Source organism: Mobula birostris, chromosome 2 (genome assembly GCF_030028105.1).
Source record: "Mobula birostris isolate sMobBir1 chromosome 2, sMobBir1.hap1, whole genome shotgun sequence".
Lineage (NCBI taxonomy): Eukaryota > Metazoa > Chordata > Chondrichthyes > Myliobatiformes > Myliobatidae > Mobula > Mobula birostris.
In genome coordinates, this window is record NC_092371.1 from 51,813,852 (window position 1) to 51,926,342 (window position 112,491).

General features: G+C 39.4%; 1 protein-coding gene and 1 pseudogene across 2 annotated transcripts; one reads left to right on the forward strand and one right to left on the reverse strand.

The window, feature by feature from the left end:
* Nucleotides 1-11,775: 11,775 nt before the first annotated feature.
* On the reverse strand, nucleotides 11,776-74,148 carry ptgis (prostaglandin I2 (prostacyclin) synthase). 2 transcript variants are annotated; one of them, XM_072240802.1, is made up of 10 exons: nucleotides 73,913-74,148; nucleotides 52,514-52,637; nucleotides 48,045-48,223; nucleotides 37,209-37,352; nucleotides 34,717-34,871; nucleotides 34,126-34,307; nucleotides 26,113-26,266; nucleotides 24,251-24,432; nucleotides 18,593-18,744; nucleotides 11,776-14,584 (listed from the first exon to the last, which is right to left on the reverse strand). In XM_072240802.1, the coding sequence occupies exons 1-10, from the start codon at nucleotides 73,984-73,986 to the stop codon at nucleotides 14,437-14,439; spliced, it is 1,494 nt and encodes a 497-aa protein (XP_072096903.1). In that variant the 5' UTR covers nucleotides 73,987-74,148; the 3' UTR covers nucleotides 11,776-14,436. The 2 variants fall into 2 exon arrangements, with proteins under 2 accessions (XP_072096903.1, XP_072096913.1); XM_072240812.1 differs by lacking the exon at nucleotides 73,913-74,148 and adding an exon at nucleotides 50,966-51,050 and having other exon boundaries at nucleotides 52,514-52,628.
* LOC140194330 (U6 spliceosomal RNA) lies at nucleotides 45,463-45,531 on the forward strand (annotated as a pseudogene).
* Nucleotides 74,149-112,491: the final 38,343 nt, after the last annotated feature.

Genomic DNA, 112,491 nt, shown 5'->3' on the forward strand with positions numbered 1-112,491 from the left:
GTAGTACTGCAACACTGAGTTCTTACCAAGAGAAATTATGTTATTCTTTAGTATTTTGTTCAAACGCTCAAACATGCATTGAGCAATCCCAATCCTTCTTCGAATTTCAACATCAGCCCTGTCGTCAGACGTTATTCTGCTCCCTAAATAATTGAGCTTCCACGTTTGTTTAATTTTTTTGTTGCCTGCTTTCAGTTTACATTTCTGTATTTCTTTCTTCTTTGTGACAACCATACATTCGATCTTCTTGTAGTTGATTGTCATTCCTCTCTTTGCACTTTCTTCAATGACTTTATCTACTATTTCCTGAAGCTTCTCTTTAGAAGTAGCTATCAGCACTGTGTCATCTGTGTATTATAGGTTGTTCAGATTGTATCCACTAATTATCATGCCTGGGATACTGCTAATTTCTCTTAGAACCTTCTTACTATAAAGATTGAACAGGCTGGATGAGAGAATACAACTCTGTCTGACTCCCCTCTTAACCTGGACAAAATCAGTTGTTCCATTGTCAACTCTCATTCCAGCTCATTGTTCCCAATACAAATTTCTGATGATCCTGATATCTTTCCCATCAATGTCCAAGTGATGAAGGATTTGTATAAGCTCTTCATGTCTTACCATATCAAAAGCTTTGGTATAGTAGATGAAACTAAGGTATAGGTCTTTCTGGACCTCTATGGTGTGCTCATAAATCATTCTAAGGATGAAGATTGCATTTCATGTTCCACTATCTTCAATGAAGTTGTGCTGCTCTTGTGTGATCTCCAGCTTCATGCTTTTCTTGCTCTCATCATGGTGAATCATAGCAGGACTTTCACAGCATGACTCATCGAACTAATTATATGGTGTAACTCGCATAATTATGTGGGGGAAATACCTGAGGAAATGAGCAAGTCAGTATTTATTGCATTGCCAAAAAAACTTCAATCAATTAATTGTGTCAGTTGCATCACACAATTAGTTTGATGAGTCATGTTATGAAAGTCCTGCTATGAATCATCATAATAAGAGAAAGAAAAAAAGCGTCAAGTGTGTGTATATATATATATATATTAGAGCACAATATGATACATATTTAAGTTGAGTTACATTTATATTGAGTTGCTTATAGCTAAGCAGGAAGAAGAGTTGTGTATTTAATATTTGAGTAATATTGTAAATAGATTGCTTGATTAAACATTATTTGTTGTTTACATAATTCATTGCAGATTATTTATAAAAGTACATGAATAGCATACGTCATCATGCCACTACATGTAAGTGCCCAATTTGCTAAAATAAAAATGAATCAAGTACACATTATTCCCAGCAAGATTTTAACAAAACTGTGGCTATTTACACTTAATGCCATTCTATACTTGGATTAATGTTGAAAGGTAGACTGGTAGCAATGAAATGTTCTGATGCAATAACATTGCTGCCAATAACGATTGTTATACACATTCGCAGCTTCCAATGTCTGCAAAATGTAATGGTCTATAGATACCTACAATTAGTAGTGGATACAGCCCAGTCCATCACAGGAAAGCCATTGAGCACATCTGCAAGAATTGCTGTCACAAAAATGCAATATCCATCATAAAAGACCTGTCTTCTCGCTGCTGCTGCCAGGAAAGAGGTACAGGAGCCTTAGATCCCCCACCACCAGGTTTAGGAACAGTTATTATCTTTCAACGTTCATGTCCTGAAACCAGCATGAATATTTTTACTCACCTCAACAGTGATTGCACAAACTATGGACTCATTTTTAGAGACTATACAATTCTTGTTCTTAAGATTATTTATCATTATTATTTGTTAATTTTTTTGTATTTGCAGTTTATCTTCTTTTTCCTTATTGGTTGTTTGTGTGTAGTTTTTCATTGATTCTATCGTGTTTCTTTGTATATGCTGTGTAAGCCTGCAAGAAAATAAATCTCAGGGTATATGGTGACATATATGTACTTTGATAATAAATTTACTTTCAACTTTCAAGTTGACCTTTGAACTTTGTTTTCCAGTTCATCAACATATAAACTGGCAAAAAAATTGTATCCGTCTGGTGTAATGTAGCACAGTTGCACTTTTAATTGAATACCGTCACCTCTAAAGTTGTAGCTTTTTCTGGTTACAAAGAGTTAGCTTTTGTTCTATATTTGGGATCACACTCTAAAAAGGAGACAGATTTGTCATTATCACAGAAAATTCCAAATGGTTGGAGTCTACATTCATTGGAGAGATAACAAAATTTAAAGTGTTTACACTTGCTTCTGCAATCCTCTGCCAAAAGATTAACAAATATTTAAATTGTCATTTTCTTCCACAGACAGCTGTATTAAAATAAGTTTCTTCTGTAAATTTTTCCATAAAATAAGAATCAGTAGAATTATCAGTGACAAGTAAGCTAGCAGCAACTGCACAGATACTAATTAAGGTACTAATTTTAATTACATTTTTTACATTGGTTGTAATTTAGAGTGAACCCCTTTGAAGTCAAGTGGGAATAATAAACTTGCCTACTTGGTAATTACTGTCAGCAGGGCTGACTTAGGTCTTTGGAACTAGTACAGAAATGGAAGACTTTTGTCAGCATGCCGAGTAACTTACACAGTGTCCAATTTCATAGACTCTCATCTGTAAAGAACACTAAACAGGGAATTTGATGAGTGGGTGAACATGGTGCTGTGTTTGTACTTTAAAGAAAAATTAATGTTGAATTATTAAGAAGCACCAATGGTGAAAATCCCAGTTGAGAATTTGAAAAGCTGTGAAGAAGTAATAAAAGTATGATCTCACTGCAAATTGAGTGGTGAATACTGCAGCGTTTTTTTCCGCTTTAAGACTGAAAAAGGCTCTCTCTAAAGTGTAATCCAAAGCAACCTAATACTCAGTATGCTAAAACAATATTAATAACTAGACTAAGTTGTAACTAAATTATAAATAGCCATTCAGAAACTGTTAATACTAATTCACCACATTTAATGACTGACATGGCATGGTAAGTGAAGTATTTTAACTATAGTATGTAGAGGTTGGTGGAGTCCACCGTAATGTTCAACAGCCATATTTATAGCAGGCGCTCTAATCTCAATGAACTTTTACATTGGTTTAAGTACTATTGATCCGATGGATAGGGTTAGGAAAGTGGGATGATGAATGACAAACAACCTGTTGGAGAAACACAATGGAACAAACAGTGTCTGAGTCTGGGTTGAAACATCAATAATTTGTTTCCTCCTAGAGATACTATTTCACCCCATTGAATTCTTCAGAACATTGTTTGTTCCTCCAGATTCCAGCAATCTCTTGTACCTCCAGGACTTTGAGTAAAGTAGCAATGAGGATGCAGAAGGTACTGGTGGAGGAACTTCAGCCCTTGCGCTTGTCCAGCAAGTACAAGGTTCTTGAAACTGGTGTGAATGCAAGTTAGGAAGGTTACAAGATTGACCATATTGCAAAGGTATCCAGGATCAATCACGTTGACAGAACAAAAAGAATGCTGCAGTGATAGGGGATGGTATGGTTAATGACACTAACACAAGTGTGTGTCCCAAATGCTGTGCTGCCTGCCCTGTGCAAGGATTAAAGATATATCCTCCCTACTGGAAAGGAGCTTGGATTAGAGGGGCAATGATCCAATTGCCATGGTCATTGTAGGAGTGAACCACATTGTTGTAACTAGGAAACAGATTTTTGTGAGTATGGCCAGCTAAGGATTAAATGATAAAGCAGTTTTAAAATTATTCTAGAGTTACGATGTTATCGATAACATAATAATTGATTAATTAAAATAGATCCAGTTATAAGGAGATACCCTTCCTTTCCCGTCCTGAAGAAGGGTCTTGACCCGAAATGTTGACTGTTTTTTAATTTCCTTAGATACTGCCTGACCTGCTGAGTTCCTCCAACATTTTGTATGTGTTGCTGTGGATTTCCAGCATCTGCCAGAATTTCTCATATTTATGATAAGGAGATAAAACCTATTAATAATTTAAGTTCAAATGATACCATAAGGGCAATATAGGACATTCTAATTCTAGCCAACTCCTATATTAACATGTTGTTAAAGATACATATCCCTGTCATTTACTGCACAGTTCTGTTTTGTTAATATGCTTGCTCGTTGTTTATTCATGAATCCACCCTTCAGCACTGTGACAAAAGGGAAATACTTGAGTGTGTAGAATTTGTGCTCAGAAACTTTCCAAACAGATATCAATACTGTACTTAATATTTAATAGGGTTCTGCTGGTTGTGATGCACCATCACTGTAAATATGTAAATCTGCAAAGTTACCTGACTCCATTCAAAATACTAAAATATGTGATTATAGCCATTGAAAGTATAGCTAATCATTTATTGGTATCTTTCTGTTGAAAAGGTATAAAGCATTCTGTCAGAAGAGTGAGATTCTCTTGGAGGTTTACGGAGTAACTGAAGATCCTTACATTTCTCAGTTACAGCTTCTGAGTGGTTCAGTCTCAGTCACAACAAACAGAACCACACAGGTAATAATCTCCCTCTAGCTATTTGCACATGATAGAAAGTTGAATGAACACTTCAAAGATAGATAGATAGAGAGATAGATAGATACTTTATTTAATCCAAAGGAAATCACAGCATTACAAGTGCACAGATATACAATACTTATAGAAAAGTAAGAAAGAATAAAAAAAATTACCTTAAAAATAAGATGCACATTACCCTACAAGTCAAAGATGACAAGATTTACAAGTTCACACTGATAAGATGATAGTGCAAGAATTACTGTAATATTATACAGTAATGGGTGCACATTCACACCATCCAGATAAAAAGTGATGATTGTATTGAACAGTATTGTACAGGGTGTTCGCAAAAGCAGGTTGTAGTAAACAGAACTAAACAGACCTTAAACAGAGGTTAACAACAGTCTAACAGGAGGAGGTCAACACTTCCCCGGCTATAGGTTGACTCATTATAGAGCCCATGGTCGAGGGTAAGAATGATCTCATATAACGTTCTTTGGAGTAGCGCAGATGTCTTAGTCTAGTACTGAAAGTACTCCTCTGTTCACCCCAAGGTGGTGTGCAATGAGTGAGAAACATTGCCCAGCGTTGGCAAGATTTTCCAGAGGGTACTTTGTTCTATCACAGCCTCCAGTGTGTTCAGTTGGTAAAGACTGGCGTGGGAGAAGTAGGTTTCTACTCATGGGGGGAGGGGAGTGTTGGTGGCAGTACTGGCGAAAGACAAAGAGGTTAAATTCAGTTCAGCTTCACTTGAAATGGGCTGGGATCAGTGTCCTGGCAGATTGAACAACAGCTGTTGATGTTGCTTTAGGGTAAGGAATAGTGGGCAGAGAGTTCAAGTAAGTACTAATTTAGAAAGTTAAAGAGAAAAGACGGGCTAATGAAATTGGTAATGAATGTGACAGGAGGGGTCATTGAATACAAATGTAAGAGCCTCCCTGCAAAGAATGCTAGGGCACAGAAAATAGAAAAAGACAAAATTAAAGGCTCATTGTATGTCTCAATATCAAATTCATAGCAAGATGAACAGATGGCAGGTATGATTTAACAGCCATGGTGGACGCATGATTAAAAGGCTAAGAACAAAACATTACAGGAGAATTGTTACGACTGACTAAAACAAAGCCACATGGAAGCTGCAACTGGGAAATATAAAAGTCTTGATTCACAAAGCAAACTTCTGAGAGAGAGAGAGTCCAGAAAAATCCATGATAATCCAATTCTGTTGACACATTGTCTTATACTTCTGCAACACAAAGATGAAAATAAACAATTAACTACAGTTTCAATTACTCTAATCACCTACTTTTAACTTTAACCATAAGGCTAGAGGAGTCAGGTTGGTACTGGACCCCAAGAAAGGGAGTTTGTGGAGTCCCTCCGAGATGGATTCTTAGAACAGCTTGTACTGGAGCCTACCAGAGAGAACGCAATTCTAGATTTAGTGTTGTGCAGTGAACCGGATTTGATCAGGGACCTCAATGTAAAGGAGCCATTAGGAGGTAGTGACCATAATATGATAAGTTTTAGTCTATAATTTGAGAGGGAGAAGGGAAACTCAGAAGTGTCAGTATTACAGTTGAACAAAGGGATCTATGGTGCTATGAGGGAGGAGCTGGCCAAAGTTCAATGGAACAATACCCTAGCAGGGATGACAGTGGAACGGCAATGGCAAGTGTTTCTGGGAATAATGTGGAAGGTGAAGGATCAGTTCATTCCAAAGAGGAAGAAAGATCCTAAGGGGAGTAAGGGGAGGCCGTGCCTGACAAGGGAAGTAATGGACAGTATAAAAATAAAAGAGAAGAAGTATAACATAGCAAAGACGAATGGGAAGCCGAAGGATTGGGAAACTGTTAAAGAGCAACAGAAGGTAACTAAAAAGGCAATATGCGGAGAAAAAATGAGGTATGAAGGTAAACTAGCCAAGAATATAAAGGAGGATAGATAGTATGTGAAAAGGAAGAAAATAGTTAAGACCAAAATTGGGCCCTTGAAGACAGAAACGGGTGAATTTATTATGGGGAACAAGGAAATGGCAGACGAGTAGAAAAGGTACTTTGGATCTGTCTTCACTAGGGAAGACACAAATAATCTCCCAGATATAATAGTGGCCAAAGGACCTAGGGTAATGGATGAACTGAAGGAAATTTATATTAGGCAGGAAATGGTGTTGGATAGACTGTTGGGTCTGAAGGCTGATAAGTCCCCAGGACCTGATTGCCTGCATCCCAGGGTACTTAAGGAGGTGGCTTTAGAAATCGTGGATGCATTGGTAATCATTTTCAATATGCTATAGATTCAGGATCAGTTCCTGTGGATTGGAGGGTGGCTAATGTTGTCCCTCTCTTCAAGAAGGGAGGAAGAGAGAAAACAGGGAATTATAGACCAGTTAGCCTGACATCGGTGGTGGGAAAGATGCTGGAGTCAATTATAAAAGATGAAATTACGACACATCTGGTTAGCAGTAACAGGATCGGTCCGAGTCAGCATGGATTTACAAAGGGGAAATTGTGCTTGACTAATCTTCTGGAATTTTTTGAGGATGTAACTATGAAAATGGACAAGGGAGAGCCAGTGGATGAAGTGTACCTGGACTTTCAGAAAGCCTTTGGTAAAGTCCCACATAGGAGATTAATGGGCAAAATTAGGGCACATGGTATTGGGGCAGAGTACTGACATGGACTGAAAATTAGCTGGCTGACAGAAAACAAAGAGTAGCGATTAACGGGTCCCTTTCGGAATGGCAGGCGGTGACCAGTGGGGTACCGCAGGGTTCAGTGCTGGGACCGCAGCTGTTTACAAAATATATTAATGACTTAGATGAAGGAATTAAAAGTAATATTAGCAAATTTGCCGATGACACAATGCTGGGTGGCAGTGTGAAGTGTCAGGAGGATGTTATGAGAATGCAGGGTGACTTGGACAGGCTGGGTGAGTGGGCAGGTGCATGGCAGATGCAGTTTAATGTTGATAAATGTGAGGTTATCCACTTTGGTGGTAAGAACAGATTATTATCTAAATGGAGTCAAGTTAGGAAAAGGGGAAGTACAACGAGATCTTGATGTTCATGTACATCAGTCACTGAAAGCAAGCATGCAAATACAGCAGGCAGTGAAGAAAGCTAATGGCATGCTGGCCTTCATAACAAGGGGAATTGAGTATAAGAGCAAAGAGGTCCTTCTGCAGCTGTACAGGGCCCTAGTGAGACCACAACCGGAGTACTGTGTGCAATTTTGGTCTCCATATTTGAGGAAGGACATGCTTGCTATTGAGGGAGTGCAGCATAGGTTCACAAGGTTAATTCCCAGGATGGTGGGACTGTCATATGTTGAAAGGTTGGAGCGACTGGGCTTGTATACTTTGGAATTTAGAAGGCTGAGAGGGGATCTTATTGAAACATATAAGATTATTAAGGGATTCGACATGCTGGAGGCAGGAAGCATGTTCCCGCTGATGGGTGAGTCCAGAACCAGAGGCCACAGTTTAAGAATAAGAGGTAGGCTATTTAGAACGTAGTTGAGGAAAAACATTTTCCACCCAGAGAGTGGTGGATATATGGAATGCTCTGCCCCAGAAGCCTGTGGAGGCCAAGTCACTGGATGCTTTCAAGAAAGAGATGGATAGAGCTCTTAAAGATAGTGAAATCAAAGGTTATGGGGATAAGGCAGGAGCTGGATACTGATTGTGGATGATCAGCCATGATCACAGTGAATGGCGGTGCTGTATCGAAGGGCTGAATGGCCTACTCCTGCACCTATTGCCTATTGTCTATTGTCTATTGTCTACCATAAGATATAGGAGCAGAATTAGGTCATTTGGCCCATCGAGTCTGCTGCACCAGTTCCTCATGGCTGATCCATTCCCCTTTCAGCCCCAATCTCCTGCCTTCTCCTCTTAACCTTTCATGCCCTGACCAATCAAGAATCTATGAATCTCTGCCTTAAAAATACGTAAAGACCTGGCCTTCACAGCTGCCTGTGGCAATTAATTCCACAGATTTACCACTCTCCACCTAAAGAAATTCTCCCTCATCTCTCTTCTAAAAGGTCACCGCTCTACAGTATTTTGAAGCTATGTCCTCTGGTCTTAGATGCTCACACCATAGGAACCTTTCCACATCTGCTCTATCAAGACCATCATCATTCAATAGGTTTCAATGAGGTTACCCCTCATTCTCCAAAATTCAGTGAATACAGGCCCAGAGCTATCAAACACTCTCTATGTGAAAAGACATTTAATCCTGGAATCATTTTTGCGAACCTCCTTTGAACCCTCTCCAGTTTCAGCACATCATTTCCAAGATAAGGATCACAAAACTACACACAATACTCCAAGTGAGGTCTCACCAGTGCTTTATAAAGTCTTAATATTACATCCTTGCTTTTATATTCTAGTAGCCTTGAAATGAATGCTAACATCACATTTGCCTTCCTCATCACAGAGTCAACCTGCAAATTAACCTTTAGGGAACTCTGCATAAGTACTCTCAAATCCCTTTGTGCCTCAGATTTTTGTATTTTCTCTCCATTTAGAAAATAGTTAACCCTTTCATTTCTTCTACCAAAGTACATGACCATACAATTCCTGACAGTGTATTCCATGTCGTTTCTTTGCCCATGCATCTAATCTAACCAAATCGCCTGTAGCCTTCCTATTTCCTCAAAATGAACATTTTGACTATTGTCAAGAGAATTTACAGAATTACATATTTACATTCAAACTAGCAGAATTGGGGTGGCCTGCAGGGAATAAGCGCTGAGCAGAACTGAATAGGCCCGGACTATTTCAAATTATTCCTTTATACTCTGTGTTTATGGCTTGTCTTTTTTGTACCGTTTGCGTGATTTGTTTTTTCTTGCACTTGGTGAGTTTGATGTTGATTCCTTGAACGGGTTCCATTGTTGTCTTTGTTTCATGGCTATCTGTGGGGAAGTTGAATCTCAGGATTGCATACTGCATACAAATTTTGAATGATGTCTGTTCGGAAACCCAGACACCCAAAATATGTCCCTTTTGTTAGTGTAATGGGATGGCTCCGTCAATATACAACTAACAAGAAGGCTAACTGACAAACAGCTCTGTCCTGAACTCTGCCTTAAGAGGCAGAGATATACCTTTACCAATGTGCTTGTAACAGGGACATTCTTTTAGTCTTTTCCTAGGTAGTTTCAATGGGACACAATCAAATTCCCACAGCCAATGATTGGTTTCACTAGCCACAGTCGAAAGAAAAGTTGTGCAGAGGTTTTATTTCCTGAAGAGAGGTTTACATTTTTCTTAATCCATAATTACGCTATCCATAATTTCATAACCCCAGAATGATCCCTAGCAAGTGTAAGGGGGTTTCGACTTTTATGTTACTGCGGAGGCTAATTAAAATGGTGTTTTTGTTATGTTAATCTGGGGAATGTGGCTTTGTTGTGCTTTAACGCTGAGAAAGTTTGCGCTAGCAGCTTATTGTGGTTTAGAGGGTGATAAAAGGGTGCTATTAACCAATTGGGATAGTTGTTATGGTTTTGGTGTATTTGAAGATACTGTTTGCGAGGGGGTTTGGGGGCAGAAGGCGGGAGAGCGAGACAGAGGATGGACCAGGTGCTGTGAGTCCGCTAATGGGGTCGGACCCCGAGCGGGACGTTCGGTGAGGAGACGGAGACGGACTCGTGTGGAGCGTCTGGTCGAGGTGATCCGAGGGGGTCGCAGGGTGAAGAAGAAGGTCCTTGAGCTCCAATGGTTTTTGTGCACGAAGAGATTGAACTTTGATAAGTGTTGGCGCCTTTTTTTTCGCATTACTTTCCTCTCTGTATCAAATGCATATTAATGTCATAGAATTAGTAATATCTATAAACTATAAATCATTTAATTGCATCTGGTGTATTGTCTGTTATTTGGGTGGGGTGGGGTACCTCACACAGCATCCACACAAACGAATTACCCAGTTTGGCGGTGCCGAGGCTGTTTCCCTAGACGACAGCGAGCCGAGCGACCCTGAGGGTGGCCAGGGGGGCTACCCAAGTACATGGGTACAGGAGTAGGAGCATCTTATGCTAATCACATGTATAAATTTTGATGTTCTTTAACAAATGAGGATAAACTTCTTATAGAGGGATTGCAGCAAATGTTCACCAGAGAGGTTCCTGGGATAGTAGCCTGTATACTTTTAGAGGTTTATGTAAACTAGGCCTTCATTTTCTGAATGTAACAGATGAGGGGTCTGACTATACTTGCAGCCAACTTTGTTCATAACACAAAGACAGGAGGGAAAGAAAGTTGTGAAGAGAAAACAAAGAGTATGCTGGCTCATAGATACATAGAAATAGGTGCATGAAATTGATGAGTAGGATATAATATTAGAAAGAGCTTTTCCTCTTAGGTAGGAAGTACAGAGAGAAAAAAAAACAAAAAATTATCTAACTGGAGAAAGACAACCAAATATTCCTACACAGAAATTGCCTCCACTTATGAGAGGATAATGTTTTATAAGAAAGGGCTGCTGATTCAAGAGAGATGAAAATGAATTCTCTTTTTCAGAGGGTTGTGAATCTTGGGAATTTTACCTTTCAATATATCTTAGACAAACGTTGATACAAAGTTATAAAATCATTTAGAGTATTAAGTCAAAATACAAATAGAAGGGTAATATATTAGGGTCAGACTATCATATTGTTGCCCAAAAGGTATTTTATTTTTGTTAATCCAAAACATAAATTATTTTATTTATATATATATATCAAACTATTTCTATATTCTAATATATTGCTTGCACACATGATTTGATATTCTATGCTATTTATTATTACATAAAACAATTTAAATAATGAATAGAAAAAATAATGGAGCTAATGAAAAAAGATTTCACTTGAAAGCTTGAAGTTTCTTCATCCAGTGTACAGGTTTTCAATACTCAAAATACATTTCCATAAACCTTTAATATATCTTGATTTCCACATTTTGATATTTTAGAGAGTTCTTACACAGTTCACCATCTGTCCCTACGCTACAATTTTATATTGTAATGTAAATGCTAATATCGCTTGAAAGTATATGTTACTCATTAACAGCACAGCCAAAATCTGCTTTCTTGTGTAAATAGTGTTCTCAACAGGCTTTTGCTGACGTATTGATGTTGACTGTACTTATTAAATCCTCAACCACTATCTGAACAGTAAAGTTTTCCTCATCACAGGAAATGAAAATAAAAAGTACGCCTTGGTTCTAAAAAGAAAAAAATGTACAAAATTTTATTTAGTGTTTGGCTATGTTGTTGGGAAGTTAAAAAATATCAAAATATTTTTAGTAATTTAATTTTGGTAGAACTTTTCAGCCAATACATCATGAAACAGACATAGGGCTGGCAAATCTGACACTGAACTCAATGGTAATTATCCTGCCTGCTGGGTGAACAGATATTTACCATGTAGTGAGTTCTTACTCACCCCACACGTGTACTTCAATATCTCCAAAGCATAAATTAGTATCTCTATTCAAGTAACCTTGGCAAATCCTTTCCCAAAGAGAGGTAAATAAACAACTATGTACACAAGGCATTTGTTGATGTTCATTTGCTTCATTATAATGAGCCCTATGAATTATTTTGATTTTTTCATGCTTTGTTTCAATGGTGAATTTCAAGAAGCCCATGGAACTCAAACATATTTTGTTAAACTTAAAGTCTCAGTGAAAACCTTAATCAGATAATCCTATTTAAATATTATAAGCAGCTACCTGCTCATTTGGAAGAGATTGTCTACATGTACTGAAATCTGCTCAGCTAAACTTCAACTTCATCTTGCCTGGTTTAAAATCCTTTGTCAATTTTATGAACCCTCCTGAACCCTGTGTGCCATTTACAGTTAAAATTTTCCCCTTCCACTCTTATTCCTATATGCTCTTTAAAATCCATAAATAAAATAGCATATATAAAGTCAATATTTAAATAGCTTGAATAAAATCATAATTGAATATATTACTGATAAATATACTTCTCTAATACTGCTTTCATTGCATTACCAATTGTAAAAAATGATAATAACTGTTCAATGAATGACTTCAATTTATAAAGCCTTTTCCATGACCTCAGGACAGCTCAAAGTGTTTTACAACCAATTAAATTCTTAAGAAATAAATTCAGTGATGTGATATAGGAAAATGGACTATTTGCCAAAAGCAAGGCCCCATAGGAGAAATAATTAAGATAATATGCAGTGACCATATTTTCCATTCAGTTCAATAGTGTGACACATATCTTCTAAATTAGTATTCCAAATAAATTCTCTTTTTGATACAATTGTAACCCATAAATATGTCTTTACATACCTCAATTTCATTAATACTTTGTGTCAATTTACTTAGAAATGCAACCAAATGGAGGAATCTTTTGAGAGAAAACAAGGAGGTAGCTTCAAATATGGATTTAAACATTCTCTTTAAAATTGCAGTGTGTGAACAAAAAAAGTAAATTAATTCCCTCAGAGTTAAAAATAATTGTTGTACTTATTCAGACTGATAACAGACCATCCTTAATTCTTTTCCCTTTTCCTTGAAGAATTACTTGACGAAAGCAGTAAAAATATGGCTGGACAATAAAGAGAAAGGAGCACGCTGTTGAACTGGGAACATCAATATCAACAGGCAGATGCATGGCAGGGAGTTGCCTTGGTGAGCACCATTTGAACTTGTCAGGTGTTCCAATTAAATGCAGCATTTTGTAAATCACACAGACTATTTGTAATGTAAAATTAAATGACACATGCTAGAGAACTGACATTGCAAGGAGTTCTGGGTGATAGTTATTCATTTAGCACAATAAAATATGAATTATTTACTGTTATTTTGTGTTGTATTTGATCTTTATGTTAATGAAGAGCTCTTTTAAAATAGTTTCTTCACTAACATATGTCATTGGTGCACAGCAATAGTTAGGAATTGTGTTATACGTGCTCTTTGAAATTCTCTCTGCAGTGACTGAAATTGTCTGAAGACCTTTGTAACTTCCCTATTTTAAATATTAAAAAAGTTAAAAGCATTCGGAAGCATTTTTGATTAATTTCCTGTCAATACATAATGTCCTCACAGAAAATGTATAGTTTAAAAAACTTCTAAGAATAAAATTATATACATTTTAGACCCTGCACTTCAACATATTATTGCAACTGAGGGCAATTGCATTATGCATGATAGACCAGCTGGTTGACATACTGGAGTGTTTCCTCTGCATACTCTGCCATCCAATTTGGGTGCATTGGTCATGGGTCACAGGGGAATAGGGAAAAAACAGGGAAGTGATAAGGAATCATTCGGCAGAAAGATTATGTGAATGTATTGGGGATTACGACTGAAAGGAAGAGTATTAAGGATTGCAGTCATTTGAGGATTGTGCTAGGGTGCATTAAAGAGACAATTACCACTTGGAGTATGTCTTTATGCTAAATTGAACAACTCAGAACTGATTCCCAGATCTAGATTTTTTGATCTGCAACCCATTCAAATAGGCCTTCTTTAACATGACAAATCATATATTTTATATATTGTACATTGTGGAAGCCTACTTTTAAGGGTCTCGGACCCAAACATCGACTGTTTATTCCCCTCCATAGATGCTGCCTGACCTGCTGTGTTCCTCCAGCATTTGGTGTGCATTATTATGTGTGCTTTTTATGGGACACATGTGTACCAACGAAGTTCATGAAATTGGCATCCAGCCATGTAATGCATCCAATTGGATACGACTGCTTCAGTCAATTACTTTTCCATACCATTTGTTAGATGCATGGATAACTTGGAAGGAAAATGCTGAATCTTGTTGACTATACAGTGAGTCAAGGCTAATCAATTCTTTTGAGAAAAGGTTCAAAACATGGCATTCATAAATGTACACCGTTCTTGTGCCAAATGCAGCATGCTAAAGTTCCATGGCATGCTTACGAATTCTGGTATGTTTTGGCTTGGGCTATTCAGCCTTGAATTTATAACGAAACATGACATCTTTTTCAGGCTGCAGCATTCCAAATCCATATCTGGAAGTGTCAAAGGCTGGAATTTTTGTCTTTGGATCAGAAAGTTCAAAATCAAAGCAGCTTAGCATTATAAAAACAAACCTACAAGATGAAAAGAAAAACTGATTTCAGTTACGTTCAATAAGTTATCCAAATAATAATGCAGCTACTAAGAACACATTTACTATTTTGATATATTTTCCCATGTAACTGTAACTGGAAAAAAAAACAGTGAACAATCAATATTACCGAGATACACTGTACTTGCTGATGTTCATCTGGTCTCCTACCAGGATGCCCTTAGACCATAAGACCATAAGATAGAGGAACAGAATTCGGCTATTTGACCCATTGAGTCTGCTCCGCCATTCCATCAAGGCTGATTCCAGATCCCACTCAACCCCATACACCTGCCTTCTCACCACATCCTTTGATGCCCTGACTGATCAGGAAACTATCAACTTCCACTTTAAAAATATCCACTGAGTTGGCCTCCACTGCAGTGTGTTGCAGGTCATTCCACAAATTCACTACTCACTGGCTAAAACAATTCTTCCTTTCCTCTGTTCTAAAAGATTGCCCATCAGTAGGTTTCAATGAGATCTCCCCACATTCTTCTATATTCCAGTGAGTACAGACTCAAAGCTGCAAAACACTCCTCATATATTAACCCCTTCATTCCCAGAATCATCTTTGTGACCCTCTTCTGGACTCTCTTCAATAACAACACATCCTTTCTGAGATATGGGGCCCAAAACTATTGACAATACTCCAAGTGAAGCCTGACTAGTGTCTTATAAAGCCTCAGCATTATCCCCCTGAAATAAATGCCAACATTGCATTTGCTTTCTTTGCCACAGACTCAACCTGTAACTTAACCTTCTGGGTGTCTTGCACAAGGACTCCTAAGTCCCTCTGCAGCCTTGTCGTTTGAAACTTCTTCTCATTTAGACAACAGTCCGCACTATTCTTCCTTTTACCAAAATGCATTTTCGTACATTTTCCAAAGCTGTATTCCATCTGCCACTTTTTTGCCCGTTCTTCCAATTTGTCTAAGTCCTACGGCAATTGCAATGCTTCCACAGCACTACCTACCCCTCCACCTATCATTGTGTCATCTGCAAACATTGCACAAAGCTATCAATTCCATTATCTAAATCATTGACAAACAATATGAAAAGTAGCATCCCAATACTGACCCCAGAGGAACACCACTAGACACTGGCAGCTAACTAGAAAGGCACCTTTTATTCCCACTCACAGCCTCCTGCCTGTCAGCCATTCCTCTATCTATGCCAATATCTTTCCTGTATCACCATAGGATTTTATCTTGTTGAGCAGCCTCGTGTGGTACCTTATCAAATGCCTTCTGAAAATCTATGTAAATGACATCCACTGCCACTCCTTTGTCCATACTACTTGTTACATCCTCAAAGAGCTCTAACAGATTTGTCAGGCAAGATTTTCCTTTACAGAAACTATGCTGACTTTGACTTATTTTATCATTAGTCTCCAAGTACACTGAAACTTCATCCTTAATAAATGACTCCAACACATTCCCAACCACTGAGGTTAGGCTAACTGGCCTATAATTTTCTTTCTTTTGCCTTCCTCCTTTCTTAAAAATTGGTGTGACATTTGCAATCTTCCAGTCCTCTGCGACCATGCCAGATCAAGTGATTCTTGAAAGATCATGACCAGTGCATCCGTTATCTCTTCAGCAACCTCTTTCAAGACTCTGGGATGTAGTCCATCTGATCCACCGTAAGACCTTTGAGGTTGCCTAGCACATTTTTCTTTATAATAGCAATCGCACTCACACTCATGGACGTCTGTCACTTATGGACCTCCGGCACACTGCTGGTGTCTTTCACAGTGAAGGCAGATCAAAGTACTCATTAAGTTCATCTGCTATTTCTTTCCCCCCCACCACCCCCAATCCTACCTCACCAGCATAATTTTCCAGTGGTCCAACATCAGCTCTCACCTCTACTTTACTCTTTATATAACTGAAAAAAAACTTTTAGTATCCTGCTTTATATTATTGGCTAATTTGCCCTCATATTTCATCTTTTCCCTCCTTAAAGCTTTTTTAGTTGTCCCTTGTTGGATTTTAAAAGCCTCCCAATCATCCAACTTCCCACTCACTTTTACTATCTTATATGCCCTTCCCGTAGCTTTTATGCAGTGCTTAACTTCCTTTGTCAGCCACAGTTGCCTACCCCTGCCATTTGAGAACAACTTCTTCCGTGGAACATATCTATCCTTCGCCTTGTGAACTATTACCAGAAACTTCAGCCACTTCTGCTCTGCTGTCATCCTCGACAGTATCCTCCTCCAATTTACCTGGGCAAGCTCCTCTCTCATGACTCTGCAATTCCTTTTTTCCATTGTGATACTGATACATGTTGCTTATACTTCACCCTCTCAAATTGCAGTATGAGTTCAATCATATTTTGATCACTGTCTCCTTAGGGTTCCTTTCTGTTAAGCTCCCTCGTAAGATCTGGGTTATTACACAACACACAATCTAAGATGGCCTTTCCCTGAGTAGGATCAAGCACAAGCTGCTCTAAAAAGCCGACTTGTCGGCATTCAATGAATTCCCTCTCTTGCAATCTGACACCAGTTTGATTTTCCCAATCCCCTTGCACATTGAAGTCTCCCATTACAATTGTGACATTACCCTTATTACATGTCTTGAGGATGTTCCAGCATTTATTAGGAACATAAGGCATTCTTATCTAAAATAGGTAATGATCTCTTCAGTATGATAAACAACAAAGCAATTCTAACTTGTCTCTGTTATTAGTCACATGACTATGCTTTTGAAGGCTATAGACAATAACTTTTATGATGCTGAGTCACTAAAGTCAGTCTATAATATAGGAAGCAAAAGTAGAAATTTTACGATACAATTCATAAAGCAGTGTCAGTAAGAGAAATCAGTCAATGTTTTTGGTCAGTGACCCTCAAAATTACATGTGGAGGGAAGTGTGGAGAATTTAAAGCAGAGCTGGGAGGAGGATGATTAAGAAGTAAAACAACAGATGATATGGAGATCAGTTAGAACAGATTAGATGAGAAGAAGCATGAAGACTGATGTAAAAAGGGCATTAAAATAGGGTGTGAAAGGGACACCGCATGATAATTTGAAACTATGGGAGAGAGTTAGAAAATTCAATGATCATTCTGGAAGTTTGCAAAGCACCTAGACAAGAATATAGGATGTTGCTTTTCTAGATTACATTGGGCAGTGGAGGAAACTGCAGATAGACAGGTCAGTGCTATGATTTGTAATTCCAAAAACTAATTGAAAGTAAAACACAGACATTGGGAATAATGTGCCTACTTTGCTTTACTTTAGTTAGGGTGCACAATATGACATGGATGTGTAATGATGTTGCCATTCATGTACTTCTTACTTATGACCCATAATGAATTATGTAAACAAATGAAGAATGCTTAATCTAACAGTATATTTATAATATTACTCAAATATTGCTAAGATATCAAATACACAACATTCAGAACGAGGATGGGATTAAAACTTAAACTGCATGCAACAGGATACTAAGGATCTCTCCTATGAACTAAACATGGATGCTCTGCAAAGTGATCTGAGTCTGATTTCTCTAATACAGAGGAGAGCTCATTGTAAACACAAGATGCAGTGGACTAGACTCGATGAAGTGCTAGAGAACTGCTACTTCTTCTGGAATGATTGTTTTGGCCCTTGAATGGTGGGAAGTGTACATGTGAATGGACAAATGGCGCATTTCCTTCAGCTGCATGGGATGTTTCATATTCTCACATCTGCAGTTTTATTTGTTCTTCGCTACAGTGCAGGAGTGCATTCACTGAGTGACCAATGCATTTTCAAGAGAATTCTGAGAAAAGCAATTGAGCTTGGAACCACAGGAGAGCACCTTGAGATAGGATCATTCAATATTATGGAGCTGCTAACTTCCTTGACATGCTAAGTACAACAGTTGGCTTGATCTTGCTTTTCGTATTATATAGTGGAAATTCTCAATTTCAATGATTGTCGTGCTTTTTGACAGAAGCACCAGATTGGGTACATATGTAGTACATCTATAAAACACTTACATTTTTAGGCTGTTTATAGCAAAGGGCCGCCCAATGCAAACATTAGATCCAGCCCCCCAAGGCAAAATGTAGTGCTTCAACTGCTTCCCACTCTTGAAGAAATTAGTTTTCCTTGTTCCATCCTGGTGCAAAAACCTGTCATATTTAAATTTCTGTAAATTCAAAAAGAAAATTTTATTGAAGTTCACTTATTTTTGAGTGAAGTGCAGTAATAAGGCCACATCACAAAGATGAACTGGTTGCTTATTATGAACAAATGTGCAATTGAACCTATAGTATTGTCTCTAAAACATTTTTAAAACTAAAACTTTTGTGTGATATATCTGATCAGTAATTCTTTGATATGGTAATTCATATTTGTCTTTTTCCCACCATGGGATGCTTGCAAATTCACAGACAGGATATTATGAATGTGACGATAACATTAGAGGAGGCCAGTGCATCACACCTGAATGGGCTTAGAACAGGAAAGCATGGCATTCCCTATAGCAATGCCATTCCCTATTCCCAGATCCTCTGTCTCCACCACATCTGCTCTGAGGATGAGGTTTTCCGTTCCAGGACATCTCAAATGTCCTCTTTCTTTAAGGATCGTGGTTTCCCTTCTGCTGTCATCAGTGATGCCCTCACCGCATCTCCTCCATTTCCCGCACTTCGGCTCTCACCCCGTCCTCCCGCCACCACAACAGGGACAGAGTTCCCCTTGTCCTCACCTACCATCCCACCAACCTCCGGATCCAACACATTATCCTCCGCAACTTCCGCCACCTTCAACAGGACCCCACTACTAAGCACATCTTTCCCTCTCCACCCCTCTCCGCCTTCCACAGGGATCGGTCCCTCTGCGACTCCCTGGTCCACACGTCCCTCCCCACAGATCTCCCACCTGGCACTTATCCCTGTAAGTGCAAGTGCTACCTCTGTCCCTACATCTCCTCTCTTGCCACCATTCAGGGCCCCAAACAGTCCTTCCAAATGAGGCAACACTTCACTTGTGAGTCTGTTGGGGTCATCTATTGCATCCGGTGCTCCCGGTGCGGCCTCATCGACATCGGTGAAACCCGACGCAGATTGGGGGACCGCTTCGTCCAGCACCTCTGCTCCGTCCGCCAAAACAGACAGGATCTCCCAGTAGCCACCCACTTCAACTCTGCTTCCCACTCCCATTCAGATATGTCCATACATGGCCTCCTCAACTGCCATGATGAGGCTAAACTCAGGTTGGAGGAGCAACACCTCATATACCGTCTAGGTAGTCTCCAGCCCCTTGGTATGAACATAGAATTCTCCAACTTCTGGTTATTCCCTCCCCCTCCCTTCCCCTATCCCTATGTCACTCTGCCCCCTCCCCCAGCTGCCTATCATCTCCCTCTTGGTTCTGCCTCCTTCTACTACCCATTGTGTTTTCCCCTATTCTTTCTTCACCTTTCCTGCCTATCACTTCCCTGCCTCCCTTCCCCCACCCCTTTATCTTTCCCCTTACTGGTTTTTCACCTGGAACCCACCAGCCTTCTCCTTCCCACCCTCCCCCCACCTTCTTTATAGGGCCTCTGCCCCTTCCCTCTACAGTCCTGACGAAGGGTTCCGGCCCGAAACGTCAACTGATCTTTTCCGTGGATGCTGCCCGACCTGCTGAGTTCCTCCAGCGTGTTGTGAGTGTTGCTTTGACCCCAGCATCTGCAGATTATTTTGCGTTTAAGCATTATAGGGACTTAGCTTCTTCAAATCCAGCATCTTTACCACCTTGAAGGACAGTGTTATCAATTACATGTAAACAGTCTCAACTCTAAGCTCCCCACCAATCATACAACTTGGAAAACCACTTCTGGATCAAATTTCTGGAATACCCTTTGAAACAGTACAGTAGGAATAGTTTTGTCACACTAAATAAACAACATCCAAAAAGATTAATAAAAAATTACGTAAGTTTGCAGACGGAAAAGACTGGAACAAAAGTAGTTTCTAACAAAAATTAGAAGTGTAAAGTAGTCCAACTACATTGAGAAAGTAGACTAATGTGGGAAAATAATATTTAATGCAGACAAGCACAGGCAATGAGATCTGAGATTAGCGAGGAGAATCCTAACAGAAACCATATTCTTCTCACATGACGGGCAAGAAAGTCATGCAGTGTCAGAATCAGGTTTAATATTACCAGCATATGTCATGAAATTTGTTACCTTCGCAGCAGCAGTATAATGCAATACATAATAATATAGAGAAAAAAACTGCAAATAAAGTACTGAGATAGAGTTCATGTGTTGAATGTCAATTCAGAAATCAGATGGCAGAGGGGGAGAAGTTGTTCCTGAATTATTGTGTGTGCCTTCAGGTTTCTGCACTTCCTTCCAGATGGTAACAATGAGAAGAGGGCATGTTGTGGGTACTGGGGGTCCCTAATGATGGAAGTCGCCTTTTTAAGTCACCACTCCTTGAAGATAGCTTGAATATCATGATGGCTAGGGCCCATGATGAAGCTGACAAATTTTACAATGCTCTGCAACTTACTGCGATCCCCCCCACTTACTGCAATAGCAACCCCCCCCTCACCCCACCACCCTCCAGATGGTGATGCAGCCAGATAGAATGCTCTGTATGGTAGATCTGTAGAAACTTGCAAGTGTTTTAGGTGGCATACCGGATCTCCTCAAAAGTGTACAGATGGAGTAATGATTTTGAAAAAGCAAACCAAAATAACAAAGAAAAGATTGCATTTAACATGGCACTTTGAATGTCCCTTTCTGGGCTTCTTGAAGTACATTGTATCCAATTAATTACTGTGGGAATGTAATTATTGTCAGAATATAATAGGCAATTAATGCACTGCAAGTACTTACAAACAATAAGTGATAAAGGACACGCTGTATGTATTTTATTGGCTGAGGGATAAGGACCAGACAGGACACCAGGAATGATCCCACCACTTTTGCTAGATATGATGGGCTGTATATGTTCCTTTGGGAACACTTAATTTCAAATGTGCAGTATTGCTTCTGTCCTGTAAACACTTTTGTCCAAAAGTCACCAGAGTTGATTCAAACTCACAACCTTCTGATGTAGACAGAATAATATTACCAGCTGTCCCAGGACTGCCACAAACAGCATCACCAAGCTTGTCATAAAGCAGATAAAAATTAATCAGATTGCTTGAATTAAATTATGCAGAATGATGAGTAAATACAGAAGCCCATCAAAAGGCAAAAGATTTTGACAGGTTAAAAAGGGAGTTTGAATGGAACTTAGTAAGTGATGTGACTGAAGGACAAGAAAACTAGCATGAGAAGTTATATTTTCTAGATGACTGATGGGTTGTAATAATTTTATTCCAGCTCTGTAAGCTATGGCTTATTTACCATTATAATGAGATGTAATTTCTTCCATTTTTAATTCCATTCCCTACAAGACTTGTTAGAGGCAATTTTAACTTGGCCTAACAGATAGGTTCCAAATTGGTTTTGAGTTAAATCTGATCTTAAAAATCTGCTTGAATTTACTTAAAGCCAGATATAAAAATGACTGTGCTGTCATTTGACAACACCTGATTCCTTCCTTGGAAGCGAAATGCACGGAAACAAAATGCTTTGATTAACGGGCAGAGCAGTGAATTATTAATGGTGAGGTATCAGTTGTATTTCTAACTCTACACTGCAGCAAAAGACTGAGGAGGCTTTGGCAGAAAGTGTAATTAGCTACTTTTTATGAATAATTAAGTGACAGCTGGCTGTCACTTGGCTTTGGCCATGAATTTCTAACTCAAAAAATGAGATGTTATGAGAAATAGTTTGAGACAGTGCTGCTCTTCACTGAGAAATAGGACACCTGCTTTAGTCTTCAGTGATATATCTCCCTGATTGAAACAAAACAGCGCTTGTGCTGGCCAGGTGATTGTCCTTCCATTGGTAGGAAGCTCCCGATGATCAGAAATAGCAGAACTAATTGCAGCACTATGTGCAATCCTGGTGAAAAATATGATTTCTTCCTTGTGGAACATGTATTTGATTTCCTTGTAAAAGAAGGCAGGGTATAATGATTTTCGAGAAGCTCAGATTGTTCTGGCAGTCTTTCCATGTGACCCTCTCATTAAGAAAGACAAGTGTAGAATTGTCACGGGAACAACCACTTCCAACCATATTCCACATTGACAAATACACTGTCAATGGATTGAGGACTGTAGATGAGTAAGATTCAGGAATTTCCTGTGCACAGTCTCAACGAATTCACTGTCATCAACACAATTGCAATCGTTTAAGGGGAAAGCCAACCAGCACCTGATCAGAGAAACTCAAGACAAAGGTACATAAATATGGACTTGGAAACAAACTTCAGGAAATGGATGTGTCTTTGTTTATGACCACAAAATGAAGTATCAGTTGTATGTACATCGTACTTCCTTTCTGATACTTGAATAGAATGCTCAATTCCATTGACTCAAAGGAACCAAATCCACAAAGGAGCAACAACAGTGAGCTAACACTTTAGCACCTTTTCTAACGCTGGCAAACATAAAGCTAAGGTCTTTGGTCATCAGTCAGTATCCGTCCTGAACTCAGAGCACCCTTTGAGGGGAATCGGAGCCAGGGTAATTGAACGCAAGTACTTATAACTGGAGCAGGTGAATTATTTTCAACCTTATGCTGACAATACTGATTTCAATGAGCTGATTTGAGCAGGTGAAAACTTAAAATCCATAGGGATCTTAATTAAATATGACATACGCGTTAGATGTTGAAGATAATTTTAAATCTAGTCTCTACAAAGAGGCATTCATATATTCCTCATTGGATTGAATCAGGTCTGAAGCAAATTTCAGTTTTTCTGTCAGACCTAGACTCCACAAGGAACATTTAGGTTTTCCTTATGGCTGAGTGCTCCCACGCACTCCCAACCTCCAGTTTCTTCCATTTCGTAGATTAACTCAAGAATCACTCATGTGCATCTGGTGATCCTGTGTTGCCCTGTTATCCAAATCCCAGGAGCCTCTCCCATCAGTTGTCAGCATGGACTAAACCAGTGATACAATAGTGTTAATGAGACCTGATGCATTTAAGGATAAAACTGATACATCCACCTAGAATAGTCAGATTGTGAAGACAGTTGTCCTTTCCTCACATAAGGTCAAAAACCATTTTCTAAATAATCCAAACAACAGGAATTCTGCAGATGCTGGAAATTCAAGCAACACACATCAAAGTTGCTTGTTCTAAATAATCCTTTAGTTTCAGTCACTTTTTCCGATACTAAATTCATAACTCTGAATTTACTGATAAATGGAAAAAGTTATCAGCTGATATAGTAGGATTTGAATTCATAACAGATAATTAGTCCAGTTCTCAGTGTCTAACTATTAAGCGCCACAGCCCGACACTTAGACAATACTGAATTGAATGTTGTCATTTCATTAGAATGCCAAATGCTACAGTAAAGCTTGAACCAACGATCTCTGCACTAATATCAATTGATCCATGTTAAATGTTATTTAAAGCAATCTTCAACACAATTATATAAAGTATGATTAAATCATATCTGGATTTTGATTTAACTGCAGTCACAGTCAGGAGTCATGAATATAGCTGTATTTGTGTCACTTTTCATAATGCAGGTTTATAATAATAAAAAAAAACACTTTTTATAAAGTGTGCTGTTCAGAAGGTAACTGACCTCATGCTCTTCATAGATTTCAGGGTCCATCTGGGGACTTAAATAAGGGAAGAGGCACAGTCTGTCTCCCATTCGAAGGTGATATTTTCTGCTATCTGCAAGCTGCAATGACATATTCTGAAGAACTTCTCTGGTAATAAATGGTGCTGCTGTCAGTCGTAGAGTCTCACTTAAAACACTATCTGTAAACAAAGAGAGTAGCATTTCTGTTAAATTAGATCAACCAATCCACCTAGATTGTCCATTTATGTTTTAATTCTCTAACAAACAATATTTGCAACCAACAATTTTATAATTGTATTCTTCTTGGCACAAATCCTTTTGTTCAGAGATTTGGTCTGAAAAATGAATGAACTGCTTACATTTATCTGGTGGGAGATTTCAACCACATAATCTGTAGAACTAGTATTAATAAAGTTTTATCCCATTCAAGATTGCAACGTCTTTGAGCCTTGCTTTCTCATTTTGGGATAATCAGAAAGAAACCTGCCCAAACTTCCCAACTTCACTTCTTTTAATAGATATTCAGCCAATACAGATAAAATAATTTAAATTAATGATAACACAAGAGAGACTATAGGTCCTGGAAATCTGAAGCAACACATACAAACTGGAGGAACTCAGCAGGTCAAGCAGTATCTATGAAAAAATCAACAGCTGACATTTCAGACTGAGACCCTTTATCCTGAACTGTAATTTATTCTCAATTAATGATCTTCACTAGATCCAATCCAAATCATTCAGCTGAAAGAACTTTGTACTAAGTCACTAAGTCACTTGGACATTTGTTTAGTTTAGATAAGAATTTAGACACAATCAAATATTAATCCTAAGTTGACCAGACACTATCTCAAAAATAGCTACTCTTACATTTGCCTAAGGAGGTCTTTACATTAATGTTTTATGATGCTTGACTTTCACACTGAATCAGAATCAGAATTAGGTTTATTATCAGAGACTTATGTTGTGAAATTTCTTGTTTTATGGCAGCAGTACAGTGCAAAAAATAAAATGCCACTACAAGTCAGAATAATAAATAAATATAGTACAAATGAAGAATAATGAAGAAGTGTTCATGGGTGCATGAAATGTTCAGAAACCTGATGGCAGAGGGGAAGAAACTGTTCCTAGTGTTAAGTGTGAGTCTGCACCTTCACTCTGACAGTCATAATCAGAAGAGGGCATGGCCCAGGTGGTGACAGTCCTTAATAATGGATGCCAGCCTCTTGAGGGGCTGTCTTCAATGGTCTTTAATGGTTTCAATGGTCCGGTGGCAGTGGCATGTGCCATTGAAGGAGAAGGCTGAGTCTACAATGACCTGCGGCCTCTTTTGATCCTCTGCATTGGAGCTTCCATACCAGGAAGCAGTGCAACCAGTCAGAATGCTCAGCATGGCGCATCTGTAGAAATTTGCTACAGTCTTTGGTGACATACTGAATCTCCTCAAACTCCTAATGAGGTTTAACTGCTGGTATGCCTTCTTCATGACTGCATCAATGTGTTTGGCCCAGGATAGATTAAATTAATATATGAGAAAACTATACTGCTTCATACTCAAAGAATGTTATTGCAGGGAAAACAAATATGAAATTATTCCTCAACATAATTATGCAAATTTAATTACAATTAGAAACTCAAAATGCATAAAATCATAATGCAACAATGGAATAAAAACTCTATAGAATCCAAAGCAGCAAGTAAAGGTAATCATAAAAATTCAAATGACATTTGTCCACTGAATTATAGTCTTAGTTGGAGGCTAATGATGAACATTTGTTGGCATAATAATTATGAAATGAATTGTGGCAATTTTAATAAAGAATATATGTGAATTATTGGATTATGAATAAAGAAAACTGTACCTAAAATGGGTGTATTGTTGAGTGCATCTTGGCTAACAGTGCGCATCATCTGGTTAAAAAAGATTTTCTTCATTTCCTCCTGGACTGCATGCTTTGCTTCTGGGTGCTTTAGCAGGAATAGTAGTAGCCAAAACGCTGCAGGCCCATAATTACCCTAAAAAAGTCAAAGCGAAAGAATGATATTATATCTTTTGACAAGAAAGGCTTTATTAATCAACCGATTCAGTACATGTGTCAATGTCAACTGCTGATGGCTATATTGGACTTTTAATGCACAAATTTATAAGTCTTTGTTGCCAAGATCATTGATAGAAAGAAAACTTCCAGTGATCCAAACACAGGAAATGATGATACGTCTATGTGTTCTGAGGTAGATAGCATCTGATGGGTTCCATATATACTGGCTATTCGATTACATGATGTAAAAGATTGTTTCTTTTAAAGAAGATTAAAATTTGTAATGAAAAGGTCAGATTTGTATAATTGCATCTTCCAAAAACAATGCTTTTGAAAATGGCATCATAGTACGTGCAGCTGTCCACTGACCAATCAGTGTTGACTGATGAGTACCAGTATCCAGAATGTGAGTTGAGTCGACAGCCTTATGACTCCAAGATGAATGTAGGACTAACAGAGCCACAACTGATACAAGGGGTAGGAACATGCATTGGTAACAATTCTGACAACAAAAGGATGCTAAGTACAGAATGATGTAATAGATAGAGTAGAACATTTTTAGGATATCATTAATAACTTTCATATGTTCACTGTTTTACACAGATAATTGCGGTATTATTTACAGTCAGCTGATATGATTGTGAGTGCTTAATGCAGTTTCGAAGTAGATTTACATTTCACTGAAAGCAAACTGCACCATAATATCATCTATACATTATGCTTCCTTTTATACCTGGTCCATTAGAATAATGTTGATGTAAAGTTTTGTCTCAATAAATTAGAATTTGCAAATCTTTAAACATTTAAATAATATGTTGGATTGGACCAAGCTGGAATGATATTGTTATTAAAAGTGTCACAGGAAACTGATAAGTTTGAGATGCATTTGCTTTGAAGTTAGTAATAGGCATGTTGGTTTCCTGTTGTTCAGCTGATGTTGTACTGAGTCTAAACAATAAGATCATTCAAAATGGCTACTCTGTAAGTTCGCTTTCATTTTCAATTCATTATCAGATTAGGCTGAAAACCAGCTCACCACTCAAAATAAGTACTGTTTCTTGTTCTTTATAGTTTTAACTGAAATAACTATAAAAGGAATTTTAATTCTGCTGCAATTATCTCCTAGAAAATGGAAGTGCATACATTTATCTTATTTTTCAGAAATTTACTAAATAACTTAATAAGTTATTCTTTCTCATAGCTTACCAATGACAACCATTGGTCATATTTCAATAACTATCAATAGGGACACTTTTTATTAGAATCTCATTTTTTAACAAAGCATCTCCAAAGGATTTTTCTCATACAAAAGGATAGAGAAATATTGTGCCCATTTTTCATTGTAGGTATATTAGAAATTCACGGAAGCCTTAGAAATGTAGTCATTATAGTTAGTCTTTTTTTGAATGGTGGTGGTGGGTATGGCATTGAGTGGGGCAAGTCTACTAATTTCAAGTAAATATAAACATTTTGGTATAATCAGAAAAGCTGAAGTCTTCTTTTCCCTCCCCATCCTTGGAATCTGAATCAAAAAACTTAATGCAGTTTCATTTGAGTCTCCCATCATTGTTAAAGTAGGCATGTTTGATGTTCCTGTCTCCTATCAAGAAGAAATGCAAGCTAATCAATACCTGGAGAATTTCCATAAAATTCTCTCAGTTACTCATTAGACTTTTAATGAAAGAAAACTCAAAAGCTTAGTGCATAGTTAATCTAAACAGTGGTAGATTAAGAAATCACTTATATAAATAAATTTATTTATAGAAATGTAAAAACGTATTTAATTTATACGGTGAGCCTCAAGATGGCTCAAGATATGCCACGACCAATTACGTGTTTGGGAGGTAAGTCTGGTTGCTGTTATAATTAGGGAAAGATGACAGCAAGATGTGACAAACAGTGCTAAAATAAATATAGACAGTGAACCCACTTTTAATGATGTTGGCTTAGGCAAATGTAATGTTAGCATGCATTTTGAGAGAATTAGAATGTAAAAGCAATGATGTAACACTGAGGCTTTATAAGGCATTGATCACACCACACTTGGAGTACTGTGAGCAGTTTTAGGCCCCTTATCTAAGAAAGAATGTGCTGGTATTAAAAGCATCCAGATGGGGTTCACAAACGATGATTCCGGGAATTAAAGGGTTAACACATGAGCAGCGTTTGATGGCTCTAGGCCTGTAAGTTTAGAAGACTTAGGGGGGAGCTCATTGAAAACTATCAAATATTGAAAGACCTGGATATAGTGAACGTGGAGAGGATGTTTCCTATAGTGGATGAATATAGGATCAGAGGACACAGCCTCAGAATACAAGGACATCCTATTTGAACAGAGATGAGGAGGAATTTCTTTAGCTAGAGGGTGGTGAATCTGTAGAATTCATTGCCACAGATGGTTGTAGAGGCCATGTCATTTGATAAACTTAAAACAGAGGTTTATATGTTCTTGATTAGTAAGAGTGTCAAAGGTTATGAGAAGAAGGCAGGAGAACCAGAATAAGAGGGGCAATAAATAAGCCATGATGGAATGACAGAGCAGATTTACTGGGCTGAATGGCTCAATTCTGCTTCAACTGTATGTCTCATGGCCATATAAATATTAGCAAAAAGAATTCCGCCCCCCTCCCCACCACCACATGCCCTCCTGCACCCTCTCTTTCTTAAAATAATGTTTTGAAGTATTTTCCATTCATTTGGGGTGGGATGTAATGCTGAGGCTTTATAAAGCCACACTTGGAGTACTGTGAGCAGTTTTGGGCCCCGTATTTGAGAAAGGATGTTCTGGCATTGGAGAGTTCCAGAGCAAGTTCATAGGAATTATTCCAGAAATGAAAGGGTTAACATATTGCCATTTTAGTGGCACAATTAACATATTAGTGGTACACTTGAGCCAGGGACAATGCTCAACAGCAACTGGAAATGGATGAAACGTGAATATTTATTGAATAAACAGAAGTAACAGACTAAAGCAACTGTAAATGCAGAGTAGAGATTGTGGCTTTTGTGATTGTTCAATTTACAATTTAGCTGTTTACAAAGAATAATAGAATAATAAATGTTGCAGTTTACTTCTGAGTTGAGAATTGTTTAATAAAACAGCCCACTTATAACAATGTAGAGAGAATATAACCTGTGAAGAGTTTGATGTTTCTTCTCAGACAGGGAATATCCAGCAGAAGAAAGACAAAGGGGATTTATCTTTTATTCCATTTTTTATTCTTATTACTACTATGGCCCTGTATTTCCTTCAAATTCACAGGGAATGGATATGTTACCTAACAAGAAAAAAATGTAGTTTGACCTTGGTTTGCATACTTTTATGTGCCAAAATGGAAACAATAATTCAAATCCTAAACACACGCATCTAGAGGAAGTGTGAATGCATAATGCTAATAATAACAGACAACTGTCATTTACAATACGTGAATGCAACTGATTGTTTTTTCAGCTGAGAATTCAGCACCATGGTCAAGGGCAAATAAATCTATTTCAAAACTGTTTCACCTGTTGGTAATTGTTCCCCAAAGGAAATCCAGTTTTGCAGTTTATTACTTGGATGTAGGAAGCAGGCTTATAAAGAAAATGTTCCACTTCCCCCATTTGATTAGATCACAACATAAATAAAATACCATTGGGGTGTCATTGATGGGATTTGTTAAAGTACAAGTACAGAGCAAAGGAGGAATTGCTTGATGATTACTAATTGATTTTTCTTTTACAAATGCTCTCAAAGAATCTTTATACCCACTCCCCCAAATTTTGAACTGTAGTGAATTTTACGGAAATCAACAATTGACCTTTTATAAATGACAAAAAAAAACATTGACTTGAATGGCCAGTTAATCTGTTTTGTTTTTTTGTTAACGATCAGATTAAAGATGTTGGCCAGGATGACAAAATAAAGCTCCACTCTCTTATCAGCCAAAAAAGATGTGTTGTGATTGCTGAAGTTGATTAGAAGCCCAAGTACCAATAGGAATTCATTAACATAATCAAAAACATCATTTCCTTCTCAGCTTGGATGATAATCTAAAAAGATTTTGTGCTTGCTTAGGCTTTAACACTTGTCTTTCAATTTACACCCATCTGGTCCCCTTTATTTTTGTTCTATTTGGCCACATAATATTTTAAGCATCTGAACTTGTTACTTGTGAATCAGTTTAGTGAAATTGTGTGCCTCTAGTGACTCTCTTAATTTGAATTGCAAGAATACAGTTAAGTGTTAGAATGATAGCTAAATATTTTATCATTTGATGTAATAAATATCTGGAGAAAGAAAGAATGCTTCAAGTTTAGGAATTGAGCCTTTCAGTACAGGTTATTGGTTGTCAAGACCTTCAATCAGAGGATTAGCGGATGATCACCCTATTCATCAATAATTTAAGCTCCTGGAACGTGAAATGTCACACTGATAACGTTGTCTACTAACAATTATCTTATTACTTAAAGTGTGGTGCTAAGATATGGTCAAAGCGTAGAGTCCACAATTAAAAGATATGATTACCAGCAAAGAACAATCATGGCCATGGAAAGACCATGATCGTCCACATCATACAGCATGGCATATAATAAATGAACAAACTAGCAAAAACAGGTCTATTTATTTTTATGAAATTACTCAAAAGTACTTCATTACATGAAAAAATTCATGGAATACATATTTTTTTTAAATGACAAGGTTTCAGGTGTTAATTGTGGTTAGAATGTGAGCATTTTTTTTACAGAATCACTCTCCAGTGATGTAGTTATAGATTGTCAGATAACCTTTCAGTATGCACAGATACTTTGCTCTATCAATAGAAATAATCTTGCACACGAGAGCTGCTAACATCATCTGTCCTCTCAGATAGATATTAAAGTTCTTAAGGCACTAAGCAATGAAAAATGGGGAAGTTCCCCAACAGACTTGGCAAACATTTCCCCGTTCAAAGCATCTAATTATGTATCTTATTTACGTTTTGTATAAATGTGTTAGAACAGTAGTTTTTCAAATGGTAGGAAGTGCATTGGATCATCCAATGGGAGGAGGAAGAGGAAAAAGTGGTGGATAAAGGAGGAACAAATCGAGATAGATCTATTTTGCCTGCTCCATCTGTGAGGGACTCATTACCCTAAACAGTAACATCACACCTTTCCTTTCCACTTTCATTGTCTGTTGCAGTGCTAACTTGGCCAAATTATGAAAACATCACTGCAAAGTAGATTAATAAGTAAAATCAAGTATGAAAGCTAGCTCACTCTTCTTATACCTACCCTTATGTTAACTGACCTTATGTCTGACTTCTGACTTTGATACTAGGCTATTGCATGCCTGCATCAAGGCTGATGACCAAGAGTGGAACAAACTGCTGATGGCTTTGATATATGACCCTGAGCAATCCGGAAGGCACCATTTCACATTGCTCCACCATATTGTGTGCACAGAACTTCAGGCCGTTTTTCTGGCAGCAACAAGGGCACAGGCAGAGCAGCAAGGTGGCAGATGTACATTGTCATTCCAAAGTATGCAGCAGCTAGATACCTCAGCACCCCTTTTATCTGTTGAAGGTCAAATTAAGTTGGCTGCTGTGAGACTTTGCGTACTACACTGCACATTGCAGCCCATTGCCACTATACCAGCAGCCTGCACTTTGACTTTGGATGGTTACTGCAGTGGAATCTGTGGCCGGTTGGGAATCGCTGCTTTGTTGTTGGGTCTAGAAGTGATCCTGCAGCCACTTCAGAAGCTATCAAATTATTCCTCCAGTGTCTTTAACAGACATATCCTATTCTCCCTCAATATATATGCCTGAAATAATCATGAAACGGAAGAATGATAGGAGGGAAATCTTTAAAGGCAAAAATAGTTAAGGATCATTTTACACTATGGGGGGATAACAGTGCACTCCTTTGTAACAGATATACTATTATCATATTTAAAAGAGCATTGGCTTCAGGCTGATCTGTGCTTTTCATACGTACAGCCAAGGAACAATTCACAATATCACACAAGGTCTTTTTTGTGTGCCAGGAAACAGAATCCACCAACCTGTGACACTGTATCACTTCCAATGCAGCTGAATATCAGGAATCTATTTTAAGACATGGGCATGATGATCGGTTCAGTAAGTGTGATTGCACTTTAGACACCGCAGCATCTCTAACTCCATAACATTGAACTATTTCGGTCTGAATACAAAGCCCATAATAGAAACTATTATCATAATGTGCAAGGATTTTGTATCAAGGGAGGAAGTGACATGCTGGAAAGTTCGGCTATAAAAGGACAATTCAGAAACTGTACAACCCCAGAGAAATGTAAGCAATTAATCTTAATCTTACACTCACAAAGAATTCATCAAATGCAATCATTAGATTTGTATACAAGTGATATTGATGAGATCAGATTAATTTTAAGCCAATTGTTTTTAATGATTATTTCTTTTTGGACATTCATATAGAAATGCAAATATTTGTTTGCTAGTCTCAGTATAAATTCAGAATGAGTGGTTGGAAGCAATTTTCAATTGAACTGACCTGTTTAAAACAGTCACAGTTTGCCTGATTTCTGAGTAAATATTGGTCAAATCAACAAGATGACAGATTTCTATTTTGATTCGATTTGATGTTTTCTAATAAGTTAGACACCCAGAAAGAAGGTTTCCACCCAACAAAAGAGCTAAATAAATTTGTGTAACAATCCTCTCTGCATGGTCTTCAGTCTGATCTTAACTTATTTGAAGTGTTAATGAGAAGTTGAAAAGGCAAAGAGGTGAATATAGAATATAGGCTAATAAAGAATTCATAGGTGAGATGTACTTTGACAAATACGGACCCAACAGCACAAAGTATTCTCCTTAACACACCAAATCCACCGACCACCTGTTTATGCTAATTATAATTTTTATTCTCGTCACATTGATTACTTCCTCATATTCTACCACTCACCTACACAAGAGAAACAATTTGCAATGGCCAATTAACCTGACAATCCACACATCTTTGCGATATGGGAAGAAACCTGAACATCTACAGTAAACCCACGTAGTCACAGGGACTCCAACATGCAAACCCTACATACATAACACCCAGGGTCAGGATTGACCCCAAATTGCTGAAAATACCAACCAGTAGTTCTATTAGCTCTACTGGCTGCTCCACTATGCTTCAGTACCTAAAAAATTAATTAATTTTAAAAACAGGCTAAATTGATTGCAAAGAACAATGGGTTAACGTTTTCACAGGTTTGATGACCTCATATAAATCAGTGGGGTTCCAGTTCTTACATCAGCTAATCCTGGTGTACAGCTGAGGGGCCAGAGACAAACTGCATCCTGATTCTCTCTCCAACACATCAGAAAGGTGTAATAAAGTGATTTCTTTCTATGGAATGATTAATTACAGGTAAGCTCCAGCAAAGTCACAAAAGTTATAAAATACTACGCATGGGTAAAGATAAGATTTTAGAATAATAATATGTATTTAAATATAAGCAACAGGAATTCTGCAGATGCTGGAAATTCAAGCAACACACATCAAAGTTGCTGGTGAATGCAGCAGGCCCAGGCAGCATCTCTAGGAAGAGGTACAGTTGACGTTTCAGGCCGAGACCCTTCGTCTTCTCCTATCATTTTGGATCTCCCCCTCCCCCTCCCACCTTCAAATCTCTTACTGACTCTTCCTTCAGTTAGTCCTGACGAAGGGTCTTGGCCTGAAACGTCGACTGTACCTCTTCCTAGAGATACTGCCTGGCCTGCTGCGTTCACCAGCAACTTTGATGTGTGTTATTTAAATATAAGCATAGGTTTGCAGCAATGGAATGTGTTCCATTCAGTGGGTTGAAAAACTCCTTACCTGTGTGGCCCACAGCTGTAGTACCATTACTCGGGCCTGCATATCCTTGTGTAGACCTAACTTCTGTAGGTGGCTGCAGTAACTTTGAATCCAGCTGCTTCTGTTCACTCTTGAATTTAAATTCTCCACAGACAACAGTTGCCAAAGATGCTCTTTTACTAAGTTAGCTTCTTTCTTTTCATCTAGCAAAAGGAAAAGGAATATCTGTTTATTAACATGTTGTAATCTGTGATAATTGAAAATCATTTTATCACAATGTCCAAAAATAACAGATAAGTTTATCGAAGAGACAAAGGGAGACTGCAGGTACTGGCATTCTGGATAACACCCCTAAAATGCTGGAAGAACTCAGTGAGTCAGGCAGCCTCTATGAAGGGGAATAAACAATCTATGTTTCAGGCTGAGATCCTTCATCAGGACTGGAAAGGAAGGCGGCAGAAACCAGAAAAAAGGGCAAGAGGAGGGGGAGATACACAAACTGACAGGGAATATGTGAAAGGTTTATCTTATCTGTGAGTATTTGTAATTCTATTTACATTTGTTTTTTTAAAACTTTTTCCTTAAACATTATTTCATTCATGGTGTGCTCACCTGCAGATAACATGGAGCGGACTATTTTCATCAAGAGTTGGTCTAGTCTCTTGTATATATTATAGACTTCTGATGAATTAATTTTATCTTTAGTTTTGGATGTTTGTCCATAATTTTGTGCAGCTTCATTCCCATACAGTGTGAGATATCCTGCCCTAATTAAACAACAAAAAATAACATTACATCTGATGGTCACAATGACAAATATGGACTGCTGACAATAATTTTAACACTCTTTCCTAAATTATTTAAATGGCAAATATTTTGTTTTCAAATAACGTTCCTCATTTGTAATACCACTTATTTCTTGTTGCTCATAAATCCAAGTGCATTTTCAAAGCCTTCCATATAAGAATATATTTTCTGATTATTACAACTCAATTTTCAACATGGGTAGAATAGGCAGTTGGAATTTTGACAGAAATCTCAATTTACTTGAAATTATGATTGGGCTGGAATGGTGGGTATTCTAAGTGGTCAGATAAAGCTCTTGAAGAAAGGAGCAGAACTTATTACAATCTTATAATCACCAGTAATGGATTGCCACATATCATGACTTCCAATTTAATAATCTTATTTATATGAAGTGAGCCTTTCAGGAAGAGTCCTTCAATATTGGCAATTAGTCAGCATTTAACAAAGAGATTCATGTTTTTGGTACTGTAATGTAATCCATCAGTTTAGTGAAGATTTATGGGATAAGGATTCTCATTCGTTTATTTTACTATCTTTCAGAATAATTGTTCAGAAATTTTGACTGAGGTATTTTTAGTTAGTTCTCACTTCATTTACAATGCAGTCCTCAGAGGAGACCTGTCATTTCTACTTTAGTTGCACAAACAGACAAGCAGGGAAATGTACCTGGTTCCCATTTTTACACTCATCCACAGTCACAGGCACAGTGGCCTTGGTACAGCAAGGAAAACTCTCTTTAGCAGAACAGTATTGTCCTGGTCAATATCTATTTCTCAATCGACATCACAGATTGAGGCAGCAGTGTTCAGGCCCCAGAACGGATCGGGGCCACTGAACTCGATGTCTGGACAGAGACTTGCGCGTTGTACCAAATTGGAGAGGGCCAATCAAGGCGGTGGGGTCCAGGCCCCCTGAGTGCATCAGGGTGATTGAGCCCAATGGTTGGACATTGATTTTGGCAATGGGCCAGATTGAAAAGATTAGGGTGTCAGGGCCCAAGGCACGGGAGGGCTGGTTCAGATCACTGCTCGCTGAACTATGCTGAACTATGGGACCCTCTTTATGGACTTTAGTTCAGAATGCGATTTGCTTGGGTGATGTGCTTTTTTTTCTCTCTGCACATTGGGTGTTCGACGGTCTTTATTAAAAATATATATATGGGTCCTTTTGAGTTTAGTTTCTTAGTTTCATGGCTGCCTGTTAGGAAACAAATCTCAAGGCTGTATAATGTATACATACTTTGATAATAAATGTACTTTGAACTTTAAAGCTGATCATCATCAAATCACCTTTTGAAATGACTAATTGATTGCTACTTTTTTATATCACAACATCAGAAAATACTTTGTTAGATGCACTTCATGACATCATTTGTTTTTTTTAGCCTCACGTGAAATATAGTCACAGCAGTGAGATTGCATGGAAGCTGACTCCTCAGGCAAACTTCATCAATGTGAGCATTGTGAGCAGCTGCCAAGTTTATCAGAGCCCTGAGTTTTTCTTCTTTTCAAGAAGATATCATAAATCACAAAAAGATAGCATTTTAAAAGACCAAAACTGCATGATAAACCTATGAGTCAATGTGAAGTTACAAATAGGGGCAGAGCAAAATTACAATGGGGCCTATATCACTTATCAGATTGGCATTTGAAGGAAGCTTTTCAAATGCAAAATGCAGCGACAAATTTATTTTTCTCTCCTACATGTGAGCAGGAGAAAACTTAGCTGCAGCCAGACACATAATATTTAGCATTTAACATATTCATCTGATGCTGATGAATTTTTGGTTTCTTCAGCAAAGTCCTAGTTTAAATGTAGAACTTATGTTATCAATCACTCAACAGTTAATGCATTTTATTAGTAATTTTAGATTTATATCTTACATACTGATTAATTTCTATACATTAGAAGATAGAACATAAGCTATTAGCGTATTTTTTCATTACTAAATATTCAATAATTTTTACAAAATTGTTTAATATACACAGATCTATTTCAGTCCCTGTTGGAAACTAATGGGCTACACGCTCAGATTTAAGAGTGACATCCACACCAGCTATATAGTTCCTGAGTACAATAAGATGGACTCATGACTTCATAATCTACCCAATCTTATTGTCTACCTGCATTGTACTTTCTCTGTAATTGTGACACTTCATTCTGCATCGGTTATTGTTTTTATCTTTTACTCCTTCAATACACTGTCTAATGAATGCAAAACAATCTTTTCAAGATCTGCAGCAATAATAAACCAATTTCAGATCCAATTCTAAGCAGACAGCTGATTAAAACACTACCTGAACATTGTATCATAACAGAAGTTGAATAGTCCTTCCTGCTTCCAGGTGTACGTTCTGTCATTTTCATCTGTTAGCAACAATGTTTTAAGATTAGATAGCATTGCATCTGTGAGTGAAGAAAGATTTTTTCCTTGGAGATGCCTGCCATAACAAAAATATGCAACATTAACAGTCAAAATAATAGCTGCCATTTACACTCATAAAATGCCTGGCTCCCCTTTCCAGTTGTGTTACCATATTCTCCATGGTTCCCATTTTATACTATTGTCAATGTTATAAATATTATAATGTTATAAATGCTATGATCTCTCTCCCTTCTCTTATCCATCTCTGTTGAGATCTTCCACTTCTCCAACGCAAGCTCTGATCCCTTATACTTATAAGTTATCAGCCCATCTCAGATGTTCTTTCATCTTCAAGGTCTTTGAACATGATGTCATTTTCCACCATGACTGCCATCCCTTTGAGAAATCAACATTCCATAAAAATCTGTATCTTAATATTACCAGTTGAATTTATTCTCTCACTAAGTTGCCAAGACAAATCAAAGTGACTTTCTATATGATTGTGGTTAAGTTAAATTATTCCTCTTTGGCCTAGAAATTGAATCATTTAAGCTCTTTTTTTACTGTGCCAACTCCATACAGGATAAAAAAACTACTTAATGTATCTTGGATTTCAACAGGAAATAGCTTTGCTGGGTTAAAAACACAAGAGATTTTGCGGATGCTTGAAATCCGGAGTAACTCACAAAATGCTGGAGGGATTCAGCAGGTCAGGCAGCATCTATGGAGACGAATAAAGAGTCGATGTTTCAGGCTGGGAACCTTCATTGGGTCCTGCATATGAGACTGACATGGAGTTTGGAACTTTTGTTCTCTAGGGCAAGTTGGCAAATTGGATCTAAAATTGGAATGGTAATTGAAAGCAAATGGTGATGGTGGAGGGCTGCTTTTGTGATTGGAAATGTGATTGTGACAAGTGTCAGTACTGTGTTCCAAAAATAGAGCATAGAATATTACAGCACAGTACAGGTTCTTCAGCCCATGATGTTATGCTGCCCTTTTAATCCTACTCTAAGATCAATCTAATAGTTCCTTCCTCATAACCCTCCATTTATCCTATCCTTAGATAGGGCATGTGCCTATCTAAGAGTTTCTTAAACACCCCTAATGCACCTGCCTCTACTACCACCCCTGGAAGGGTTTTCCATGCACTCACCACTCTTTGTATAAAGAACTTACCTCTGACATCCCCCCAATCACCATAATATTATGCCCCTCATACACATTAGAGATCTGTACATGAATAGAGGAGGTATGATTAGAAAGTCTGCATACAAAGTGTTTTTGAAGTGAAGAAGATAGCTGCAGACTATAAGATGAAACTGATCAGTTGTTAAAGTGCACAGATGGAATTTAATTTTAAAGAAGATGGGGTGACGCTCTTTAGGAGGACCAATCATTGCACAAAATATATAATGAATGGACAGGCTTTAGGAAAACTTGAGGAACAGATGACCTTGGTATAGAAAACCAAAGATCCCAGAAGATGACGGAAAATACAGATAAGGCATTGAAGAAGGTATACAGTCTTCTTTAGCCAGGGTTTAGAAGCCAGAGAGGTTATTGTACAAATTTATAAAATGCCAGACCACAACTAGAGGATTGTGTGCAACACTCATTGCTAGATAGCAAGAAAGATGTAGTTGCATTGGAGATGGTGCAGAGGAGGTTCACCAGAATGTTGCTTAGATGCGGTGATTCACTTTTGAGGAGAGACTGGATTGGTGATGTTGTTTTTCTTGAAGAAGAAGAAGAAGCTGAAAGAGAATTGTTAAGGTAATAGCCAAAACACTTCCACCATATCAGAAGCATTTAAAACTGGAGTGCACATATTTAAGGAGCAAGGAAGGTTTAGAAGAGATCTGAGGAAGATGTTTCATCCTGATGCTGGTTGTAATCTGGAACCCATGGTATGAGTGGAAGGTGGAGGCAGGTACTCCAACAACATTTAATAAATATCTAACTGAACGTTTAAAGTGGTGGGGCATGAAAATGATGAACCAAGTGTTGGTCGATAGGATTAGTATACACAGATGGGTTGCAGCGCTTGCTTCTCTGCTGTATGATACCATAGCCCCATTAACTATGTGCAATTTACAGCCTTCCTTATGTTAAAAAAAAGCAAATCCTGGAGCAAGTCTACAAGAATATCAATATTTAACTATCTGCATCTGTCAGCCTAAGCCCTTAATGCTCAGCATATGCCATGTGTCCTTGTTGGGTCTCAGACTTGCTGCAGCAATACACCACAGAGATGCACACTGCAGTGATGAGTCAATAACCTTGGGCGACTCATGTCCAGGGACTTGAAGTGTACAGAAATTGAAGGGAGGGGGTGTGATACTGAAGATGTATCCCCTCTTCATTTCCTTTTCCCTTCACCACAAACTTTTCTGCTACTGGAGTGTGACTGCTATAGAGGAAGTAATACTTAGCTGCACCTCCAACCTAAGAGCATGAACAATGATTTCTCTAACTTCCAATAATATTCCCCCACCTTCTTTCTGATTATCCTCCCACCTCTTTTCTTCTCTTCACCTCCCTCCTCCGAATTTCCTTTCTTCTATGTTCCACTGTCATCTTCTTTTAGATTCCCTCTTCTTCAACCCTTTACATTTTCCTCTCATATCCTCCCAACTTCATTCCTTCTCCCGCACCCATCCATTTTCCCACTCACCTGCCACCTTGTAATCCTTTCCTTCCCCCGCTCTCATATTCTGGCTTTTGCCCCCTTCCTTTCGAGTCCTAATCAAAACTCTTGGCCCGAAATGGCAACTGCTTATTCATTCATAAACTTTGATCATTCAAAATTCTAAGTAAATTTATTACCAATGCACATATATGCCACTTTACAAAACCTTGAAATTCATTTTCTTGTGGATGTACCCAGTAAGTCCATAATAGAATCAATGAAAGACAGTACCAGCTGGGGCAATCAACCAGTGAGCAAAAGACAACAAACTGTGCAAATACAAAAAGAAAAAAATAATAATAAATAAATATCGAGAATGTGAGATCAAGAGTCCTTGAAAGTAAATCCATCAGTTGTGAGAACATTTCAATGATGGGGCGATGAAGTTTCAAGACCCTGATGGCTAAAGGGTAGTAACTTTTCCTGAACCTGATGGTGGAAGTTCAGAGGCTCCTGTACCTTGTTCTTGATGGCAGCAGTGAAAAGAGGACATGTCCTGGGTGGTGGGGTCCTTGATGATGGATGTTGCTTTCCTGCAACAGTGCTCTATGTAGATGTCCTCAATGGTGGGGAAGACTTTACCCCTAATGGGCTGTACCACTACCTTTTGTAGGATTTTTCCATTCAAGGGCATTGGCATTTCCATACCAGGTTGTGATGTAGCTGGTCAATATTCTCTCCACCACACATCAACAGAACTTTGTCAAAGCTTTAGATGTCATGCTAAGTCTTCACAAACTCCTAAGGAAGCAGAGGTGCTGCCGTGCTTTCTTAGTAATTGCACTTATGTGCTGGGCCAAGGACAAGTCCTCCAAAATAGAAGCTACAAGGAATTTAAAGTTGCTGGTCCTCTCCACCTCTGATCCTCTGATGAGAACTGGCACATGGACCTTTGGTTTCCTCCTATTGAAGTAATCTGATAGGAAAGGACAGAAGGCCATGGAAGAAAGAAAAGGAGAGGAACACCAGAGGGAAGTGATAGACAGGTAAGGAGATAATGTGAGAGGGCAACGGAGATAAGGAATGGTGAAAGGGGGTGGGCATTGCCAGAAGTTCGAGAAATCGATATATATGTCATCAGGTTGGAGGCCACCCAGATGGGCTATCAGCTGTTGCTCCTCCAACCTGAGTGTGGCCTGTCCCATCAGATTCCCTCTTCTTCAGCCCTGTATCTCTTTCACCAATCAACTTCCCAGCTCTTTACTTCACCTTTTCCCCTCCGCTCCAGGTTTCACCTATCACCTTGTGGTTCTCCCTCCCCTCCCCCCTTTTCTTACGTTGACTCCTTATCTTATTTCCCGTTTTGATGAAGGGTCTTGACCCAAAACATTGACTGTATTCTTTTGCATGGATGCTGCCTGGTTTGCTGAGTTCCTTCAGCATTTCATGTGTGCTACTTGGATTTCCAGCATCCATAGATTTTCACTTGTTTGTGATTTCACTATAATCCTCCCTGCTTAGCTATGAATTCCATCTTAATATAGAATGCAACTCAACTCAAATATGTAATGCACTGCTCTCTAGCCATACATATGTGTAATATATAACCAGTATATTATCCAAAACAACTACTATATACATATCCACAGTATAGTAAATTTTAAATTGTCCCATTCAGACCTAAGGATTTAATTGCTATGGAGAATTTCTTACTCTTGTGGAATAACATCTTTCCGGATAAGGGGTATCACTCTGTTAGGCAGGTGAGACTCCTGGCTTTGAAGCAATCTCTTGTTCAGGAACATCCTCTGTGGTGGTTGTAGGAGTTAACTTTGAGACAGCAAGAAGTGGTTCTGAAAGCTCTCGACATCATTCTTCGGAACATGTTGGCATCCTGAACAGTGCATGGCAAACTTCACTGAACAATGTGGATCTCAATGTGTGAGTATAGCGTCTGATGCCACCATTTCCTTCATCTTTTGGAAAACTACCTTACACTGCTTTGTTCATTGCGATTTCTTCCTGATCTGTAGTGATGAGTTCAAGGGATGGGGCACTGTAGCCAGATTGGCAGGAATCTGTTATAGTAACTGACAAATCCTATAAAGGACTGCAACTGTGAGACTTCCTTTAGCCTTGGAGCATCTGCCACTGCTTGAATTTTCTCAGCACATTTGTGTAATTCTTGTGGATCAATGGTGTGACCACAGTAAGTGATGGTTGGCTTAAATAAGTTACACTTGTTGCATCATGCTCTGAGCCCATAATCTTCTAATATTTTTAACATTGTCTTGAGATCTTGGAAATGTGTACCAGTGAAAATGATATCATCTTGGTTACACTGAGGGCTTGGGCTGCCTTCCAGCACCTGGTCTTCCATTTTCTGCCAGAGTGCAGGTGCAGATGCTACTCCAAAAATAATCCTATTGCAACAATAGAGACCTTGGTGAGTGTTTATGGTGAAAAACACTTTGAACTCTTCTTCCATCTCCAGGTAGGCCTCAGCTAACTCCACTTTGCTGAAGTGTTTTCCTCCAGAGAAGTTTGCAAAAATATCCTCTATCTTGGACAACGTGTACTGATCTACTTTCAGGACTGGGTTGATGGTGACAGATTCTGACATATCCATTCTTCTTGGCTACTGGGACCACTGGTGTGGCCTATGGGCTACATGCAACCTTGGAAAGAATACCTTCAGCCTCCATCTGATCTAGCGCACTGGCCACTTATCATGGATGTCATTAGGAATCGGATAGACTTTACAAAACTTGGGTGTGGCATTTTCATTTAACGTTCTTTTACCTTTGATTTGATTGAGTTTTGCAATGCCATCTTGCATATCACTGCGACATCATCCAGTACCTTCCTTAATTTGCTTTCAGTAGACTATTTCAGGGGATATGGCATGCAATTGGCATATTGATCTTCAACATATTGTTGTTATCTCAGTCATTAACGACCTCACAATGCTGAACCCCTGTTTTTACCACATACTAGCCTAAATGTGGCTTGTTGGTTGTTGTAGTTCACTTTTACAAATGTCATTCCCACAGGAGTTATCTTTTCTCCAATATAAATTCTTAGTTGGATATCTGCAGGCTTCAGTTCAATATCTTTGAAATATTGCTCAAACTCATTTTATGGTATGACTGAAACAGCTGAACCAGGTTGTCCAATTCCATTTTAATTAATTTGCTACTCAATTCTGGTGTAAGCCATATTGCTGGTCTCATGTGGGATTTCACTTTGTAAATCTCAAGGCTACCTAGTACTATGCCACTCTCATCATTATCAGATTTTTTATCAACAGAATGCAGATTAATGCTCTTTTTGAAACTTTAAGTTGAATTTATATCTTTTTCTCTAACCTTGGCAATCCATTTTCTTTATCTGCCTGGCATGCTCTTTGCATGTATCCAACTTTGTTGCATTTTCTGCATGTTTCGCCTTTAAACCTGCTTTTGTCTGATAAATATGAGTTCCTGCCATAACAGTAACACAATTTGTTCAGCCAGACCAGTTTCTGTTTAGACATTACAAGTTTAAACTCACTGCCATTCCTGACTGCAACTCCATTATGTCTCTGTCTCCTGTTCCATTGACACAGCTATTTCAACTGTTCTTCTAAATGTAAGTTGTACTTCAGCTTGGAGCCATTTTTGAATGCTTTCTTGTAAGTTTCTGCTAAACGATCACTCAACTCTTTAGTGAACTGACAACGCTCAGACAACATCATCAATTCAGGCACATATGCTGAAATGAACCTACTCTTTTTGATTCTACTTATGAATCCTAAAGTGTTCTGCAATCAACAATGGCTTTGTTTCTAAATATTCCTGCATTACGTTCACAATATCAGCAAAGCTCATATCAGCTGATTTGGTTGGAGCAGTCAAACTTCTAAGCAAAATGTAGGCTTTTAAACCCAATTGCACTCAGCAAAACTGGCATCCACTTTTGATTGGCTATTCCATTTGCTTTAAAATACTGATTAATTCTCTTAGTATACAATATCCATTTATCTCTTGTGCAATTGAACATGTCAATCTTTCTGATATAGTCAGCCATTTCTGCATTTTTTAATTTTTTGATTATTATCACTGTTTAAGAACCTGTTTATAAACTCACTGTTTATAAACCGGTGAATTTGTCTGTTTTCTGATTGTTTAAAAAAAACTTGATCATCTCAGTCTCCTTTTCTAAATAGATATGTGCTGGGCTTTTTTTTAAAATCATGAATGTCTCACTGTGCTTTTTTAAATTGGGATGTCTTCCTGCACTTGTACAGGTATTTGGTTGTCTCAAGTTCGTTTAAAACTTTCTCATTGCCACTTTTATGTGTTGCAACTCCAAACATAAAACTAATTGAAAGCAAAAAGACGGAGCCGGCAGTGACGCGTCTAACTTTGTTTTTGCTTTAAGCGAGGTGCTCAGGTATGACGTGGCAGTGTGATGACATATGCCATTCACATACTATTACATACTACTTGTAATGAATTATTAAAACAAACGAAGAATGCTCAATCAAACAATATATTTATAATATTATTCAAATATCACTGAAATATTAAATACACAACAGTTTCTCAGAAGGGAGTTGATATTTTTCATCACTAATCTCTTAAAGCACTTTATCACAGAGGATTTAAGTACCTCTGGATGATACTTATTGAGGCAGGTTACCATATTCTTCTTAGGCACCAGTATAACTGAAGACTGGTTAAAACAGGTGGGTGCCTCAGACAGTTGAGAAGTTAAAGATATTAGTGAAAAGTCCAACCACTTGATCAGCACAGACCTTTAGTACTTGGTCAGATACCCCTCTGGGTTGGATGCTTTTCATGGGTTCACCCTCCTGAAGGATGATATCACATCAGCCTTGGCAACTGAAATCACAGGGTCGTCGGGGACTGTTGGAGTTCATGAGGTGTCTCCATGGTTTGATGGTTCAATGGAGAAATTTAAGGTGGGGGGTTATTTGGGAGGCAGAGTTTAAGGGTCGGCACAACATTGTGGACCGAAGGGCCTGTACTGTGCTGTACTGTTCTATGGTCTATGTCAAATGTAATTTCCCTTTCATAAAGCCACATTGACTCTGCTAGATTTTGTATGAGTTTATAAATGTCCTCCTGCTTAATGACAGGTTTCTGCATTTTCCTAATGATAGATGTTAGGCTAACTAGCCTTCTACATTTGCAGTGCTTGGATTGGCAACAGCATATCTTTTTTTTTTCCAAAAATACTTTATTCAGAAATATTACAAAATAAAAATAATTACATACAGGAAAAGAAAACCATTCGTTGACTGTGAGTCCTTATTCAATACAGTTATTAACAATAAAAATTTTGCGTTGACTCTCTGTTCATTTACAAATGAAAGATGTTTACAGTAAATCATGCGTTTACTCTCAACCCTTGGTCAAGAGTTAAGACTTATTAACAATCAAAATTTTCAACAATAAAGGCAGGCAATGGCTCTAATACTTTCCCAAATTAACAATTCCACCCACTCCTTGGGCACCATGTTGATTATCTGTCCACACCGCTGATGAGCGTGCTCGCTTCGGCAGCACATATACTAAAATTGGAACGATACAGAGAAGATTAGCTTGGCAACAGCATATCCTCCATGGTCTCCATCACTACACGACCCCCACAGAGCTGTGTGCTTAGCAACTCTACCCCTCCACCCTGCTCTACTCACTTTACACTTAATGTGGATACGCACAGCCTCCAATGCTGTATTCAAGTTTGCTGAATCATTGCTGTCTTGAATCAAAGGTGGTGACGAATCAGCATATAGGAGGGAGATTGAAAATCTGGCTGAGTCATGCCATAACAACAACATCTTACTCAATGTCAGCAAGACCAAGCAAATGATTGTTGGCTTCAGGAGGAGGAAATTTGTGTGTATTGAAAATTTTGGTAGTATTTGAGTAATATTGTAAATATATTATTTGAGTAAGCATTCTTTTTCTTTAAATATTTACTTACAGGTTATATGTAAGTAAATACATGAATTGCATACGTCATCACGCCACCACGGGATATGTATGCATGAAGTAAGTACGAAGTTGGGCCTGCATACCCAGACTCCCATGTCTTCTGTTAAATTAGTTTAATGTTTTGAAGTTACAAAACATAACTGAAACCAGAGGTCTATGAGCCAATCCTCATTGGAGGATCGGAGGTCAAGAGGGTAAGCAACATTAAATTCCTCGGTGTTATTATTTCGGAGGACCTGTGCGTAATTACAAAGAAAGCATGGCAGCACCTCTACTTCCTTAGGAGTTTGTGAATATTCAGAATGACCTCTAAAACGTCGAAAAAACTTCTATATATGTGTAGTGGCGAGTATATTGACTGGCTGCATCACTGCCTGGTATGGGAACACCAATGCCCTTGAATGGAAAACCCTACAAAAAGTAATGGATATGACTCAGTTCATCACAGGTAAGCCTTCCCACCACAGAGCACACCTACAAACTATAATGGTTGTTATTCTATCATGGATTTATTGAGTATGTCCGCAAGAAAATGAATCTCAGGGTTGCATATGGTGACGTGTGTACGTGGATAATAAGTTTACTTTCTACTTAGAACTCTGGGTCCTAAATAGAACCTGGGGAATTTCAGCAGAATCCAACCAATGCTTCAATTACCTCAGCAACTGCTTCTTTTTAAGATTTCTCAATGTTTAAATTCATACAATATCAATGAGTTAGCATTTCTCAGTTTTAATTTATCAAATAGTTTCCTAGATTTTAATGACATAAACCTATGCTTTAGAAAATAAGTGTCAGAATATTTCTATGCCCAATAATTCTTTAAGAAATGAGTTGATACCCGCACCATTGCACAACTTCTCACGAAGCAGCTTTTCCAAGGCATTTGCATTTAAATTAATGACTAAGTCATTGCAGGGTTTTCAAAGTGCATCTGCTGATTTTGATACTGAATTGTTTTGGTTTTTGATTCCTAGATGATTAACAGCCCATGTCTGAAGTGAGATTCCAGAAACTTGTGTTAAGGAATGGATGACTTACAGATATATTATCTTGACAAGAAATATTTGAGAAGATAAGCTTCCTAACAGACTGCTAAATTTAAATGAGGATAACAATAATATAAAGCAGCCATGATAAGAAGCCATAATAGGTCAAGATTACAGAAACCACAAAATCAACTGCAAGATAGAGGCCCGAAACTTGCATTAACAACACAGCTAAGGCGAGAGATAGAAACGTTTGCACAGTTACATTGCGCATAATTTATATTTTAATTTGTGAATGCTAATTATCTAATGCTATGTGGCTGTGATATTGCTGCAGGTAAGTATCTCTGCATCTATGCACATCTGCACATGACAATGATAATTAAAACTAACTCAAGTTCTCAGATAGTTCTAACATACTACATACTTCTAATGTTTTCATTTTATTTCAGTTTCAACATCTGCAATATTTGAATTAGTTTTCGTCTTTCTTCTTCTTCCCTCTTTATAAAGTAACACTTTTAATAGTGCATTTAATCTTTAATGATTTGTGAATGTCGTATGTTTAGCAATGAACATTCACCGATAGTATTGACAGGAGGGTCATTTGGAGGCCAAGGCTTTTGTACCTCTTCCTAGAGATGCTGCCTGGCCTGCTGCGTTCACCAGCAACTTTGATGAGTGTTGCTTCACTTTTACAAATGGTTTCAGTGGAATTCCCACTCTACAGACACTTTACTGCTTAAGGTCTTGTCAATCGGACTAGATTGGGGCTGGCTCCTTTTTGCAAGATCACACCAGAGGACACATTTGAAGTGAGAGTAGTATTACCCTGTAGGCAAGTGCTTTTTGAGCAGCTTTTTTTGAAATTTTGAGCCAATGTTTTTTAAACATCTCTGTAAATTCCACATCAAGCATACAGATACTTGACTGGCAGTATGTTCGTGGTGAGCCAAAGGTTCTGTTTTTGTGCCATATGACACCATGACTCTATAGTCTAATGAATTATAGATGTTCAGGCATCTATAAAGACTAAATATTTTTTATCTGAATCTTAACTCTTTGCGAAATTTCACACAATCGAATAATTTATCTTTTAAATACACTTCAGATTGTATCTTAGTTCAATTCAGAATGCTTACATTTTCATCAAAGCTTTCTCTTCATTTGGATCATAGTCAGGAAGTCGAACGTTGAACATTTTATCCATTAAAGTTAATGAATATTTTGTAAAGTCCAACTTTGCACTGGATTCTGATACAACTGCATCGAATGAGTGAGGATCAAATAAGAAAGTTACATATCGCCCTGCCATTCGGACCTGAGTGAAAAGAAAACATGATCAAGAATCCAGACTTAGTAGGCGCATATAGAATGCCACAAAACTTAGGCGTGTGAATTTAAGTTTCACATAGCACTCAAACAGTACTAAAGGCAAATCCATGACCTACCTTTACTTTCAATCCCACATTTGCTCATCTTTAAGTAAAAGAGAAAATTATCACTCAAAAATCTCTACATAATATGAATAAAATTGATGTGACACATGTAAACTGTTCTTTCTCCAAAATCTAGTGAAATTTAAGAGACTACTTGACAGGTATATGGAGGAATTTAAGGTGGGGGATTATATGGGAGGCAGGATTTAAGGGTCTGCATAACACTGTGGGCCGAACAGCCAGTACTGTGCTATACTATTCTATGTTCTATGTTCTTTCATAGACAGTTATTTTTTGCAAACCACATTTCCTTTTTTCATGTTCTGTTCTGCTTTAGAGTTAAGTTTTTTCCCCAATATATCAAAAGGCAGACCAATGGAAGAGCTCAGCAAGTTAAGTTCTGCAGACAGAAGGTGTCAACATTTTGGGTAAAGGACCTGCGTCAGGAACCAGGTGAGGTAGTTGGGTGGGGGTGGGGAAGATAAACAAAACAAGATGCAAAACAGGTAGATGGATGAGTGTGTGATGAAGAAGAACTGGGGGCAGGTTGGGCTGCCCCACTAATTTCATCCTTTTATTTTGTTTTGTTTTACCACCTGAGATCTCTTTCTTTTACTTTCTAATGTCTGTTCATTTATAACTGAAAGCAGCCATGTTAATTTTCCAGATTATTGAGATTCAGGGCACAGAAGGGATCAATTTGAATCATTGTATTCATCCCAGCTAACAAAGAATTTTTGAAACTAATTGCATGCCCCATCTCTTAGTATGTAGCTTTGAGGTACATCCAGTAACCTTCCAGGTACATTTTAAGTAGCTCATATTCAGTCATTATAGCAGAGTAGGAAACAAACCAACCAATTTGAGTTGCCTTTAATCTCAAAGTGATGTTAACTACATTTGCTTTTCTTCTGTTATGTTGATTTAGGGTGTATTGACATGGAAACTAAAGATAATTTGGTTTTCCTTCAAATAATGCCATGAGATTTTTTTTATCCATCCGAGAAGGCAAAAGGAACACCAGATTAACATCTGGTCCCAAAGGTAGAACCACTGGCAGTGCAGAACTCTTTCAAGAATTTCAAGTGTTTGATATCTCCTGATCAAGATATCGACCCAAAATGTTTTTTGTCTAACCACAAAATACTCTGTAGATGCTGGGGTCAAAGCAACACTCACAACACGCTGGAGGAACTCTACTCTACTGAGTTCCTCCAGCGTGTTGTGAGTGATGTTTTTTGTTTACTTCCCTCAATAGATGCCACCTGGACTGTGGAGTTCCTTTGGCTTTTTGTGTGCTTCTCCAGATTTCCAGCATCTGCAGACTATTGTGTCTGCATCTTAATCTATATCTTAATATTCAGTTCTGTGGAGTGTGACTTGAAACTCCTTCTTTCTAACTCAGAGCCAGAAGTGCCATCAACTAACTTGCATTCTGAATCTGGTTATGGCTAACTAGATGACTAAGGCACTATTGATGTTCAACTAAAAAAACAAAACAATATATTGTTTATATATTCTTTATCTGAAGAAGCAAATATGAGTAGAGTACTTTGCCTTAATATTTGTAATTAATATTCCATGGGTTGTGTTTAAGAGAGAGGACACTGTCAATACGTGCAACCTTGTTAATGACCAGTTAATGACAAGGCAACTCACTACGATGTATCCCCAGGCACACTTGTAACAAAGGTTTCTGTACAGCAACCCACAGGGAAGCATTGTACTGGACTGCATTGGACCAAGCCCATGCCTTACAGTCGCCTCCCCTAGGCTGTCTGAGTTGTCCTTATCTTTTCTGGCTGCAACGCTGTCAGTGCTCTACTAGTCTTAGTGTTATTCATACAGAGTGGTCTGCACACTGTGACAACACTGCTGATGGTACAAATTAAGGCCCCCTTCTTCTGCACCTCCTTGATGGCTTCCTGAGAATTTATGTCGTTATAAGGCCTTTTCTGCAGTTTCAAAATAATTTTTATGTAAATTAATTCATTTAAAGCTACATTCAACAGTTAGAAATTTCAGTAAATTATAATAATGTGAAAAACAGAACCCTCTTCCACGTTAACAAATCAGAGGACTCTGTTCAGTTGAATGGGGCTACACCAGATGCACAAACTATAACTGGTGGAATAGTAAGGGTTTGGATACAAGGTGCATCTAAACCACCTCCCTCCGCACTCCCCACCCCCCCCCCCCACCCCAGGTCAGTACAAATAGATTACCCAGAATATGTTGACACTGCACTTCAGCTAGTCAGGAGTTCCCTGTGAAACCAGCAGCTAAACTTTAGTGTAATATGACAACCAGAGGAAAGCTTTGTGCTGATAAATATACAGCAACCAGACACATTTACTGGCACGTTTTGAAGGAACACTTGGCAAGAAGAACTTTAACCTAAGATACTGTTCTGTTTCTGTAGGTAAAATGAGGTAAAAATGCTTTGGTTCTGAACGTACTATCATAAGTTGATACATTCCTTGGCAAATTTTAATGGTAAGCTTAATTAAAAAAAATCTCTCAATGTATGGGTGAAACTGCTAGAATGTTGTTGGGAGAAACTGCAGGAGCATCATTTCCACATGCGTTATCAATTTAGCGGGATGCTTTCTGTAGTCATTCACCTGATATTTGCTTGAAACTTGAGAACTCAACATTGAAAGTCGAAAATCAAATTTCAGGAAGGTCTTTAATGGGTGCATAACAGTCCTAATGGACAAACACAGGCAGGATTGAGAAAGGCCAGCTGAAAAGGAACACGGCAGTAAAGAAAACAGATACTGTAAATAGCACAGGCTTCTGATGCGAAAAATGAATCCAGAGATCCAAAAGGTAATGCTGTCAGATCATGCACTAAATGCAGCAATGCTGTAGCAACAACGTAGTCCATGACAAAAAGACATATTACTTGTAAGATTGGTGCTAGACTTAGAAGTAGCAATATGTAGTCATTGTTATTTTGACACCAATGTTAACCCAGATGTAATAACATCTGTAAAATTTAATCCTACCTGTAATAATCTAATAGGACCCTGAGGAAAAATTCAACCAAAATATCATTGTCCCAACATGCTTTCTCCTTTGACATGTTTAATTAATCCTGTTTCCCCTTTCAAGTGTTTGGTTCTTTGCACCACTAGAGGGCAGTAGGAGCCATTATCTTTTTGGAGTATGTTGAACAACTTTGCAAAGTATCAAACTGAAACAGTCTCACTAACAATAACAGCAATAGATCTTTACCAATGTCTTATCAAACAAAAATTTACATTTCAATGTGTACTTTCTTTTTTATAATTTTGCACATCAATATGGTATAAATTAGTGCATGTTTATATTCAGGCATTTAAATATAACTAACTATTTTGATTCACAGAAGTGGACTGTTTTGCATTTCATTTAGAAAATTAGAAGTGTTGTATAACTAAAGAGGCTATATATCCCAGGGCGATTGCATTTGAAGTCACTTTGAAGTGACAATAGAAATAAAATCAGTGCTTAGGTTATTCCAAAAGCAATGTTAAATCAAAACAAGTATATCTGGAAGTTTGCACATATATGCTTAGAATTAGGACCATTCCACCTTATTTTTTATTAAAATAGCACATAAGAGATATTTGATGCGAGTTAAGTATAGTAAAAGTTATTTCTGCTAAAATAGCAATTATTTTAAATAGACCCAGAACACTTCTAAAAAAAAACTAGAAAAAATTCTGCGGATACTGGAAATCCAAGCAGTACACACAAAATGCTGGTCTGGCAGCAACTATGAAAAAGAGTAAACAGTCAGCATTTCGGGCCAAGACACTTCATTAGGGCAGGACTTCATCAGAAGTTATTCCAAAAACAATTTACCTTGGGCATCTGACTTTTGCTGGTGGTTATTTGCATAGGTATTGAAAGACTACCTGTTAATGTAGTGTGACTGCCATTGGATCTTTAACTTAGTGGCACATTAAAATGGCAGTTGTAAGGCCTGTACAGAGATCCAAATGGGCATTGATGAAGTTTTATGTTAAAGCATGGATCACAGAACTACATCTCATCATTCTTGTGCAAATTTGGATTATTTTTCAGTAAATACAAATAGACGTTATGTCATCTTTAGTGCACCAAAAAAGAATGAATTTCAATTTCTAGGCAATTGTTTGGACTCAAGATTAAAGGAAGCTTACTGTGAAAATGTCTCCATGTTTTGTCTTCATCTTCAATAAAAACTTGGCAATATCCTTCCTAGACTCAAGGGCATGTCCCAGCCAGGGAATAAAGCCTTTATCTAGAGGTGGTTCATTTGGTAACCTAAAAGAACAATTAAAAGAATTAAGTGACTAACAATTATTATTAATGCTGTGAACATGACTGAAAAGGATAATGGATGTGTGGCTTAAACAAAGAACCAACAGAAATAGATTAAAACGTGTATTAAGTAATACCAGAATAGACAATCAATTTTAATATTTGCAACAACATCTGAGTCACTTCAAAGTTCGAAGTAAATATATGTCACCATACATGAACCTGAGATTCATTTACTTGTGGTCAAACTCAATAGGTCCATAATAGAATAATAACCACAATAGAAGCAATGAAAAAATGCATGAACTTGGGCATTCAAACAGTGAGCAAAAGACAACAAATTGCAAATGCAAAAAAGCATTAAAATTGAATAACTAAGCAATAAATATTGTGAACATGAAACGAAGAGTCCTAGAAAGTGAGTCGATAGGTTGTGGAAACATTTCAATGATGGAGCAAATAGGTTTTTCCCTTTGGTTCAAGAGCCTGATGGTTGAGGGGAATTTACTGTTCCTGAACCTGGAGATGCGAGTCTTGAGGCTCCTGTACCTTCCTCCTGATTGCAGCCATGAGAAGAGAGTGTGAATTGGGTGGTGGGGTACCTGATGATAGAAATTACTTTCCTGTAACAATGCTCCGAGTAGATGCGTTCAATGATGGCAAGGGCTTTACCTGTGATGGACTGGGCCATGTCAACTATTTTTTGTAGGGTTTTGAAGGGCATTGGGTGTTTCCATACCAGGCTGCGATGTAGCCAGTCAATATACTCTCCACCACACATCTACAGAAGATGTCATGCTGAATCTTATGAAACTCCTAAGGAAGCAGAGGTGCTTTTGAGCTTTCTTAATAATTGCAGTTACATGCTGGGCCCAAGTCAGGTCCTCTGAAATGGTAACAACAAGGAACTTAAAGTTGCTGACCCTTTCCACTTCTGATCCTCTGATGGAGACTATTTTATGGACTGTTGGCTTCCTCCTTCTGAAGTCATAATCAGTCTTGCTGACATCGAGTGAGAGGTTGTTGTTGTGGCACCACTCAACCAGATTTTCAATCTCCCTCCTGTATGCTGATTCATCACCACCTTTGATTTGGCCTATGGCAGTGGCAAATTTAAATATGGCACTTCACCCCACTTGGATAGTTTGACTACACACTTCCTATAATTGGTTATTCTTGTAACCCTGATCGCACAGCATCATGGTCTTTCATGTGCAATATTCCTTGTGAAGCACCATAAGGGAACTTGAACAATAATATTCAGGGGCACTTGTTGTTCAACATTCCCAAGGCACCTTGTTCTTATACCTGCAGTTCTGAAGTGTGATGCCTACAAAAGGAATGAAATGCTCGTCTACGTTATTTGCAACCTCAACTCCCATAGCTAAATCTTCTACATGGTGGTACACCCTTCTCCATCAATCAGCAACCCCTACCATGACCCCTCTCAGAATTCTGTAGAGCTCCCTTAGCCATTCAAACAATGAAAGATGTGAAGACAAATAATATCTAGACAGGATGCACTGAAAATGATGAAGGCTATTTCCCTAAAACATTACTTTAGTAACTACCAAACAATAATTTCAGTTTGTTCTTTTTTATTCTCTGCCAGGAAATTCCTACAGGACATAACTCCTGTACAAACAAATAGAATTGTTATGGAAGGAAATAAAAATAAATATTTTAGTAGAACTAGACTGGCTGAGCTCCTTTTGGGAATAAATAAAACCACAAATAAAGCTGTATTTTTCTTTTGTGAATATATCCTGTTTTTTTTGGTCACACCAATTTCCAGTGTAGAAGTGAAAAAAATGACTAAAATGGAAACCATAGAAACCATAGAAACTACAGCACAGAAACAGGCCTTTTGGTCCTTCTTGGCTGTACCGAACCATTTTCTGCCTAGTCCCACTGACCTGCACACGGACCATATCCCTCCATACACCTCCCATCCATGTATCTGTCCAATTTATTCTTAAATGTTAAAAAAGAACCCGCATTTACCACCTCGTCTGGCAGCTCATTCCATACTCCCTCCACTCTCTGTGTGAAGAAGCCCCCGCTAATGTCCCCTTTAAACTTTTCCCCCCTCACCCTTAACCCATGTCCTCTGGTTTTTTTCTCCCCTTGCCTCAGTGGAAAAAGCCTGCTTGCATTCACTCTATCTATACCCATCATCATTTTATATACCTCTATCAAATCTCCCCTCATTCTTCTACGCTCCAGGGAATAAAGTCCTAACCTATTCAAACTTTCTCTGTAACTGAGTTTCTCAAGTCCTGGCAACATCCTTGTAAACCTTCTCTGCACTCTTTCAACCTTATTTATATCCTTCCTGTAATTTGGTGACCAAAACTGAACACAGTACTCCAGATTCGGCCTCACCAATGCCTTATACAACCTCATCATAACATTATATAACATAAATATGCATCTCATTTTCTACATGATTTTAAAGCTTCATTAAGGCATACAGCTTGCTTACTGACACTATCTGACTTGGATGCCTGCTTAGCCCGCAAGTAAATCCATTCTGGGGCTGGAAAGCAGAGAGGAGAGCAATGAAGTGGATGAAGAATGGAGTGAGCTAGTCAAACCAGGGCAAGTAGAACCAAGGCAACAAAGGAACAACTCATATTAATTCTATGAAGACAGATGGATTGCTTGTTACAGATACAGTAGACCAAGTGTGGTACAAGCCCACTCCAGATTTAGTCACCCCAATATGTTAAAACCAGCCTTAACAAATGCATTGGGCGTAATGTTTATTTTTGACAATTGTCTCAAATACTTCAAGTGGGAATGAAAATATAAAAATTTAGTCTGGAAATTGATCGCAATTGTCTTAAGTCTCAAGATATTATGTTAAGGATAACTATGGATAGCATAATTATAGATTAGCTAAAGTAAGGACCAGTCTTCAGGAAATAAAACCTGTACACAATTTAAATACCAGTCACTGAGTGTGGCACATTCTCTGTCCCATTGAAACCACACAGGGAAAGACAGCAGATGAATGTTCCTGCTTTTAGCATGTTCATTAAAGATATATCCCTGCCACTCGGGGCACAGTTCAGTACAGATCTGGTTTTGTCACTTAACCTTTTGAGTAGTGGTCATTTTAAAACAAAACCACTGAGAGGGTGGGGACTGACGCTGTATGATGCGCTTTCCACAATAACAATATTCCGAAGTGAAAGAATCATCTATTGAGAAACCCACAAAGACAAACTATCTTGTAATGATAAAACTAATGAAGCTAAACTAGTAAGATGAAAGAAACAGTCTAAGCATATTCAAACATACTTAAGCCAAGCATTCTTAAACACATTTAAACGATCAACGAAACATATCCAAGCGAACCAAAGCGGTCAACAAAAAAATGTCATTTCCAGCTGCTTCTAACTCTAACCACAGCTAAAAACTGAACTAAAGACAACACACGAATAGCAACTGCCATGACCTAACCCAAAATAAATACAGTTCAAAATAGAGTACAGACAGACAGAAAACAGATACATGGCTCTTACATTCTGAATTGTTGTATTTTTATGGAGCCATCCTTTAACACTATAACAAAAAGGGTATATTTTTTGTGTCTGGACTTTGTAGAAAGGCTTTTAGAACAGGCACCTGTATTGAATACTCAAACGGGTTCTGCTAGTTGCGATATGCTGTCATTATTAATATGTAATTATGTAAACTTACCTGATGATATTCCAAACGGTAATGTTAAGTCAGTAATCATAGCAATTGAAACTGTAGTTAATTATTGTTATATTTGTGCTGAGATTGAGATTCTATTGGAGTCTAAGTGAATCCAGCTAGACTCGCTCGCCTGAAGGTTTGTTGCCAGAACAAATAATTTTTACATTTTCCAGTTATAGCATCCAAGTAGCTTAGTTTCAGACAGTTACAACACAATTAATTCCAAAATGCAAATACAATGTAGAAGAAAATTTCATATCCACTTTCCAGGTCTGATTGATTTCGATTAATTTAATTTAACATTGACTTAGAACATGCTGAGGCCTTATAAGGCATTGGTCAGACCGCATTTGGAGCATTGAGAGCAATTTTGGACCCCTTATCTAAAAAAAAATGTGCTGGCTTGGAAACTGGTCTAGAGAAGTTTCACGTGAATGATCCCGGGAATGACAGGATTAATGTATAAGGAGTGTTTGCTGATTCTGCGTCTATACTTGCTGAAGTTTAGAAGTCTAGAAGGATGAGGAGGCTGTGTAAAAGGCAGCTGGTTCATTTGGCGCCTGGCTTCTGCACCCAATGTTTGCGTGAGGTGTGCAACATTAGATTATGACCACTGACCTTGACTGTAAAAGGTAAGTGCAAATTATCCTGATGCAAGGCCTTAGTCGAAACATCTTCTGTTTATTTCCATTGATGCTACCTGACTTGCTGAGTTCCTCCAGAACTTTGTGTGTTTTACTCTAGATATTCAACATCTGCAGAACCTCTTAGGTTTATAAGTGCAAATTAGTTGTTTAAATTTTGTCTAATCTTGACAGAATTGACTATTTTCTACCATTTAAATGCATTCTAAGTAGACTAGTTATTTTTAAAAAATTAACTTAATCTTTTTTAAAAAAAATATTTGATCATCAAAGATGTTTAAGGATGATTTGAAAGTTTAAATCTTCAATAAGAGATTCAATTTGATTCAATGTGTGGTCATAGATAACAGAGATAAACTGATGACTGAGGTCTATGATGACTATGGCAATCTGAGATTTAATGTTTGAGCTAAAATCCCCTCTTTTGTCATTTTCCTAGAGTCATAGAGAGTCACAGAGTACAGCACAGAAACAGGCTCTTTGGCCCATCTAGTCTATGCAGAAGTCATTCAAATAGTCTACTCCCAATGACCTGCACCAGACCACAGATCTCCATATCCCTACTATCTATTGAAACTTTGCTTAAACATTGAAATCAAGCTCGCATGGACCACTTGTGCTGGTAACTCATTCCACACTCAATATCCATTTATTGATTGGAATTCAGGTACTGTATTTATTTAGAAAGCTACAGAGATACTGCAGAAACTATTTCTTGTGGCAATGTTAAGTGCACTAATATTAGCATCCAATGTTGGAACTTCATGATTGATTCATTCAAGCTGTCTCTTCTGTGTGCTTGTGATTACAATACTGCTTCGTGTTTCAATGTAAATATCACCTATTTTCTATGGGTAAATTCAAAGAAGGCATTTTAAAGCAGACAGAAATTAAAATGCTGTTCAAAATAGTATTCTGGGAAATGAATGTTTGTCCTTGTCTGTCTTGGAAGTTTAGTCAAAGGCTTCTTCAGAAAAACTATTGGGTTTCCTCGTCTGAAAACACGTACCACTAGGCTCAAGAACAGCTTCTGTCCTGAAGTTATAAGACTATTGAACAGTTCCCTTGTAAAATATGATGACTCTTGCTCTCAGAATCTACCTCGTTGTGACATTTCACCTTACTGTCTGCCTGCACTATACTTCCCCTGTAACCGTAACAAATTTTCCCCAATTTTCTTATTGCTTTCTTTTGTACTGCATCAACGTACTGATGTGGTGAAAGGATCGGTATGGCTGACATGCAAAATAAAGTTTTTCACTTTATCTTGGTGCATATGACAATAATAGCTACTACCTGCCAATTACCAAGTTACCAGGATTAGTTGCTTATAGCTTCCCTGAGCAATTGAGCAAAAACTCCAAAGTGGCAAATAGTTATTCAGAATAATGTTAGCAAATACACAGTAATCTATCAGTATTTACTTATGGAATTCAGCTAAGTAGGACTACTTTCCCGCAATAATTTTTCCTCACTAATTTCTCATCCAACAAGTGAATGTTTAATGGCTTGAAAAGCAGTTAGTAAAGGGAGTTCATTCACTAGTCAGCCAAGAAATGTGAAAGGTTGTGCAATTGAAGTGATTGTGCAATTGAAGCTTTCTTTTGTTGATAGTGGCAGCCAATATCAAAATGTCAGTTTATGATGCGATTTTCAGTCATGATGGAAAAAATTTTCTTCCTCCCTGAAATAGTTTTGAGCAGTTAAAATCTATTGAAACATAGATGTCTTTTTAAGATTGGGAAATTGTGGAAATAAACAGCTTAGTGATTCAATATATCCGTTAGTAATAAGAGGAAATGTCACATGCTAGTATTTTGTAATATGTCACTTGCCGACAGACTAAAATAAGTTTGACTTCATGCTGTCTGATTACCAGAATGTGCGACTTTCGGAGTGCCTAGCTGCCACATCCTGGGGCAACAGTGAAAGTCTACCGAAGGAAAGCTGCCAAGAACCTGCTAACATTTTACCACAAAAATCCATTGGAAAAGATGCAGCTATTAAATTGTCGTTTGTGGGAGTTTTGCCATTGCAGCATACAACAGAGTATCAAAGGACAGTATAGCCACAAGAGAACCATGCCAATTAGATCAAAGTAAATTTATTTTCTAAGTGCGTATGTCACCATATAGAAACTTGAGATTAATTTTCTTGAAGGCATTCACAATAGGACAAAAAGATACAACAGAGTCAATGAAAAACTACACACAGAGAGGCAGATAACCAATGTGAAAAAGGACAAACTGTGCAAAAATAATAAGTAGATAGATAGATAAATAAATAAATAATGCTGGAAACATGAGTTGTAGAGTCCTTGAAAGTTAGAAGTTAAAAGTTAGAATTAGTTCTGTGTTGAGGTGAGTGAAGTTGTCACCAGTTTTGGATATGGCCCAAGTGCGGAGCAAGAGACACTGAAGCAGGTCGATAGTTCACAGATTTTAATGCAAACAATGTTAAAGGGAAAAGAAAACAATAAACGCTAGGCCAAACAGGGCTATTAACTAAAACTCTCAAATGGAAAATGAAGCCTACACTGTGGCTGAAAAGAACAATGAAGAATAAAACGAATACCGCCAGTCTTCAGAGTCAGTTGACTTGACAGTCCAATTTCTCAGGCAAGGTGAAAAGTAAGCAGGCAGCAAAGCATTGTTGTGTCCAAGTCTTGACAAATACTACGACAGAATGAATGGAGTTAAATACCATCACAATAAAATAATTTGCTGATACATGCATATTCACGAACGCAATTGCTGTATCTTCTGCGGTGCCGAATCCATGGTTGTGACAGAAGTTATTCACTCTTGTTCAGGCTACTAACGGTTCCAGACCTAGTGGTGTGGGAACTAAGGCTCCTGTACCTCCATCCCAATGGCGACAACAAGGAGAGAGCACAACCTGGAAGACAGGGTTCTTGATGATGGAAATTACTTTTTTGTGGCAGCACTCTTTGTAGATGTGTTCAATAGTGGGGACAGCTTTGCTGTGATAGACTGGGCTGTATACACCTCTTCTTGTAACACACATCAAAGTTGCTGGTGAACGCAGCAGGCCAGGCAGCATCTCTAGGAAGAGGTACAGTCGACGTTTCAGGCTGAGACTGTACCTAACTGAAGGAAGAGCTAGTAAGAGATTTGAAAGCGGGAGGGGGAGGGGGAGATCCGAAATGATAGGAGAAGACAGGAGGGGGAGGGATGGAGCCAAGAGCTGGACAGGTGATTGGCAAAAGGGGTATGAGAGGATCATGGGACAGCAGGCCCAGGGAGAAAGAAAAGGGAGAGGGGGGAAAACCCAGAGGATGGGCAAGGGGTATAGTGAGAGAGACAGAGGGAGAAAAAGGAGAGAGAGAGAGACAGAATGTGTGCATATAAATAAATAACGGATGGGGTACGAGGGGGAGGTGGGGCATTAGTGGAGGTTAGAGAAGTCGATGTTCATGCCATCAGGTTGGAGGCTACCCAGACGGAATTCTTGTAGGTTTTTCCATTCTTAGGTATTGGTGTTGCCATACCAGGTTACGATGCAACCAGTCAGGATACTCTCCACTGTGCACCTATAGAAGTTTATCAAGGTTTTGGATGACATGCTAAATGAACACAGTGGAATTGTTGAGATTTATTGACTTAATATTTTGATGGATGATTATATGAAGCTTCTAATGATATACTGACAATAATAAATTGTCTGCCTCAGTTTTGTGTAACCCTTCAATTTGAAATTAATAAAATTCAGAAAGAGTGCCCAAAATAAAAGTTTTTTCCCTATTAAAAATGTCCAAAATTGGGATCAAACTTTGCCTCAGCATGAAACCAAGTATTTAAGTTTGATGTTTTCTAAATAAGGAATTGAAACCTACTTTAAAAAACATTGAACTTAAAATATAGATTTTTTGTGCCTCTGAGAGCAGCATTGTATTCTTTGGACACAGTCCACAGTTACATACTTGGATGGAGAATCAAACATCCATTGTATTAAATTGGCCTACTGCACTGTATGCTTTAATAACTGCAGCAACAGCTTCAGCAACATAAAGATTTGCTGTTTGCTGCCCTCCAAAGACAGTAAGATTTTGCTGCAGTTTGAAGACAGTTAATTAAATGTTTTCTATGGCCTTTGCTCAGCTTTTTCCTCTTCCAATTTTCTCTGAGCACCCCTCCAAAAGCAGTCAAGGAAATGAGTTGTATAAAGTAATAAGAAATTCGATTAATTTAAAACCCTGCAGTACTAAATTACACCAGCCACTTCCTCTACACAAAATTCTGATATTAGTGAATACTTATTTAGAGATTGTTTAATAGATTTCCTATTTTTGACATTAATTTGCAGCCTAGATTTGAGAGAAAGAAGTAATTTCCCACAATAAAAGTGAAAGAAGGAAGTGAATTTAACCTTTTAGAATGGTATGACATTCTCAGTCTCTCACTTACTGAGATTTCTTTGAGAGCACTTTAAAGGACAGAGCCAGAGGGATGAGGCAGACAAAGACATGAGAAAAGAATTTTTGGGATCTGAATTTTAAATAGGAATCTAGAAATCAAAGGATTGGTAGAGAAGACTTTCTGAAGTTAGGATCTTGTACCAGCATGTGTGAGAATTTTGATTTAATGATTGTGAACATCAAAGGGCTCATGAGGAGGCCATGACGGTTCAAGCGGGTGCACCATTTTGAACGGTTCTGTCTCACACTCACTCCATTAAGTATCAGTGCCGCAGAAACATTAGGAAACACTATCAACAAAAATGATTGTTCTTCTAAACATAATTCATAATTTTAAAGGATGGTCCAAAGTGTGTGATTGGCACAAAAGTTACACTGCTGGTGCAAGAATGTAATTAGACTGGATTAATTAGATTGTTTCTGTGATATCATACTGGAGGAACATTGTATCATTTCTCAATGCATGCATTTCTAAATGACAATAAATGAGGACTGAATGTCCTCATAATCTAATCTAATCGAAAATATGTTGTCAATTTAATTGGGTGAAATGGTTCTCTGACAAGATCTGTTAAAGAAACATAGCATAATTAGTAGACCATTGCCTTTCATCATATTGCAACATATATTATATTTTATAATGTTTGAAATTCTTGTTTGCTTTGATAACCTTCTAGACAAAGTGAAGACGTTTGGAAAGAATCAGGTAGAATTTTTTGGATTTATGAAAGGCGTAGATGGTTCGATTAGGATCAGAGCTCTGTTGGCATTAACAATTGAATTTGATTAACAAGAAGGCTGTAAACTTTCAAGCAAGATCTGAGATCATCCTTCTTTTGGAACTCCTTTGGTAGGTCAAATATGAGGGCAGAAAATAGTATTAATGGTAAGACTCTTGGCAGTGTGGAGGATCAGAGGGATCTTGGGGTCCGAGTCCATAGGATGCTCAAAGCATCTGCGCAGGTTGACTCTGTGGTTAAGAAGGCATACAGTGTATTGGCCTTCATCAATTGTGGAATTGAATTTAGGAGCTGAGAGGTACTGCTGCAGCTGTATAGGACCCTGGTCATACCCCACTTAGAGTACTGTGCTCAGATCTGGTCACCTCACTACAGGAAGGATGTGGAAGCCATAGAAAGGGTGCAGAGGAGATTTACAAGGATGTTGCCTGGATTGGGGAGCATGCCTTATGAGAATAAGTTGAGTGAACTCAGCCTTTTCTCCTTGGAGCGACGGAGGATGAGAGGTGACCTGATAGAGGTGTATAAGATGATGAGAGGCATTGATCATGTGGATAGTCAGAGGCTTTTTCTCAGGACTGAAATAGTTGCCAGAAGAGGACACAGGTTTAAGGTGCTGGGGAACAGGTACAGAGGAGATGTCAGGGGTAAGTTTTTTACTCAGCGAGTGGTGAATGCATGGAATGGGCTGCCAGCAACGGTGGTGGAGGCGGATACAATAGGGTCTTTTAAGAGACTTTTAGATAGGTACATGGAACTTAGAAAAATAGAGGGCTATAGGTAGGCCTAGTAATTTCTAAGGTAGGGACATGTTTGGCCCAACTTTCTGGGCTGAAGGGCCTGTATTGTGCTGTAGGTTTTCTATGTTTCTATGTTTCTAATTTCTTCAGATATTATGGACCCCTCAATACTGGTCACTCTGAATTACGTCTGTGATTTGGACCACTGCTTCCATAACCATTCCTTGGAACAGAGCAGCCTATTTCTCCTTCTGCTTCAGATGTGTTAATGTTTAGAGACTAAATGCTGCTTACCCTTGAGAGTGTCTCCAAATTCCTATTGGTAAAGATCAGAATTGGATATTACAATCTACACTGCTCCACCCAGTGAATCAGAATGAACCCAACTGCATGCTCACTCTTGGATGATATAATCCTTCAGCCCTCTTCTCAGGAGATTATCCAGAACTGCTTTTGTTTGCCTCCATCAATTATAATCCCTGCATCTGTGGACATTCTGCAGAAGTATTGAAAACAACAGTGCCAACTATTTCAAACCTACTGCAGGAAAGGATCTTTGAACTTGCCAGTATTTGTTGGCAAGAGTGAAGTTGAGAAACCCCTCATCCTGTCACTTACAGAAAGCCAAAGCCTATTTTCTTACTACAGAAAGAGACAGTCACATTGGATACAACAGAGTTGCAGACATTTTGCAGTTTGGGTGGGTGCAAAACTCTAAGGGATCTGAAACCTGGAAACTAGAGCACACTGCAAGCTTTCAATCTCAGTATAAACACAAGGGTGCCCCCTCTATGAAACCTCAGTGCACAAATTCCCATTTCCCTATGTGTCTCAGCCAGACATTTGATTTTAGATGCTGCTTGACATGGGTTAATGAAGACACAGTTATTTGTCCTGATGAAGGGTCTCAGCCCCTCCATAGATGCTGCCTGACCTCCAACATTCTGTGTGTGTTATAGAAGCAGATCACCTAGATCCCAAGAAACTTCCCAAAAAATATTGGCGGGCCAGAGGCAAAATTCACCTCCCACAGTGGTGAGTTCAATGGCAGATGCATTAATAACTAATCTCCCTCTTGTTTTCAAAATCCACATTGCAGAACACCAATAACAGGATCCTGAAGAAATACCAGATTAATACCATTCACAAACCCATGAGGAATCTCAAATCACACCTCATGTGGGTCAAAGATGTCCTGTGATTCAGGACGGTTGGTATTTATTGGATTCCCTGTGAATGCAGAGCAGCGTGTATCAGCCAGGTGGCGTGCGCAATGGAAACCTGCATCAAGAAACACTGGACGTGTATCCGTTTGGATTACCCAGAGAAGTCAGCGGTAGCAGAACATTGCATTCGCAATGGCCACAGGATTGACTTTGATGGCACAAAACTACTTTGCCGCACCAGAGGCTTGTGGGACCACCCTGGTGAAGGAAACCATTGTAATAAAACTAGAGGAAAAGAATTTTAACAAAGATGAAGGTCCCACTCTAAGTAAGAACTGGATTTTAATTGTAAACTAGACGGGACAGCGGAAACCTGAATGGATGAGGACTAACCAATCAGGAAGGATGGACGAAGGGGGTATAAATACCACCAAACTAGATATCCCTAGGCATCATACCTTATGAAGATAGCAGAGCTTGTCATTGAAATGTCAGTTAAAATCAATATCCGTACCCAGCTGGAAGCTTGAGAAGAGTTTATTCATGTTACTTGGTATTTTCATAGATATTTTCAAAATTTCAGCAAAGTCCTTTTACTTCATTGATTTATGGAAGAATGAGATACAATGGTGAATATTCCAAGGATCATGGATCAATAACTATGATAGAATAGTTGCATTTGGGCCGTACTTAAATCAGACACATCTCCAGGCTGTTTTTGGGTCAAGTGGACTAACTTCAGGCAGCTCTTGTAGGGCGTGTTCAGAAAGGGAGGTCAGAAGGGAGTGCAGAGAAATATGGATGTGTGAAGGAGCGGGTGGCAGGTGGAACATTAGGGAAACAGTGGCGGTTGTGGTGTGGAGAAGTGAAGAGAGGTCAGGAATTGATTACAGGAAGAGAATAGTTTGATTATTAAAGAAGAGTGGAAAAGTGGAGATTCAAAATTGGAAAATGGGGAGGTGGAAATGGATAGTTGGTGTGGGAAAATGGGATGAGGATGAGTGCTGAGGAAATAGTGAGGGACTGGTGAGGTGTAAAAGAAGGCAGATGTGATGTCAATGAATGCACATGTGGTTGAGAAAGGGATGAATTGGAAGGGAAGATGAGGAGGAAAGAAATATTGAAGGGTGGAGAAATAGGAATAGGAAATGGGAAAGCCATGGTAGGGATTGAAAAGGTGATAAGAGAATAGTTGGAGTAAAAAGCTGACAAATTTAAATCCTAGTTCACTGCTCTGAGGTCCCAAATCAGAGGCAAACTTAAACCAAATGGAATATTACTTTGACTTGAAGCCCACATTCAGAAAATTGACAAAGGTCACCCAGATATTTAATGAAGAAAAAGTTAATGGGCAGCACAATAGCATAGTGGTTAGCCTAACACTCCTAGAGCACCAGCAACCTGGGTTCAATTTAGCCCCTCTTTTTAAGGAGTCTGTACATTCTCCCTGAGATCAAATGGGTTTCTTCTGAGTGCTGCAGTTTCCTCCCGCTTTTAAAAGACATATGGGTTAGAAGGTTAATTGGTCATATGGTTGTAATTGGGTGGCACTGGCTTGCTGGGCCAGAAGGACCTGTTACTGTGCTGAATCATTGTTAATAACAGCTTTTCTGAAGTAAATTTTGGTAAACAATCACTGCAAACAATGAAGAGGCAAGCGAAGGCGAAACATATTCGAGAGGTGAGCCATGCTGGTGTGTTGCAAAAGCAACATAGATGAAGTGAGTGAGTTGAAGAGAAAAAGTTGAGGCAGAGGAGATTCGATGCCTGTCCAACTAACCTAGGTGCGAGGTTGGATGACTGCAAGCACCGAGCTATTCTGAGAGGTCAAGAACGGTTTTGTTCTGGGCAGTGAAGCCTAGACCCTGAGTGAATCACTGGGTGGCATGGTCTAGGCCCAGTATGTTTCCCTGCACTAGGGCCCAGGTCCTAATGCACTGTTTGGACAATGTAAACTCCAGTCCAGATAGACTGGAAAGGTAAGGTATCAAGATCGGAGGTGAGAGTCGGGCTGATTTTGCTCACTCTCCCATGATGTCAAAGGCACGGGGAGATGGCCGAGGAATGGGACCGAGGAGGGAAAAAAAGGATAGCCATGATTGAATGGCCAGATAGCCTAATTCTACTCTTATGTCTTATGGTCTTATGATATTAACTTCTCTCTCCATGGCATTAAGGCTGTGAGACTGCCCCCAGCAGCTGTGTTTCATGTCTGCAAGCTTCGTAGCGATTTGCCCCACTAATAAGATGAACTGATACTGAGGCTTTGGGCCTACTCCAGACTGCTCCAGGAATTCGGATCCAAGGACTCAATTTGGTTCGGAGTGCTGCTGCTCATTTCTATTTTTGCATGATCTGTGCCTTTTCTCTTTCTCTGTGCATTAGGGGTTGGTCTTTATTTTATTTTAGTTAGGCTCTCTTGGCTTCTTGCTTTGTGGCTGCCTGTAAGCAGACAAATCTCAAGGTTATATAATTTGCTTCAGGCCATGTCACTTGAGGCACTGTTGACGGAATAAACCATGGGTCATATTTACTGCTTTTATATAACTCAAAAGTCAGAGAGGCTTAAAAAGAATTCAAATAGGTTTAATTAATTCAAACAGATAGCAGTACAACTGAAGTCAGATACACACAGAAAAATGCACTTCAATTAGCTTGTGGCTCACTACGGAATTGCTGATTCAAGTTCAATAAGTCATGGTCTTCAATTTTATTTTAATTTCAATTACCTCAATGGTATCATGGTTCTCTAATTTCAGACTTCAGGTTTAGTCTGAAGGCCTGTTCAGTCTCACATGTGAACTTTAGACTATGTATGTTCATACACTCTAATTCTTATCTTGGTCACAATTTACAGTTTTTGAGTTCAAGCCTACTATTGGCAGAATCTCACTCTGCAATTAAACAAAATGACTTTGGCTGCAATCTCTCTTGTGAAACCAGTGAAACTATTCTGCAACGAGTGGTTAACTATAAATATGTAATATGCAAAACTGGCTGAGAATACACGCCTTCAACCAGAAGTTAAATGGGTATTTGAGGTTAAACATATGTAATGAATCAGTTTATTAATAATACATTTAATGTATGTTATTGTATTATAGCTAATACAAAAATGGTTTTGCTTCATTAATGAAATGACAAGGTAGAGAAATACAATATAAAACTAATTCATGTGTTAATGGGAGCTGATTCTTCTAAAATGCATTTTAACTTCACTAAGTTCTGAGTGTTGCCCCTTTCAGAGTTCAAAGTTCAAAGAACATTTATTATCAAAATGTGTATACCTTGAGATTTGTCTTCTTGCAGACAGCCACAAAGAAACACGATAGAATTCACAAAAAAACCTACACCACAAAGACAGACACATTCAGTGTGCAAAAAAGAAAGAACAAATTGTGCAAACAAAAAAAAAAACAATCCACAGAACATGAACCACAGAGTCCCTGAAGGTGATTCCACAGCCATATAGCCAGTTTAGCGCTGCAGACAGTCCAGGAACCCAGTGGCTGCAAACCACAAACGCAAAGCCAGGTTCAACGCTGAGGAAAGTAAAGCTTCATGGAGTCATGAGCCACACACCGGTTCGTACTTTCCCTCAGCCTGGAGGTCTTAATCTTTTTTAAATCTGGCTCAGTGCTTAAATCAGCCAAACATTGATTTGTCATCCTCTCCTGAGCCTCGGTCCCGGCGCTACAATCCATACCAGAGTTTTGGTCCGGCCCCAAGTCCAGTTCAGCGATGGCCACCCCATTCCAGAGAGTCTGCTTCGCTGAAACCTTCAAAAATGCCAGCGGATACAGATGGTTCAAAAGCACATCGCCCAGTAGGAAATTACAAGCTGCAGATTGCACTGATCAGAGCCTCAAAAAATATATATTTAGTAGAATTAGTTTTGTTAGCTGCCTGCAAAGCATCTCCTTGTCTCGCCAGCACCATCTTTGCACACGCTTAGGGAGAAAGGTGCCTGTGCAGTTGAAATAACAAAGGTGGCATCGAAAGAAAAAAAATAATGCTCAGTGACAGCCTCATCTAATCTACAGATATCTCAGCACAAAACTGCCTAGCTAATTAATGGCTGGTGAACTGTCTCACCGACAAATAACATGAACACTCTAATCTTTCTGTTTATCCTTTGGATCCTTTAAGCATTTTATACTATTTATAGTTATTTGATATCTTGCAGCTAGATTGCTTTTCACATCTACCCTTTCAATTAATAGATATCATCTTTTTTTCTAAAAGAATTTCATATTTTGCACAAAAATACTTGAACTTCCATAATTTCCCATGAAATCACCGAATCACATACCTCAGAGGGAACATTGTTGACCCATTCTATTTCAGCTAGTCAATTATTTGCCACCCCCCCCCCACCCCACCATTTCAGAGTAGGCTAATCAGAATTTCCATTTGATTACAACGACTTGTCTTTATTTTGACTTCTTGATGTAGTAAAGGAATCTAGAACAGAATGATAAAACAGAACAAAACGCTAAGTCACATAAAGTGTTGTTAGACAGATGTCCCAAATTTGTCTGAAATGGTGGATTTTAAGAAATATTTCAAATGATTTCAAGACACAATCTTCAACAATCACAATAATATTCCATTGTGCAAGATATGGCCCCAACCACTGAATTGCTTGCCCCATGATGCCCATTAAGATTAAAGCATCCATTAGTCTTGCGAGACCATGGATCTGTGCCTGGAAAGTCTTCACTCTCCAGGCCGCAGGCCTGGGTGAGGTTGTATGGAAGACCAGCAGTTGCCCATGCTGCAAGTCTCCCCTCTCCACGACACAAATGTTGTCCAAGGGAAGGGCATTAGGACCCATACAGCTTGGCACCAGTGTCGTCGCAAAGCAATGTGTGATTAAATGCCTTGCTCAAGGACACAACAGGTTCCCTCAGCTGGGGCTCGAACTCACGACCTTCAGGTAGCTAGTCCAATGCCTTAACCGCTTGGCGCACGTGCCCATTAACTTCCATTTTACCAGGTTCTTTGTAGAACATAGAAACAGTTCAGGACAAGGATAGGCTTCAGCTCAATAGGTTGTGCCAAAATAATTAAACTAATAAGTAACCTAATCCAATTCTGTCTCCAGCAACAATCTGCTGGAGCAACTCTATGAGTCAAGTAGGATCTCTGGGGGAATGAAATTGTCAACACTTTGGGTCGAAACCCTGCATCAGAGCTGAGAGTGGAGAGACAAGCTGGTCAGCATAGAGAGGAGAAGGGGAATGGCAAGAAAAGATTCTGGGGGGGGGGTGGTAGATGACAGGCAGTGTGCCAGATAGGGGAGGTGAGCGGGGTGGAGTTGGAATACAGGAACTGGTGAATGATAGATTGTGACAGACAAAGAGAGAGCAAGAGAGAGAGAGAGGGAGAGGGGATTTAAAAAAAAACAAATGGAACAAGGTGGGGGGGGGTGCGCGGGGATATTGAAGGTGGGAGGCAGCTACTCCAGGGGAATAAGGAGGAACACAAAATACTACCAGAACTGGATATGGATAAGTAAAGCAAGTGAGAATGGGATCAATTATGGGAGAGGTGAACAAGATTTGGAACTAGCTGAGGGATTGGGGGAGGTGTTTGAAAGCTGTGAGTGAGATGGATGGGTGGAGCCAAGAGGAGAAAGGGGACAAAGATGGGTAAAGTTGGCATGGGGGATAGGAAGGAAGGGGGAAGAATGGGAGCATAGGAGGATCAGAGGGAGGGGGTGGATGGAGAAGGGAAAAATGAAGAAAAAGTGGGTGTCAGAATTCATGCCATTGGGTTGTAGACTACGCAAGTAGAATTTGAGGTGCTGCTGAACAAATTTACATTGCGCTTCATCCTGGCAGGTCAGTGTGAGGATGGGAAGGGGAATTGAACTTGGGATGGTGATTACAGACTGAGAATACGTGTTCTGCAGAGGAAGCCTCATTGGGATTACTGAATACAGGTGACAAGATTTAACTTTTGGCTGTCCTGGAAGGACTGTTTAGGTCCCTGGATGGTGGTTAGGGAGGATGTGTAAAGACAATTGTTACATCTGCTGCCAGGGCCGGAAAAAAGTACCCAGGGTAAGGGAGTAATAGGTGCAGAGAGTTGAGTATACCAGGAAGACTCCACAATGGCTATCCCAAATTTCCAGTTACAGATCACTTCAACTCCTTTTCCCAGTCCCTTCCCCTTGTCCTGAAAGTCCTGAAGCATCTTCTGCTATCCCATTGGATACGTTTCCCTGCCATTTCCCCTTCTCCTGAAAGTCCTGAAGCATCTTTTGCTATTCCACAGTCCTGAAGGTAATGTCAAAGTACTCTTTACCTGTGAAGCCCTGGAGGCAGTAGATGTCCTTCCACCTGAAACTGACAGCACTCCAGGATCTTCTTGGTGAAGACGTCCCTGGTGAAGGGATTTTCCTCATTGAGGTCCCTCACTGTCACCCTGAGAGAGTTGGAAATCCCTCATCCTCCTACTGAGGTGCTTGTCACTGTGACCATCCCGGTGGGAGTGGGTTGGCTATAACAGGTTATGAGATGTTAGATTGGTTTACCAATCACCATTAGGATCCACCCCAACATCAGCAATAAAGCTTTCATCAGGCAGCCACTTGATCAAGTACTACCCCATTATCTTCATTTTTCTTCAGAGTTCATGTTTGCAGATATATCCACCACATAGGTCTGCCTTTGTGATTCCCACTCTGTGAGAGTGGCAGTGGGACCACCAACAGAGATGATAATGCAGAAAACGTGACACTTCTGCTCAAAGAGACTTGTAACCAAAGGGGTTTCCCCTCAGGCAATTTCCTGCCCTGTTATTGTTGTTCATAGGATTGGGAAGTGGGGATTATGTAATGAAGGAAATTAAAGTAGTTAACAGACTAGAGCACAGACAAAGAATTGGACAAATTTAAATAAAATAAAAAGAAAATGGACATTCTTTAAAAAATAGTTTATTTATTTTGTTCAAAGCATTGAATTACAATGTAATCTCTTCTGCTAACTGGATCCTTAAACCATTAAATGTATGAATGCCAAAATATTTGAAAAGTGGACCAACTATTATATCACACTAATAAGTACAGGGTAATAACAGAATAAGTTGTTACCAGCAGTTTGAATTTCTTGTTTTGTTTGGAGTAAAGCACAGCAACAGCCCTACCAACACAACAAGCCTGCCCTGCTCATTTAGGTCAACGTGACCAATGAACTACTAACCTGTGCGTTTTTGGAATGTGGAAGGAAGCCAGAACACCCAGAGGAACTCACACAGTGAAAAGAACATAAAAACTCCTCACAGAGAGTGATGGAATTGAACCCAGGTAGCTGGCGCTGTAGTAGCTACGCTACCATGCCACCCTGAATAACTCAATTAATTAAATATCTTCTTCCTTATATATTTTATTTTTTTCTATTCCTATTACACATTTTTAAATGTCTCAACACAAATTCCTTTACCATCATTTTAGCAGAGGAGTTAACCTGAGAGATTTTCAGACAATTACGGACATTTTTAACCTCTCCCTCCTTCAGTCTGTGTCCCCTCCCCCCTTCTTTAGGAATACCATTATCATCCTGGTACCAAAAATAACAAGAAAACATGACTTAGTGCCTGCCCCTCAGTGGCTCTGACACCTAATATCATGAACTGCTTCGAGAGATTGGTCATGGCAAGCACTAAATCCAGTCTCATAGAAAACCTGAACTACTGGAATTCGCCTACCACTGTAGCATGTCTACAGCGAATGCCATCTCCCTGGCCCTACACCCATCTCCTGGGCATCTGGACAGTGAGAACACCTATGTCAGTCTATCATTTATTGACCACAGCTCTGCCTTCAATGCTGTGATTCAATATGTACTCATCACCAAAATCTGGACCCTGGGAGACAACCCCTCCCTCTGCAACTGAGTCCTTGACTTCCTGACCAACACTGTAGGAAGTAAGTAGATGCAGCAGCACCTCTGCTACAATTATTCCAAAGACTGGTGCTCCACAAAGTTGGACCCTCAGCACTCTACTCTACTCTCTGTACATCCAAATCTGAGGCACATATCGTTAGGCTCAAGGACAGCTTCTGTCATGCTGTTATCAGACTCATTGTTAAACCTCTTGTACAATAAGGTAGACACTTCACCCCACAATCTACCCTGTTATGATCTTGCACTTTATTGCTTCCCTCACTGCACTTTGTCTGTAGCTCTTACATTATAATCTGCATTGTTATTTTTTTACCCTGTTTTACATCAAAGCACTGTGTAATGATTCAATTTATATAAACAGTAGACAGATTTTTCACTGTACATGTGACAATAATAAACCAATATCAATGCCAATCCATTTAATTGACAGGGATAGCTTCATTTTTTATTTTGTTTGAAAGTTTAATGCTACATAAATACTCAGAAAATCTCTTCCTATACTTTGTGCTCCAAATTATGCACATTTTCATGGAAAATATATATATTTTCATTTATATATATTTTAGTGGAAACTAGGGATTGTTCTGTTATACAAGATAAGAATTTGAATGTGAATTATGTTCATCAACCTCCTTCAAAATGGAGTAAACTTGGCTATAGCCGAATGATGCATGAATGCAAATTAGTGGATGACAATCCAAGAGTGTTCCAGAAATTCTATTGTTTGTAGAGAAAAATACGATAATTGTTTTTTGACTGAACAGCTATTATTATAGTGCCAGCCTCTTTACAGATATCTTCTAGCTCTAACATCATCTGTATAATTTCCTACGTGTCCATCACCTAGTGCCCATGTTCTCACAATTCCTCTGCCACCTCCCACTGAACATTTTCCAAATTATAAACTTTCTGTACTGACAGGCACCCCGACTCTCTCACTCTCTGAACTTCTGATATTTTTGTAGGGAATTTCTTGTAGTCACCCATAACTATCTGATGACTAACTCCGATATCTTCCACAATGTACCAAAGGCACTGGAAGATGTGTTTGTTCAACCACCAAACACTGAATGATCTGTTACATGAATTGCATTTTACTTCACTGAATGAATAACACAATGGGAATTTCAAGCTGTTTGTTTCACTTCTTGTGTTGTTTTATACCTATAACATTACGAAAAGAATAATATCTTATGTTTTGTAAATAACCTAAAGACTATGAAGATATTATATGCCACATGCAGTTGAAAACAGCCCACAGACTCCACCAAGACAAATTAACATCTTACACATCACTCCTTCAGTTTCTAGATGGAAATCAATAAGGGCCAGGCTTATAAGATATTTATTTATTAGATATTACTAACAAGTGACCTTCCCTAAAAAAAAGAAATGATATTGACTTACTAAGGTTAAGCTGTATTCTTTTATAAAGTAACACAGATAATGATTTCTCCATAGTATCTTAAATTTAGAATATATTGAATCCATCTATTTCAAACAGTTAAGGAATTATAAAGGAAGACTGTTTCTCTATAAAGTACCTATTGCTAAATTAGAATCCTTCAAATTGTTGAAAAGTTAATTTCAGATAGAAAGACATCATGTCACATCTCTTCACTTTCAATAACTACACATCATAAGTTTATGTTTGATTATCAGAAAATCCTGCAACAGCACATTATAAACCTTTTATCTATTTCTTCAGTTTTATGTCAGTGTTTACCATTTGACTTGTATTTTCATAGTAATTGTGATTATTTGGATAGGTTTAACCAAACCAGTTTAATGAGCTTACAAAAGAAATTATTGTTAAAATATGCGATAACAAATCTTTGAAGTCCACAGGAATTTACGTTCCAATGCAAGCATTTACTTATTTCTCAGAGATAAAGGGATAAAAGCATGAATTTAAAGTTACTGTCTTACCTTTTTCTTCTCCGAATGTGACAAAGAATAATCAACAGAACAACTGCAACCAGAAACAAAATAAACCACTGCATATTTTGATCCAGAAATGTTTTCTTCAATAACTCAGTGCTGATGGTAACTGTGCTCTGGGTGGAATGTGCTTAGCTACAGTCTGGTAACTAGTTTAACTCTAAACGTTCATAGCAACAGGTCTGACTTGTATTGTGACTTTCTGTCAAAGGAAGGCATAGTACATAGCCAGACGTTTTATAATTGGAATCTTGAATTTCTAAATCAGGGCTGGCATCTGTCCACTTTTGGGGCCCACCCCTTTTTTAGTGGTCCTGTTGCGTATGAACCTCTTCTAAGATCCAAGATGAAATTTAGCCAAGAACATTGGAAACCTCTTCAAAGTAACAACATAAATGAACACTAGATGGTTTAGAAATAAGACAAATAATTATATTTTGTTTCCTTTAGAAATCATTACGAATCAACCAGAGATTCTACAATTCTATTTCAAGAATAGTATTAGTTATAACATGAAATAAAGTAACAATTACTGTTTGTTAATATCAGCAAATGAAAAAAATTAGAATTATGGGGTATATCATTTAAATTTGTAGCATTTGCGTACAGAAGTATTTTATTTGTGTGGGCCTGATTTCACTAATCGGGGAGCAGCCAGTTTAATACCAAAATTTGATAGTCAACAAGTATTAATAGATTTTTATAGGAGTATCTGCTTTTACTAAGTTGATTAAGCTTTGGGCACTGAAGCACAGACAGACAAGCTGCATATCCTTGGTACTTTAGTATCTAGTACTGGTATACTAACACTGTTAATTCATTCCAGAAAAATAGCCATGAGGGAGTACTCAGATAACATTCTCTTAATTAATCATATTAACTTAAATGTATTTAAATGCAGTGGAAGTACTTTCTAGTGACATTAAATTGGAATTACTTAGATTTTAAGAGCACTTTTTTTTATATTGATATCATTAACTTTCAATAGATGTGAACATTTGTGAATGTTGGAGACAGTCAGAAAAATTTAGTTTCTGAATATTTTGACAAGTGCATAAACTTTGAAATGGAGCTTATTCAGACCCTGCCATGAACTGCCACTTGCGACCAGTAGGTGCAGCTAACAACCACCATATTGGAGTTGGCCACATCTAGGAAGCTGTAGCTGAAAATTATGCATCTAGTAACTGCAAACTGTCAGAAGAGTCGCAACCACAGGTGCAAAGAAGCTTGGGTCAATATGTTTGAAATAGCAGAAAGTGCATTTCATTTATGACCCATTCACTATTTAGGGCACTCAATAACTATAAAGAGGGGGTAACAAACAGAGGCCTGCCTTCATTTAAAACCTAATACAAGACTCCAATTCATTTCAAAAAACAGTAATAGCCATGCATTTCCAGGCTTATTCAGAACTGAGGCAGTTGGTAAGTGGACAGTGTAATATCCTGGGGAAATTTCGGCAGTTTCCTTACATCATTGCTCTTGTGGTTCTGCATGACATTTGGCAATCCATAACTCTAGTGTGGATGAGGTCATGTAGAAGCTGCAGTCTTTGTTTCTTCAACTCCATTTCAGCACAGCAATTTCATCACGAATATCAGGCAGGTCCAACCGAATGCAGAGGTAGCTTTTATGAAATGTTAGGGCTGTGTGATGCCAAGATAGGAATTAGCTCGGTGAGATCCTATAAAAATTGAATATATTTGATAGTTTCATTTTATTAACACCCCTGTGAGTTTATGAATACAGTAAGGATTCAGAAGATTTTAACAGCTGCCTACATATTTATTTTTCTCAGCTTTATTGTGAGGGGTAAATGGTTTAAGTGATCTTATTACAGTTTCCTCACGTCTCCTCCTCAATATTGCTGAGGTTAAATGTAGATAGCGAACTGCTTTTTGAAGTGCTCAATTCAATCAATAAATGTCATTCTGCCAGTCAATTGCCACTTTAATTACTAACCCAAAAGCTATCTCCTACAGATGCTCAAAGGAAGTTTGATGAAAATAACATAATCCTTCACTTAAACAATTAAACATTCAAATCAGCAATATCAATTAGCAAATATTACTAATGGATCATTAGACAGTTAGTAATGAGGCTGCCATTTCCATTTATACCTCTCATCCTTGCTATTACTTATACTGTACTTGTTTAATAACATTTGTTTTCCCCTCTGCAGATATGCTGAGTTAATAAAGCTGTTTTTCAGCAGGTTCATGGTTATAACATATATATACATCGACAAACCACAGTTGCATTATTACAAGCTGCCTTTCAGAGCAAGTTATTATCAAACCCCTCGTCCACCCACCTAACTTAGCCCTCACCTGGCTTCACCTATCATCTGATAGCTTGTACACCTTCCCCTTTCTGAGTTCTTCCCCTTTCCTTTCCAATCCTTGTGAAAGGTCTTCACCCAAAATATCGACTCTTTACTCCTCTCCATAAGTGCTGCCTGACTTGCCGAGTCCCTCCAGCATTTCGAGTGTGTTACTCTAAGCTATTATCAAAGAGTTTTGCTTACATGATCATTAGCTCAAAGCAACACTCTTCTTCTTCATCCTGTTCTTACATGACTGCAGATTACTGGCTCTGCGCAACTCACTGTGTTAGTCTCTTTAGATTGCAAAATTTAAAATTATGATCTTATCCATGTTGACTGCGTTGTACGACACTCCCTAATGTAGTAAGAAGAGCAACGAAATCCAAACATTGCTTCAGAAGGCTTTAAGTTAACAACTCCTTCCCTTATAGCTTTTATTCTTATGTGATATGGGCATATTTGGCAAGGGCAGGATTAATTACTAACCAACAAGTGCTCTTGAAAAGGTGGTGACATATTTGAATTGCTGCAGCCCAGTAATTGAAATATTCTGTTTTAGATAAGAACTTGACTCAGCAACAACAAACAAATAGTTACATATTTTAATAGCAGATTAATGTTCAACTTTAGGGGGATCTGCAAGAAATTGAACTTTCCATTAATGGTATCCCATCACAGTCCGGGCAATGGAGCTCAGAAATTTGCAAGTGTTGTAGAAAAACATTTGTTGTTGTTGATAGCTGACTCACACAGTTCAGCAATGATGTACTAGTGGCTGCTGGAGTGAGGTTTATGGTGGTGGATGTGAGCAGGAAACAAGCTGGTTGATATCCCTGAAAGGAAACTGGTTCATGCACATTGGCAAGTCTGCACTCAGCTGTCATTTGTAGCATTCCATTATTTTCTTGGCATTCCTTGCAAATGGATATGCTGAATTATTCATTAATGAGTATAACCTCTGTTTAATTCTTAACATTACTCAAGTTTCCCACTCAGAATGTTCCCATTGAGAGAGCTGGAACTTATAATTAAGGTGAACTTCGAGGAACGTCATTGTTCTCTTGAATAACGTGCACCAACTCACTAGTATCATCCGATACCTGTCATTATCCACCTTAAGCACATGCAGATGCTGGAAATCCACAGTAACACACACAAAGTGCTGGAGGAACTCAGCAGGTCATCTATGGAAAGGAATAAAGAGTCAATGTTTCGGGTTGAGACCCCTCATCATGCAGACTGCCTGATGAAGGGTTTTGGCCTAAATTAGTGACTCCTTATTCCTTTCCATAGATGCTGCTTGGCTGGCTAAGTTCTTGCAGCACTTTATGTGTGTTACGCCAGCTGAATGCAGTCCATTGCAAGCAAGTACATTAACAACATCTGAAGGGCATGAGCAGATATCTAGGTAGGAAAGTTTTAGAAGGATATGGGTTAAATGAAAACAAAAAGGTCCAGTTTTGATGGTTGTCATAGACCATTTGGGCTGAAGGATCAATTTCCATGCTGTATAACTCAATGACTCTTGAACTGTATGTGTCGCTGCATGACTCTACAGAGCCAACTCTTCTTAGACTGTACCTCACAGACAAACTATTGACTCGTAATCACCAGAAGCCTCAAAGAATCCACAATGTATGGGCTGCTCTGATGATTTGTCAGAATTGTCACCACCCTGCTCACACACTGGCAATCCAACAAGACTTCCATTTCACCTGAAGATACTGAATGAACTGTACCCATCAAGATGTGATATACAGGTTTCCAAGGACATCCTGATGGCCACCTTTGTGCGTGGTTGTCCCCAACTGCATAGAACAGAAGTATGCAGATCATATATCTCATCCTCCCCATGTGAGATGATTACTTCTGTGGAATGTACATGCACCAAGAAGATCTGAAAAAAGATCTAATAGTCCTTGTTGAAGTTCACACTGAGCAGTTACACAACAGAGTATTCTGTGATCTCTGGACTGTTCCCAGGATTGGTGCACACTGAGTCAAACAACAACTGAAGCTGGAAAATTATCATCTCAACAAAATCTGACTTTGGTGTGTCTGAACTTGCTGGTCTTCCAGTGTAAGCGAATGCTCCTGTCAGGTTCCAGATGCTTCTTGGTTCAAGATGATGCTGAACCATGACCTCTGTTCAAGTCACAGCTCAGTTTTAGTTTGTGTTTAGTGCTTTTTTTCCCCTGAGTTTGTAGAGATGGTTTTGGGGACAGAGGGGAGATATGGGTTAGGACAGTGATGAGGGGGAATTAGAGGACAGGTCAGAATCTTAAGCATTCACTCTGCAATGCAGACCAGCAGGCCAGCATGGACAAAGTCTGGTAGCAACCCACCTCCCCCTCCAGGGTTAACAATTTGTTGGCAAGTTCCAGAATCGGAATCCCATCCGGCAGGAGGAGCAAGATTCTATGACTCCGGGGTTAGCCAGAGGGTGGTGAATCTGTGGAATTCTTTGCCACAGGCAGCTGTGGAGGCCAGGTCATTAGGTATATTTAAGGCAGAGGTTGATAGATTCTTGATTGGTCAGGGTATGAAGGGATATGAGGAGAAGGCATGAGATTGGAGCTGAGAGGAAAATTGGAACTGCCATAATGAAAAGGCTGAGCAAACTTGATGGGCCAAATGGCCTAATTCTGCTCCTATATCTTATGGTCTTATGAAGCATAAATAACATCAGTAACCAGAATCATTTCCCAGTAGAAATGTCAAATGCTAGAGGATACACAATGCTTAGGAGAGACAATGGCACCTAACAGCAACTCCTTTGCTTGCATCTTCAGAAACAGCTCTATTTCCATTTTTAATATCTCTATTTTACCCTTTCAGGGTTCTTTTGAAGATGCTGACCGAGAGTTAAACATTGATTTCCGTTCTTTGCGGGAATGGGACCCGCTCTCGGGGTCTCACAACTGGCTGTTATTCGATATGCCAAGGATGTGGCCTAGAAGATTAGCTTGCCTTTGGAGTTTCAGGATTTCGTGGCACTTGGAGGTGGGCATACTTGAGGGTCGGTGCCTCTGCAAGAAATAAGTGTGTTGTGGGAGATGAAAGATCTCTGGCCGTGTGCCCAGAGACCCGAATTCTTTGGGCACAGAGCTTGGGAAAAGCGACGCAACGGACTTTTAACATGGTAAATCAGCGAGTTGTTTGTTATGTCTGCTCTCTCACTGTGAAACGGAGACATGTCTTTTTCCCTTATTAAGGAGAGCGAGAGCCTGTGGTATGTTGAATACCGGATGAATGAGTAGTCTTTGGGGTACTGCAAGTCTGTGTCTTTTTTGATGCTTTGCTGCACGCTTGAGTGCTCGGTTAGGTGCTGATGCTTTTTTTGCTAGTGGGGGAGAGGGGTCGATGCTTTGTTGCTGCTTATCCATGGGAGAGGGAGTTGGGAGGGGTTTTGGGGTTCTAACATTTAACTGTCATTCATTCTTTGGTACACTCCTCTGTTTTTGTGGATGGTTGCGAAGAAAAAGTATTTCTGGATGTATATTGTATACATTTCCCTGACATTAAATGTACCTTTGAAACACAATAGCTTTAAAGTTGGGAGGGGGAGCGATTCTAAAGATGTGCAGGGTGATTTTTAAGCACAGAGACCTTGAACATATTATCAGAGATGGAAGTGGTGGCAGATATGATAGTGAAATTTAAGAGGCAAGTAGACAGACATACAAGTAGGTAAGGAATGTAGGCATATGGTGTTACCAGTTTTGGATATGGCCCAATTGTGGAGTGAGAGACACTGAAGCAGTTCCATAGTTCACAGATTTCAATATGAACACTGTTAAACGGAAAATTAAACAATAAACGCTAGGCCATACAGGGCCGTTAACTAAAACTCTCAAAAGGAAAACGAAGCCTACACTGCGGCTGAAAAGAACAACTAAACATTAAGCGAATACTGCTAGTCTTCAAAGTCAGTTGACCTGAAAGTCCAGTACCTCAGCCGAATGCAAAACAGCAGCAAAGTGTTGCTGTGCTCTGTTCAAGTCTCAACAAGCACTACGACAAGTATGGAATTAAGTACTATCACGATTAAATAATAATTAGTGCCACACAGTTAGTCAAGGGAACCATCTACCAGGTGAGGAGGAGGGGGAGGTGGGGTGACTGGGGCTAGGGGAGAGGTAGTAACTGGCTTGAGCTGGGAAACATGGAATACTGGGTGGATCTTCAGTGATGCTGGTAGACGCAATCTATAGGACACCTTGTTGACAGCCTTTTCCACTACAAATGGTTCCACGTAGCACGGTGTCAATTTCTGGTTCTCTCATTCCATCCCATCTCTACTGGAATTTGACTGCATAGGCTCTCACTGTTCCTCTGCCTTGGCACAAATCCAAGAGTCGGTGGGCAGCCTCCTGACCCCGTACTGGAAGATCAAAAACTCTCCTTAACTCCGCCATGAAATGCCGGAACGACTCAGCTGCGGGCTCCTTGCTCCTGAAAAGTGTTGAACAGGCTGAGTGGAGATCCATCAAGAAGACTGACCATGTACACCAATTTTCACACATCATCACCAAAACGACCAGGCTGAGCTTGGAATGTCAGCTCGCATTGGGTAATACAATTCCTGCAATTATCGGGATCACCAGAATATCTGCCTGGTGGTAGAATACCCGGTTCCTGAACGATCATGGCAGTTGGTTCTGGTCTGAGCGCGGGAGCAGGAGCATTAGTAGCAGAGATTATCGGGGCAGCAGAAAAGGAGGACCTGCGAGATGCTGGGAGTGGGACTGAGGAGGCCTTAGCTGCTGAACCGAGCTGGTGAGAACGTTAATGGCTGTCGGCTGATGCTGGCTGCTCACAGTAAGTCCGTGGATGGTGCGGTCATGAGTGCGGAAATCGCAGACACCTGAGTCCGATTGTCTGTGGTGAGCTGTTGAACAGCTATGGCTAAGGACGATACCTGTTCCTCCAAGTGAGACTGGGCTTGTCAGCCCAAGGTTATCAGCTTCATTGCCTCTGTAACTTCACTGAGAACAGATTCCATTATTGTAGCTTGTCTCCTACTTGACCAATGAATCTCACGGCCAACGTCAGCTGCTCTTTCTCTGCTGGGTCCATCTTTGTTGGTCGAGACTTGCTGTTACCAGGTTTGGATATGGCCCAAGTACGGAGTGAGAGACATTGAAGCAGGTTGATATTCACAGACTTTAAAATGAACAATGTTAAGGGGAAAATAAAACAATAAATTCTTGGCCAAACAGGGCCGTTAACTAAAACTATCAAAAGGAAAACGAAGCGTACACTGCGGCTGGAAAGAACATCTAAACATTAAACAAATACCGCTAGTCTTCAAAGACAGTTGACTTGAAAGTCCAATATCTCAGGGAAGGTCAAATGCAAAACAGCAGTGAAGTGTTATTATGCTCTGACCAAGTCTTGACAAGCACTATGATGACAATTATGGATACTATCACAATTAAATATTCCCTTGATACCACAAAACCTTTCAACTTAAGTCAATCAGTATGTGTCTTAACTCAGACCAGATGAGGATGTGGTTATACTCAGTCTGCTTTGTTTGGCAAGACATGTCATTTACGTGGCTTCCATTAAAGAAATAATTCTGAAGGAAACATTTATTTTTGAGTAGTTCCATGGTAATTGGCCACCAGACAAACAGAAGTAAAGATTCAAGGGTGTGCTCAAAGTTTCTGTGAAAGAATGCAACAACCCACTGTCTCCTGGGAGTCTCTGACTTAATGTTACTCAGAGTTGAAATAGAGAAGGACTATTCAGGATGGTTTTAAGAAATGTTCACACTTTAGGAGAACAGAGAGGCCCTTTTTAAGTGGCAGGAGGAGTAAGACACTTCACAATCTACATATCGGGCATCCTCTGCCTCTTGCGTAGTAGACTGCTGCTCTCACATTTGCCTCATTGTTCATATCACGGAATTGTACAGTACCTAAGCAAAATAAGAGATAATGTTCAATGAGTTCTCCATTTTCAGGCAACCCATGCCTTCTCCATTCCTTTCTCTCTCATTCTGATCTTCCAGGTCTTTTCAGACACATTCCTTTCCCAAGCAACACACACAAAGTCCTAAAGGATCTCAGGAGGTAAGGCAGTGTTTTTGGAAATGAATAAAACTTGGTTCTTCAGGGCAAGACCCTTCTTCAGGACTGGAAAGGAAGGGGGAAGACACCAGAGTTAAAATGTTGACAGAGAGGAAGGAGAATAGCCTGAGAGGGATAGATGAAGCCAGTTTGTTTGGAAAGGGATAGGGCTGGAGAGAATGAATCTGATAGGAGAGAAAAGTGGATCATAGGAGGAAGGGAAGGAGGATGGGACCCAGAGGGAGGTGGTCGACAGGTGATAAGAGATAAGAGGCTGGGAAATTAGTGGGCAGGGACGAATGGACATGGGAATTGCGGAGGGAGCAATCCCTGCAGAAAGCAAAGAGAATCGGTGTGAGGTGGAGGTTCTTGTCTGGTGCTCAGGGAGGAGTGGAATCGGGGTGGGGAGAACTAAAGCTATGTTTAGTGTTAGGATCCCTTTGGAGATGGCAGAATTTGTGGACGATGATGAGTTGGACACAAAGGCTCATGAGGTGTTAGGCAAGGACAAGAGAAAAACTAAAGACAGCGGGAAGACGGGGTGACTGCAGACGTTCTGGAAAAGAAGGAGATGCAGGTGACGGCAGCATCACTTCACCTGCAAATCTGTTGGGGTGGTCTACTTAGTCTGATGCTCCAATGCTAGCTCCGTCATAAACTGCAGGACCACTTTTTAATGCATTTCCGCTCCATGCGCCAAAACCAGAATTTCCTATTCTGACAAGTTGATCCATGGCCTTAGGGTGGAGGGTGAACGGGCAACACTTTATATTCCATCTGGATAGCCTCCAATCTGATGGTTATGAATATCAGTTTTTTTCTTCTGTTAAAAAATGTTTCCATCTCCCTATCACCACCCTCCTCCTTCTCTATCTCCTAAGATCCACTCTCCTCTCCCATCAGATTCCTTCTTCTGCAGCCCTTTATCTTTCCAATCAACTTATCACCTTCCAGGCATCTTCCTTCCCCTTAGCCCACCTTTTCTTTTCTGCCATCTTCCTCCCTTCCTTTTCAGTCCTGAAGAAAGGTCTTGGCCTGAAATATTGACTGTATATTCATCTCCATGGACGCTGCCTGACCTGCTGAGTTCCTCCAGCATCTTGTGTGAGTTGCTCTGGATTTCCAGCATCTACAGATTTTCTCATGTTTATACATTTCTTTCCAACCCTCAGCAGCCATCTCCCTGCTACCACATCAAGCACTTTCTTTATCCTCCCATAAAACCACAAGAATAGGAGCAGAACTGGGCTTTTCAGCCTATCAATTCAGCTTCACCATTCTATTATAGCTGACTTTATTATCCCCCTCAATCCCATTCTCTTTCCTTCTCCCTGTAACTTTTGACACCCTTCTTACTAATCAAGAACCAATCCACTTTAAGTTTACCCAAAGGTTTTACCTCCAGACACATCTGCGGCAATGAATTCCACAGATTCACCATTGTCTGGCTCAAGAAATTCCTCTTGATGTTCTGAAGGAGCATCCCTCTTTACCTGATTCCCTCCCAATCATCCACACATTCCACCCACTGGGTGCCCAACCTTGTTGTTCAATTGTTTGCCGCTTCTCACTATTCCTCCACTTATCTCCTTGTGATCTTGTTAGATTTCATACTCTAAAGCCTTCCATTGCCTCCACTTATCACCTCCCAGCCTCTGTCACAATCTCTGTTAACTTATAGGTTTGCTATGTTTGTCATATACTGCACCATGACTACAGGAAGCTAGTTTTCATGGCATTTATACCCCTGGTATGCATGCCTATGCCTATGACAATAAACAAACTCGAAATTGAATTTGAACTTCTGGCATCTTTACACAGACTTCCCTCTACACATTCAGTCTTGATGCAGGCTCTCAAACAATAAAGACAATTATTCCTTTGCCTCCACAAATGCTGCTCTACTTCTCTGAGTTTTCCCAGTTTGTTTTTTTTATGTTTATAACTAGACATGGATTTCAAATTTTTACAAATTGGCTTGGACTTGTAGGAATGAAGGCTTTGTTTTCTAACAAAACATGACGTAATTCTCTGAAGAACATCATAAATGTGCTGCCAAAGCCTTAAGGAAATTGCGTCATCGGTTGTAAAATCTGTGCATTAACAATTCAATCTACCTCATTAAATGAATAACCTGCTCCCGAATAAGTCAGTGACATTGACCAATGAAATTTAGGCCTGGAGGACTGTATTATGTCTTGCATCTGGAAAATTCTTTACAATTAAAGTAATGAATTAAGCCAACAGCACTATGATTATACCAGCCCTTTCACCTCCCCCCTCATTTCCATTCAATGTTCTAAATAATCCTTCCAAGTCTATCGTATTCAGTACTCCCAATGCAGTCTCATTGGTGAGACATAGAATAGTACAACACAGTACAGGCCCTTCGGCCCACGATGTTGTGCCAACCCTCAAACCCTGCCTCCCGTATAAGCCCCCACCTTAGATTCCTCCATATACCTGTCTAGTAGTCTCTTAAACTTCACTAGTGTATCTGCCTCCACCACTGACTCAGGCAGTGCATTCCACGAACCAACCACTCTCTGAGTAAAAAACCTACCTCTCATATCCCCCTTGAACTTCCCACCCCTTACCTTAAAGCCATGTCCTCTTGTATTGAGCAGTGGTGCCCTGTGGAAGAGGCCCTGGCTATCCACTCTATCTATTCCTCTTATTATCTTGTACACCTCTATCATGTCTCCTCTCATCCTCTTTCTCTCCAAAGAGTAAAGCCCTAGCTCCCTTAATCTCTGAACATAATGCATACTTTCTAAACCAGGCAGCATCCTGGTAAATCTCCTCTGTACCCTTTCCAATGCTTCCACATCCTTCCTATAGTGAGGTGACCAGAACTGGACACAGTACTCCAAGTGTGGCCTAACCAGAGTTTTATAGAGCTGCATCATTACATCGCGACTCTTAAACTCTATCTCTCGACTTATGAAAGCTGACACCCCATAAGCTTTCTTAACTACCCTATCCACCTGTGAGGCAACTTTCAGGGATCTGTGGACATGTACCCCCAGATCCCTCTGCTCCTCCACACTACCAAATATCCTGCCATTTACTTTGTACTCTGCCTTGGAGTTTGTCCTTCCAAAGTGTACCACCTCACACTTCTCCAGGTTGAACTCCATCTGCCACTTCTCAGCCCACTTCTGCATCCTATCAATATCTCTCTGCAATCTTTGACAATCCCCTACAGTATCTACAACACCACCAACCTTTGTGTCATCTGCAAACTTGTCAACCCACCCTTCTACCCCCACATCCGGGTCGTTAATAAAAATCACGAAAAGTAGAGGTCCCAGGACAGATCCTTGTGGGACACCACTAGTCACAATCCTCCAATCTGAATGTACTCCCTCCACCACCACCCTCTGCCTTCTGCAGGCAAGCCAATTCTGAATCCACCTGGCCAAACTTCCCTGGATCCCATGCCTTCTAACTTTCTGAATAAGCCTACCGTGTGGAACCTTGTCAAATGCCTTACTAAAATCCATATAGATCACATCCACTGCACTACCCTCATCTATATGCCTGGTCACCTCCTCAAAGAACTCTATCAGGCTTGTTAGACACGATCTGCCCTTCACAAAGCCATGCTGACTGTCCTTGATCAGAGCATGATTCTCTAAATGCCTATAGATCCTATCTCTAAGAATCTTTTCCAACAGCTTTCCCACCACAGACGTAAGGCTCACTGGTCTATAATTACCCGGACTATCCCTACTACCTTTTTGAACAAGGGAACAACATTCGCCTCCCTCCAATCCTCCGGTACCATTCCCATGGACAACGAGGACATAAAGATCCTAGCCAGAGGCTCAGCAATCTCTTCTCTCATCTCATGGAGCAGCCTGGGGAATATTCTGTCAGGCCCCGGGGACTTATCCGTCCTAATGTATTTTAACAACTCCAACACCTCCTCTGCCTTAATATCAACATGCTCCAGAACATCAACCTCATTCATATTGTCCTCACCATCATCAAGTTCCCTCTCATTGGTGAATACCGAAGAGAAGTATTCATTGAGGACCTCGCTCACTTCCACAGCCTCCAGGCACATCTTCCCACCTTTATCTCTAATCGGTCCTACCTTCACTCCTGTCATCCTTTTTTTCTTCACATAATTGAAGAATGCCTTGGGGTTTTCCTTTACCCTACTCGCCAAGGCCTTCTCATGCCCCCTTCTTTCTCTTCTCAGCCCCTTCTTAAGCTCATTTCTTGCTTCCCTATATTCCTCAATAGACCCATCTGATCCTTGCTTCCTAATCCTTATGTATGCTGCCTTCTTCCACCTGACTAGATTTTCCACCTCACTTGTCACCCATGGTTCCTTCACCCTACCATTCTTTATCTTCCTCACCGGGACAAATTTATCCCTTACATCCCGCAAGAGATCTCTAAACACCGACCTGTCATAATCATCTAGACACTCTGACAACTTCATCAAGACACTCTGCTCTATCTGCCTAATGTAGAACTTCCTCTTGGTCAAACACTAATTCCAATTCCCATTTCTGATCCAACATGTCAATCTACGGCCTCCTCTTTTGCAACGATGAGGCCACACTCAGGGTGGAGGAGCAACATCTTGCATTTTGTCTAGGTACCTTCCAACCTGATGGTATGAATATCAATTTCTCCTTCTCATAAAAATATTCCCCCCCTCCCCTTTTCTTCTATTCCTCACTCTGGCCTCTTACTTCTTCTTACATGCCCCTGGTGCCCCTCCTCCTTCCCTTTCTCCTCTCTCCAAACCTTTACCTTTTCCACCTGCTTGGCTTGACCTATCACCTTCCAGCTATCCTCCTTCGTCTCTCCCCACCTTCTTATTCTGTCATCTTCCCCTTTCCCTTCCAGTCTTGGAGAAGAATCTCAGCCTGAAATGTCGAAGGTTTGTTCATTTCCATTGGTGCTGCCTGATCTGCCCATTTCCTCCAGTATATTGCTTTGGATCTCGAGCATCTATATAGTTTCTTGTCTCTGTTATTATATATTGTTTCATTCCCCTCCTCCCACACTCAGGAAATTGTCTATGGAATTACAGGGAAATAATGCAATCAGTTTAGAATTTTCGTCTACTCATCCCTGAATTAAATGGCAATTTTGAAAAAGACTGACTTGGGAAACTTTGTCTTCCTAAGGAAATGTTAGAAACTAGTGCTGTAACTAACAGAGCTGCTCCTTCTTTCTAACACAGAAAACAGCAGTTATGTTTTAAACTTCTTCATTTACGTTTTTGTCAGATTTTGAGCATGATTGCTCATTTTTGGTTCACCAAAACATTGAACCTCTTTTGCTGACACTGACAGTTTTAGGATCCGTCCAAAGATACTGCTTTCCTGAACTTACTGACTTGCAAATTCTTGAAAGTTGATGGCCATTCCTGAAATCTCAATTTCTTCCTTTATTCATTCCTCACCCTATTGCTCCATCAATATGCTTTGTCTTCCTCAGCTTGATCTGTTGTTCTCTTCACCTTTGTTGGACTGAAGAATATCTGCAGCTTATAAAATTTTATGCAGTCTGAAGCTCACTTTGCATTGCATTGTCTCCCTCTGCTTAACTGGATGCAGCTTCATTAAATCACCCCATAATATTATTAGTTCCAGTATAACCTTTCAGCATATCTATGAAAAAAAATCTCGAAGATTATTACTGATTTTATTGGCTCCTATTTACTTGATTAATATCTTATATTATGGACACAGTTTACAATGTCAAAATTGTATTGCTAATTCCTGGTTCCATTTCAGAAATTCTCATTGGGCTTTCTGTTTGTACCTATGTAGTTCATCTAATGGAGTATTAGGGATCTTAAATCAGTAAAAAAATAAAAATGTTGATATGCATCAAGGCAGGACTTATAATGGGAAGAAGATATTCACTTGTTTTCTGTATCCTTCTGAGTGCAGAAGGTTAAGGGAATGGTTGTTGCCGAAGAGGCCTCGTCTCAGGATAATATGATGAAGAAGATAGATGTTTCAGTTGGCAGATGAGCTACAATACAAGTAGATAATTCTGACCTCAGAACTGATGGTTATGAGGTAATTAAACTTCTTCAACATTTTTGCAATTTAGCATTAGAGCAAAAGAATGAATTATGGGAATGGAAGGGTTAATGAATGAGTAGTGTTTTTTTAATGGCTCTGGGCCGGTACTCACTAGGAGTTAGAGGATTGAAGGGCATCTCATTGAAACCTATTGAATATTGAAAGACCAAGGCAGAGTGGACCTGGAGAGGATGTTTGTAATAGTGGGAGAATCAAAATAGCCGCAAAATAACCATATAACCATATAACAATTACAGCACGGAAACAGGCCTTCTCGGCCCTTCTACTCCATGCCAACTCTTACCCTATCCTAGTCCCATCAACCTGCACTCAGCCCATAGCCCTCCATTCCTTTCCTGTCCATATATCTATCCAATTTAACTTTAAATGACAACATAGGACATGCCTCAACCACTTCTGCTGGAAGCTCATTCTCTGAGTAAAGAATTTTCCCCTCGTGTGACCCCTAAACTTTTGTCCCCTAACTCTCAACCCACATCCTCTTGTTTGAATCTTCCCCACTGTCAATGGAAAAAGTCTAACCATGTCAACTCTATCAATCCCCCCTCATAATTTTAAACACCTCTATCAAGTCCCCCCTCAACCTTCTACGCTCCAAAGGATAAAGACCTAACTTGTTCAAAGTTTCTCTGTAACTTAGGAGATGAAATCCAGGCAACATTTTAGTAAACCTCCTCTGTACTCTCTCATAGAATGATGTCCCTTCAGAACTGAGATGAAAAGGAATTTATTTGGTGAATCTGTGGACTTCATTGCTACAGAGAGCTGCAGAAGCCAAATCATTGGGTATATTTAAAGCTAAGCTTGATAGGCTCTTGATTATTAAGAGCAACACATGTTGTGGGAAGTAGGTAGGAGATTGGAGTTGAGAGGAAAGATAAACCAGCAATGATCAAATTCTGCTCCTGCGTCTTGCAGACTTACAGTCTGATATACAAATGTCGCTCATTGAAAGCATTGTATATATTAAAAGCTATTAACTTGGATAGAAGGTTATGTGGCATATATTTAAGTTCAGATGGCATAAATATTTTGCTTTTGTAGTTTATTTTAAATCATTAATGTATATATGATCTTTTACAATACTAACAATGTTGAAAGTCATAAGGAGGTTGTTAGTCCTTCTCTAGTCATTACCTTGCTCTGCACGAAATAAACATTACTCACAACATCGCAACCCAGGCCTAAATATTACCAGGAGCCACTGCACACAGGTTTAGGTTAATTTCCTCACCAATGAATTGGGAATGAAATAGAAAATTACAGAACTATTATCAACACTCTTCACTTCTACTCTTATAATTAAAATAAAGGTCATTGATAAAGACTCTGAATGTGGTTGGGCTTACAGATCCGACTAGTTTAGATCAGTTCTCTCATCCAGGAAATTAGCCTGGTGCATCTCTTCCATCGCAGTTATGTAGGGAGACCAAAATTGTGAGCAGGAGGCCATGTGTAACCTAAACCAAAACTGGCAGCATAGGCCTTGATTGCCAAAGTTCTTGTTCCTGTGCTATATGGTGCTATAACATTTTGTGCAATTGTAGCAATACTTCCCTATATCTAAACTCCAAAGCCTTTGCAACTGAATCATTATTACATCCTACACTGAGGGATGAAACATAACTGATAAGAGAAGTAGAAGTTGATGAGATTCCTAATGGTACTGATTGCTGGGATGAGAATATTGTCATGACAAAGGCAAAACAAGATGAGCCCATATTTATTGGAGTATTGAGGAATGAGTAGTTAGCTGTTAGCTGTGAGGAGGATGCTAAGAGGATGCAGGGTGACTTGGATAGGTTGGGTGAGTGGGCAAATTCATGGCAGATGCAATTTAATGTGGATAAATGTGAAGTTATCCACTTTGGTGGCAAAAATAGGAAAACAGATTATTATCTGAATGGTGGCCGATTAGGAAAAGGGGAGGTGCAACGAGACCTGGGTGTCATTATACACCAGTCATTGAAAGTGGGCATGCAGGTACGGCAGGCGGTGAAAAAGGCGAATGGTATGCTGGCATTTATAGCGAGAGGATTTGAGTACAGGAGCAGGGAGGTACTACTGCAGTTGTACAAGGCCTTGGTGAGACCACACCTGGAGTATTGTGTGCAGTTTTGGTCCCCTAATCTGAGGAAAGACATCCTTGCCATAGAGGGAGTACAAAGAAGGTTCACCAGATTGATTCCTGGGATGGCAGGACTTTCATATGAAGAAAGACTGGATGAACTGGGCTTGTACTCGTTGGAATTTAGAAGATTGAGGGGGGATCTGATTGAAACGTATAAGATCCTAAAGGGATTGGACAGGCTAGATGCAGGAAGATTGTTCCCGATGTTGGGGAAGTCCAGAACGAGGGGCCACAGTTTGAGGATAGAGGGGAAGCCTTTTAGGACCGAGATTAGGAAAAACTACTTCACACAGAGAGTGGTGAATCTGTGGAATTCTCTGCCACAGGAAACAGTCGAGGCCAGTTCATTGGCTATATTTAAGAGGGAGTTAGATATGGCCCTTGTGGCTACGGGGGTCAGGGGGTATGGAGGGAAGGCTGGGGCGGGGTTCTGAGTTGGATGATCAGCCATGATCATAATAAATGGCGGTGCAGGCTCGAAGGGCCAAATGGCCTACTCCTGCACCTATTTTCTATGTTTCTATGTTTCTATTTCACTGAAAGTTATAGGAGTTTAAGCCACCCAGTGGTGTTCTGGCATGCACACTGGACTTCAAGGCGAGTGGGCCCAGGTTTGAATTTGGCCAGCTTCTTACATGCTTTCCATCCATGCCGGGTTGAGTGTCAAGTTAGGAACTCATCCTCGTAAAAAATAGGCAAATGCTAAAGAACCAACAAGGTTGCCACCCGATGCACCACAAAGCGTGGAAAGGAACAACAACAATAGTAGCTTAAGAGAGCATAAGAGAGGGGATGTAGGTGGTAGAATCTTCAATGAGGAGACACAGTTTCAAGGTAAATAGCCATATTTTTAATAACAGAGCTATATAGAAATATCTTCGTGTAGAGAATAGTAAATCTCTGGAATTCTGTACCACAGAGAATTGTGGAGGCCAAATTATTAGAAGTATTTAAAGTATTTAAAGAGGAAGTAGAAAATAATTTGAAAGATAAGGGGATTGAGGGCTTCAGTCACAGCAGAAGAGAAGTTGAGACCTGGGGTTGATCAGCCTGTATGAGGGGGCAAGTGACCTGTTTCTGCTTCCGTTGTTTTGTGTTCTTGTGACTTGTTGTTTGTTAGAATTCTTACCTCCGGTGCAGAAAATCCAAGTTGCATACACTTTCCAAAATTTAATATAATTTCCTTCTTTCACCAACTGTTTTTGCCAGTTCATTTGAGGTGGTTAAAATCTCTGGTGATGAAGATTCAATGCTTACAACTCATTTCAAAGTTGCTGACATATCTTCCATATTTATTCTTCATGATGTTGGTGTACTCAATTATACATCATGGAAGTTACATACCCTCCCTGACTTCACTATAATAACAACTACAAGCTGCTCAATCCATTCATTATAAAACATCACAAAGATACCCAATTGATTTTTAGGATTATGTATTAATATTTAATCAACGAGTTACTAGCACTTAACACACATCAAAGTTGCTGCTGAATGCAGCAGGCCAGGCAGCATCTCTAGGAAGAGGTACAGTCGACGTTTCGGGCCGAGACCCTTCGTCAGGACTAACTGAAGGAAGAGCTAGCTCTAGCTAGCTCTAGGAAGAGTCTAGCTCTTCCTTCAGTTAGACCTGACGAAGGGTCTCGGCCCGAAATGTTGATTGTACTTCTTCCTAGAGATGCTGCCTGGCCTGCTGCATTCACCAGCAACTTTGATGTGTGTTGCTTGAATTTCCAGCATCTGCAGAATTCCTCATGTTTGCTAGCACTTAAGGGTGTTTATGGCTTGGGACAATAGTTAAGTCAGTTGGTCAGAACCTGCTAATGAACCTTGGGAGAACAGAATATAGCACCTTTGCCCAACATACTAAGGGAAGGTAAAGGCTTCTAGTTTTGTTAAAGATTTAAAATGACCAAAAATGAAGCAATTCCTATCTGTTGTAAATTGTTCTCTGTCACATATCGCAATATGTAAAAAGTGAGTTAATGGATTGTGATGGCCCATTGCAGTGGTGTGTGAGACCTGCATACAACCATACCCAACTCCAGAATTGTAGTACAGGTCGACCTTTACTAATCTAGCACCATTAGGACCTGAGGAATGCCGGATTAGTGAAAATGCTGAAAATGCCGAATTACAGAAGGATCACATTAAGCATAATCAGTGCCGGATTATTGACGGAACTGGATTACAGGTAGAAGGATTAGTGAAGGCCGACCTGTAGTAGGGAAACCTTTGGACAGGGTGCCACTTCAATTCAGTTCACTAATGGGTACTTCAATTATTATAGGAGTAGAATTCTTTCCAGAATTTAGTTAATGTTTTGTTGTTAACTTAACTTTGTTAATTTAACTTAACTTTGGCATTAACTTGCAGTATATTTTGCATTGTTAATATGAATACATTACTTGCTGATGACAATTGCACTGTTAATTAGTTGGCTGGCTAGAACTGATTATTAGCAGGAGGAAATGACTGGGGTCTTAAAAATTGACCTCATATATATACAGACACACACAGAGTCCAACAATACCATGTTTCATACTAAAATCTGAATATGAAACTTAGATTTTGGTGAATAGAAGATTTCACAGCATTGAGAGTAAAGAATATTTTTCTGGTACTTACCAGAGTAATTCCAAAAAATAAAGTCACTTCACGGCATCTCAGATTTATGGAATGCACACTTTGGAAATTGCAGGATTCACACTTTGTTTTGGACAATCACATGATATACATGGTCCTATGTGGAGAATTGTAAGCACTCTGTTTCAGAGAACGAACAATACCTGATGTCACTGTGATCTATCCAGGCATGTGAGACTTCCATAGAAAACATATTTCAGAAAGTGGTCACACCACAGGCCAAGACCATGCTAGTATAGAGGGACTAGGTGATATGGGGACTAGCGGACAGCTGTAAAGGAACAGGCAAGTAGTTTAGGAGACCCCCTAAAGTCAGATTTCTCAGTAGAGTTCAGTTCTAAGTACTGGAGATTCAAGTGCTCTCCTGGGGAGTGTGGGAGGTGGCAAGATAATAGTACAGGGAAGAACAGAGGAGAAATTCAAGGGAACAATATTTGCCAAGGATTCTATACATAGGGGACATTTGTGCCCTTTGAAATGTAATTCCAGGATGGTATGTTTCCTCCTTTTATTGCTATGTACATTAGTATCACTAAGTGCTTCAGAACATTTTGGATGAAGACTGTCAAGGGCCAAAAGATATGGTCCATTTTGGTACCAATGATATGGTTAGCAAAAGAGCTAACAAACATATATTATGTCTGATGCTACAGACAATATTTTAAATGGGTTAGGAAAGAATTTAAGCAAGAACTCTCATGATAGCAATCTCTGGATTACTGCCATCATTGTGCATCAGTGAATGTTGAAACCGGAGGGCAAAGTAGACTGCGGTTGGAGACATGGTGTGGAGGGATGGTTTCAAATTCCTTTGCATTGAGTTTGGCTCTGATTATACTGATTAAACTGGCTGCACTTTTACAAGCGGGTTTTCTAATGCTGCTAGATGGAACTTAAACTAGCTCAGCCAGTAGATTGGAAATTAAACACGCACATAGCCTGTTACTAGTTCAAGGGAAAAGATAGGACAGTGAACTTCAGAAAAATGAAAGGGCATTCGGGGAATAATAGTGATAAAATTCAAGAGGTATAATACTTCCTGAGATACTGTCAGTGCAAAGACTACATAAAGGTTACCAAGTACCAAAGCTGTAAAAGAAGAACTTCTCTTAGTAGAAGTGGTTATGTAGAAAGTGGTTAAGTTGAAATTGGTTTAGCAGAACAAGTGAGGTAAGGTTTGTTGTGTACTTAATATTTCAGTAATATCCAAGTAATATTGTAAATACTGTATATACAAGAGGAAATCTGCAGATGCTGGAATTTTGAGCAACACACATAAAAATTGCTGGTGAATGCAGCAGGCCAGGCAGCATCTCTAGGAAGAGGTACAGTCAACGTTTCGGGCCGATACCCTTCCTCAGGACTAACTGAAAGAAGAGCTAGTAAGAGATTTGAAAGAGATTTGTAAATATATTGTTTGATTAAGTATTCTTTGTTGTTTAAATAATTCATTACGGGTTATACATCTGTATGTAAAAGTACGTGAATGGCATACATCACTACACCACCACATCATATGGACATGCCTCATTAAAGTAAAGAACTAAGTAGACACTAGTTATCCATGGCTCTCCTATATTTTCTTTTGATTAGTTTTTGGAGTGACAACACATAACAGTGGCAATGATTAAGGTTTAAAACAAACTCAAATTTGAAGCTCAGTGAGACATTAGAGTTTTTTTTAAATGCAGCATGGTTTCTTTGCAAGAAGGAGAAAGAGTAGAGTTTAAAAAAGGCAGAAAATAGATTAAATTCATGGGTTCATAAACAGTGAAAACTGGGTGATAATAATCATAATTTTTTTAAAAAATCTGAAATGGCTGACTATATCAGTAAGGTAGATGTACTTGATAACTAGATTTTGTGTACTAAGTGAATTGAGCAGTATTTTAAAGCAAATGGAATAGCCAATGAGAAACAAGTGCCAGTTTTGCTGAGTGTAGTAGGTGGCAGACCAAACAATTTGTTTGGAAGCTTAACTGCTCCAACCAAACCAGCCAAAATGAGCTTTGCTAGTATCATAAAATGCAGAAATGTTTAGACTCAAAACCATTGTTGATTGCTGAATGCTTTAGGTTTCCTAAGCGGAATCAAAAGGAAGGGGAATCCATTTCAGCTTACGTTGCTGAAAAGAAGAAATTGTTTGAGCATTATCAGTTCAGTAAAGGACTTAATTATGCACTGAGAGATCATCAGTTTGTGCAGTCTTACAAGGAATCATTCAAAAATGGCTCCTAAGTGAAGCACAACTCACATTTAAAACAGCAGTTGAAATTGATGTATCAAAGGAAACATCAGCCAGAGATGCAATTGAGTTGCAGTCAGGAATAGAAGTGAGCCTGAACAAATTGCAACATCTAAATAGAAACCTGACTGGACAAATAAATTGTATTACTGTTATGGCAGGTGCTCACATGCACAGATTTAAAGGCAAAAATTGCAGAAAATATAACAAAGTTGGACACATTCAAAGAGCATATCAGGCAGACAAAACTAAATAGAAGAGAAAAAGATAAAAAGTCAAGTTGTAAATTCAAAGAGAACACTAACCTGCACAGTGTTGCTGAAAAATCTGATAATGATGACAGTGACACCGGTCTAGGGAGCCTAAGGTTAATAATGTGAAAATTAATTGGAGACAACCAATATGGCTTACACCAGAAGTGAATGGCAAATTCATTAAAGTGGAACTGAAATCAGTTTTTTTTTCAGTCATTCCACAAAATTAGTTTGAATGGGATTTTAAAGATACTAAACTGAAGTCTGCAGATTTTAACTAAGAACTTATACTGAAGAAAATATAACTCCTGTAGGAATGACATTCGTAAAAGTAAAATACAACAACCAGCAAGCCATATTGAGCTTGTAAGTGGTAAAACCAGGTTGGCCAGCATTGGGCGATGTGATTGCTGAGACAACTACAACTTCTTTGGAGATTCATCCTTTATGCCACATCCTCTGCAAAAGAATTAACTGAAAGCAAATTAAGAAAGGGTCTGGATGATGCCACAGTAGTGTTCAAGGATTGCATTGGAAAACTCAAACATATCAAGGGTAAAATAGTGTTAAATGAAAATGCCACACCAAAGTTTTGCAAAGCCTGTCCAACTGTGATAAAGTAGCCAGTGAGCTAGATTGCATAGATGATGAAAGAAATCTTTCCAAGGTTGAGTATAGCCTATGGGCAAGGCCAGTGGTCACTATAGCCAAGAAGAATAGGCCTGCCAGGATCTGCGGTGATTTTAAGGTCACCATCAACCCAGTACTGAAAGTAGATTGATATCCTCTGTCCAGGATAGAGGATATCTTTGCAAATCTTTCTGGAGGGAATCACTTCAGCAAACTGGACTTAACTGAGGCTTACCTACGGATGGAGATGGAAGAAGAGTTCAAAGTGTTTCTCACCATAAACACACACAAAGGGCTTATAATAGGCTTATTTTTGGAGTAGCATCTGCACCTGCACTCAGGCATTGTACTGGTCAGGATGACAAAGAACATCTCCAAAATCTCAAGCTTGTGTTAAAGATACTAGAAGAATATGGGTTCAGAGCATATTGCCACAAGTATAAATTCTTTAAACCAAGCATCACTTACTGTGGTCACACTATGACGCATAAGCATTACACAGGTGTGCTGAGAAAATTCAAGCAGTGCTGGATGCTCCAAGGCCAAAGTCGTTTTTGAAGTTACAAAACATAGCAGTGCTGGGAGAAGCTATTCAAAGAAAAACTTATCTCTGTAAGCAGTGTGGCAATTTAGATTCCAAATTGGTTCAGTGACAGAAAGTGGGGAGTAATGTTTATTGGATGATATCTGTGCTGTGATAGAAGTTTATTATAAAGGGAGTTCCATATGACTCAGTACTCTACCTCTTGCCTTTTGCACGAGGGGTGATTGATAAGTTCGTGGCCTAAGGTAGAAAGAGTCAATTTTAGAAAAGCTAGCACATTTATTTTTCAACATAGTACCCTCCTACATTTACACACTTAGTCCAGCGGTCATGGAGCATACGATCCCTTCTTTGTAGAAGTGGTCCACAGCAGGGGTGATTGATAAGTTCATGGCCTAAGGTAGAAGGCGATGAGTTATACAGCTCTCGTTACATGCACATGCAGTTCAACTCTTTCAGTGAGTATGCAGAAGATTTGAATTTAATAACTCATCTCCTTCTACCCTAGGCCACAAACTTATCAATTACCCCTGCTGAGGACCACTTTCTGGAGGTCCAAGACGCTGACTTCTACAAAGAAGGGATCTGTATGCTCCATGACTGCTGGACTAAGTGTGTAAATGTAGGAAAAATAACTGTGCTAGGTTTTCTAAAATTGATTCCTTCCACCTTAGGCCACTAACTTATCAATCACCCCTCGTAATATGTATTAATGACCTGGTCTTAAATGCAGGGAGTAAGATAAAAATGTTTGTAGACAAAATAAATGATCAGCCTTATGGTTCACATGGAGAAACAAAGCTTTGGACAGTAGAAAGATATAAATGGCCTGCTCAGCTGGGTGGATGATAGTACTTTATCCAAAAATGTTTGGTGCAGTAGTTAGGAGTCCAAGAATGAGAGATGTGGAGGAATAAGGGATATTGTAATGTACATCCATACATTATCAAAAGTGGAAAGACTGATTAATAAGTTACTTAAAAGTATATATAATGCTTTCCTTTTTCAGTTAAAGCAAAGATCTGAAGAACATGGAGGCTATGCTAGAATCTAATACCCCACAGCTTGGCTACTACTGTTGATAGTTTTGTTCAACATATTACATGAAAGATTGCAGAGGGGATTTGAAGATATTGCCAAGACTGGTCAGAAGGCTATAGTGGTTTCCTTTGGATCGTAGAACATAGAAATTAGAGCAGTACAGCACAAGAGCAGCTCCTCTGACTCATCATGTTTGCACTGACCATGATGCTGATCTAACTAATGCCATCTGTCTGCATATGGTCTGTATTCCTCTATTCCCCGGCTGTCCACATGTCTGTCTAAATACCTCTCAGAAACCGCTATCTGCCATCTCCCTGGCAATACTTTACAAGCATTTACCACTTTATGTATAAAATAATTGACCTGCAAATAGAATGTTGAATAGTAATGCTTGGTACAGGTCCTTCAGCCCAGGATGTTACACTCAACTTTTAATTACTCTAAGATCGACCTAACTCTTCCCTCTCACATAGTCTTTCATTTCTCCTTCATCCACATGCCAATTGAAGAGTCTCTCAAATGTCCCCAATATGTCTTCCCCTACGACCACCCCTGGCAATGCATTCCATTAACTTAGCAAATTTTGTGTGCAAAAAAAAAACCTCTGACATCTCCCCCATACTTTCCTCCAATCACCTTAAAATTATCTTCCCTCATCTTAACTATTTCTGCTCTGGGGAAAAGTCTCTAGCTATCCACTCGATTTATGCATCTTATCATCCTGTACAGCTCTATTAAGTCACCTTTCATCCTTCTTCGCTCCAAAGAGAAAAGTCCTAGCTTGCTCAATCAATCCTCATGGCAGCATCCTGGTAAATCTCCTCTGTAACTTCTCTAAAGATTCCACATCCTTCCTATAATGAGGTGACCAGTAGTGAACACAACACTCCAAATGCATTTGAACCAAAATTTACTAAAACTGCAACATTACCTTATGGGTTTTGAACTGAAACCCTTGGCCAATGAAGGTCAGCGTACCATACATCTTAAACACCCTATTAAGTCATGTGACAACTTTGAGCGACCTATGGACATGGACCCCCAAGATCTCTCTGTTCCCCCTCACTGCTTAGAATCTTACCTTTAACCCTGTACTCTGCCTTCAAGTTCAACCTCTATGGTGTAAACTTCACACTTTTCCTGATTGAACACCATCTGCCACTTCTCAGCCCAGCTCTGCATCCTATCTCTGTCCTGTTGTAACTTACAAGAACTATCTACACTATCCACAACAGCACCAACCATCATGTCATCTGCAAACTTACTAATGAGAGAGGGGAAAAAAAAAGCTAGAAAGTGACAGGCCCCAGAAACATTCTAAAATTTGCTTTGAGCTGCTGAAAATTTTGTAACTTATTAAGAGGTTTGTATAAATCATGTTCCAACAGCTGGTTTTATTCAGCTAGATTACATCCCGGAAATGTACATCGATTTGAAAAACGACATGCTGTCATAAAATTTCAAGGCAATTGACATAATTGAATATCAATTTTACCAAAACAAAAGAATGTATTGAATCAATCTGGACTCATTAAATATATTTCAAGGGCTGGAAGAGCAACACCTTATATTCCATGTAGTTAGCCTCAAACCTGATGACTTGAAATTTGATTTCTACAACTTTCAGTAGTTTTCCCCCTCCTCCTTCCTTCTTCCTCACTTCTTCACTCTGGCTTCCCTCTTACATCTTCTCTTCACCTGCCTATCACCTCCCACTAGTGCCCCTCCATTTTCCCACTTTCCCATCATCCACTCTCCTCTCCTATCAGATTCTTCCTTCTCCAGCCCTTTATCTTTTCCACCCATCACGTCCCAGTTTGTTCCCCTAACCACATCATCACCCAACTTATCATGTTCTAGCCTGCAATCCTTCCCCTCCTCCCCCCACCTTCTTACTTTGGCATCTATCCTTTGCTTTTCCAGTCCTGAGGAATGGTATCAGTTTGAAATATGAACTGTTTATTCCTTTCCATAGATATTGCCTGAGCTACTGAGTCCGTCCAGCATTTTGTGTGTTGCTCTGGGAACAAATTACTTTCTTTGTTTATGATCATACCAGGCAAGAAATGTGTCTTGTCTATCATGGCCTACTTTAGTTCATTGCAATTCATGAGATAACATCATGAACTGAAATGCCCCTGTTCATGCACCCTAACAACCCCCCCCCCACAAACCTATACAACTTTCACGACCCAAGAAATCTCCTGGATTTCAAGACAAATTATGAGTGAGAAATTGGAGTATTTCTCAAGATTGAACTCTCAGTCTCCAAGGTTGAACATTTTCATTCATAGAACATAAAAATCTACAGCACATTACGGGGCTTTCGGCCCACAATTTTGTGCCGCCTATGTAACCTACTCTAGAAGCATCCTGGAACTTCCATGCCACCTAGCCCTCAATTTTTCTAAGCACCAAGTACCTATCTAAGAGTCTCTTAAAAGACCCTATTGTATCTGCCTCTACCACCGTTGCTGGCAGTGCATTCCACACACCCAACACTGTGTGAAAAACTTTCCTCTGATATCCTCCTGGTAAAAACTTAGCCCTGACCTTCCTTCTGTACCTACTCTCAAGTGCCATAAAGCTATGCCCCATCATGTTAGTCATTTCAGCCCTGGGAAAAAACCTCTGGCTATCCACACAATCAATACTTCTCATCATCTTATACACCTCTATCAGGTCGTCTCTCATCCTCCAGTCACTCCAAGGAGAAAAGGCCAAGTTAACTCAACCTATTCTCATAAGGCATGCTCTCCAATCCAGGCAACATCCTTGCAAATCTTCTCTGCACTCTCTCTATAGTATTTACATCCTTCCTGTAGTGAGATGACCAGGACTGAGCACAGTACTCAAAGTGGGGTCTAAGGCCTTATATAGTTTTAACATTAACTCATGGCTCTTGAACTCAATCCCACAGTTGATGAAGGCCATCATAACATACACCTTCTTAACAACACATCTTCTTAACAACACTGTCAACCTGCACTGCAGCTTTGAGTGTCATATGAACATAGACCCCAAGATCTCTCAGATCTTCCACACTGCCAGGAGTCTTACCCTTAAAATTAGAATCTGTCTTCAAATTCGACCAACCAAAATGAACCACTTCACATGTATCTGGGTTGAACTCCATCTGCCACTTCTTAGCCCAGTTCTGCATCCTATCGATTCCCCGTTGTAACCTCTGACAGCCCTGCTAACTATCCACAACACCCCCAACTTTTATGTCATCATTAAACTTACTAACCCACCCTTCTAATTCATCATCCAGGTCATTTATAAAAATTACAAGAGGAGGACTCCCAGAACAGATCCCTGTGGAACACCAATGGTCTCCATCCTCCATGCAGAATGTGTACTATCTACAACCACCCTTTGGCTTTTTGTGAGTAAGCCAATTCTGGATCCACAGTGCAAGGTCTCCTTGGATCCCGTGCCTCCTTACTTTCTGAATAAGCCTCACATAGGGAACCTTATCAAATGCCTTACTGAAATCCATATACACTACATCCATAGCTCTACTTTCATCAATATGTTTAGTTACATCCTCAAAGAATTCAGTTAGGCTCATAAGGCATGATCTGTCCTTGACAAAGCCATGCTGACTATCCCTAGTCAGATTATGTCTCTCCAAATGCTTAAAGTCCTACCTCTCAGGATCTTCTCCAATAACTTTCCCACCACTGAAGTAAGACTCATTGATCTATAATTTCCTGGATTATTTCTACTCCCTTTCTTGAACAAGGGAACAGCATTTGCAACCATCCAATACTTCTCCTATTCCTATTGATGATGCAAAGATCATCACCAAAGGCTCAGCAATCTCCTCCCTTGCTTCCCACAGTAGCCTGGGTATACCCCGTCCGGTCCCAGCAACTTATCTAACTTAATACCTTTCAAAAGCTCCAGCACATATGCTTCCTTAATGTCTATACACTCAAGTATTTCAGTCTGCTGTGTCATCCCCAGAATTATCAAAGTCCTTTTCACTGGTGAATACTGAAGCAAAGTATTCATTAAGTACCTCCACTACCTCCTCCAACTCCATGCACAAGTTTCCACTATTGCACCTGATTGGTCCTATTCCACATGGCTCATCCTCTTCCTCTTACATACTTGTAGAATGCCTTGGAGTTTTCTTTAATCCGGCTCGCAAAGGCCTTCTCACGGCCCCTTCTAGCTCTCCCAATTTCATACTTGAGCTCCTTCCTGACACCCTTGTAATTTTCTATAGCTCTGACAGGACCTAGTTTCTTGAACCTTTTGTAAGCTTTTCTTTTCTTCTTAACTAGATTTTCTACATTCTTTGTACACCATGGTTCTTTTACCCTATCATCCTTTCCCTGCCTCAGTGGAACTTACCTATGCAGACCACCATGCAAATGTTCCCTGAACATTTGCCACATTTCTGCCTAGAGTTTCCTTGAGACCATCTACTCCCAATTTATGCTTCCAAGTTCCTGCCTAATAGCATCATATTTCCCCCTACTCCAATTGTTTTCTCAAATTGTCCGCTCCTATCCGTCTCCAGCACTATGGTAGAGGGAATAGAGTTGTGATCACTACCTCCAAAATGCTCTCCCAGTGAGAGATCTGATACTTGACCAGGTTCATTTCCCAATACCAGATCAAGTACAGCCTCTCCTCTGGTTAGCTTATCTACATATTACGTCAGGAAACCTTCCTGAACAAACCTAACGAACTGCACCCCATCTAAACTCTTTACTTTAAGGAGATGCCAGTCAATATTAGGAAAGTTAAAAATCACCCATCACAAAACTCTATTATTATTGCACCTTTCCAGAATCTGTCTCCCTAGCTGCACCTTGCTGTCTCTGATACTACAGGGGCCTATATAAAGCACCCAGTCAAGTTATTAGCCCCTTCTTTCTGATTTCCACCCACAATGACTCAGTAGACAATCCCTCCATGACTTCCTCCTTTTCTGCAGCCATGATACTATCCCTGATTAGCAATGACACTTCCCCACCTCTTTTGCTTCCCGCTCTATCCTTTTTTGAAACATCAAAAGCCCGGCACACTCAGCAGCCGTTCCTACCCCTGAGACATCCAAGTCTCTGGAATGGCCACAACATCATAGTTCCAGTATTGATCCATGCACTAAGTTCATCCACCTTGTTTATGATACTCCTTGCTTGAAAATGGACCCATCTCAAACCATCTGGTTGAGGATATCTTTGCTCTATTATCTGCTTATCCTTCCTCACAAACTCCCTACGAGCTGTCTCTACTTGAGCACCAACCACCCTATTCTCTACCTCTTCACTTCAGTTCCCAACTCTTCTGCAAATCTAATTTAATTCTTTTAGTTTAATTCATCTTCTGAATTAGCATGGGCTGTCAACTAGTTCAATGTTCTACAATCTTCAAGCAAAAGATCTGGATAATTGCTCATCTGGCTTTTTTTCTCTCCTGGTTCATGCAAATCTCCCTACTTAATTACAAGTTAAATTAATCTATGCTTGAGAATGCAACATACTATTTTAACCACATTATATACTTGCTTTGATACTCAGAATGTTTAGAAAAAAGTCACAGTTGTAGAATATTTTGAAACTTTTCTTAGAATCCTTTTATTATTAATTTTTAAGGAGATTGGAAATGGATGCAATATTCTAAATCATAAAACAGAAGCATTTGTGGAAGCGAATCAGGTTGGGTGTGAGGGAGGGATTGAGCATGATGCAAAGGCTGGTAGGTCAAAGAAGGGATCAGCTGGATTGGTGGTTACAGCTTTTCCTACTTTTATTTCAGATTTCCAGCATCTGCAATTTGTTTAAATACACATATCTGGCCATTGCTAGTGCTTCAACATCAAATACAACAATCAAGGTCAAGGCTAATAGTGCATAAAATTGTATTGACTAGTCCCATTTCTACAATTTAATGCGACAGCTTTTTGATATTTGTCATGAACTTCTAGAGATTTATGTGCAACACATCCAACGTTAGTTCCTAAAGGTTGTTATAGCCACCCTTGGTAATGGGGATAAGCTCCCACTACCTTTTAAATGCTCCCAATGGCACATGACTCAAATAACCTCTGACAACCAAATCCGGCTCCTGGCCTTCATGTGTGGCATGGCTACTTAGCCTGCCGGAACCATTTCTACTGACAGGAGAAGGAGCAAAGGTGGATTAATGGCACCTTAAAGCCAGTGGCTTCGGGCAGATGGGGCTTATCAGCCATGGTTGGCAGCTCATCGAGATCTCTGATCTCAAATGTCTGCTGCCTTGTGGCTATACCCACTCATAGAGAAGGCTTCAGGAGTAAACCTTGAGGGAAAAAACTGGAGTTGAAGTCCCTGAAGGAGTCCTAAATTGAGTTCTCACTGCCTGGCAACTCCTGCGATGCTGCTGGTGCCATACTGTATCAGAGTTCGCCGTTTCTTTGGGTTCATCAGGTGGATGGAGAGGGGGATCTCTACATGGATAACAGCTTCCGTATTGTACCGCTCTGGCCTACATGTCTAGACAGTTAGGTCACATATCTATGGTTAACCATGACCATTGGAGGCCTCACACCTAATATTGTCCCAGTGGACAGCATGGTGGCACAATATTTAGTGCTGTTGCTGCACTGCTTTACTGATGAGTTTGATCCTGACTTTGGATGCTGTCTCTGTGGAGTTTGCATGTTCCAGCTGTGACTGTTTTTCATGCCAATAGCTTCCGTATTGTTTCATTTCCAAAAGATGGAAGAGCCAGCATTGACCTGATGAACTGAATGGCATACCTCTACGTCAGAAGAATATACAGGAAACGTGTTCTTTTTGCATCATTTATGTGAGTTCTCTTCCATGCAAAGCATAAATATGGGAAGATAATATCATTGCATAAACTAGTCTTGTACACTCCAGAATGAATAATATTAAGGGCAGATCTTGATTATGTTCTTAAGAACTTGAAAGAATTGATAAACGAGAAACTTCTTCTATTTTTGGAAGAGTGTAACAATATCAACATCAGAATCAGGACATTCAAGAGAAGTTAGGAAAAGCTTATTTACATAAAGAAAATTGGAAGTCTCTCTCACAAACAGCAAAAGGAGCTAGCTCAGTTATTAACCTGAAATAAGGTATTGTGGTTTTCTTCTGTTAACCATGAATAAAAAAGATATGAACTAAAGGTGAATTAGCTGAAATGGGTTCAGAACAGCTATTATCCTACTACAAAAATATATGTTTTGGCAATTTATGAAATACAAAGAATAAAAGGCATTTCACTGTTCCCTGCAGGACTCCGCTAGTGACTGACATCTGAAAAGATCCAGAGTCATTAAAATAAGGTTCTGTCCACAGGAATATAAGAAGTTTATAAGTAGCAATTTCTTGCGGCTTTCTTTTCAGTACCTGTATCACTTTTTTAAAAATTGCAGAGTAGATCCACAAGCTGAAACAGAAAGAGATAAAGGAAGCAGGGATTGCCTATTGTAAACAAAGTTTAAGCAAAGTAGAATACTGTGGATATTCAAAATACAATTATGAATCTGTAAGAGATGACACAAGTAGGCAGGGCTATAGCTCATGAAAAACAAGAACTAAGCATCAAAATGGAAGTACGTATGCACTATCATATCAGAATGGGAATGAAAATTAGAATTAAAATGGGTGGCCACTGGGAGATCCCATTTCTTCTAGCGGACTAGTAGGTGCTCGGCAAAGTGGTCTCCCAATCTATGTCGGTCCTCACCGATATAAAGGAGGTCACCACAACCACCAGATACAGTAGATGACCCCAACAGACTCACAGGTGATGTGTTGCCTCACCTGGAAGGACTATTTGGGGCCCTGAATGGTAGTGAGGAAGGTGGTGCAAGGGCAGGTGTAATGCTTGTAAAAATGCCATCCCCTTCTCTCAATTCCTCTGACTCTGTGGCATCTGCTCTCAGGATGAGACTTTTCATTCCAGAACTAAGGAGATGTCCTCTTTCTTCAAAGAAAGGAGCTTCCCTTCCTTCACCATCAATGCTGCCCTCAACCACATCTCTCCCATTTCACGTGTGTCTGCTCTCATCCCATCCTCCTGTCACCCTATCAGGGATATGTACCGGACATGGAGGTGGTCCTCACCTACCACCCCACCAGCCTCCATGTCCAGCACATAATACTCCATACCTTCTGCCATCTCCATCAGGATCTCACCAACAAGCACATCTTTCCCCAATTTCTGCTCTCCACAGGGATTGCTCCCTACGTGATTCCCTTGTCCATTTGTCCTCTCCACTGGCACTTATCCTTGCTACACATGTGCTATATCTGCCCCTACACCTCCTTTCTTACTACCATTCAGGGCCCAAACTATACTTCCAGGCGAGGTGACACTTCACTCCTGAGTCTATTGGGGTTATCTACTCTATCCGATACTCCCAGTGTAACCTCCTGTATATCGATGAGACCAAACGTAGATTGGGAGACCGCTTCGTTGAGCACCTACACTGCATCTGCCAGAAAAAGCGGTATTTCTTGGTGGCCACCCACTTTGATTCTATTTCCTATTCCAATTCTGACATGTTAGCCCATGGCCCTCTCCACTGTCGTGATGAGGCCACCACCAGGTTGGAGGAGCAACGTCTTATATTATTCCATCTGGGTAGTCTCCAACCTGATGGTATGAACATCAATTTCTTGAACTTCCAGTGATGCTCCCCTCTCCTTCACTGTTCCCCATTCCCAGTTTCCTCTCTCACTTTATCTCCTTACCTGCCCATCACTTTCTGGTGTTCCTCCTCCTTCCCTTTCTTCCATGGCCTTCTGTCCTCTCCTATCAGATTCATCCTTCTCCAGCCCTTTATCTCTTTCACCAATTGACTTCCCAGCTCTTTACTTCAACCCTCACCTTCTCCATGTTTCACCTATCATCTACTACCTAGTATTTCTTCCTCCCTTCCCCACTTGTTACTATGACTTATCTTTTTTCTCCAGTCCTGATGAAGGGTCTCAGCCCGAAACATTGACTATTTACTTTTTTCTGTAGGTGCTACCCGGCCTGCTGAGTTTCTCCAGCATTTCTGTGTGTTGCTTTTTATTGACAACAGCTCAGTGTTTAACACATTCGTTCCTACAGTTCTGATCAAAAAGCTCCAAACCCTGGATGTCTCCAACTGGATCTTCAGCTTTCTGACCGGAAAACCACAATCTGTGTGGATAAGAAATAACATCTCCACCTCGCTGACAATCAACACTGGTGCACCTCAGGGATGTGTGCTTAGCCTACTGCTGTAATCTCTCTATACCCATGACTCTGTGGCTAGGCACAGCTCAAATGACATTGATAAATTTGCTGATGACAAGTACTGTCGGCAGAATTTCAGATGGTGATGAGAGGACATACAAGAGTGAGATACATCAGCTCGTTGAGTCATGTCACAGCAACAACCCTGCACTCAAAGAACAAATTGTGGACTTGAGAAAGGGTAAGACCAGTTCTCAAAAAGGGTTCAGAAGTGGAAAGACTGAGCAATTTCAAGTTCTTGGGTGTCAATATCTCTGAGGAACTATCCTGGTGCCAACGCTACAAAGAAGGTATGAGAGTGGCTATATTTCATTTGGAGTTTGAGGAGATTTGATATGGAACTGAAGACACTCGCAAATTTCTACAGATGTACTGTGGAGAGTATTCGATCAGGCTGCATCACTGTCTGGTATGTACTGCACAGGACTGAAAGAAGCAGCAGAGGCTTGTAAATTTAAGTTAGCTCCATCCTGGCACTAACCTCCATAGTATCCAGGATACCTTCAAGGAGCAATGCCTCTAAAAGGCAGCATCAATCATGAAGATCCCCACCACCCAAGGCATGCCCATTTCTCATTGCTACCATCTGGAAGGAAGTACTGGAGTCTGAAGGCACACACTCGATAATTCAGGAACAGCTTCTTCCCCTCTGCCATCAGATTTCAGAATGGACACTGAACCCATGAACACCACCTCACTACTTACTTTATTTTTATTTTACACTACTTATTTAATTTACCTATTTTATATGTGTGTATATATATATATATATATATATATATATACTCACTGTAACTCACATTTTTCTCTCTATTATTATGTACTGCATTGTACTTCTGCCGCAAAGACAACAAATTCTCATGACATATGCCAGTGATATTAGACCTGATTCTGAATAGCAATATGTTGTTTGTTTTTATGTGCTAGGCAATTCAAAATCACTGTAACCCAGCATAAATCATACTAGTGATAAAATCTGGGTGAAATCATACCAGTTGTGAAATTGGGCAGTACATTTCCTGCTGCACTTGAAATTTCCCAGCATTAGATGCTCGCCTGATTCATGAAGGAAATATTTCCATCATAAGCCAAATATTCCCAGTCCATAAAATGACTGTGGTTTGGAAATCAGAAAATGAGTACTGCATTTCACAATCCACTCAATTTGAAGTGGTGGTGGTGGTGGGGTTGCGGAAGATATCTATAAGATTGCTCTCAACCTACTTGAAGATTTCACATACCTCCATGTACAAATACTGTGTAAACACTATAAAGAGTGCTTTGAGGAAAAGTAAAGCACAGAAGGATTTGTTCTCACTGATGAGGCATTGTGATAAGATGGTTCAGGTATACTATCTTCTCTTCCTTGTAGTTTCCACCTCAATGGAGCTCATGGAACAATAAGTTTCTCTTTATAAAACATGAAAAGGAAAATGCTAGAAATGCCTAACAGGTTAGACAACATTCCAGGAGTGAGAAACTGAGTTAATATTGAACATTCATCAGATTTGGAAAAGTGTCAATCCAAATCAACAATATTAGTGACATAAATGCACAGTTGAATCAATTATTTTCAACATCGAATAGGGGAATAAAGGAAAGAACATGTAGATAATGTAAGTATAGAACACAGAACAGGACATAGAAAATTACAGCACAGACCAAGCCCTTTGGCCCACGATGTTGTGCTGACCATTTAACGTATTCTAAGGTCAATCTAATCCTTCCCTCTTAAATACCCCTTCCTGTTTTCTATCATCCAGGTGCTTATTAAAGAGTTTCTTAAATGCCTCAATATATCTACTTCTACCACCACTCCTAGTAGGGCATACCATGCACCACCACTCTCTGTGTAAAGAATTCACCTTCTATCCCTTCCTATATTTCTCTCCAAACACCTTAAAATTATGCCTCCTTATATTAGACATTTCAGCCCTGGGAAAAAGTCCGTGGCTGTCCACCCTATCTATGCCTCATCATCTTGTACACCTCTATCAAGTCACCTCCATCATCCTTTCTCGATCCAGAGAGAAAACCCCTCGCTCGTTCAACCTATCCTCGTAAGAAATGCTCTCCAATCCCGGTAGCATCCTGGTAAATTTCCTCTGCACCTTCTTCTCTTACAATGAGGCAGCCAGAATTGAACATAATATTCCAAGTGTGGTCTAACCAGGATTTTACAGAGCTCCAAAATTACCTCACAGCTCTTGAACATAATCCCCCAACTAATGAAGGCCAACACACAATAATCCTCCTTAATAACACTATCAATTTGCCCAGTAACTGTGAGGAATCTATGAGTGTGGAACTCAAGATCCCTCTGTTCCTCCACACTGCTAGGAATCCTGACATTAGCTGTATATTCATCCTTCCAAAGTGAATCCCTTCACATTTTCCAGTTTGAACTCCATCTGTCACTTCTCAGCCCAGTTCTGCATCCTATCAATGTTCTGTTGTAACACTTGACAACCTTCTACACTGTCCACAACTCCAGCAACCTCTGTGTTATCTGCTAGCTTCCAAATTGCCTTTCCATTCCTCATCCAACTCATTTATAAAAAAATTACAGAGCAGATCCGTGTGGAACATCACTGGTCACCAGTCTCCAAGCAGAATATATCATCTATAACCACACGCTCACACCCTGCCTTTAATGGGGAAAGCTAATTCGTCATCCATATTGTTGTGTATGTGGGCTGGAAAACAATGCTATTAATAAAAACGCTGGAGACAGCTAAGTTTCATGGTTCTCTACTGGCCAGAAACCGAACTCGGCACACACATACAGATCAATACGCGCCTAATAGCGCATGCTCAATATGCACCTTATAGCACATTCAATTACGTGTTACTAAAACATAAAGTAATCCCTTATTATACTGTAGGCTATATGGTACACTCCCCCCCTTTTATTTTAATAGTGTATCAACTGTTTTTTTTACTGGGGCACTATGCTAAACAAATATGTTTACCCTTAACATACAAATGCCTACCATTTATTTACTTAGTAACTTAATAATATCAAATTATAACAAGCCTTTTTTTTTTACTTTTGGTCTAAGACCCATTTATAACTCAAGTCTCTGGGGGGGGGTATTCTCTGCCTCTCCAGATAATGTCTGTCAATAAACTTGTTTGTTTTAATACAGATTTCCATATAAAAGTCATGAAAAGTTGACCTCTAAGCATAGGGAGTTAAGAAGATGTGCGCCTCCAACTTGCTAAGAGTTTCAGACAGCAGATCGCCTCCATATAATGAAGACTCCTCTGTGCAGCTGTCCTAGCTATACATGCATCTTTGTGCTATCACTTGTCTTCCTTACCATATCTCATTTGTTCCAACTGAGCTAATTACACAACCAATCTTTGTATTCTCCTTAGATTCCAAATAGATAGCCTGACCTTTATGATACTATCTCTTTTCGTAATATAACTTTCCTTCTTCTATTCGTGCTTCACATCTATGTGCTGGTGATTCAGCAGGAGTGTTGGGAAGATGCTCAGGACAAGACGGAGATGCTGGTCTTTTTGGAGATTTAAGCTTATTGAGAGTTCGCAGATCTTCCATTATCTGTTCATCTGTTAACAAGTAATTTAACTGCGCAGGTGCAGGTTCTTGTCTTGTGTCTGTAATTGGAGCAGGGTCAGTAGGTCTGCTCCTTAGTTTTGTAGTCATTAGTGGCTTTACCTCCATAGAATCTCCTGTGAGTTCCATTGTTAGCCTCTCATTCTCAATCATCTTTTTCTTTTCTTCTAACTCAATCTTTTAATCTTCAAATTCTTTCACTGCTGCTTTCTTCTCTTTAATATAATTCCTTTCCACTTGTTCTGTCTCCAGTTGCAGAAAAAGCTCTGCATTTCATATTCTTTCCTTGTATTGTTGATCTAATTTCTTCATCCTTTTCTGATACTCCTGCAAAGTGCCTTCCTGTAACTACTGTAGCTGTCGTTTGAGAGATGTCAATTTCTCCTGGTATTGCTCTTTTACTTCCAGGTGGTCTTCATCATCCTGCTTGTTGGCAATATCTGTCTCACTTGCATCCTCTGTATCTTCATCTGAGTCGTGGCCACAGATACTGCGTTCGTCCTCATCGTCGACACTGTCTATCTCCTCCTCATCGTAATAGTCAACAATGCGTGAGAGGAGAGCTGTGGACATCTTCCCTGCTGAGCTGCCCTCCTTTGTTGACACATCTAGTGCCTTGATGGTGTGCCAATCCAACTGGATTTTCCTGAGTCATTCATGTCCCAGCAACGGTGGTCCTCCATTTTTCAGTACATAGAGGTTCAGCTGCTGTGTTTTGTCTCTGTAGGTCACTGTCACTTTAATTTTGCCTTTGGTATGCACTTTCTGTCTTGTGTAAGTCTTTAGCAGTAGTTTAGTTTGTTTCAGAGATATGTGCGAAAACAGTCATTTGTAGCCATGTACAGGGATCACTGTTAAAGCTGAGACTGTGTCCAATTCCATTTTCAGTCTCACGCCCACCACTTGTGGAGTGATCCATATTACTCCATCTCTTTCACGCTGTGAAGTTGCTGACAAGACAATTCACTTTCTTCGGAGTTGTTTTCATCAGAACTGCTTTCATCAGAACTGCCTTCTTTCATCTTGTGTACCTTGTTGAATTTTCCTTTCTGGGGTTTCTTGTTTCTCTGTATTTTGTCCTTTTTCTGCTGTTGAGTAGCTTTGCATCCTCTGCCAAGGTGGCCCTGTTTGCCACAGTTTCTGTATTCTTTGTCTTTAAACCAACCATCATCAGGGTCATGTGACCTGTTCACACAACGGTAACATTTCTTTCCTTCATTTCTGTTCAGTGACATTTTATTTGCGGCATATTCCAGAGATTTTTGTTATATCTCGGAAGCACCCCGTGCTGCTGTTTCCGTTGATATTGCAATGTTTGGTGCTTTCTCAAATGTAAGGTTTCTTTCACACAGAAGCTTCCTCTATGTGGTTTCACAGTGCATGCCACACACTAACCTGTCCCTCAATGTGTCCGATAGACCAGCTTCAAATTGACAATATTCTGATAATTTGCTCAATTCAGCACAATAATCAGAAATGCTTTCATTTTTGCTTCGATTCCGATTGTGAAATTTAAATCTTTCAGCAATGACCAGTGGTTTGGGGTTTAAATGCTGTTGGAGAGTGCCTACTATTTGCTTGAACCTTTTGTCAGCTGGCTTTTCAGGGGTTAACAAGCTCCATAGCAGGCCATATGTTTTTGCTCCATTAATACTGAGTAAGATGCTGGCTTTCTTTTCATCCTTAACACTGTTAGCCTCACAATATAACTCCACTGTTCCAATGTACGTTGCACAGTCT

Excerpts from the sequence above, each read along its gene's own strand:
- ptgis (XM_072240802.1), bottom strand. The coding sequence starts at position 73,986 with ATGCAGTGGTTTATTTTGTTTCTGGTTGCAGTTGTTCTGTTGATTATT. Across the intron at positions 48,224-52,513 it reads AACATGGAGACATTTTCACA|GTCCGAATGGCAGGGCGATA; the intron begins GTAAGCTTCCTT and ends CTTTTCACTCAG. Across the intron at positions 26,267-34,125 it reads TACAGCTGTGGGCCACACAG|GGTAATTATGGGCCTGCAGC; the intron begins GTAAGGAGTTTT and ends TGACTTTTTTAG.